At 41.9% G+C, this 121,896-nt stretch overlaps 1 protein-coding gene and 1 non-coding gene across 2 annotated transcripts; both read right to left on the bottom strand.

Moving 5' to 3' along the window:
- Positions 1 to 1,163: 1,163 nt before the first annotated feature.
- Positions 1,164 to 95,683, bottom strand: ZYG11B (zyg-11 family member B, cell cycle regulator). The gene is made up of 14 exons (XM_075556184.1): positions 95,479 to 95,683; positions 59,858 to 60,023; positions 54,073 to 54,827; positions 48,966 to 49,106; positions 43,954 to 44,130; positions 31,097 to 31,161; positions 22,589 to 22,688; positions 22,327 to 22,377; positions 18,344 to 18,505; positions 18,190 to 18,237; positions 11,486 to 11,683; positions 11,294 to 11,346; positions 10,082 to 10,179; positions 1,164 to 6,401 (listed from the first exon to the last, which is right to left on the bottom strand). The coding sequence occupies exons 1-14, from the start codon at positions 95,479 to 95,481 to the stop codon at positions 6,211 to 6,213; spliced, it is 2,208 nt and encodes a 735-aa protein (XP_075412299.1). The 5' UTR covers positions 95,482 to 95,683; the 3' UTR covers positions 1,164 to 6,210.
- LOC142438375 (U1 spliceosomal RNA) lies at positions 93,586 to 93,749 on the bottom strand. Its single transcript, XR_012782757.1, has one exon. It is a non-coding gene; the product is annotated as a U1 spliceosomal RNA (small nuclear RNA).
- Positions 95,684 to 121,896: the final 26,213 nt, after the last annotated feature.

Raw genomic sequence — 121,896 nt, 5'->3', positions numbered from 1 at the left:
CTGCACACATTAAGGCTTTGGACTACCCAGGGCTTCCTCCACACACTCACTGCCCTTGAGTAGGTTCCAGCTCATAGCTATCCTGTTGTCAGGGGCAGAACTGCACTGTGGGGTTCTGAGGCCGTCCGTCTTGATGGGAACAGGACAACTTAGTGTAGCTACCTTTTAGTCAGGTGTAATCAACAATCTAGTTCTAGTGAGGCACAGTGAAGTAGTAGTATTTGTAGTGACCATCCAAGAATGATTCTAAAGCATCTGGATGCGAATGCGCCCCTAAAGACCAGCCTTCGGGGTGGTCCATCTGCAAGCCCTGGCCCACTTCTTGGAGCATTTTTTTCCCCCTGTACCACTCATTTGATGCTTGATTACACATTTTTAAGATTTAAGAAACTTCATGCTATAATGCAGCAATACAGGAGGGAGATGGAGTGAGGGGACACACTAAATGGAAAATTTGGAAGGATTTCAGCGTGGTTTGTCACTGACTTGCTGGGTACCTGAGACAGGTTCTTTTTATCTAAGAATTAGCTTCTTCAACTACAAAATGCAAGCTCTGAAACGAAAATCACTAGAGTCTTCCTGGCTGTGGGGTTCTTGTTATTGACTATTTTTTGTAATCCCTTTTATGAAATGCACTTAATCAGTAAACTTTATGTGAGTTAATTATTTCAACATGTGTGTGAATGGCTGTCAACCCAGACACTATTCTCCAGGCAGCTGTCTCCGGAATCTTCTGGGTCTCAGCAAGATTAAGTGTAGTCTCGCTGCTCTGCTTCCAGTAACAAGAACTGAGGTCTGGTCTGTAATAATACGTAGTACCGTATTTGTTTTTTACTACTTATTTAACATTTATTTATTCTAATTCACTAAACTGTAAATTCCCTAAAGAACTTAAGAATGCCAACATTTCATTAGCACCAAGGCATTATTGTGCTGTTATATATAAAATTGCCAGGGCTCCACTCAATGAGAACTAACAAGAAACAGCAGCACAGATATTTATTGAAGTGAATGATTTGTGTTCTGGTTCTACAAACTTTTGCGGTAAAACTATAGCCTATTTTTAGAAAGCAATTGGTAAATCTAATGAATTGGAACCTTGCGTTAAGTGTTCAATTTTAAAGCAAATGTTTATAATTGAAATAAACAAGAAATTCTTTGAATAAAATTTATAACATTTATTTAGGCAAAACCAAAAAAAAACCTCCAAACAAAAATCTGTACACACATTGATACCAAGGATATCTTGATTTAAAATGGAGCATGATTCTTATACAGAATACACCCATTCTTCTGGCCACAGCGGGAACAGTGCCTTCAGTCCAGAGAATTCAGAACCTTTGAAATATACACACATGACACTTTCCAATAAATCTTTCTTATCCTTTTAAAGGAGTTAAACTCTTCTATCACAATGCAAGCAAAAGATTTCTGTAACCAATATCAGTGAGAATTTGACAATGGGAATTTATTTTATTCCTGAAGGTTACACAGAGTATAAATCTTAACATCCTCTTACTTTAAAGAGAAAAAATTCTTTCAAGAATTTGTTTTATTAATGCTTCTCTCTGTTTAACTAGGTAGCTTGTTGTTTTTCAGCTGATTCAAATAAGCCTCAAATAACAGAGTTGGAACTATTTTTATTCAAGTCCAAAGTCAAAGACATATGCTTAACGAACTGGTTTTATAGCTTATCCCTAAGTAATTTTTATACATTTTGATTATCTAAATATTATTAGTAGCCACTCTGCCTAGCTGTAGAGCTAGGTGTCCAGATGGGTTTCCCCTCACCCAAAGTAATGAGAAACACCACTGACCTTCACATAATCTGCTGACAAAATTCAGAAGTGGAGAGAGCAGCACGGAAAAGCTCCTTCTCTTAAGAAAGCTATGTCAGCGACCTGTTGGTTAACATAGTGCCCTGGGTTTAAGATTTAATTATCAAAGAACGCATAATTAAGAGTGTGCTGTGTCATGGTAAATATGTGAAATACTATACAACTATTCATTAGACGCACAGTCAACGCATTTTCCTCCCATGTTGCTATCCTCACCACTGGACCAAGGCTGGTTTTGCATTAGTATTCCCAAAATCAACAGTTTGTGTGAGTTAACACTAAAATATTAAAAATGCATTAACACACCGCAAATGGTAAAGGCTAAACACCCAGTATCCACACAATCATTTGAAAGTACTACAAAGGATTTGAGAGGGAAACCAAAAATTCCAACCTCTCTGGAAGCTGCCTCAGCCCCTCACCATGAAGTCCCAGCAACTCAAGAATCCCCAAAGACGGAGCATACGGATAAAGCTGGAAGAGCCCATGTCGGCTGACAGGATTATACTGTCTGTCACTTATGTCTTCAGCTTAGTAATACTGTTTATTCCAGCATAACAATTGCATAATACTAAATAATGTAAACAAATCATCAGAGGACAAAGTGAGGTATGTTTCACCATATACAAAACAAAAAGTTTGTTTTCTTTGTTACTTTGTGACCTGTCTTCAACCTTGGGTACTGCTGCCCATAGTCCTATGGGGGTAAAGCATTGAAGTATTTTAAAATACAAGTCCCAGAAGAGGGGAGAAAAGAAGTCTTGGTAGCACAGAAGTTAAAGCGCTCAGCGGCTAACCAGAAAATTGGTGGTCCAAGACCACGGGCTACAGTGCGCTGGAGGAGGACCAGGCCGTCGCTGTTGTCAAGGGTGACGGCTTTGGAAACCTGTGGGGCAGCTCCATCTGTCCTGGGAGCTCACTAGTAGTGGGGATCGACTCTATGGCAGTGGGTTTGGATTGACGGCAGAAATGTGTCTTGGAATTCTACTACTGGGTGCATTTTATACACACTTTGGCTAAGGGCTTACTTGCTCTGATGAGAACTTCAACAAAGAGCTGGTGTTGAAATCAGTAGAGACCAAGATGACTTCAAAGCAAGGGTTCCCCCGGTAAAGATACACTAAGAAGCAACATCCCTTTGTTTTAAAATGGAAAAGTACTGGCATATACCCACAACCTTATCTTGGCACACGAAATAAGAGTCTTATCATAATGTGCTCCACGAGGCTACGCAACTGCCCCTGAGCTATCTTGCGGTATTCTCAGAATTAAAATCGCAGCCAAATAAAAGTAACTGGGGAGAAAACAAAAGTTCCACGAGTAAAAAAAAAAACGTCCTAAAGCTAAGTACATAGGATTTGTATTTTTAGATATGAACCCTGGATTCTTTGGACATTTGAAAATAGAAAGACTTGTATAAACAAACTTCTTTAGCAGCTTTAAGGTGGTTCACCTCAACTTTGGGTAATCCACTTAAGTTGACTAGTAAGTACCCACTTCATGGCATTTCTTCTAGGGGTGAGGAACAGAAATTCCACAAATGTAGGTCTGATGTGCTTTTTAAAATCTTCAGCTAGCATCAGTCGCCTTTGGCCAGAGCGGAAAATCATTTTTTATTATACTTGATTTGTTTTGTTTTTCAAATGCAAAAACAACAAAATATTTTTATATAGTATAAAGATAATAGCCAAACTTGTTAGAAAGAATAAGATGCCTTTAATTTTGCCCTAATTTCAGACGAATCTTGTTTTACTCAGTGATGCCACCGTGCATTATTATACTCAAAAATCAAATTCCATTTCGTTAGTAGATCTAAGCCTCGCTCATGCTTGGGACCTATCTTTTCTTCTGCTGCTCACCAGTCAGTTGCCCTCACGTTGATGTCCAACGCCTGGCAGGCTGCGCTGTCGGAGCAGAGCTGTGCTCCGTAGGTTTGCAATGGCTGAAATGACCCGAGCTAATCCTAGCAACTGAGGCCCTGGGGTGGGCTCAAACTCCCCACCCTACAGTGTGTAGCCCAGAATGTTAATTGTTTGTGCCACGAAGCACTCCTAGCGATGGTTTAAAATGTCTGAGTGCACCGATGAATTGAGAAATAAGTGGTTCATCCCTAGTCTAATTGTGCTTGAAATAGCACCTGGAAGCCACCTAAGAGATCAGTAACCCATGAAGCCACCAAGTAGTGCGACCTTCTAGTATACCATTGGGAACGGGAGGACTTACACATTTAACTGGAGAGACTGGCCGCATAGGCCTCATCATTCATACGTCTGTCTGTGTATGTATGTGTACAATACACACACACATATACACATATTTTCAGCAGATCTGAGACCATAACAATTCTATTCCTTAATCATTTACAGTGAAGAGCCATCCCAACCACAAAGGCACTAACATGTTCAGAATTGCAGAGGTGACCAGTTTTGCTTTGAAGACTCAAAAGTACCTGATCACTGCTGATGCTGACAGTAATAAACTTATTTGCTACTAAATGTTTTTTAATCTTTACCTATCAATACGTTATCTCTGAAAAAAAGAGGGAAGTAACTGCTTCTAGCCCATTCTGAAATCAACTTGTAAAGACAAAAACCTGGCACTAATCTAGAACGAACACCCATTTTTTTGTCTTGAAGAACACAAACTAGAAATGTGAAGACAAACATCGTAAATGGGTTTTTCCTTAAGTACACTACGTGAGAGACCTGGGAGTGATCACAAGAGCTGGTAACTTCAAAGATCAGAGTTGGGAACGTTCAAGATACTCTATAAAGGCCTTTTCTATTTTGTATTCTGCCTTAGCCATTAGAATCCAGCAAAAAAATGGAAAATTTTTTTTTAATTTCCTCTGAAATTAGACTTAACGTATGAAAATTTATCTTAAACCAACTAAGTCAGAATTAAAATTCCATGTTTTCCAATGGTTCTAATGTAAGAGGAAGTTTTAAGTAATTCAAGTCTAAAAGTAGTATGAAACTTGTCAAAATGTTATCAGCCTCTTAATAAACCAGCTCTTCTTTAAGATGCCTCCAAATAATTACTATAACTTACATATTTCATTTAAAATCTCAATGGTTAATGTTTTGGTCATTTTTTGAAAAAAAGAATCTGGTGTTGAGATTGCAAATGATCTATCACAATATGTAAATTAAAATGAAAATTAAGTTTCTTGGTGACTTTCTATCTCCCAAGTGTTATTATTAATACAATAATTGATTCTTTACAATATTATAACAGGTACCCTTGATAAAAGGCAATTTCTAAAAACAAATCCATCAAAAACATTCCTCTTCTGCACTGAAATTGGAATCATTACATTTAACGAAGATCTTAGAATTCTCTCTCATTTCTGACAGTGGACGTTTCCCCCAATTTGAACACCAGAAGATGTACAGAGATCGAAACAAAATACAACTTAACTTCTCGTGGCACAACTTGCTGTTGTCAATGGTCTTTTAACTGACCAAGTGACTTCATCTTCATCTGTATTCTCCATTCCACTGAACAAAAATGACTTTGAAATCGAGGGAAGAGAAGGACCAGTTTTAACCAGAGGGAAGTTTTATAAAAATTCACATTTTCACATCAAAATGACATCGAGACTTTTGGACAGTTAGTTTCTAACACAATGCTGTACTACAGTACACTGTGAGGCTTGGGGAGATAGTTGTAGGACAATCAGCAGTCTGTGCCAGGAGCAGTCCAAGCTTCGGACGTAAGTGTGGAGAACGAGCGACTGCTCCCTGCCTCGGGAGGGGGCTCCGAAGGACAGCGCCTGCCATCCTGAAAGTGACCTTTCCCAGCCTCTGAACACCTTTTTCTCTCAGTAGATTTTCTCTTGAATGTATTTCTCTGCCAGCCATTCAGGGTCCAGCTGGTGAGTAGCTTCCACAAGGATTCCAATTTCCCTTCTCTCACACAAGAGGACACCTTGTAAGATACATACACATAGAATTTTATACAGAAGCAGTATAAAATTTACAACTAAAGCAGGGCCAGGAATCAGGATAACAGCTTCTCTGCAGCTGCAAATGGACTGGAAGGGATAATGAAATCAGAAGTGTGACCTAAGGGTTCGTGCAAACTTTGTCGTGAAACTAGCTTCTCAAGCACAGGTACATTCAAACACTGAAAGATGTGGGAAATTTCCTAAAAGGCAATGGTGAAGGAAGAGACCCTTCTTGCCTCATAAGTTAAAAATCACAAGACGGATTAAGACTGTTCACATGGTCAGCACTGTATATCGTCAATCCCAAATAGATCCTGCGACTCTTGTCATAGAAACTCACATAACAACAGACAGGAAGCTATTCCAAATAAACCAATGACAAAAATTACTCCTGTGACTGGACTGCCCAGTTACCTATAGCCATCAATTTAGTCGGGCCTGGGGCTGCTTTTCACAGGGAGGTGGCCTCCCATGGCGCACAATGTGTTTTTCTAAGCTGTCCAGAATGGCCACCGCAATCTGTTGGACATGGGGATCGGTCTGTTCGTGGCCTTTGATGCTGTACAAATGCTGCAAGCCTCCTTCTGCAATCAGCATACTGCAGTACCTCGAGGCTGAAAGAAAACAGAGGAGCTTGAGACACGAAAATACCTCACCAAAAATCAGTTCTTAGGAGTTTCCATTTGAGTTTTAGCTTTGTTTGTTTAAAATTAATTTTATTATTGACCATTGATATGGGCTATAGTTTGTAAATTCCTCTGGTGATGTGCATAGTACAAAACGCCAAGTCTGCTAAACTATGAAAGAATCTAAAATAAAGATGCCCAAGACACACAAAAATAATATACATACTTACTATTAATGTGTTGGGATATATACCATGTATACATTACACAAGACTTCTTTAAATTGTTGACGAGCAAGGATGTCGCTTTGAAAACCAACGTGTGCCTGCCCGAGGCGTCATGGGATTTTCAATTTCTTCATATGCGTGTGGAAGTTGGACAATGAATGACCAAAGAAGACGGATGTATTTGAATTATGATGTTGGCTAAAAATATTGAAAATACTGTGGACTGCCCGAAGAACGCACAAATCTGTCTTGGATGAGGCACCACCAGAACACTCCTAGAAATGAAGACGGTGCGCTTCGTTCCAGGGACTCTTGACACGGTACCGGGAGAGAGCAGTCCTGGAAAAGGACCGGGATGATGACACAGGCTGGGATGTGCTTCACTCTGTTGTACATGTGCTCGCTGATTTGGACGCCGCAGCTCAAGACACTGAGCGCGCGCGCGTGCCTGTGTTGTGTGATGCATAACACTTTCGCTCCAATCAATTCTGACTCCTAACGATCCTCGACGGTAGGGAAGAACTACCTGTAGGTTTCTTAGACAGGAATCTTTATGGGAGGAGCTCTGGCGGTGCAGTGGGTTACGAGTTAATTTCAAAGTCAGCAGTTCAAACTCACCAGTCACTCCTTGGGCAAAGAAGCGGCTTTCTAACCACGCGGAAAGCCAGAGGGGCAGTTGCACTCTGCTCTATGGAGTCACGATGAGTCAGAATTTACCGGAAGGCAGGGAGTTTGGGTTAATCTTTATGGAAACACGTTGCTGTTTCTTTTCTCCCATGGAGCTGCTGGTAGGTTTGAACCTTTGAATTTTTACAAGGCAAGCAAATGGTTGACCATTGTACCACCAGGTCATGTGTACATACTTTCTCTCTCTCTCTCTCTTTCTATATATATATATATATACACACACACACACACACACACACATATACATATATATGAATGATAATTCATTGCCTTTTTAGTTGCACATAATATAATACATTAATGTTTCCTCACAGGCATAATATTCAGGAGTGTGTCTAAAAACTTCCTTTCTAGAAAAACGGTATTCAGACATATGTAATTTGGGCATTGCTATAATGCTCTTAGATGCCATCAAGGTGATCCCTACACATCGTGACCATCTGTCTGTCCAACAGAAAGAAGCACTGCCTGTCCTGATCCGTCCTTCGTCAGCAGGGGCTCGGTTGTGTTTGAGCCCTTGTGCAGCCAGTGTCTACCCATCTTGTTGGGGAGCTTCTATTTCAACAAGCATGATGTCCTTCTCCAGGGACTAGTCCCTCCTGAGAACACAGCTATAAAGTCTGTGAGGCAAAGTCTCACAGCCTTATTTCTAAGGAATATATATATCTATCTATATCTTGTACTGGGGACTTGCACAACCCTTATCACAATCCATATATACATCCATGTGTCAGGCACTTTTGTACATTTGTTGCCCTCATCATTCTCAAAACATTTGCTTCCTTATTGAGCCCTTGGTATCAGCTCCTCATTGTTTTCCCTCCTTCCCTATATTCATATTTTTAACCTCATGATGCTGACATTCTAGAAAAGGAAAAAAGAAATCAGAATAATAAAAAAGCACCTCACATACCAACCAAAACCACAGGTAAGTTACTATTCCACTTTCATCCATTTCCAAAAATCCCACGGCACTCATGCTGCACATGCCATTTATTTTTAACCATCTTCTTTGCTTTTTGTTTTTAAAATGATTTCTTCTCTTTGTGTACACAATTTTTAAAGCTTTTAGCTTTTTTAATTAAGTCCTTCTTATTGAAGTATAACTTACCTATAATAAAAGGAGTTTTGACAAATATACACACCTGTCTAACCACCACTACAACCACAGTGCAGAGTATTTTCAATGGAAACATTTCCCTGTTCCCTTTGCAGTCCGTCCCAGGCAACCACAGTTCTAATTTCCATCATAGACGAAGAACTTCGGAAAAATGAAATCATACAGTTCCTACTCATTTTGTTTATCATGATGTTTTAGAGGCGTCGCCATGTTGATATATACGCCTATCAGCTGCTATGGTTTTCTTATATAAGCCAGGAAACACTTTTCAAACTCATCTGTTTGGATGGCTGACAGCACTTCCTTTGTTTTTGTTTTTTTCTTCACCTCTTCTACATCGTGAAATCAGTGTCCTTTCATGTTCCTCTGCATTCCCAGAAACAAAAAGAAGTCCTATGCAGCAAGGTCAGGTGAGTCGGGTGCATGGGGCAAAAGAGGCATTTTGATTTTTTCCCAAAACTGAGAATGGTACATTGTCGTGGTGGTACATCGTTGTGGTGGTGAAACCAGTCCCCCGTCTGCCACAAATGAGGGCTTATTTTTGGTCACACGCTGTTACACAATCTTTTCAGAACCTCTAAAGAAAAAGCTTGATGAACAGTCTGACCTGGTGGAACAAACTCCGAGCTATTTGGGAAGCTGATGGACTTCCAGAATGAGGTTTGTCATCCATTGACATGTCACCTTTTTTGAAACAAGAAAGCCACTCGTACACTTGAGTTTTTCCCCACAGTGCTGTCCTTGTGTGTTCAACATCACAACAGTTTCTGTGGCATCTTCCCCGAGCAGGAAACAAAATTCCATAGCCACGTTGTTCTTTAAATAATCCATCACAAAAAACAAGGTTAAAAAAAAAAAAGGTTTGAGTGAAATTGCTTTTACAACAAAAAAATTCACTGTGACCAGAGAACCTTTCTGAGGCGATGCCACTGGGTGCAATCACTCAGACAAGCTGCATGCCTCCTGGGAAACATGCGTACATGAAAGCTCCGCCAAGCAGAGTTTGCTGGGTTTTTTGTACCCCTCATATATCTAGCAATACAGGTCTGCATTCAACTATTTCCCCCCTCTCCCTTTATTCTTTATTTTTCCTTGGCCAAGATGTAATGTTTTTAATTTGTAACTTACTACTTCATTTCTTCCATTTTTTCAACATGTGCCAGGTCATTTGTGGAATGAGTTTCTAGAAACCAGTGCATCACAGCTTTCAAAAAGGAATTACCTGAAACTTAATAGAAATTTACTTGCTTTTCTAAAGACCGTAAGCGTTGAAAGCAAAGCCTTGAACTAACAACAAAACTTTGGATGAATGAGGATAAGGCGCTAGCATGTATCCTTAGCACTGACTCCGCCTAGGACCTTTTGCCCAACTAAATGGATTCACTATAGGCTCTTATGCTTTAAATTCCATGAAGTTAGGACACTGTAAGTCTCATTTACAGCTGTCATTCAGTTTCATTCTAAAAGAATAAATTTTGTTTTATAACCTATGATCCTCTTTTATTTTTAAAACTGTGTTACCTTCAAAATCATTCCATATACAATTCAGAAATGACTTTTGCAAAGATTAGTGGGTAACTTAAGGCAAATTTCATTTAAAAACAAACAACATAGCTCTCTCTTCTGGTACATACGATTCTTGCTACAGACATGTTGCATGGCCCAAACTGCCCACAGTTGAACTCCAGGTGTGGTGAAACAGCCAAGTAATGGGAAAAATGGATTGAAGGACCTAGAGTTAAAAAAAGAAATCTAAATTACATCCTATAGTTAAGTGTTATTTTTTCTGAAATAATGAGCCCTGAAGTCTATTCTATAGACATTTCATCCCCTGCCATACTGAGGGTTGCTGAGGTGGAACTTATTAGATAGTAAACAATACTCAGTCCTAGGTTAATATAACAGTGCGCTACAGAACATCTTTTTCGGCAGCAGCCACTTCAGAGAGAAGTACATCAAGAAGAGGAAAGGTGATCAGATAAAAATATTCAGAGAGAAAAACATTTTTCCCCCAAATCATTTTTCTGACCATTAGGATAATATATCTGAAGATAACATATCTTGGTAATTGGTAGAAGACCATCAAGTAAGACTAGAATTGGCCTATTTCTACTGGTCTTATTCACAAAAATGGGTGAAATATAATGCATCAGCATTTATGGAGCATACCACAAAAATAGTTGTAATAAAATTATTTATGTAACAACCTAGCTAATTTCAGATAATTAATAGCAGCTACCAAGCTACCAAATTGTCATGGTAAGACACATAGTAACTAATCTGATCCTACTTATAGTTCCCGTAAAGTGTCCTTTTGTTTTATACCACCTTACATTGCTATGTTTCTTTTTCAAACATACTTCTACCCCTACTTAAGTAGTCTTTCAAAATTCAGCTCACAAGTCATCTCCTCTAGAAGCTTTCAATAATTCCCCAGTGTAGATTTCTCACCTTTAATTTCACAGCATATATCTAGAATTAACAGGGATGTATAACTGATTCACACTTGATCTACCTCACTTGACTGTGTGATTCTTTGTATTTATTTATTTAAGTGTGTGATTCTTGTGTGCAGGCACTGTGCCATATGCACTTTGAATTTCAAGAGCAACTTCAAGCCCCTGGCACTTGTCTTCCATAGATGAGTGGTGAAGAAAGGACTGTAGAGTGACAGGTGGGGGAACAGAATCAAAATAGGTTGTCACTTTTTTTTTTTTGGTTCTCACTTTTAAAGGCAGTTTTAAACTAGATGGTTGAAGGGCAAATTACTCATCCAGTGAAAAAAAAGATCTCTAGGCAAGCAAATAACTACATTGCTAGGTTAATATTAACAATCAGATAATTACCTGTATGCTACCATCTCACACTCTGGAGTTGGCCATTTCAAAATAGCTGAATGCTGTAAGACAGAAGACATACAGACAAAAGATAATAAAATTTATTTATCACTGATTGCACGATTACACTAAGGCTTTGACATTGTGATCTATGAATGATTTTTGATGATCTATTTCCAGAAAAATATCAAATGATCCTACCAGATCATCCAGAAGAGAATTCCTTTGGCTGCGGCTCAGTGTCCAGGCCTGTTCACCTCTGGATATTAAGTGGGCAATAATTCCAGCTGCAAAGTAACTGACTTCCACTTCAACACTGTGTAGAAGGCTGCTGATGTGGTCTATAAAATCCTTCCACATTAATTCAGAATGCAATTCCTGTACTTCAGCTATATTGTTCTGGAGACAAAAGAAGATATACAAATTAAATAGCTAGATGACTCTGTAGTCTACGAAAGGGCAGAAATTACAGAGATTCTCTCCTTCCTGGAATTTCCATTCTCCGCAATGTTATCCATAATTTGTTATGATGTACAAAGTCAAATGCCTTTGCACAATCAATAAAGCACCAGTAAACATCTTTTTGGCTTTCTCTGCTTTCAGTCCACTTGACATTGGCAGTGATATATCTCATGCCATGACCTTTTCAGAACCAAGCTTGAATTTCTGGCAGTTCCTTGTTGTCCTGCTGCATCCATTTTTATATGATCTTCAGCAAAATCTTACTTGCATGTGACATTAATAATGTTGTTCTGTAATTTCTGCATTCTGTTGGATCACCTTTTTTTGGAATAGGCACAAATATGGATCTCTTCCAGTAGGTTGGCCAGGTAGCTGTCTTCTAAATTTCTTGGCATAGGTGAGAACTTCCAGTGTTTCATTAGCTTGTTGAAACATTTCAATTGGTGTAATTCATCAATTCCTAGACCTTTGCTTTTGACTAATGCTTTCAATGCAGCTTGAACTTTGTCCTTCAGCATCACTGCTTTGGCCCATAATGCTAACTTTTTAAATGGCTGAAGGTCAACTAATTCTTTTTGGTACACAACTCTGTATACTCCTCTCAGCTTCTTTTGACGCCTCTTGGATAGTTCATTATTTTGCCCACAGGATCCTTCAATATTCCAAGACTACACTTGCATTTCTTCTTAATTCTTTCAGCTTTAAATATGTTGCCATTGTCTTCCTTTTAGGTTTTCCATTTCTAGATCTTTGCACATTTCATTATAATATTCTACGTTGTCTTCTCAAGCTGCCCTTTGAAGCGTTCTGTATAACTCTTCATCGTTTCTTTCACTTGCTTGGTTACTCTATGCTCAAGAAAAAGTTTCAGAGTCTCTTCTGACAACCATTTTGGTCTTTTCTTTTTGTTCTGTTTTTGGTTTTGTACCCCTGTTTTTTGTTTTCTTTTTCTGTTTGTTTGCTTTTTAATGACATTTTGTGTGTAAATTTGGGAAGAACCTACTACAAACATTGGCTAGTGCAACCATGAACGCAGCGGAGGATTGCCTGGCACCGTGTATGGGTCCCTGAGGCTGGAGAGCACACAAACTGTAACTGGGGGGAGCTGCCCTCCAAGGGGGTCCACCCAATGATGGCTGAGGGCGGCGCTCCCAGGATCGCCATCTGCTGGTGTGGAATGACTCCCAAGGTGAAGCAAAGCAAGTATCGGAATGTGGAATGTACAAATTGTGGAATCTAGGTAAACTGAAAGTTGCTAACGATGAAATGGAACACACGAAGCTCTACATCCTAGTAATTAGTGAGTTCAAATGGCCTGGTATCAGCCATTTTGGATCAGACACATCATGGACTACTGTGGCGGAAATGACAAATTGAAAAGTCATGGTGTCATATTCATTGCCAAACAGAATACTTCCAGATCTGTCCTAAAGTACAATTGTGGCAGTAACATTTACAAGGAAGACCCGTTACAATTACTATTCAAATTTATGCACCAATCACTGACAGCAAAGATGAATTGAAGATTTTTACTAACTTCTTGAGTTTGAAATTGATCAAACACATTCAAGACACAATAGGTAGTTACTGGTGATTGGAATGTGAAAACTGGGAAAGGCCTATGGTTAGTTGGGTAGCCATGGTGATACATATGAAGCAGCCTGCCACATGGGAGAACATTCCAAGACAAATGCCTGTTGTCAAACACACTGCACACACAGACCTCACTGGTGGAGCACACAAGAATGGAATCTACGGAATCTGTGCACCATACGAAGAGGGCAGTGCCATCCATGGGGCAAGCTCAGGGCTGACTGCAGAATAGGTATCAATTGCTCATTTGCAAGTTTGAATTGAAGCTGAAGAAAAAAAATTTTAAGTCCACAGAACCAAAATATAACTATGAATATATCTCACCTGGATTTAGAGACCCCTCAAGAATAGATCTGATGCACATTGAACATTAAAGACCTCAAAACCTGAGGGTTAATCTTAGCACGTATCTAAATATGATATGAAATATCTAATTTAAGCAATCCTTTGCTGTGTGAGGTGCTGCAGAGTCTGTTCCACCTCACAGCAACCCTGAGGACAGCGGGACGAAAGCCTCTGTTAACAACTGTTAGGTTGCAGCCACTGTGTCAATCCAGCTCATCACTGCCCTACTTTACCAAGCAGGGTGCCCTTTTCCAGAGGGTGGCCTCTCCTCCTAACAAGTCCAAAGTACACAGGACCAAGTACTTTGGGAGTCCTCTCTATGTAGGCAGTAATTGTTAATTATCAAACAGCAATTAAGAACAATGATAGGTTAATGACATTTAGATGAGATCATTTTTCTGATTATAAAAGTAAAACACTACTTTTATAAACATTGTAAAAAACAAAGTATATATATTTTCTTTTTAATAATTAAATCATTTTATTGGGGCTTGTACAACTCTTATCACAATCCACACATACATCCAGTGTGTCAAGCACTTTTGTACATTTGTTGCCCTCATCATTCTCAAAACATTTGCTTTCTAATTGAGCCCTTGGTATCAGCTCATTTTTCCCCTCCCTCCCCCCTCATGAACCCTTGATAATTTATAAATGATTATTATTTTGTCATATATTACACTGTCGAAAGTCTCCCTTCACCCACTTCTCCGCTGTCTGTCCTCCAGGGAGAAGGTTATATGTAGATCCTTGTCATCTGTTCCCCTTTTCTCCCTCACCTTCCCTCCACCCTCCCAGTATCACTACTCTCAGTACTGGTCCTGAAGGGTTTCCAGTTCCTATCTGTATACAGTATATGCTCTGTTCCAGCCGGGTTTGTAAGGTAGAATTGGGATCATGATAGTGGTGGGGAGGAAGCATTCAAGAACGAGAGGAAAATTGTAATGTTTCATCATTGCTACGCTGCACCCTGACTGGCTCGTCTCCTGTCTGTAACCCTTCTGCAAGGGGATGTCCAATTTCCCACAGATGGGCCTTGGGTCCCCACTCTGCACTCTCCCTCATTCACAATGCTATGATTTTTTTGGTCTTTGATGCCTGATACCTGATCCCTTCAACGCCTTGGGATCTCCCAGGCTGGTGTGCTTCTTCCATGTGGGCTTTGTTGTTTCTGAGTTTTTAAATTTTTTAAACAATTTATTAGGGGCTCATACAACTCTTATCACTGTCCATACATATACATACATCAATTGTATAAAGCACATCTATACATTCTTTGCCCTAATCATTCTCAAAGCATTTGCTCTCCACTTAAGCCCTTTGCATCAGGTCCTCTTTTTTTTTTCCCCTCCCTCCCCGCTCCCCCCTCTCTCATGTGCCCTTGGTAATTTATACATCGTTATTTTGTCATATCTTGCCCTATCCGGAGTCTCCCTCCACCCCCTTCTCTGCTGTCCCTCTCCCAGTGAGGAGGTCACATGTCGATCCTTGTAATCAGTTCCCCCTTTCCAACCCACTCGCCCTCCACTCTCCCAGCATCGCCCCTCACACCCTTGGTCCTGAATTTATCATCCACCCTGGATTCCCTGTGCCAGTTTCTGAGCTTTGTTCACCACATTTGTTTATGCACCCGCTTTGTCTTCAGCAATCGTGTTGGGACAGGCTGGTGTGCTTCTTCTATGTGGGCTTTGTTGTTTCTTAGCTAGATGGCCACCTGTTTATCTTCAAGCCTTTAAGACCCAGACACTATATCTTTTAATAGCCGGACACCTTAGCTTTCTTCACATTTGCTTGTGCATCCGTTGTCTTCAGTGATCATGCCAGGAAGGTGGGCATCTCAGACTGTTGAAGTGTTAGAACAAAGTGTTCTTGTGTTGAGGGAGTACTTAAGTAGGGGCCCAATGTCCATCTGCTTCCTTAATACTAAACCTATAAATATATGTACATAGATCTATTTCCCCCTCATCATATGTAAATATATTTACATGTGTACATGCCTATATTTAGAGCTCTATAAATGCCCTTTGCCTCCTAGTTCTTTCCTTTGTTTCTTTGTACTTTCCTTTTGTCCCACTATCATGTTCAGTCTTCATTTGGGTTTCAGGAATTCCTCTCGGTTACATTCTCCTTGATCCAGCCCTGGCAGACCTCCTACACCCTCCTTGCCACTGATTTAGGATCACTTGTTGTTCCCTTGTCCCTGGGTTTGCTATCACCCACTTCCTTTCCCCTGCCTCTCCCTTTCCCATGTCCCCCCAGAACTGTCATCCTCTTGTTCTCTCTTCTGACTTGTTTATCCCGCCTATCCCTTCTAGATAGACATGCAGCGACAATATGCACCATCACAAGACCGAGTACAACAAAGCAACAATTGGGGGCTCAGACAACTCTTACCACAATCCATACATCCATCCATTGTGTCAAGCACATTTGTACATTTATTGCCATCATCATTCTCAAAATATTTTCTTTCTACTTGAGCCCTTGGTATCAGCTCATTTCCCCCCCTCCTTCCCTTCCGAACCCTTGATAATTTACAAATTATTATTATTTTTCATGTCTTACCCTGACCGATGCTTCCATTCACCCACTTTTTGTTGTCTGTCTACCGGAGAGGGGGGTTATATGTAGATCATTATGATCAGTTTTCCCTTTCTTCCCCCACCTTTCCTTTACCCTCCTGGTATTGCTACTCTCATTATTGGTCTTGGGGGAGTTTATGTGTCTTGGATTCCCTGTGTTTTCAGTTCTTATCTGTACCAGTGTACATCTTCTAGTCTGACTGGGATTTGTAAAGTAGAATTGGGATCATGATAGTGTGGGGGAGGACAGTTCTATGTTTCATCAGTGCTGTACTGCACCCTGACTAGCTCATCTTCCCCGCGACCCTTCTGTAAAGGGATGCCCAGTTGCCTACAGATGGGATTAGGGTCTCTACTCTGCACTCCCCCTCATTCACAATATGATTTTTTTTTGTTCTTTGATGACTGATACCTGATCCTATCGACACCTCGTGATCACATAGGCTGGTGTGCTTCTTCCCTGTGGGCTTTGTTACATCTGAAATAGATGACTCTTTGTTTATCCTCAAGCCTTTGAGACCTCAGACACTATATCTTTTGATAGCCAGCACCATCTGCTTTCTTCACCACATTTGCTTATGTACCCACTTTGTCTTCAGCCATCGGATCGGGAAGGTAAGCACCATAGAATGCCAGGTTAATATAACAAAGTTTTCTTGTGCTGAGCGAGTACTTGAGTAGAGGCTCAATGTCCATCTGCTACCTTAATACTAAACCTATAAATATAAGTACATAGATCTATTTCCCTGTCCTCACATATATATCTGCATACGTACATGCCTGTATTTAGTCCCTTGCCTCTATTTCCATTTAGTTTCCTCTTGTCCTGCTTCCAGCCCTCGTCTTGGCTTCAGGAACTCCTTTCAGTTACACTGTTCTTGATCAGGCCCTACCAGGCCTTCTACACCCTCCTCACCACCAATTTTAGATCACTTGTTCTCTTGTCCCTAGGTTTGTTAACACCCACTTCCTTTTCTCCTTCCCCTTCTCCCATGTCCCCCTAGAACCTTCGGCCCATTGTTTTCTCCTCCAGATTGTTTAACCTGCCTATCTTATGTAGACAGACATGCCAAGATAATAATATGCACAAAAACAAGACAGAGCAAAACAAAGCAACAAAAGAAAACAAAGCAATAAAAATAACCAATGACCAAAAAAATAGAAAAGCCTGTAAATAGTTCAAGGTCTGTTTATTGACCTTTAGGAGTGTTTTCTGGTTGAATCTGATGGGGGTGCTATGCCCTGGGCCCAAAGTGTATTTTGGTATTCCTCAGGACTTCCTTGCTCTGCTCCCCTTGCTGTTCTGTTGCGCACCCTTAATGTTTTGCCTCAGTGTGGTGGGGTTTGATCGGGCGCAATTCCCAAACTGTGTCTCCAGTGTTGTCCCCTGTAGGGTTATGGGTCAGTGAGGGATGTCTTGTCTCATAGTGGGGCCGGCCATGTGGTCCTCTCTGTGCACTGGCTGCTTTGAGCAAGGTTATCGTTGTCCTCAGGGCTTGGTGGGTCAGGATGTGTTCAACTCTCTCTTCTTCCCCCTTCATTTGCTCCTGGGTGCTCTGATCAGACATGTCCCTCTCCCTGAGCTGTAGCTTCAGTGCTGTCTTCTGAAGTCAATTCTTCTGTGGGGATGGGGTGGTGGTGGTGGTGGTGTGTGTGTGTGTGTGGGGGGGGGGGGAACACTGTCCATGCAGTTGGGATTGTGACTGGCCCCTCTTAATTTTTTCTTACAATGTGGCTGAAATCTTAATATGTATGCAAAGCTTCTAAGCTTTATAGCCTGCTTTCCTAATATTTAATTACTTTGTGTATAAACTTTTAAAGTCCTAAAATATTTGTAACTATCACAGTAGCAACTGTCAATATAGTGCCTCAAATAAATAATAGTTACAGCTTGAAATTCAGAAGGAAATGCTAATATCTTACCAAAAGTCCTAGGACTTTCTGTTGAATGGATGATTCGCTTGGGAAAGACTGTAAAAAGAAGGAGAACTCTGTAAGTAAGTAAAAAAAAAACACCTGGTAAACGAATGCTTAAAGAAGTAAATGCCCAGCCTGTCGCGAAAATCCCCCTCCTGACCTCTAGGACCCTCATGAAGAGCTCTAAGCCCTGGTTCTCAATGAAGTGTCGGCACGTGGTCGGGGACTCGTCTGTGAGGTTCCAAAGGGCACTCAGTGTAAACTTCAAAGTAGTGTCCACTGAATTTTGATTGGTTTTCTGCTTCACTATTTGAAGAAGTTGCTGAAAGAAGAAAATAGAATTAAGTTCTCATTACTGAATTATAATGCCTGGCTTAAAGCATTTATTTTAAAGGCTCTTAAAGTACACCCAATAGACCACTCAAAAACCAAAACCAAACAGTGCCATCGAGTCAATAATGACTCAGAGTGAGCCCCGGTGTGTTTCCGAGAGGGGAGTAGAAAATCAAGTCTTTCTCCTGCCAAGCTGCTAGTGGTTTTGAACTGCTGGCCATGTGATCACAACACAACTTCTAACAACCACACCAGGAGGAAAGCATAAAGTTTGTGGTAATTATATAATCTGTTGTCACTTTCAGAGGATTAAGAATGAAGAAGGTGGAGTTTAGCCTGTCAGTCAGGTCATCGCTTGGTGACCTCACTTGGAGGTGTTCAGGAGATAAACAGTCCCCTGGAGGCAGGACACCGGCTCCCTCCCTGGGAGACGTGGCAGCTGACAGGACTCACAGGCCTATGCTGGTGCCCTGAGCCACAGAAGTCACGTGGAGTCCCCTGCCAGCACTGAGATGCTGACACCGCCTCTGATTCCACAAGACTTCCCACCCACTGGCCCGTGATCTTCCTGCGTTCGGCATCACTGCATGGGCTTTGCAAGTCTGAAGAGGACTTTATAGATTGGTATCAGATACATGGGCTAATATCGGACTTATGTACCTGATCTGGACTGGGCTGGGATGTTTTCTCAATATTCAATTAGTCTTGTATATAAAGTTCTTTCCTATACACATGAGGGTCTATGGATTTGTTTCTCTAGTCTACCCAGACTAGCACAATGTCTTCATGAATATTTTCTTCTTATTCTTATGAACCTACAATTTAATCACCTCTAAATAACTCTTGACAGTAAAATGTTCAAACATTAGGGTTACTATCTTACACAATTGGTTACAATATATACACATTTTAGATCTTGGGATAAAAAAGGTAGAGGAAGAAGGGCTTAAATATTGGCAAAACTCCAGACCACTGCCACTAAGTTGAGCCTAACTCATAGCAACCCTGCATAGGGTTTCCGAGGCTGTAACTCTTTACACAACAGGGAGCCTCATCTTTCTCCTGAATGTTTGTAATCTGTATTCTACATTGTAGTATAGTTAGCTCCACTTAGCAGGAGAGGTAATTGAATCCCAGAAATAGAATTAAAGTCTATCTCGAACATAAAAAGGGCAAAAGCTCTGAAATTCTATTTGCAAATAATTTGAAGCACAAATTTTATTTAGTAAATTTACATTTACAAGGAAATCCCATGCCTCCACTTTCAGATTATACTTTTGGGGCTAAAAGAGAGCTTTCTGTAAGAAAACTATTAATGAAGAACTGATTACAAGGATCCACATGTGACCTCCTCCCTGGGAGACGGACGGCAGAGAAGGGGGGAAGGGAGACCCCGGATAGGGCAAGATATGACAAAATAACAATCTATAAATTATCAAGGGATTGTGAGGGAGGGCGAGCGGGGAGGGAGGGGAGAAAAAAGAGGACCTGATGCAAAGTGGAGAGCAAATGCTTTGAAAATGATGAGGGCAAAGAATGTACGGATGTGCTTTATACAATTGATGTATGTATATGTATGGATCGTAATAAGAGTTGTATAAGCCCCTAATAAAATGTTAAAAAAGGAGAAAACAGAAAAGGAAACCCTTTAAAAAAAACTCTTAATGAATACTATTATTAAAGGTAAAGCAGAAATAATAGAGAAATAAAAATTTTTAAGTACCAACATCCAAGTACAATCTTTGTTGCCAGGTGCCCTCGAGTCAGTTCCAACTCGTAGCGAGCCTCTGCACGCAGACGACAGCACTCCTCGGCCGTGCCACCCTCTCTATCACCATGTCCAAGCCCGTCTTTGCAGCAGCTGAGTGGACCCATCTTGCCCAAGGTCTGCCCCTTTTTGTTGCCCTTCACTTTACCAACTCTGAGTCCCTTTCCAGGGACTGGACTCCCCTGATAACATGTCCAAAGCAGGCAAGACCAAGTCTCACCACCCTCCATCCTAGCGTCTAAGAAGCACACTGACTGTATTTCCCCCAAGACGGATTTGTTGTTACTTTCAGTATACTTCACCAGCACCAAATCCAAATGCACCGATTCCTCTTTGGCCTTTCTTATTCACTGTTCGGTACATACAATTGGATAACACAATAGAATAGTAGTCAGCAGTGCAGCACTAGAATCAGCCTGGCTATATTTAAATATAATCTCTGCCTCTGAAGCAGCTGTGTAACATGTTTACCTCTTTGTATTTTTTTTCATTTGTATTATCTTCTTTTCTTCAAAGCTCCCAACTGCACCCGAGGCTACCAGCAACCACTCCCACCACCCACCCCACCACCGAAAGTAGGACACAGCTTTAAAAGCAGCTTGGAGACAAAGATATCCACATTGTCTACTCGCAGGCTCTGAGCTGTGGCTGTAATCGTATTATTAATCATTATTTTACTGGGGGCTCGTACAACTCTTATCACAATACATAGATACATCTATTGTGTCAAGCACAATCATACATTTCTTGCCATCATCATTCTCAAAACATTTTCTTTCTACTTTAGCCCTAGGTATCAGCTCATTTTCCCCCTCCCTCTCCCACCCTCCCGAACCCTTGATAATTTATAAATTATTATTATTTGTTCATGTCTTACACTGTCTGACGTCTCCCTTCACCCACTTTTCTGTTGTCCGTCCCCCAGAGAGGGGGGTATATGTAGATCCTTGTGATCGGTTACCCCTTTCTCCCCCCATCTTTCCCTTATCCTCCCGATATCACTACTCTCAGTCGAGGGGTTGTAACCTTAATCTTATTAAGCAAACCACCAGACCTTCTTTTCCAGTACTGCCCAATGGATTTGAACTACCAACCTTTAGGTGCCAATAGTTTGTGCCACCGAGGGATCATTCATTATTACTACTACACTAGTAATTCCTGTTTAAAAGAAATGTGATTTTTCCCAAAGCATATGAGTAGACTACTTCCTTTAAAATCTTGAATGTTTATATATCTAGGAGCCCTGATGAGAGAAAGATGAGGCTTTCTACTCCCATACAAGTCTAAAGTCTCCCAAATCCAAAGGGACAGTTCCACTCTACCATACAGGATCACTATATGTCAGCACCAATCTGTTGGCAGTGAGTTTTTTTTTTTGGTTGTTGTTTTTGGAGGAGCCTTGGTGGTGTAGTGGGTCTGTTAGTCACACGGTAGGCAGCCACTCTTTTGGAAACCTACAAGGGTAGTCAGAATCTACTCAATGGTAGGAGTTTGGTTGGGTTTCATTTGAGTCAGAACTACTATGAGACACATAGACAGCCATTCTGAAAACAAGAATCTCATCCCTGAAGACAGTAACAATTGCGTAAAATCAGCATCTTTTCTAAAATATGTTATATTTTGTGCTTTAAAAAAATCCCAAAAAACCAAATGTGCTGCTGTCCAAATAAAATTTCAGTGCTTGGTACCTAGATCCCAGTGATTCAGGCAATTTTATCTAGATCCTAAGCCCCATCCATCTCCTAATTCAGGACTCTTTCTGTTTTTGTGAAGGAACCAAAACTATCTCTGTGGGGAAAACAAGGAGCCTGGTAGCACTGCCCCTAAGTGTCGGATTGATAATCACAAACTCACAGGAAAAAGTAGAGGGTCACTCTGAGTTGGAATTGACTTGATGGCAGGAGGTTTTGGGGTGGCTTATGGGGATGGGGGTGGGTATTTAGAAGTAAGAGGTTTTGGGGTTTTCTTTTTAAGTAAAGTGTCAAATGGTACACAATACTGACAAAACCCACCCTCTTGTGGCCTGCACAGAGATGACTTACCCTGACAATGAAGAGCTCAGCACCGAGCTGGGCAGTTTGCTCTGTAGAAAGCTGCAAAGAAGCAAAAGACCAGGTCAATGTCCTAGAACTTATTCACTGTAGCAGACTGCAACCGCGAGGTCAGACTGGAACCTCCGAGCACCCTGAACTGCTACCATATTATAGGTACTTACATATCTCTCTGGCACAAAGATTTTGGAGACACAGTAATTGCAACGAGAACCAGCTGCCTACAAAGAAGTATCCAGCAAGAGTTCAGTACCTTGGCGGCCAGGATGGAAATGATCGCCACCGCCATCCTCTGCATGTTTTGATCCTCGTGGTTGCAGAGCCATTGCATGACCAGCTTGGCGGCTTCAAACCTGCACACACACACACACACAGGGTTTCATGAATCAGTCTGAGCTGAACAGATGGAGAATGAGAGCCACGTGGGCTTGGAAAATATGGTCAAACCATTTGTCTGGCATTTCATACTCTAGAAATAGTTAACAAAATAGACTAAATTCTTGCCCCTCATAGAGCTTACACACTAGTGGGGAAGACATACTAAACAGACAAAGGAGTACAATGTTTGGTCTGGTTAATTACAGACATGTGCTATGGAGAGGAAAAATAAAGTAGGGGAAAGGGTTTATGAGATGCGGAAACTTCAAAAAGTGGGTAGGGAAGACTCCAATAAAGCTTTGTAGGAAATAAGACCATGTGACTATCCAGGGAATGCAGTCCAGGCCGGCCGAGGGAATAGGCGTACAACAATTCTGAAATGAGAGTGTCCGGGGGCTTTGAGAAAAATCATGGGAATCAGTCAGGCAAGAGGAAGAATGTTGAGAGGTGAGGTCTGAGTTAACAAGAGAGTCAGACCACACAGCGCCTTGGTGAAGACTTGGCTTTTATCTGAGTAGAGAAGTGACCAGAACTGACATGTTTTAGCAGAATTGCTCTATGTTTTACATAAACTCGGGAGTGTGTGTGTGGGGGGGGTGGTGCATGCGAGAAAAGGCCGGGAAAACTGTTAAGAAGCTATGCAGTAATTCCAGTGAGAAACCACATGGACTCAATGGCAGAAGCGGGACTCCAGCTCCAGTCAAATTCCGGCCCTGGTTTGAACGTAGAGCTACAGTTGCCAAAGAACTGAGTGTGGGCTATGAGGAAAGGAGAGAAATACACCAGTCTCATCCTTCGAAACTCAGGTCAAATATCCCTTCCTCTGACAAGCTTTCCTTGATTAGCTCACTGCTAGTCAACCAAACCAAAGCAAACCAAACTCACTGCCATGGTGTCGATTCTGACTCCTAGCAACACCATTGAACAAGGTTGAACTGCATTGTGGGAGACTAACAACGACAGTAGAAGGCCTCGTCTTTCTCCTGAGGAGCAGCTAGTGGTTTTGAACCGCGGACCTTGCAGTCAGCAGCCTAACAAGTAACCACTTCTCTAACTTGGTAAGAGATCTGTGATTAATTTAAGACTCATTTGAGTCCCCCATTTGCCTGTGAGCTCCTTGGAGAGATGGAAACATAACCCATAAACACCTCTACATCAATACCTTCTATGGTGCTTCACGCCTAAATACTGCTTAATGCTTACATGTGCCAACTGAATGATTATATTAACAGTGCTAAATCCTCTGTAACTTCCTTCATATTTGCTGTTCCTTCCTTCCTATTCCCAAGGCCACCGCGAATTAGGCCCATTACTGGCGTTCTGTTCTCCTACAAGTCACAAAAGCAAAGCCGCTGCCATGGAGTTGATGCAGACTCATGGAGACCCTGAGGGCGAGATAGGACGGCCCCTTTGGGTTTCTCAGACTGTAGCTGGTTATGGGAGTAGAAAGCCATGTCTTTCTCCGGGGGAGTGGCTGGTGGATGGCAGTCCCAGGAGTAGCCACTATGTTACCAAGGCTCTATAATAAATCCTTAATTGACCTCTATTCCCAGTGCTTTCAATTTGTGCCTGTGTACTGAAAATAAATAAACCTGCCAAAGGACTTCGGTATAATGTCACTCCTGTACTTACAGCATTCTAAGAAGTACTTTTGTTGGGTAGCTAACTTAGGGACAGGGGGTTGTCCCTCCCATGCCTGCAAAGCCCCCCACAGAAGAGGTTAGATATTAGGCAACCATTAGACACTTATGAAGACCCCAAACAGCATGCTCAAACTCAAGCCCTCAGAACCAAGGGGGAGGCACAGCTGGGCAGGCAAACTAGGCCCAGGCTCAGGGTATCGCCCAGGTGAGTCTAACTCAGCCAATGAGGTCAATCATTACCATTAACCATGCCTTACTCCAGCCAATGGGTGGGCTAGAATAAAGACAGGGAGCATGCTCTGGGACATCTTACCATGCTCCTTCCTGGTCAGAGGCAGGTAGAGGGGGAGGGTCTCCCTCTTCCATGTGGGCAGACATGGGCCCACAGCTACTTGGCCCACATACTCTGTCTCTAGGGTTCTTGGGCTTCTAGTCTCCCGGGATCCCCCCAAAATCCGCATGCGTGGGTGCTCTTTTCCACGTGGTTGTTTGGGCTCTGTAGTGAACCCCTTGGAGGCTGTAAAACCTGAAACTTGTCCTGTCCTTCATAAAAGCCCACTTGGATTACAAAACGGGCTTCAGCGTGAATTCTTTCATCGTGCGAAGCCAAGAACCAGGGATTACTCACTGGAGAAACCTAACCCTCAAATTACTATGCCTGCCTACCTTAAACTTTCTGCAAAGCATTTGTTCTCAAATGTACCGGCCAATTATGCAGCAGGATAGTCTAGTAGTTAAGAGCACAGATTCTGAAGTCAGTGCTGGATTTGAATTCTAGTCCTATCATATATTAATGATAATCATAAGATCTATTATTAACTGCATTTTGAAACCCTTAGGCTGGGGGTTAGCAAACTTTTGAGATGGAAGAGTAAATGCTGTCCCTCACAACAATGTAAAAGTTATTTGAGAGACTTAAATATATTTTTACAAATGAAAGTACCATTATCTGAATAATACACTTTTAAATGAAACTGTGTTAGTTTTATTTGGTTTTCAACTTTATTTCTGAGAGAGCCACATGTGGCTCTGGAGCTGCAGTTTTCAGACCCCCGCCTTAGACCAATATCCCCTTTTCTTTTCTTTCTTTTTTAAAAATCATTTTATTGGGGGCTCATACAACTCTTATCACAATCCATGTACACATCAATTATGTAAAGCACATTTTTACATTCATTACCCTCTTCATTCTCAAAACCTTTGCTCTCCACCTAAGCCCCTGGCATCAGCTCCTCATTTTCCCTCTCCCTTCGCCCTCCCTCATGAACCCTTGATAATTTATAAATTATTATTTTGTCATATCTTACACTGTCTGATGTCTCCCTTCACCCACTCTTATGTTGTCCGTCCCCCAGGGAGGAGGTCACATGTAGATCCTTGTAATCAGTTCCCTCTTTCCAACCCACCCTCCCGGTATTGCCACTCACACCACTGGTCCTGAATTCCCTGTTTCCAGTTCCTATCTGTACCAGTGTACATCTTCTGGTCCAGCCGGATTTGTAAGGTAGAATTAGGATCATGATAGTGGAGGAGGAAGCATTTAGGAACTAAAGTTGTATGTTTCATCGTTGTTACATCATACTCTGATTGGCTTGTTTCCTCCCCAAGACCCTTCTGTAAAGGGATGTCCAGTGGCCTACAAATGGGCTTTGGGTCTCCACTCTGCACTCCCACTCATTCACAATGGTAGGATTTTTTGTTCTAATGATGCCTGATACTTAATCCCTTTGACACCTCGTGATCGCACAGGCTGATGTGCTTCTTCCATGTGGGCTTTGTTGCTTCTGTGCTAGATTGCTGCTTGTTTACCTTCAAGCCTTTAAGACCCCAGACACTATATCTTCTTCTTTTTTTTTTTAAGACTAGTCAAGTGCAGCAGTGAGTGGGGTAGACAAATAGGTCGACCAGTAATTGACTGTAAGCAATCGTTGTGAGATCTCACTACCTTCGGACCAGCCGACACTATATCTTTTGATAGCCGGGCACCATCATCTTTCTTCACATTTGCCTATGCATCCCATTTGTCTTCAGTGATCGTATCAGGGAGGTGAGCACACAATGATATGATTTTTTTTGTTCTTTCATGCCTGGCAACCGATCCCTTTGGCAGCTTGTGATCACACAGACTGATGTGCTTCTTCCATGTGGGCTTTGTTGCTTCTGAGCTAGATGGCCACTTGTTTACCTTCAAGCCTTTAAGACCCCAGACACTTTCTCTTTTGATAGCTGTGCTCCATCAGCCCTCTTCACCACATCCACCTATGCACTTGCTTTGTCTTCAGAGATCATGTCGGGAAGGTGAGAGTCATAGAATGCCAGTTTAATAGAACAAAGTATTCTTGCATTGAGGGAGTACTTGAGTGGAGGCCCAATGTCCATCTGCTACCTTAATACAAGACCTATAAATATATGCACATAGATCTATTTCCCCATCATCATATATAAATATATTTATATATGTACATGCCTTTATTTAGACCTCTGTAAATGGCCATTGCTTCCAACTTCTTTCCTCTATTTCTTTTGACTTTCCTCCTGTCCCAGTCTCATGCTCACTCTTCATTTGGGTTTCAGTAATTCCTCTTGGTTACATTACACTTGATCGCACCCTATCAGGCCTCCTACACCCTCCTCACCACTGATTTGGATCATTTGTTGTTCCCTTGTCCCTGGGTTTGTTAACACCACTACCTTTACCCGCACTTCCGCCTCTCCCATGTCCCCTTGGAACTGTGGGTCCCATTGTTTTCTCCTCCAGCTTGTTCATCCAGCCTATCTTAATATCCCCTTTTCTGATCCTTTCTCCCCTCCCCCATTTAGTACTCTGTGATCCACCCTTCTATTATCTAACTCTTCCAACTTGGGAATCCTGGTCATCAGCATTCCATCCCAAGACAATTCTGCAAAGAATGGCCCCAGGGTCCTCTCAGTTTGAAGTGGGTCTGAGAGCTTGTGCAATTCAAACATCAAGGCCCTTTAGCTTACCCTGGTCCAAGAGTCACCAGAACTCACTGCCATCGAATCAATGCTACCTTGTAAGGGCCCTATAGGACAGGTAGAACTGCCCCGCTGGGTGTGCATGACTGCGACTCTTAACAGGAACAGAAAGTCATAGCTTTGAACTGCTGGTGTTGAAGATCACAGCCCAATGTATAACCACTATGCCAAGAGTCACCAGAAGAGAACTCGACCCATTGTTCCCCCTGAGCCCATTTCTCAAGTGAGAAGCTTCTCTAGTGAACATTGGGGAGAACAGGAATAACCAACTGGAGAAGTTTAGAGGGCAGGGAGGGGCACGAAGGAGTCAGGATTCAGGGAGTCTCAGGAGATAAAGAGACCCAGCTGCTCCTAGTTCGGGAAGCATGTGGTATTTTGGTCATACTGTTCTTTGTCAGCACAGGCGCCAAAATCTTTTTCTGTTTTGTTTGTACCCAGTATCTGCTGTATTTTGATTGGCTAAGAAAATAAGGAAAGTTGATAAGAGTTGTATGAGCCCCAATAAAAAGATTTATTTATTAAAAAAAAAGAAAGGAAGAAAAGAACCTTTACATTGGACAACAACACATTTATTCATGTAATTTCTATAGCGTGAAACAATCAATCAAACGAACTACTTGAAGGCATACAGGTGGGATATAAAATGTGTAGACGCTGGACTTCAATAGACAGTTTACCAGAGAGGGCATCTGGGCAACCAATAAACCTAAGTGCTCTCCCATCGCTAGCCACCTGAGACACTTGAACCCAAAGATGATGGCAAAATTCAAAAAAGCAGAAACAATAAACGACGGCGAGGGGACAGAGCACTGGGACCTTTACATACTGCAGGTAGGGCTGTAACTCAACAGGACGACGATGGACTTCCTCAAACAACTGGAAATCGCAACACCACATGGCCCCGCAATCGTAATACTCGGTAAATCCCCTACACATACATATAAAGACTACAGCACAGACCCATGCACACCCATGTTCATCAGAGCTTTAGGCACAAGATCAAGAAGGCAGGAAAACCTAAACACCCACTGGGAGAAGAAGAGACAAACCAACATTGGGGCATACACAATAGAATACTACACAGTGGGAAACAATTATGATGCAACTATGAAATGCCTAGTGACATGTATGGACTTAGAGAACATCACATCGAGCGCACTTAGTAAAAACAAAAGTGCAAGTATTGTATGAGAGCAATTATTTAAAATAAATACGAAACTTTCTTGCCAAAAGCAATAAACTTTGACGTTTACCAGAGGTGAGATGGTAGGGTGGAAAGGGGAAGCAATAGACTAAAGGGTAGACGGGTCTTAACTTTGGTGAAGGAGCAGAAAAATATGAGGGGTACCCGCCCCCCAAAAATCTCATCCCCCCAAAGCTATGTCTTTAAACTTTTTTTTTTCAAAACAACCTTATCACCTTTAAAGCACTCGCCATTACACGTAAAAAAGGTGTCAAATATGCAATTCTATTCTTGGAAACATTTTTCAAACTCATCTGTTTGGATGGCTTTTAGCATCTCCTTTATGTTTTTCTTTACCTCGTCTACATTGGCAAATCACTGTCCTTTCACGTTCCTCTTAATTCGTAGAAACAAAAAGAAGTGGCATGGATGAATCAGGTAAGGTCAGATGAATTAAGTGTGTGGGGCAAGAGAGGCAAGCTGGTTTTTGCCAGAAACTGGCGCACTTTGAGATGGCTGCGTGAGCAGGTACGTTGAGGTGGGCGATCCTAGTCCCCTGTCTGCCACAAATCAGGCCTTTTTTGTCGCACACTGTTATGTTATCTTTTCAGAACCTCTAAATAGAAAACTTGATTAGCAGTCTGACCTGGTGGAACAAGCTGTTTGGGAAGATGACAGACTTCCAGAACGAGATTTGTCATCAATCAACATTTCACCTTGCTTTGAAACAAAAAAACCACTTGTACACTTGAGTTTTTCCCACAGCGCTGTCCTTCTAAGCTGTGTTCAACATCACAAAAGTTTCGGTGGCAATGTTCCCAAGCAGGAAACAAAATTTCAAAGCCACACATTGTTCTCTTAAATCGGCCATCACAAAAAACAAGCTTTGAGCAAAACTATTTTTATGAAAAAATTCACTGTGACCAGAGAGAACCTTCCTAGGCGATTTCGCTGGGTGCACTACCTCAGAGTAAGCTGCTTGATGCTCGCCTAGTAGGAAAAATGTGTACTACAAAGGTGGAGCTTTTCTGGTTTTAGAGGGAAGAACAGGCCACTGGAAGTTTGATAAATTGTTTAAAATGGTCAATGCAAAATTATGGTCTGATACGTTTAACCCTCATCTAATTCACAATTTTAAAACAACAACAAAAGATCAGTATTTTAAAACATGAAACAAAAACTATCATCTTTTTAGCTTTGAAAGCACATCTTAGAAAAGTTATCATTTTAGATTTACTGGAATCCAGTTTTATAGCTTCCCTTAACCTCTGCTTTAAAAATTTCCCCCATAATTCAATACCAATAAACAATACAACTACTCTTCACTTACTGACATGGTTAGGATCCAAAGACCAGGTAGTTACATTAAGTTAGGCAAGTGCTCCTCAGGCTACAAGAACTGTTGATGAGGCTGCTCCCTTCCCTGCCTGCAGCTGCCATCTGCAACTCACTCCTCTCCACTGCGACTCTGTACTTCAGGTAGACTAGCCGGCTGTGTCCTATCAAACCACAGAGCTGTATAGGTCAGAATCTGCCATCAGGAGAGGTCCCATCCTGCCATGACTCACATGGAATTCTTGTTCTCCAGGGAATGCCCACCCTCCTGGGACTGCTACCTGCTGTGCAAACCATGGCTTTCTGGGTCTGCAACTAAGTCATCTCTGCACATACTGTCTGCCCCCTTCCCTCAGACCTGAGGCGTGTGGCCACAGCAAGGCCCTGGAGCAGGGGTCCTCAAACTTTTAAAACAGGGGGCAGTTCACTGTCCCTCAGACCTGTTTGGAGGGCTGGACTACAGTTTAAAAAAAACATGAACAAATTCCTATGCACACTGCACATATCTTATTTTGCAGTAAAAAAACAAACGGGGCAAAAACACCTGGTGCGCTGGATAAATGTCCTGGGTGGGCCACATGTGGCCTGAAGGCCGTAGTTTGAGGACACCTGCCCTGGAGCATTCATACAGGTTAATGGCCCAAAATGCCTGGCCTTTCCCTGCTCCCACCCTCTCTTTTAATTTTATTTGCATCCAAGACTAGGAAAAGGGGTAGGATGGGACGGAGGCTTTAGAGAGTTGTGAGTAGAGTTTTTACTGTTGTCATTAATGTGAACGCCAGATAACAACAATCTAAAAGTGAGGAGTGGGTCCAATACCAGAGGGATGTTACAAAGAACAGAACACTGAACCTAGAACTAAGAGACCTGAGTCTTTCTAGACTTGTTAGTTAAACGTACACCCATGGGCAAGACACTGAGGACACAGCTCAGCAGCTTCCTCACCTTCAAATGGAGGTCATATAGTACACACTGTTATATAAATGCTCTGAAAACTATGACCAAGATAAATTCTTAAGCAAGGTGCTATGAAAACAGAGGCCAATCTATTATGAGATGTCAGAGAACTAAATTAAGACATGTACATTTAGCATTCTGTAAAGTCATGCACAATTTTATCCATTCAATCTTATACCAGGAATGTCCTTCCTGGTAAGAAATGACCCAAGAAAGATTTTTGAAATTCAGTTTTGCCCCATTTAAAACTTTTAGAGCTCTCACTTGCCTGTTAAATGGAACATCTTGAAGAATCCGGTCACTGCAAAGTGAGAGCAGGCAATTCTTCTGTAACTACAAATTCAGAAGCAGAAAAACAAGAACAAATGAAATACTGCTTTATAGCAATTGTTTAAACAAAAGTAGTTTCTTTAAAGAAAGAAAGAATTAAAAGGTTGAAGACTGATAAAGCACCAGTTAACTTCTTATAACTTACTCAGCTCACCTACTGCTGAAACACTGACTTAAATTAGATCCATAGACATTTACCTGAACATATTTTCCCCTGTCTTTTCCATTAGGCAAGAAATTTCATAAACCAGTAAAAACCTGCGAATTTCCCTTCCTTCTAGTGGCCAATGAGGAGGTAACTTTGCCTTCTGTGTGTCTTAAGAGAGCATGGCAAACACAATGGCTGACAATTATGCTTGGTGACATACAGTAGTAGGCGAAAGTTTTGAGCCAGCCTGATTCGACGATACCTTGACTCTAACCTAAGGCACCTGGGACTAGTGTTGTGCACGTTGGCTTGTAAATAGTTACTGACAAGACTTGGATCTGTCTTTTAAATAAATTTCATATTAGTACCATTAAACAAGAGCAAATAAAAATGAGTCATTCATAAAGAGAACAAAAATATGCCACGCAATAGTATTTTAATGGTATTAGTCCAAGGAAGCAAAATAAGAACTTTCGAAGTATGTGTGGAAAAAATATACTCTTTTTTTTTAGTTTGAAAAGTGGTCTTATTTTTATAAATATATTATAAAACTTCGTGTGTTCAGTCAGAAGATTTCCTGCCTAAAAAAGAAAACTCACTCTATGATAGTTGAATGATGGACACAAAGCAAACCTGAGTCATTGCGTACATAAAGTTTAGAAAGGAATTAAACCAAAGCTCAGCCTCAGGACCCCGGAGCTGAGAACTACTCACAGGGACTCTAGAGGACTGAGTAACACTGCTCCACAGGCTCTCGGAGGCCATAAATCTTTATGGCAGCAGGACGCTTTCTCCTTTGGAGCCCTGAGATCAGTAACCCCAAGAGGAAGCCACTGTGTCACCAGGACCACTGATGAGTTCCCAGTAGTACTTGGCACACGACACTGTATTATGTATCCCCGTGTCAGCACGTGTGGCACTCCACACCGGAACAGAAGGGAGAACTTCAGGGATGATAGTGGCAAGTATTCACAACTTCCCTTTCTAGCCTTCTCCACATCAGCCCTCAAGTTGGAATTTGCAGGCCTCCTCCTCAACCCTGCCCTCCCTTCCAGCCACAGCTTTTGTCCTTTCCGGAATGCTAGTACTTTCCAAGGAGGGCAGCTGTTTTCCTACTTTTCTCCCTGCTCTCCTTGAAAATGATGCCACCCACCTTTTCAAGATCAGAATCAAATGCCAGTCCCCATTAAGACTTGCCTGGGACCTTAGCTGGCAGAATGAATCACTCTCCTGATTTCTGTGGTATTTAGTTCAAACACCAGAAGATAATTTACATAATGTTCAATAGAACATGCAATTTTCTCACTAATCCATTGAATTCTCAGCTTTAAAAAAATCATTTAAAAATGCTTTAATTAATAAATATAGAAAAATATATTTTAAATGTGTATGAGTTACAGGTTGTATTTCTTGAACTTGTTTTTGTTGCTAGGTGTTGCTAAAGTAAGTTTTAACCCATAGCAACCCTATGTGCAACGGAATGAGCCACTGCCATCCAGGGCCATCCCCACCATTGTTGTTTGAGCCCATTGTTGCAGCCACCGTGTCAGCCGTCTCCTTGAGTCTCTCTTTTGCACTGTCCTCCTGCCTTACCAAGCATGATGGCCTTTTCTAGGAACTGGTCTGTCCTGGTAACATGTCTGAAGCATTTGAAATGGAGTGCCATCATACTTGCTTCTAAAGAGCATTCTGGTTGAAATTTACTTCTTTCAATGTGGGAAACAGAAGGATTTCTCCCAAGTTGTCTCCCCCAAATATATGCCAAACTTAGCTGCAAATGACTATACACTTGGAGGTCATCAGGAGTAGGTCAGGTGCCATTCTCCCTAAGGGCTATCAGTCAAGTGGGTCCAAGGTGAGCATGCTACCATGAATTGTGTCTGACTCCATTATTTGCCATTCTCCTCAACCTCTCATGCTATGACTTTACTGTAATCTTTACTTATTATCGCTGTACAATTGCACCTACCGGACCTGTGATGATCTGTGGGAGACTCTCTTCTCCCCACATTTCAAGATATATTTGGTTCTTTTGACAGTCCATGGGATTTTCAATATTCTTCACTAGCACTGTAATTCAATACATCGATTCTTCTTCAGCATCCTTATTCAATGTCCAGCTTTCACATGCATTGAGGTGATTGATGAGTCAGGTGTACCTTAATTCTCCAAGTAACATTCTTGCTCCTCAACACTTTAAAGAAGTCAGTCGTGTGCAGTGTAATTTACCCAATGCAATGCGTTGTTTCATCTTCTGACTGCTGTTTCCATGTAAGCAAGATGAAATCGTCGACAACATCAATCTTTCTCTGCTTACCATGACGGTCTACATTGGTTCAGTTGTGAGAATTTTTACTTTCTTTACACTGAGTTATAATCCGTACTGAAGGCTGCAATCCTTGACCTTCATCAGCAAGTGCTTCAAGTCCTCCTCGCTTTCAGGAAGCAAAGTGTGTCATCTGCTTGCTGCAGGTTATTAATCTCTTCCATCCTGATGCTGCTCTCTTCTTCCTATGGTCATTTGTTCTGCACACAGACTGAGTAAGTATGGTGAAAGGATACCACATCTTTCGTCATTTAAACCACATGGTATTCCTTACTGTGCTAGGACCACTGCTTCTTGATTCACAGACAGGTTCTTCATGAACACAAGCGTTGTGGAATTCTCATTCTTCTCAAGGCTCTCCATCATTTGTGATGAATGGCACATCAAAAGACTTTGCATACTTCATAAACACAAGAAAATCTTTCTAATATTCTCTACTTTCAGCCAACATCCATCTGACATCACCAATGATGACCCTGTATCATATCTTCCTCTGAAACTGGACTGAATTTCTGACAATTCCTTGTCAATGTACTACTACTATAACAGCTGGTGAATCATCCTTAGCAAAATTTTAATTGCAAGTTACATGAATGATAGTGTTCTATAATTTGTGCTTCACATTGGGTTACCTTTCTTTGGAATGGGTACAAATATGAATCTCTTCCAGTTGGTTGGTCAGGTAGATGTCTTCCAAGTTTCTTGCAATAGGTGAGTGAATGCTTCCAGTGTCGTCAGCTTGTTGAGATGTTCCAATTGCTATTCCATCAAATCCTAGACTCTTGTTTTTGTCTAATGGCACCAGCGTAGTTTGGGCTTCTTCCATTGGCTCTTGCTCATATGCTACCTCTTGAAATGGTTGAATGTTGACTAGTTGTTTTTGGTACAGTAACTGTATATTCCTTCTTTCTTCTTTTTTTTAAAACATTTAATTAGGGGCTCATACAACTCTTATCACAGTCCATACATATACATACATCAATTGTATAAAGCACATCCATACATTCCCTGCCCCAATCATTCTCAAAGCATTTGCTCTCCACTTAAGCCCTTTGCAGCAGGTCCTCTTTTTTTTCCCCCTCCCTCCCTGCTCCTTCTCCCTCATGTGACCTTGGTAATTTATACATTGTTATTTTGTCATATCTTGCCCTATCCGGAGTCTCCCTTTCCCCCCTTCTCTGCCGTCCATCTCCCAGGGAGGAGGTCACATGTGGATCCTTGTAATCAGTTCCCCCTTTCCAACCCACTCACCCTCCACTCTCCCAGCATCGCCCCTCACACCCTTGGTCCTGAAGTTATCATCCACCCTGGATTCCCTGTGCCTCCAGCCCTCATATGTACCAGTGTACAGCCTCTGCCCTATCCAGCCCTGCAAGGTAGAATTCGGATCATGGTAGTTGGGGGAAGGAACCTTCCCTCTTCTTAATGCTTCCTACATCATTCAGTATTTTGCCCACAGAATCTTTCAATATTGCCACTAAAGGCTTGAATATTTTCTTCAGCTCTTTTAGCTTAAAATATGCTGAATGTGGTAGTCATCGGAGTCGGGGGCTCCTGGGCGGCCTCTCTGCAGATGGTCTGCTTCTGCTGAACACAGGGCCCCCTAGCAGCACCAGGAGAGCCCGGCATCAGGATGTCCAAGTATAAGAATCGCCCAGGAGGTACGAAGTGGCAAAACCATCCTGATATCAGTGCACGGACCCAGCAGCTCAGTGCTCCTGAAGCATCTGGAAGGTATGCCCGATGAAGACATCAACATCACCCTCCCTACCGCTGTCCCCATCCTCTTGGACGTGGATGAAAACCTGCATGCCATTGGACCTCACCAGTTCCTGGACAGCCAAGAGGCTATCCTAGCAGACATTACTGAAGTTGAGGATCCGGGGAAAGTGAAACAAGCTGCAAAATAAAGTCTTTCCCGAGTGTGGCCTCTGACTGGACGCAGCAGCCGCAGCCTGGGGTGTGTCGGGTGTGCTGAGCTTTCTGCCTGCACCCCTCCACCTCCAGAGCTAGGCTGTGGGGCTGAGTTTAAATAGGTAACTTATCTCTGTCTAAATAATGACTTTAGGATGCCCAAGAACTTATATTCTAAGATTTTATGAGTTAGTTCTCCTGGATTAGCTACCAACTTAGGAATGAGTAGGGCTTGATCACGGTCATAAGCTAAGGGGCAGTGAAATTCAAGGCGTTCATCGGTCAATAAGTCATTGCCATCTAGTTGCCGTGGCCAGGTACTCCTGCAAGCCTGAGTATGTTATGGCAATGGACAAGAGATTCAAATCCCTCAAGTTTGCGTTGCTTTTCCCTGGGTTGTATCTTCAGTAGCTCACCTCTCCTTTCTATTTACTGAGCTTCTCTGGGATGACGGTAAGGGGGGTTAGATAATTCACTCCACTGAAGTATGAATTATTAGTCTTTCCTCTAGAAAAAGAGATGCTTGGATAGTTAAAACCCGAAGGCCACTGAATGGGAGTTCCTCTAAAAGCCAACAGCAAGGGCCCTTAAATTGATCTCTGTGGCAGGACCATCATTTGTCAGGCAGCCAGAAGAATTCCTCTCGGCCACTCGAGTCAGCAGCACAGAGACAACCAGAGCTGTTTGTGCTCTTGTTTTGCTTTGTGTTTAATCTCTGGAACCTTCAACTTGGCTTAGAAATAAAATTCTGTGGCTACATGCAAAAAAAAAAATTAAAAAAAGATATGCTGAGTGTGTTCTTCCATTTCGGTTTTCTAACTCTAGGTCTTCGCACATTTTATTTTAATACTCTGCTTTGTTTCTCACGTTGCCCTTTGAAAATTTCTGTTCAGCTCTTTGACTTCATCATTTCTTCTATTTGCCTTAGCTACTCAAAGATTAAGAGTAAATTTTAGAGTCTCTTGTGACATCTACATAAAACCTTTCTTGACAACTTCAATCTTTTCTTTGTCTACTGGTCCAGTTGTGAGGATTTTTGTTTTCTTTGTATTAAGTTGCAATTCATATGAAAGGCTGTAACAGTCTTTATCTTCATCAATAATTGCTTCAAGCCCTCTTTACTTACAGCAAGCAAGGTTGTAACATCTGAATATCACAGGTTGTTAATGAGACTTCCTCCAATCTTAACTCTGCGTTCTGCTTCATGAGTCCAGCTTCTGGGATTACTTGCACAGTATACAGGTTAAGTATGGAGAAAAGATATAAACCTGACACACACCTTTCTTGATGGTATACCATACACTATCCACTTTTTCTGTTCAAACAACCAAGTACAGGTTCCGTATGAGCACAATGAAGTGTTTGAAATTCCCATTCTTTGCAATCTTCATCATAGTTTGTCATGATCAACACATAAAATGCCTTTACGTAGTCAATGAAACAAAAGCCAGCATCTTTCTGGTATTTTCTGTTTTCAGATCTAACGTCAGCCATAATCAAGCCCATGTTTTGACTCTCAATGACTTGCTTTAATTTTTTTCAGCTTCACCCCAAACTTGCACATGAGCAATTGATAATCTGGCTCCACAGTCAGCTCCTGGCCTTGTTCCAGCTGATGACACTGAGCTTCTCCATAATTTCTTCCCCCGTTGTGTGTAAATTTTATTTCTGTGTACTCTGCCTGGCAAGGTCCACATGTATAGTTACAGTTTTGTTGCTGAAATAAACGTATTTGCTGTGAAGAAGTCGGTCTTTCAAAACCCCATCATGTGACCTCCAGTTTCATGTCTAACATCAAGGCTATTACTACTGAGCTTTCCCCTTTGTTCCCAACTTTCTCATTCCAAACACCAGTTCTTATCCATGTATACCAGCGGTTCTCAATCTGGGAGTCATGACCCCCGTGGGTGTCGAATTACCCTTTCACAGGGATCACCTAAGACCATAGGAAAACACATAAATATTTCACAATATATAATTACATATTGTTTTGTAATTAATCACTATGCTTTAATTATGTTTAATTATGTTCAATTTGTAACAATGAAAATACATCCTGCATATCAGATATTTACATTATGATTCATAACAGTATCAAAATTATAGTTATAAAGGAGCAACGAAAATACTTTTATAGCTGGGGGTCACCACAACAAGAGGAACTGTATTAAAGGGTCACGACATCAAGAAGGTTGAGAACCACTGATGTATACCAATTGCATGCTTGATTAATTTCAGACCGAAAAAAAAAATTTCAGACAGAAGTTAGACTTATTCAATTTCTTCAATATTTGTTTTAGTGATTAATGTACAAATTTGAGTCACTGGTCTTCCTTAAAGGGGCATAGATATTATCCTATTAGAGGCCATAAATCGTACTTCAAGATACCTGTGTTTTGTTTGTTTACTGAAGTTGGAATTTAATACATATAGTAGTCCATATTTCAATCATGTCAAGTAGAATCATACAATTACTACCACAATCAGTTTCCAAACATTCTTTTTCTACATGGACTCTAGACAGTGTCTCCCTTTCACCCTGCTGCCACCACCACTGTACCTTTTCCCCAAACCCCTTACTCTACTTGCTGTTCATCAAGCCTGGGTTTCATATCCCCAAACCGGAAAAGTCTATAACACAGCTTAAAGAGGGTGACCTCCACTGACATAACACCTAGGAGATACACTCTTACATGAACAAACAAAACAACATAAACCAAAAATACAGAACACTTTGGAAACCAGATCAGGTCCAGCCCACATTCTAGAGGGGATCTGCTGACAAAGTTTAACTGTTCAAGTCAGATTTATGCCTTTGATCAAGAAAGATCTTGAAGTATTTTTTAACAGTTTTGTTGGCATTTAACTACCTACCATACAATTCAATAATTCAATCAGAAATTTTTTTGACAAGGAATGCAATGCCATTCTTTTTTTTTTTAATGCCATTCTTTTTGAATTTTTCATTCCAAGCATAAGAAATCATGACTGTCCCATTAAGAATGGCCTCCACTAATGCCTGGGATATCAAACTTTGTGTGTTCCATTTCTTTCTGAAGATTTCTAATTTTTCTAGATTTATTCTTTGAACAACGTTCCAATTATTAATAGATATTTATAAAAATCTCTTCTCATTTTGAGCTGTTCTCTGTCAGCGAACAAAGATCCTAAAAGCTTTACTCAATCCACAGGATTAAGATAGACTCTACTTTGATGAGATAACTCTTCCACAGTCGTCGTTTGAATGCCTTCCCAACTAGAGTGGCTCATCTTCTGGCACTCTATCTGGCAGTGTTCCACTGTTATTGTGTTGGTCTGGTAGACTAGAGAAACAAATTCATAGACACTCATATGTGTATAAGAAAGCTTTATATACAAGAGTAATTGTATATTGAGAATATATCCCAACCCAGTCCAGATCAAGTTCATAAACTAATATTAATCCATATGTCTGGTACCAATCTATAAAGTCCTCTTCAGACTCACACAACATGTGCAATGATACCGAATCAAGAAGATCACAGGCCAATGGGTAGAAAGTCTTGTGGACCCAGTGGCAGTATAAGCATCTCACCACTGGTATGGGTCTCCATATGGCTCCTCCAGCTCCAGGGCTCTAGCGTAGCTCTATGTGTCTTGTCATCAGGAATACAAAGCAGAGAGTCTCTTGCCTCCAGCAAGGAATACAAGAGGTCCCACAATCCTCAGGAGAAGGCCATGCCCACACAGAGGCCTCATTGGCTATGGCCTGATTGACAGGCTAGACTCCACCCCTTCACAAGTTGACAGGCTATTGTTACTGCCACAGTTATTCCTAAGGTTTTCAGTGGTTAATACCTCTGAAGTAGGCAGTCCATTCCTTCTTCCGAGTTAGTCTTAGACTGGAAGCTCCACTGAAACCCGTCCCCCATGGGTGACCTGACTGATGTGAAAGCTGATTGGTCCAGCTTACAGCATCACAGCAACAGGAAAGGCACCACAGTATAACTGACAGGTAACTAGTGGATCAGGAACTTCTGTGTGCATATAATTCACCTGAGATCTATGAAAGGGATCTAATAAGACATGGATAAATCTGCTTTTCTCCATTTCTAATAAGCTCCCAGGAAATGCCACTACAGCTAATCAGCAGAGCATGTTCTGAACAGCAAGGGTGTACGGAATAATGACACCACAAACACCTTTTACCACCTAGTTGAAGAAAAGCAGTATCTTATTAGCATGCTGTATTTGCCCCTCTTTATTTGCTACTGTTTTCTCTCAGAGTGGTTCCTAAAGTTGGTGATATTGTCCCCTGGAAGGACTGGAATGACCCCCAAAAGACTGCAACACTTTGTTCTCAATTATGAGTTATAGTACAAAAGTTTTTGTCAAGGGAGCACTTTTTAAAAAAAATAAATCATTTTACTGGGGGCTTTTATGGCTCTTAATCCATACAATACTATCAAGCACATTTGTACATAGGTTGGCATAATCATTTTCAAGACATTTTCTTTCTACCTGAGTCCTTGGTATCAGCTCCTCTTTTTTTCCCTCCCTCCTCCACCCTACTACCCTCATGACCCCTTGATAATCTATAAATTATTTTCATATCTTACACGGTATGCTATCTCCCTTCACCCATATCTCTGTTGTTTGTCCCCCTGGAGGAGCGGTTAGGCATTAATAATTCTCCCCCCACCTTCTCACTACCCTCATGGTATCACTACTCCCATTATTGTTCCTGAGGGGTTTATCTGTCCTGGATTCTGCTTATTCAGAGCTCTTATTTGTACCGTGTACATGCTCCAGTCTAGCCAGATTTGTAAGGTAGAACCGGGTCATGATAGTGGTGGTGGTGGGGAACGTTAAAGAACTAAAGGAATGTTGTGTGTTTAGTCTGTGCTATAACACACCCTGGCTGGCTCGTCCCTTCCTTGTGACCCTTCTGTGAGAGGATGTCCAATTGTCTACAGATGGGCTTTAGGTCTCTACTCCGACCCTGCTCGTTTGCATCGATATGATTGTTTGTTTTGGATCTTCTGATGCCTGATACTTGAACCTGTTGACACCTTGTGATCACCCAGGCTGGTGTGTTTCTTCCCTGTGGGCTTTGTTGCAGCCCTGCAAGATGGTCGCTTGTTTAACTTCAAGCTATTAAGACCCCAGATGCTATCTCTTTTAATAGCTGGGCACCATTAGCCTTCTTCACAATATTTGCTTATGCACCCATTTAGACTTCAATGATTGTCAGGAAGGTGAGCATGACAGAGTGCCAGGTTATTAAAACAAAAGTATTTTTGCATTGAGGGAGAACTTGAGTAGAGACCCCTGCCAGCTGAGATGCTTACAACACCACTGGATCCACAGACTTCCAACCCACTGGCCTGTGTTCCCTGTGTTTCCAGTTGCTATCTGTACCAGTGAACATCCTCTGATCTAGTCAGATTCATAAGGCAGAATTGGGATGATAGTGGGTGAAGGAAGGAAGCATTTAGGAACTCGAGGAAAGTTGTAAGTTTCATTGTTGCTACACTGCACCCTGACTGGCTTGTCTCCTCCCTGCAACCATTAAAACTGTTTTAACACATATTTAATACATTTTTAGACAATGCAGGTGCCCTGGTTTCGTAGTGGTTACACATTGGGCTGCTAAACACCAGCAGTTTAAAACCACCAGCTGCTCCGTGGGAGAAAGGAGAGGCTTTCTACTCCCATAAGGCTTTGTGGTCTTAGAAACTCACAGCAATTCGAACCTGCCATGTTGGATTGCTATGAATCAGAATTAACTTGATGAGAGTGAGCTTGATTTTTTTATTTAAAAAATGTATCATGTAGTTCCTGAACTTTAAGTAAATGGAATTACACCGAATGGACTCTTAGAAGTTTTTTATATTTAACTTGTTATTGAGCATGATCCAAGTTTTAGCCTATATTTGTAACTATTTCGAATCACTAATTTCATTTAAAATTTATTACTTGAAATATTCCACTGTTAAAAAAACAAATAAATAAATTAATTAATTAAAAAAAGAAATATTCCACTGTATAACTAAACCCAAGCTGATGTACATTTGGTTGTTTCTAATTTGTGGGCATCGCAAATGTTGTGGACGTTATTTTAAAGAAAAATAGCTTTATTGAGATATAATTTACATTCCATAGAATTCACCTACTTAAGTATACAAGTCAATGCCTTTTTTACTAAGGGTATTTCAAAATTATTTATACTGAACCATAGAAAGCTTTAATTGAAAAAAAACAAATAAACTAAATGTGAGCCTAATGTTTCTCAACAAATTCTTGGTTTGTACACTTCTGCATGTGGTGCTTCCATCTCTTTGTTCCTTCCCCGAAGAATTCTACATACTTTGATTTATACCATAATCAAAATGGCAGTTTGGGCAGCCTCAAGGGATTCAAATCACCTTCCTTTTAAATGTTCTTTGAGTTTTGGAAACAAAAAGAACTCGGGGCAGCAATGCCCTTGGTTCTAGGCTTGATGGAGCATGGTGTCTCCCGACAAAATCCTCACAAGACAGCCCTGGCGCCCCATGAATGAGTATGTACATCCTGGTAATGGGAGAAAATCTTGGTGCAATTTTCCAGGTCTTTTTCTCATCAATGGAGTTTTCAATTTCCTTCATAATAGGCCTTTGTGATTGTCCTGTGACCCCTGCAGAAATTTATCAAGGCTTTCCCTGTGGGAACCCCCAAAACAGTTAGCACCTTCTAAGATGATCTCTCTCCCTTGCATTTGGCTGATTATTCTGATTACACCCTTTTTTTAGGCACTTATCCTATAGGATCACTCACTATGAGTCAGTATCAACTCCATAGCAGCTAGTTTGAAATGAGACTAAGACAAGACTATTATTGACAGAAAGTGTCTGCAGTCATTCACTGATTGTAGGGACATATTTGAGAACGTTTTGGTTTAATAAACGCATGTGTATATGAATTAGAACCTTAGTAGCAATGCTTGACTTATATTAGTATATCCAGAGAGTTGTGAAACCATTACCACAATTTTAGAAATTTTTATCAACCCAAAAGTAACCAATGTCCATTAGTCATTCCCCCTACCTCTCTACCCCATTTGCTAATTTGTTTATATGCATTCTCGCTCAATTTTCAATTGTGTCAGATTCCTCAATATTATTAAAAAGTTCAAATACTCAATTTCTGGCAAAGCTGATCTATAATTCAGTGATACATTTGTTTTCAATTTAATCTAGACTATTTTCTTATTTTTAGTATTTCCTTACTTCTTGCTTTTCTAATTTGTCAGATTCATCTATAATACCGTGTGTACCTTTCTGGGGAGAGTTCACAGCTTTCTGTAAAGAGTCTTCTATTAGGCTTTACACATTGAGTGGGGGTTGAGTTTTGTTTTCTGACATGGCTTCCTCAAGCAACTGGGGTTAAAAAACAAAATGCCTAAAGTACAACTAGCATAGGACCTGTTAGAAGTGGGGAAAGTAGGGGCCTTAAATGGTTCATTCACCACACTGAATCTCATTTTCACTTGGTTTTGTGGACTTCTGAGTATTTTCAATAATTTTTCAACTCACTACTAAATTTTTTTATTAAATACTTTTATTGGGGGCTCTTACATCTCTTATCACCATCTATACATTCATCCATTGTCAAGTACATGTGCACATATGCTGCCACAATCATTTTTAAAGCATTTTCTTTCTACTTGAGCCCTTGATATCAGCTCCTCATTCCCCCCTTTCCCTCCCCACCTGCCCTCCCTCATGAACCCTTGATAAGTCATAGATTATTATTTTCATATTTTACATAGTCCTCTGTTGCCCTTCACCCACTTTTCTGTTGTCCGTTCCCCTGGGAGGGGTTATATGTTGATCCCTATGATCGATTCCCCCTTTCCTCCCCTACCTTCCCCTAATCCTCCTTGTACCTCTAATCACATTGTTGGCCCTGAGGGGTTTATCTATCCTGGATTCCTTGTGTTTTGGGCTCTTATCTATAGTCTCACTACCAAATTTTAAATGACTTAAAAATGATTCAGTTAGCCTTTTTAGATGTCATTATGAAAAGAAGATGGATTATGTACTTCCTAGAAATGAAAAATCTCGCTCATCCCTATATCCTAGCACTTGACCAAGCCTGGTTCACAGTGAATGCTCTTTTCCTCTTTACTGAGATGCAGGTAGAGGAGAAGCTTTGAATGCTTTGCTCATTTTGCCCAACATTTGGATTTAAACAATTTTATGCAGTTACCCATTTTTCTGTTATCATACACCCAGTCATACCACATATTTATATGTTACAGCTTCCAAAGTATTTGAACTTCCATCCTTGGTTTACAAAATTGGAACTGAATATAAGTCTTGAGGCAGTACAGAGACTGGGTGAGACACTAAAAGATCTGTTTGAATGGGGATTCCCTTATGCTTACCTGCTGATGATTAGGAAAATGTTCCATGGCTTTGAGCAGCAAATGGGTCACATCAGCCAGGAGTCGTACGGGCATTCCTGTAGCAAGATCCTGCTTGGTTAAGTTAAACACACAGGCGCTTGCAGCCAGCTGCACTGGCAAATTCATAGGGTGGTTTCTCATCCCAGTAACCACAAGCTAGGAGAGTTAGGAAAAAAAAGTCTTCTTAATCCATTTTATAAATACAAGCCTTCTTCACATAGCAACATTCCTTTGTAGGTCTATGATATAAAAATTTCAAAGATATCTTAAATATCTTGTTCATCCTCAAGTGCAAAAAGCCTAGAACCTAGCAGTTACTCACACATACTTTTGTAGTTCTTGCTCATCTGGAAAAAGCAAGTATCAAGTTATTCATGTCCAGAAATTTTCTGTAAGGCTAAGGAATGAGTTCTGTACAGATAATTCACCCATGCATTTCTAAGACAAAGATAGTACTTGTTACATAGCAGGTACTCTCATCCTACCTTGAGAATACTGCTGAAGTTAGAGTGCAGTAAAACTGATCCCCTCTCCTCTGGACAATTATTTCTCACCGTCCCCTCTCCCTCAAACTCCCAACAATCCCTTCTCATTACTCACTCTCAGGTGAAACTGTGCTTACAACTGCACAGACAAAGCTTGAGCAATTAGACAAGAACGTCATCTGCCAACTTCTCATCTATCCACCTACCAGATTACTTGTCTCCCTCTTTCCACAAATGGCCTTTCAGGGGACTTCACCAAAGCTAATTCTTCTGATTACCCAGATCCCTCCCTGCTTGTCTACACAAGGACATTTCATAGATGGTTCTCCCCTCCTACTCTACATCAAGTCTCTATTCTCCATTAGATCGTTCTTACCCAGCAAACCAACACGCTACTACTTCCTCCACTGTAAAAGAAAAAGTCTCTTTTGAGTTCACTTCTTTTGAGAATTACCTTCCCCCCGCCAGGCCCCCTTAGCAGTAAAATTCTTTTTAAAAAAATCATTTTATTGGGGGCTCATACAACTCTTATCACAATCCATCCATCCATCCATGTGTAAAGCACATTCGTACATTCGTTGCCCTCATCATTCTCAAAACATCTGCTCTCCACTTAAGCCCCTGGCATCAGCTCATTTTCCCCCTCTCTTCCCACTCCCCCAGCAGTAAAATTCTTAAAAACCCTACCTATACTTTTGCATTTTTCTCCCTCCATTCACCTTTCCCATTCCCTCTTCCTTGATAAACATTCTTCATTTAGCTCTCACACTATGGCGGTTGGAATGCACCAATGGATCGAGAGAGAAAAGACCTGGTGATGTGTTCTCATAAATATCACAGCCTGGGAAACGTTATGGGGCAGCTCCACTCTGTCTTACACGGTTGTGGTGACGCAAAATTGACTCCACAGCTCCTAACAGCAGCAGCAGCACTGCTTAGTTATCTGGTATTCCTTCTACCCAAGACTCCTCCTCAGTCTCCTCTGCTCTCTCCTCCTCGTCCCCCAATGTTGAAGCAATTCAATGTTTACTTGGTGAGCCTTCCTCTCTCTTTAATATCTATACTCCCTCCTTCCATCTGTATAGGATGAATTTTTTAAAAAAAAATACTTTTATTGGGGGCTCTTACATCTCTTATCACATTCCATACATTCCTCCAGTGTGTCAAGCACATTTGCACATATGCCGCCATCATCATTTTGAAAGCATTCTCTTCCCACTTGAGCCCCTGATGTCAGCTCCCCATTTCTTCCCCCTCCCTCCCCCGTCCACTCTTCCTCAAGAACCCTTGATAAGTTAATAGATTATTTTTTCCTCCTCTTACCTCATTCTCCATTGCCCCTCACCCACTTTTCTGTTATTCATCCCTTGGGAGGGAGTTCTAGATTGATCCTTGTGATTGATTCCCCCTTTCTCCCCCACACCCTCCCCTAATCCTCCTGGTATCTCTACTTATCTTGTTGGCCCCAGGGCTTTATCTGTTCTGGATTCCCTGTGCATGCTCTGGTCTAATCTGATTTGCAGGGTAGAATTGAGGTCATGATAGCAGGAGAGAGGAAGCACCAAAGAGCTAGAGGAAAGTTGTGTGTTTCACTGGTGCTACACTGCACCCTGCCTGGCTCATCTCCTCCATGTGACCCCTCTGTGAGCGGATGTCCAATTGCCTACAGATGGGCATTGGGTCTCCCTTCTATGTCCCTCCCACCTCTTTTTACCTTGGGTATATTTTTATGCTGGGTCTTAGATGCCTGCTACCTAATCAAATTGACACCTCATGACCACACAGGCTGGTGTGCTTCTTCCATGTGGGCTTTGTTGCTTCTGAGCTAGATGGCTGCTTGTTTATCTTCAAGCCTTTACGACCCCAGATGCCATCTCTTTTAATAGCTGTGCACCATCAGCTTTCTTCACCACAATTGCTTATGCACCCATTTTGTCTTCAGTAATCGTGTTGGGAAGGTGAGCATCACAGAATGCCAGATTGTTAGAATAAAGTGTTCTTGTGTTAAGGGAGTACTTGAGTTGAGGTCCAATGTCCATCTGCAACATGAATTCTTAACATATAGATATGAGTGCATAGTTCTATTCCCCTCTCATTATATATATTTACATATGTACATGGCCGTATTTAGGCTTCTATAAATGTCCTTTGCTTCCTGGTTCTTTCCTCTATTTCCTTTTTACTTCCCTCTTGTCCCACCATCATGTTAGCCTTCATTCGGGTTTAGTAATTCCTCGCTGCTACATTGCCCTTGATTGAGTCCCACCAGGCTAGGATGATTTTTAAAGGCAAAATTTCAACCCAAACTTCTCTCTTAAAAGTTTGAATCATTTATCTATTGGTATAATTGACATTTCTTGTGGCTGTCTCAAACTTATCTCAAAGTTCAAAGCTGAATTCTACTCTTCCACAGCTTCTCCCAGTTTTCTTTTCTTTGCCTTACTTATCTCAGATAATGAAAAGTGTTCCTCTTCCTGTACTCAAGCTAAAAATCTTGAGACATTTCTTAATTACTCTTTTACCCCAACATTCTTACCCCCAATCCTTCAGAGATTACTATTAGCTCTTCCTTCAAAAAACATACAGTAAATGATCATTTCTCATCATTTCTACTACCACTTCCTTGATCAGAGGGACCATCGGCTCTTACCTGCTGTGTAAACAGGTCTCTCTTCTACTGTTACCCTCCTGTAATACATCCTCAAAGTGAAGGAGCACTACTTAACATAATCAGATCACGTCAAGTCTCTGCTAAATACCCTCCAATGGCTTAGAAGGCTCTATTTAACCTGGACTTCCATTTCCTGCTTGATTTTATCTATCACCCCTGCTCTTGTCACTGCAGGACTATCATTAATGCTTTCACTCCTTCCTTGTGCTCCTACCTACAGCTTGGCTACATCTTCACTGTCCAACGCAGCATCTATAGCCATATGTGGCTACTTTATGATCCTATCTAAACTAAAATGAAAAAATATAAAAATTTAGTTTCACAGTCACATCAGCTAGATTTCAAGTGCTCAATAACTCTGTGTGACTGGTGGCAATTGTATTGGGCAGCAGCTGTAGAAAACTTCCCCCGTAACAGAACGTTTTTTTGGAAGCTCTACTCTACTCCTTGAGTCACTCTTCCACCAGATGGCTCCCTTACCTCCCTCTAGTCTTTGTTCGTATTTCATACACTCAGAAAGATTGTCATCTCCTCCCCATCTTCACATTCCAGATTCCTCTTATTTTGATTGATATTTTACTGCTTTAATAATTCAATTTACATAGCAATAACTTCTACTTTTTATGTTGTTGTTTCACTTATTTACTTATGTCTTAACACAGATGAAAGCTTCTTGAGAGCAGGCCTCTTTGCCTGTTTATTCCCTGACCTAATACAGGTACCAGGACGATGCCTGCCAAATAGTTGGTCTCATTAAGTATGTGTTGGATGAATTAGTAAATGTTTCAGATCAGAAGTCCCAACAAAGACAAGAGGTCTAGTCTTTAATTGCTTAGCTTCATGGCAGACAAAACAAAACCCAAAAGAGGGGCAATGCATTGACCCCTCGAGTACTAACACTTGCTGGTGTGGATGGAGAGTCAGAGGTATAGGGAATAACATTCTATGGGCGGAAATTATCCTGGTTCCTATTGAAACGCCCCATTCTCAAAATTAAGATGCTTAGGACGGTAAGTCAATTGTGTCCCTGTCACTGACTTATTGTTAATTAACTTCACAGATCCTCAGTTACACAATCTATAAGACAGGAGATAAAACCAACCTCTTAGGATTGTTGTGACCACTAAATGAGGTATCAAATATAATATAGCTCCATACTTGGTGGTTTTCAAAATTGAATGTACCTAATAATTATCTTGGGGCTTATTAAAATGCAGATTCCTGCATCTCATTCAGGGACCTATTAAATCTAAAGTTTTTTTTTTAAATCTAAAATTCTTATGGTGGGGTGAACAAAAATGCTTTTTGAAAACAGGTACACAATCACTTGCTTTTGGTAGTGAAAGGACCACATGTTGACAAACATTGCTCTAAGTAATCAACTAAGAACTCTTTCTTTGTCCTTCAAAAGCTATCTTGTTTAAAATTCTTAGTTGAGTAATAACATGGATCAGGTTACATAAGCACAGGAAATTCATAAGCAGCATGGAAAAAGCTTTATGGAATTCCAATACCGTATTTATCAAGAGGTAATATGGGAAGTACTACAGGGTCAAAATAAAATGCAGTGTCTTGAATCCAGTCATATATCAGATTAGTCATTGATTTTGGGTAATTAATTATGCATTGAAAGGTACTTATATATAGATTAATGAGATTAGTATAACACTCCATCATCATTCATGTAACTACTTGCTCTTCTTCAATAAGCCTATTATAAATAAAAACATTTTTATAAATTAACTTATAAATAAACATTTTAAAGAAATCTTCATCACAAAGTCATCACATACTGAGGGAGAGCATTTAAGAAACATCCTTTTTCCAAGTCTTACCTTTAAAATTTCTGGCTTTGTTTTCTCCATCACGTGAGTCAGGCTAAAAAGGTGGAAGAGAGCTTCTCGGACAAAGAAAGCTCGCTCGCTGTATCGTTTCAGTGCTTCCGCGATCTGGGTTTCGTTGGCTTCGCCGGACACCTGTGAACAGAAACAAAAGATAAGCTCTTAGGATTCTTTTCAGTCCTTTAACTGTCTCTTTGAAATACACAGTATCCAGGACAGCTACGAAGGTTTGAAACAAATGGGAACGATTATTTTCCTGTTCAGTTATAAGCATAACCACCCTGAGGGCAGTGCTAAATAAAGAACTGTAGAATATACGGGTTCAGACTCCAGTGTAAGCCTCTGGGCAAAAATCTTTACGTTGCACCTAAAATAACTCTCGAGATGTTTAACACTTTATACTTAGACTCGGAAACCCTGTGGAAGATCCCTGTGAGTCAGAGTTCTCTGGGTCGTCGTGGGCTTGGGGCTGAGGCCTCTGACCCTGGGTTAGGTCCTTACCTACCCTCCCCCTAGCTACACTGGCCTGTTTGTCCTGATCTCTTAACAAGCCACGTTCTTTCCCAGCACTTTTGAGCATAAAACGTTTCTCTACCTAGAATCTTCTTCCTCTCTTTGCCTGACTAATTTCTATTCATCCTTCCTAATTCAAGTGAAATATTTCCTTTTTTTGCTCCCTATTTCCCCCTTCCCCACACACCCCGAGTGAAATATTTCTAGTATCTAATGAACGTTGTAATCCCTCACTAGATGTACTCATTCACCACTGTAGACCAATATCTCGCGCTGTGCTTGGCTCAGATAACCACTCAGTAACTATTCATCACACTGATATGCTACTTTACCAAACTTTCATTCAACAATGCCAAGAGGTTCTACTCTAGTTTAAGTCCTCCATCTTTCTGCTCTCCAAAAGATTGACAGCCTTGGAAACTTTGTGAGGTTGCTCCGAGTCGGAATTAACTCAATGACATGGGGTTTGGAGAACGAAAGATCACAACACCTAAGGTTCCTGCCAAGAAACTGTTTACCTGAAACTGATTACCAAATGTAACTGCCAGTTACTGGTCCACATGAAGAGAATAAATTTAGTAAAACCCAGACTGTAGGAAACGCTACTGAACTGCTCAACAGACAAATTATAAGGGGAAAAAAAAGGGATGGAAGAGGATCTATAAAGTAAAAGATACTCAAAAGATAAACTGTAATTTAAAAAAATGGGTAAGATACACTAAGCATCTAGAACTATAAAGCAAGTCAAAGATGTGATTGATATAAAGGTGATGCATGTGAGAGGAGAGGGGGTTTTATGATTGAGATGGGGCTCACTGACGAGTTTCTGGGACTGGGAGCAAAGTTGTCCTTATTAATCAACTTGAACGGCAGTTTCAAGTCAGTTCACCTGTTTTCATTCAGTCAGCGATACCCGTGAAGCGAAGGAGAGCGGGTGGCACAATGGTTAGGCATGAAATGCTAACCACAGGGCCAATGGTTCAAACCTACCAGCTACTCCTTAGGAACAAAGATGAGGATGGCTGTCCCCATAAAGACGGACAGTCTCAGAAATCCTACAAAGGGGGGCTATGAGCCAGAATGGCAGATGGCAATGGGTCTTGTTATGTGTGATCTGTTATATTTACTTTTATGACTAGAAGGGTTAAAACACACACACACACACACACACACACACACACACACAGGGGGATCTCACGAAGTTGAAAGATTAACTCTTTTGGGTACTAGTTATATAGAATAGTTTTTGTAAAAATCAAATATTTAAAAAATTGTGTCACTCCGGAAGGCACATGGAATCCGACTGTAATTTGAAGCAGCCTAGAGAACATGAAAGGGACGCAGCGCATTGCTCTTTCAACTTCTGCTACAATACTGTTGTTAGCTGCTGCTGCTGCGAGTCGGCCCCGATTTACAGCAACTCAATACATAAGAGAATGGAGCTGGTATGAGCCAGGGGTTTTCCCTGGCTGAGAGTTTAGAACTAGATTGTCAGGTTTTTCTTCCTAATCTGTCCTACTCGCTCAAGCAGGCTCACTTAAACCTGCTCAACATCACAGCAACACACAAGCCTTCTCTGAACAGAAATCTAGAAAATGTAAACACTTAAACAAGAGAAGGAAGAAGAACGGGCAGAGGAATGAACAGTTCACCAAAGAAGATGATCAAATACATGAAAAATGCCCATGATCATTAACCATCCGAGACATGCAAGTCAAAAACCACAGTGAGATACCCCGCACCCCAGCTTCGATAGCAAAGCTAAAAAGAAAAGAACCAATGCTGGAAAGAGTCCCCCACGGGACTGGACTGCAGCCCTCACGCACGGTGAAACAGGGCAGCCACTGTGGAAAGCAGTAAAGCGTGTCCTCAAATAATTAGGAATAAAAATACCATATGATGCAGTAATTGCTCTACTTGCTATATACCCTATGGAAATAAAGGATATAGCGTAAGTTGATATATGCACACTCATATTCACGGCAGCACTATTCACAATAGCTAGAAGATCAAAACAACCGAAATGCTGATCAGTGGAAGAACGGAAAAATAAACTTTGGTATATTCACGCAATGGAATACTATGCATCCTTAAAGAGAAACAATGAAACTCAAACACCTCATGACATGGATGGTTTTGGAGGGCATTATGCTCAATAAAATTACACAAACAAATGGACAAATATTGGATGAAACGAATGTTAATTTTCAAAATCAAGATAAAGATGTTCATATCGAAGAAGCACACTTAGATGGTTACGAGGTCAGAAGAGCAAGGGAAGGAAGGGGAAGTGATAGGCTAGACGATAGCTTGGGTGAAGGGGGAGACATCCTACAAGAGACGATAAGGGGGAAAAGATGGAGAAGAAGGGGAATAGGGCAAACCATCGGGAAGTTTGATAAGTTTCTTAAGTTCTTAAATGCAAAAATGATGATCTGATATGTAAACCCCTACCTAATTCACAATAGAAAGTTAAAAAAAAAGCATAAACAAATCTCTATGCATTATGAAATGATGCCCATGACACATCTCAGTGTATCTAGTATGAGCTCATTTGTGTTAAAATATACACACATACGTGTATATGTGCATACATATGTCTGTATGTGCATACATACATACCAACCTGTTCATAGTGAGCCTCTCTGGGGAATGTGGTGGGGAGAGGAAAAGTCTCTATATTCTTCTGTCTGGTTTGACCTTTTTACAACAAGCCTGCATTAAAACAAACACACAAACAAACAAAAACCCACTGCCATCGAGGAGATGCTAACTCAGAGCAGTCCTGTACTGGGTTTCTGAGGGCAGACCTGTGCCTGTGCGGCCGCCCTATCTTTCTCCGGAGCTGCTGTCGGGCAGCTTGAGCCGCCCACACTGTGGTTACAGTGCAGCCTGGCCCAGAGTGATCGATACCGCGATAGTAAACATCAAAAGAACTAAAAGAACAGCCTAAAGCCAATGAAAGAGCCAGTTCTGATATTTCTATTTTGAAATAACAGGAACCTATCAATGAACTAATAGGAAAAAAAACAATACATGTAATCCTATCTCTTTCTTCCCACCTGTGGTTGGTTAGTCGTTGCTTTTAAAAAAATCTGTTCTTTTATATATGCAGTTCATACATTATTTTTGTTTATATAAAAGGATGTTTATATTATACTACTTTCTTCTAACCTGCACTTCTCACTTGAAAATACACTCGTAGTATGAACTGCTTTCCATGTCAAAGAAAGTGTATCGATCATACAATTTTAAAGTGAAGATTTAAATTTACAAATAATCTAAGAATTGAGAATTTTATCAGATAAAATCTAACCTTTTATTAGCTTTTTTTTTTTTTTGGGACCAATGCTGGCTGATCAGGAAAGACACCTTGCCATTTTGGTCACAAAATCCACTTCTCTGGGGTCTTGCCTGGTAGACTCAGAGGATGCTTCTATGTAAGTGGACTGGGTAGCATGAGGGAAAGAGGGCTCTGGAATCAGACAGATCTAAGTACAAACGTTGGTCTAATAGTAATCATATCGTTTCTACGAGCCTGTATTTTCCACCTGTAAAATAGGGTTCGGAGCTCATTGCCTTCAAGTCCATTACGGCCTACAGTGGCTCTGTAAAACAACATAGAATTAGCCTCTCCAGTTTCCAAGTCTGTAATCTTTACAGGAGCAGACTGATCAATCTTTCTCTCACAGAATGGTTGGGGGGCTTAAACTGCCAGCCTTTCAGTTAACAGTCAAGTATTTAAACCTCTGTTACCAGCAGGGACCATAAAATCTAACATCTACTCATATAAAGCATGTACTAAATACAGTATGTGTCAGAAACAAAAGTCTGTCTCAAACTTGTCACAATACTGTGCTTCAGTCTCTCTCGTGTATCCTCTCCATAAAGCCCCAAATTCTACAGCTAGAAGTTCACCTCTTCTCTTATACCAATAACTATATTCCAATTTTTCCCCTTCCTTTCTTTTTTCACACTTTGATTCTTCACTTAAGGGTTATTTGTGACCATTTAATCATTACCACTCCCATCAGGCAGCTTTTTGGGAGGCAAGACTTTTATGTTTTTCATCTTTGAATCCCAATGCTCAAAAGATGCTTTCTATGCATGAAAAATATTTTTAAGGCAAAAATTTACCATCTCTACAGTAAAAGTTTCCTCAGGGATTTTTAAACTCAAGCAGGGTTTCCAAGTTTCTTTGAAGTTATTTGTTAGAAATAGTATGCTTAAATGGCTCAAAATATCTAAACATCATCCTCATCCTCATAAGAACGATCATTTCCCCAACACTTACTGTGAGACTTGCACTTTACATATATAATTTTATTACTCTTTAGAAAAATTCTGCCAAGTAAGAATGATAGCTATTTTACAAATAAGGAAATGGAAACTCAAAGCCAATACATTGTACCATCTTCTGGATCATGAAGCAAAGAAAGCCGGGATTTTAGTGTCTGAAAGTCTTAAGTAAAAACTTTCTACTACACAGTATCCTGTTTCATGAACACATTCCATATATTATTAACAGACTCTTATGCAACTAAGACGTTCATTAGCCTGACAAAATAAGACATTTTTAAAGCCTAACCTTCAAATGTCCTTCGCCTGTGAGGAATTCAGAGTAGCCAGCATCAGTGGCCAATAAACCAACAAACTGCATGCTGGGCCGCTGCTGAACAAAGGCTTCAACAGCTTTATCTGTGACGTGTTTTCTCCCAGAGACATCCAGGGAGACGAGGTTGGGTAGGATGTCCTTTTGTTCCAATAAGCGAAGAGCTATGTCTGATGTAAACTGTTTATCATCTGAAATGTCAAGATGATTCAAATGCTTAAGCTCCTGAACCACATCCAGTATCTGTGTTGTGGTCATTTTCAAACATTTCAAGTGGTGCATGGTGAGAGACTTGAGGCGGTCTTTGCAAGCCAGCAGAGCAGTGATGTCTGTGATGGACGTGTTGGAAATGTCCAGGCTCTCTAGTCGTGGCAAGGAAGCAACTTCAGCCAGGTCTTCATTGTAAAAGAGAACGTTGGTGATGCTCAGAGCTCGGAGGCCAGAAAGCTGGCTGAAGCACCGTTCGTAAGGATCTTCCAGAGAGAGCGTCAATGAGTTCAGCACTAGGCACTGGAGATTTTGCTGGATCCATTTGTTACTGCCAAGCCCGCTGATGATGTCTGTAATCGTGATGTCAGCATTCACCCCTGTGGCATCAAGTTCCACTAACTTGTGGTGGCAGAAGGCTTTCCGAAAAGCAACAGCAGAGATCTTTGCTTTGCGAATGCAAGCTCGCTTTAAGCGCATCTGGTTGCCCCGGAAAATACCCACAGTTCCATCATTCAGTAGACCTGGGTGAGAAACAAGCAGCATTTTAGCTTTAGCAAAATGTTGAAGAATATCTAAAACATCCATCAGAGTTTACATTTACAAAGCAACAGCCATGCAGCAGTCTCTTCTTTAACATACACAGTAACTCCATGAGGTGTGGACGTTATCTACAATATACAGATGAGTGAACAGGGGCTCGAAAGGCTTCCAAGGTCACAAAGCAGGTGGTAGAATCGGGAAGGTGGGAGATACTCCTCGTATCCACTGACATCATCTCGTTACCTTCCTAGCCCTTTGCATCAAGTCCTCTTTTTTCCCCTCCCTCATGAGCCCTTGATAATTTATAGATTATTATCTTGTCATATCTTGCCCTATCTGGTGTCTCTCTTCACCCCCTTTTCTGACACATATAGATCCTTGTAATTGGTTCCCCCTTTCCAACCCACTCACCCTCTACCCTCCCAGCATCGCCCCTCACACCCTGGTCCTGAAGGTATCATCCACCCTGGATTCCCTGTGCCTCCAGCTCCCATATTCACCAGTGTACAACCTCTGCTCTATCCAGATTTTGCTGAAATCTTATTGGCCTTCTTTTCCCACAGGAACTCCTTTCACACACATTGTAAATACCCCAAAATGGAAATAAATCCTGGGTTCCTTGTTTATGCCACAAAAATTTTATATTTATTTACAGCTGAAATTTCAGTTTCTTAGGTTAATTCTCAATGCTAATTTTAATCTTACATACAGATTTTATCACAATGCCTTATAAAATTTGCTGTCAAATTTTGGTACTGTCCACAAAGATTTGTTTAGTAAATTATGTTACTCCTGGCCTCTTAGAGTCAGTCTACATTAATTTAATTTTTCTAATAACTAAGTTTAAGTGCCTACATTTGAAGGCAATGAAATTAAAATAGCAAGTGATTTAAAAAAATATTTTTAAGCCCGTGACCTAGAGATTGGTCCCAGCTCTAACCTTATTTACTATTTAACACTGGATGAGTTAGTTGCTCTGGAGTTCTTGTTTGGGTGTATAGAAATCCCTATCGATAAAATGTGAATAATAGTATCTCCCTCATAGAAATTGCTGTGAAGATCGTGGCAAAGTCATCATTAGGAATGATTGCTATTTTACAGAAAAGGAAATCGAAACTCAAAGAAGATACACCATAGTATGTTCTAGAGATCAAGAACAAGAAAGGTGGTATTTTACTCAGTAAATAGAAACCATTACACAAACAGCATTAACTATGTTTAAAGAAACTCTAGATTATGTGACATCCCTCCTTCCCTTATAAAATACATACTGAATAATCATTTGGTTTTTTTCTATAAGGAGCAATTAATATGCTTGTTACAGTACATTCAAGCTAAATCTTCCTTTATTGTCATCCAATCAGCTTTTGTTGTGGCACCCTGTGCCTTTCAGATTCGCAGTTCTTACGGAGCTACAGAGAGAAATCAAGATAATTACGACCTGTATATAGTAAGCATTCACAGGAGCTAAGGGAGGGCTCTCGGCTTTTTTCCAGGGGTGAATTACAAAAATACACATGGGTTTTGCCCCAAAGCATTTTTTATTTCTTTGAAGTTGCAGCTACGGACATGAGGATCGGATCGCAGCGACGGGACTTTCAGGGAAACAAGCCACTAGCCTGAGAACATAAATTCTCCAAACACTTAGAAAGTGTATTTGGCTGTTCAAGGATTGAATCCATCTATTTAAAAAGTTATTACTCTTTCAGTTTAAACTGAAACTAAAGGGCTGACTGTGTCCAGTTCTATCAACTCCGATTAGATAAGCAGTCTGACACAGGAACCTTATCATCAGATAGCAGCATTCTGATTCTGATGTCTATTTCTTATGCCCACATTCCCTAGAACTCAGTCACAGACGGAATGACCAAAGAAGATGACTAGAGAATCGCATATCCTATTAAGTAAAACTCTAGCATCAGGCTTTTAAAAATACAGACTGCTCCCAATATCCTTAAACTTCTGAGTTGGGTAAGGAAATAAACATTGAAAATGGGTATGTGGGAAATGGACATCCCCTTGCAGAAGGACTGCAGGGAGGAGATGAGTCAGTCAGGGTGCAGTATAGCAACGATAAAATATACAATTTTCCTCTAGTTCTTGAATGCTTCTCCCACCCCACCCCCATTATCATGATCCCAATTCTACCTGATATATCCGGCTGGACAGGAGGATGTACACTGGCACAGATAGGAACTGGAAAAACAAGGAATCCAGGACAGATGAACCCCTCAGGACCAGTGGTGAGAGTGGCAATACCAGGAAGGTGGAGGGAAGGTGAGGGGAAAAGGGGGAACAGATTACAAGGTCTACATATAACCTCCTCCCTGGGGACGGACAGCAGAGAAGTGGGTGAGAGAAAACATCGGATGACGTAAGATATGACAAAATAATAATAATTTATAAATTATCAAGGGTTCAGGGCAGAGGGGGGAGCGGGGAGGGAGGGGGAAAATGAGCTGATACCAAGGGCTCAAGTAGAAAGCAGTGTTTTGAGAATGATGATGGCAACATATGTACAAATGTGCTTGACACAACTGATGTATGTATGGATTGTGATAGGAGTTATAAGAGCCCCTAATAAAATGATAAATATATATATATATACAACAAAAAAGAAAATGTGTATGCTAAACATTTTCTTTTTTATCATTTTATTTGGGGCTCTTACACCTCCTATCACAATCCATATATCCATCCATTGTGTCAAGCACATTTGTACATTTGTTGCCATCATCATTTTCAAAACATTTTTTTTCTACTTGACCTCTTGAATATCAGCTCCTCATTTTCCCCTTCCCCCACTCTACCTTCCTCATGAACCCTTGGTAATTTATAATTTTTTTATCATGTCTTACACCAACCACTGTCTCCCTTCATCCACTTTTCTGTTGTCCGTCCCCCACCACTTTCCCCTTACCCCCACCACTTTCCACTTTCCCCTTACCCTCCTGGTATCTCTATTCTCATTACAGGTCCTGAGAGGTTTATTTGTCTGCATTCCCTGTTAAACATTTTCTAAAATAAATGGTATCACACACAAAAATTTTTTAATGGTACTACAAACTTTAAAAGCACTCAACAGAATTTCTCAACATTAGGAAAATTTTCAAACGCAAAAATTTATAAAAAACAAGTTTAAAAAACATGACCAGACCTGGCAATATGTTCTTTTGTATATATTCTCTAACCTTGTTAATATGATTATGTGAATATTATTTTTTTCAGAGTTAAAAATACTTCATGGAATCACGTTGGCATTACACGATTGGGATAGGAAGGAGTTACTTCTCTTACAGAGTATTTATAAAGAAGTAGGAAATACATGCATTGTGATCATGCATGCAGCTTCTCCAGGACACTACTCTGAAGGACAGAAATTACTTAGTCACACTTATAAACAAAGAACATTTCCATCATGTTATGCATATTAAGCATATAACACAGTAACAAGCACTGAATAAATGTTAGCTCCTCTGTTAGATATCAGTAGTTATATTTCTAAAGGATGTATTTCAAAAGGCTAATTGAACACAGCAAAGTTAAAACTATAGTTATCATCCTTTCTTTTCATTTATAAGATTAGTTCTAGTTTTGGGTCAAAAACTGAAATACATTGCGTTTGAACACTAAGTTGAGACCAGACAGAACTGTCAGCAGCAGTAGCCTGATCGGTAGCTGTCGCATAGCCTTAGAAGGCACCTTGAACATTGATGTATGTGACAGTGAGCGAAATCTCTGCTTGCTGTAGGCAGACATCACTCTGCCACAGAAACCTGGAAGAAATCACAGACTATGCACTTGAGCAACTTAGTGAGAACCAAGGAGCACGCGGGTCCTTCTCTTCTCACCGACCCCAGTACACTTCAGACTTGACTGCAATCACAGCCTCGTTTCTCGCCACTCTTCCTTGGCATGCATCATCTGCTTCCACGATGAATGGTTATATGGTTTTCAACTTACAGCAAAAGTATGAACCATTACCTGCATCTACAAGCAGAAATACCTCACATGTAGGGGTAGGAATGCTGTGAGGTACAGTGGGAAGGATTTGGAAATACAGATTTAAAAACAAATCAATCTGAAGTTTAATCAGGATGACACCATTCACTCCCTCAGCAAATTACTTTTTTGATCTCATTTATCTGTATGTAAATAGGGACAATAGTGGCCACCTTATCGGATTGAGAACCTTCAAATGAGAACACACATAAAATGTCTAACACATATTATAAATGATGACTATAATTACTGTATATACTCGAGTGTGAGCCGACCCAAATATCCATTACGGCACCTAATTGTACCACAAAAACTGCATTTAAAGTGTGCTGAAAAACTCGGCTTATACTCTAGTATACACAGTTTTACCCATTTTAATTCTACCTTAGAGCTGTAGATAAGTAACAACCCTCAGTTAAAAGTCTATAATCTTTAACGTTATAAAGGTACTATATCCTTAAATATAAACTTAAATCGAATGACAAGAATATTCAAAGTAGATAACCAGAATTTCAGATGAGTAGAAACTCATCCAATTCCTTTTCAGAATTTGTTTTTAAATACAAAAGTACTCAATTGACTGTGACTTCTTATTTTCAATAGTCTGAAATAGGAACTCTTTTTCCACAGTAGGACTGATTCTTCCACTGTCAAATTAAAATGTATGCTATTTACAGCAGCAGACTTGTAAATGTATATTTCATAAGCCAGAAATGTTGTTTCTAATGTTAAGAATGGATTATCAGGGGTATTTTAAAAAAAAGGAGGTTTACTTGAACTAGACATACAAAAAACCTTAAAGGAAAAAAAATTATTCAAAATTACACAAAAACAGCAAGATAACTAAAAATAAATGTGTTTGTTTTTTTCCCCTCCTGGGATCAGGTAATCTGGCCTTTTATTTCTACCCCTCCCCCAAGAAAATAATTAAATGGCCAAATCAGCACTTGAAAATCTAATTAACAGCACGCAATTCTTATTTCCTGCAATTTATTTGTATATTTTTTACCATGAAAAGCCATGGTTTGAAGCAGTCGGTCGGCCACCTCCTGTGGGAACACTCCAGGTTCCTGCAGACACAGTGTTCCATCTTGCCTTGCGGAACAGAACTTTTCAAGGTGAGTAGTCAGGAAATTCAGGCAGATATCAAGTAAGGAATACGGAGATGCTTCCTCCTTGGAGCCCAGGAAAAAACAGAAAGATAACATGAGTTAAAAAATTAGTTTCCAGAAAAACACAGAACAAAATCTTCAAAATTATTCAACAAGCATTTACTGTCTACCATGGGCCAGATATTTTGTTGGACAATGGAAATAAAATGTGTGGCCCAGGTACATAAGAGCAGTAGAGAAAAGAGAAACCTTTAAATAAGTATTTAGATATGCCGTATATATTCGAATATAGGCCAAATTTTCCAGCACTTTTAAAATCATTTTATTGGGGGCTCATACAACTCTTATCACAATCCATCCATCCATCCATTGTGTCAAGCACATTTGTACATTTGTTGCCATCATCATTCTGAAAGTATTTTCTTTCTACTTGAGCCCTTGGTATCAGCTCCTCGTTTTTTCCCTTCCATCCCAGGCACACCCTCACAAACCCTTGATAATTTATAAAATATTATTTTGTCATGTCTTATACTGTCCGGCATCTCCCTTCACCCACTTTTCTGTTGTCCATCCCCCAGGGAATGGGTTATATGGAAATTCTTGTGATCAGTTCCCTCTTTCTACCCCACCTTTCTCTTCCCCTCCTGGTATCGCTACTCTCATTATTGGTCTTGAAGGGATCATCTGGCCTGGATTCCCTGTTTCCAGTTCTGATCTGTACCAGTGTACATGCTCTGGCCTAGCCAGATTTGTAAGTTAGAATTGGGATCATGATAGTGGGGAGGAAGAAGCATTAAAGAACTAGAGGAAAGTTATATGTTTCATCATTGCTATACTGCACCCTGACTGTCTTGTCTCCTCCCCGAGACCCTTCTGTAAGGGGATGTCCAGTTGCCTATAGATGGGCTTTGGGTCTCCACTCCGCACTCCCCCTCATTCACTATGACTTTTTGTTCTTTGATGCCCGATACCTGATCCCATTGACACCTCATGATCACACAGGCTGGTATGTTTCTTTCATGTGGGCTTTGTTGCTTCTGAGCTACATGGTTGCTTGTTTATCTTCAAGCATTTAAGAACTCAGATGCTATCTCTTTTTGATAGCCGGGCACCATCAGCTTTCTTCACCACATTTGTTTATACATCTGCTTTGTCTTCAGCCATCATGTCGGTAAGGTGAGCGTCATGGAATGCCGGTTTAATAGAACAAAGTGTTTTTGTGTTGAAGGAGTACTTAAATAGAGGCCCAATGTCCATCTACTACCTTAATACAAACCCATATAGATCTATTTCCCCATCATCATATATAAATTTACATATGTACATGCCTGTATTTATACCTCTATAAATGTCCTTTGCCAGCTAGTTCTCTCCTCTATTTCCTTTTACTTTCTTCTTGTCCCACTATCATGCTCAGCCTTCATTTGGGTTTCAGTACTTCTTGGTTACACTGCCCTTGATCAAGCTCTACCAGGCCTCCTACACATCACCCTCCTCATCATTGATTTTGGATCACTTGTCCCCTTGTCCCTGGGTTTGTTAACACCCATTTCCTTTCCCTCACCTCCCCCTCTCCCATGTTCCCCTAGAACTGTCAGTTCCATTGTTTTCTACTCCAGATTGTTTATTCCACCTATCTTATCTAAATTGACCTGCAGAGATAACAATATGCACAAAAAATAAGACAAATTAAACCAAAGCAACAAAAGAAAACAACAAAAAAACCAATGACAATAAAGAGAGAAAAGCCTATAAATAGTTCAAGGTCTATTTGTTGACCTTTAGGAGTGTTTTCCAGTCGAGACTGATGGGGTGCCATGCCCTGGCCCCAAGTCTATTTTTGGTCTTCCCCATGGACTTCCTTGCTCTGCTCCCTTTGCTGTTCTGATGCACACCCTTGGTGTTTTGCCTCAGTATGGTCGGGTCAGATCGGGCACTATTCCCGCACTATGTCTCCAGTGTTGGCCCCCACAGGGGTACGGGTCAGTGAGTGAGAGATGTGTCTCGTAGTGGGGCCGGCCATATGGTCCTCTGTTCCAGCACATTTTTAATGCAGTTTTTGTGGTGAAATTTGGTGCCTCGCAGATACTGGGGTCAGCTTACACTGGAGTATATACAGTACTCTGTTAAATACTAGGATGCTGCTATTTTGTGGTGTTAGGTGTCAAGTCGGTTCCAACGTCCAGGGAGACTGTGTACTTACAACAGAATGAAACCCTGCCGGGCCGCACCATCCTCACAATTGTTGTCCCGTGTGAGCGCTAAGTCAACGGGTCTCCTTGAGAGTGGTCGATACTCTGATACAGGGTATACATTGTTGTTAGGTGCAGTTGAGTTGGTTCTGACTCGCAGCTCCTCTATGTACAACAGAATGAAACCCTGGTATATATGGGTACTATGTAAGCACAAAGGGGTCCTGGGGGCCTGGTGGGTTCCAAGTTGTACTGCTAACTTCAAGGTCAGCAGTTCAAAGCTACTAGCAGCTCTGAGGAAGAAAGAAGAGGAGAATTTTGCTCCTTAAAGATTTAGTTCTACTCTGCCCCACAGGGTCAGTATGAGTCAGCATCTAATTCGATGGCAGTGGGTGACATAGCAGAAGGTATGGCAAGGCAACAGAGACAAAGAAGATTGTGGTTGTTCGGTACTGTCAAGTCTGCACAACAGAATGAAATGATGCTGGACCCTGAGCATCTACTATGGGGGTCTACTCTGGGGTCTCTATTATTCAGAATTGGCCCCATGGCAATGGGCTTGGTTTGGGTACACTCTAGGAAACCAACCCTTTTTTTTTTAATTGAAGACTTTTAAAATTTAAAAACGCAATTTGTCCTGATATTTCTATATGAACTTTACAACTGAGTAACCATTTTCCTATAGGAACCTTACTTCTGGAACAAGGGATATATCATTGCTAACATCAGATGGATCTTGGCTGAAAGCAGAGAATACTGTCAACTTGTGAAGGGGTGGAGTCTAGCTTGTCAATCAGGTCACAGCTTGATGACCTCATTTGGAGGTGTGACAGAAATAAATAGCTCGTTGGAGGCCAGACACACACTCTCTGCTTCTTCTTCCTGCTGACAAGACACATGGAGCTAAGCTAGAGCCCTGGAGGCGAAGGAGCCACGTGGAGATCCATCAGTGCTGAGATACTTCCACTGCCACTGGATCCACAAGACTTTCCACCCACTGGCCTGTGATCTTCCTGCATTCAGCGTCATTGCATATGTTGTGAGTCTGAAGAGGAGTGTATAGATTGGCATCAGACATATGGGCTAATATCAGACTTATGGCTTTGATCTGGATTTGGCTGGGTTTTTTTCTTTTTTAATATACAACTACTCTTTATATAAAGCTCTTTCTTATACATATATATGAGTTCCTCTGGATTTGTTTATCTAGTTAACCGGAATTAACGCAACCAGAAAGATGTTTACTTGTGTTTCATTGACTATGCAACGGCATTCAACTATGTGAACCACAATAAACTGGATAACCCTGAGGAGAATGGGAGGCTCACTCTAACTTGTACATGGATCAAGAGGCAGTTGTACTAACAGAACAAGGGGATACTGTAGGGTTTAAAATCAGGAAATGTGTGTGTCAGGGTTGTATCCTCTCACCATAATTTCTCAATCTGTGTGCTGAGCAAATCATCAGAGAAGTTGGATTATATGAAGGGAAATGTAGCAACAAGATTGGAGGAGGGCTTATTAACAACCTGTGCTAGGTATAAATGACAGAACTTTGCTTGCTGAAAGAGAATTTGAAGGACTTGGTGATGAAGATCAAGAATTGTAGCCTTCACCCAGAATAAAAAATCTTATCATTGTGAATGAGGGGAAATGGGGAATGGAGACCCAAAGTCCACTCTAGACAATTGGACATCCCCTTACAGAAGGGTCACAAGGAAGAGACGAGCCAGTCAGGGTGCAGTATAGCACCGTTGAAACATACAACTTTCCTCTAGTTATTGTGACCTCAATTCTACCTTACAAATCTGGCTAGACCAGAGCATGTACACAGGTACAGATAAGAGCTGGAAACACAGGGAATCCTGGATAGATAAACCCCTCAGAATATTGAGAGTAGCCATACCAGGAGGGGAAGGGGAAGATGAGGGTTGAAAGGGGGAACTGATCACAATGATCTACATATAACTCCCCTCCCAGGGGGATGGACAACAGACAAGTGGGTGAAGGAAAACATAGGTCAGTGTAAGATATGAAAAAAATATAATAATTTATAAATTATCAAGGATTTGTGAGGGAGGGAGTGTGGGGGAGAGAGTGGAAAAATGAGAAGCTGATACCAAGGGCTCAAGTAGAAAGAAAGTGTTTGGGAGATGATGATGGCAACAAATGTACAAATGTGCTTGACACAATGGATGGATGGATGGATTGTGATAAGAGTTGTATGTGCCCTCAATAAAATGATTTTTTAAAAAAGAATTGCAGCCTTAAGTATGGATTACAACTCAATGTATATAAGACCAAAATCCTCACAGATGGACCAATAGGTAACCAATAGGTAATTGAGTGGAGAAAAGGTAGGCGTTGTCAAGGATTGTGTCTTGCTTGGACCCACAATCAATGCTCATGAAGCAGCAGTCAAGGACATACTGCACTAGGTAAATCTGATTGCACAAGACCTTGTCAGAGTACTGGAACGCAAGGATGTTACTTTGAGAGCTAAGATGGTATTTCAAATGGCCTTATATGTGAAGACAGAAGAAAATTCATGTATTACATTGTGGTGCTGGAAAGAATATTGAAAGTATCATGGACCGCTAAAATGACAAGCCAATCTGTTTTGAAAGTAGTACTCCTTAGAGGCAAGGATGTCAAGACTGCGTCTTACACACTTTGGACAAATTCCCTGGAGAAGGACATCATGTCAGGTAATTTAGAGGGACAGGGAAGGAGAGGAAGGTCCTCTGAGAGATGGACTGACACGGCGGCTGCAGCACGGGCTCAGGCACAGGAACAATGGTGAGGATGGTGCAGGACTGAGCAGTGTTTCATTCCGCTGTGCACAGAGTCACCGTGGCTCGGAACTAACGCAATGAATGGTACCTAACAACAACTGAGTAACTATGTGGGAGATGAGAGTGTCTCTTTATAGAAGTCTCTGTGTAAATAAGTGAATACGGAATGACAGAGTTGATTATCATCGTTTTGAACGCCTAGTGATAGAAACATTGATCACTTGCTGCTAATGGCACACAAAAAGACAACATTTCTCTATTGTGAATGAAAAACACATTAAGTCTATAAGTAGTCTCCTCCTTCCTACCCCACCCCTCAAAACAGTCAAACCCAAATCAGATGAACCCTCTAGATGTTTATTTTCTATCAAGATCACCACTTTATAGAAAATACAAGAGATCAGAGGATAATGATAATTTATTTCACGCAAAGTAATTTAGAAAACTCAATTGAGGGGGATGCTACAGGACATATGATCTACTTCCTCAGCACGTAAACTTCAAGAGGGGAGGGAAGGAGGAAGAGAAGGGGGCAGAAAGAGAGAATTTAAGATGAAAAGAAACCTAAAAGGCATGAGGAGACTTCAAAAAGTACATGAAAAACAGAATTAAAAAATACCGGACTTTTCCATGTTTTGCTTTGTTGTTGTTTGAGCTCCTTAGCATTTTAAAATTTGAAAAAGAAAGCCAACTTAAACTGAACTTTAGTTTTTAGGGAGATACACTTAGGTGACAAAAACACAAGGTTGTAAATACCAAAAACTCTGGAAAGTGGGTCTTTTAGAAAGAAGGGAGTAGTGTTTGAGGGGGCACTTAGAAGGCCTGAGATGACTGGCAGGTTTGCATCTCCTTTCATGGTTAATGGTTGCAAAGGTATTTGTAAACCTTATAACAACTCATTGGGTTGCTATGTTCTTTTTAATATTTATAATTTTTAAATGTTTTTTAAATTAATAAGCAGATCATGTGAGAGGCCTAGATTATATAATAAACAGCAGTCTAAGTCATTGGATTTCCAGTTTAATCTTTTTTCATTTCATTACCAAATGATTATTGTTAAATGTCTGACATGTGCCAACCCCTGTGAAGGTATTTACAGACATTATCTGTAATAAGAAAACTAACCCTGTGTGTTTCAGGGTTGTATCCTCTCACCATATTTTTCAGTCTGTATGCTGAGCAAATCATCAGAGAATCTAGATTCTATGAAGAAAAATGTTGCATCAGGATTGGAGGAAGGCTTATTAACAACCTGCAATATGCAGCTGACACAACCTTGCTTGCTGAAAGTGAGGACTTGACGCACCTGCTGATGAAGATCAAAGATTGCAGCCTTCAGTATGGGTTACAGCTGCAACTCAAGAATTCCCAAATCCTCACAGCTGGACCAATAGGTCACAACAAGATAAATGGAAGAAAGGTTGAAGTTGTCAAAGATTTTTGTCTTGCTTGGATTCACGATCAATGCCCATGGAAGCAGCAGTCGAGCGATCAACAGACACACCGCCTCGGGTAAATCTGCTGCACGAGAATGCATTTTCATCTTTCTGTTTCAGTTCTAACTGTACACTCTCACCTGACCTTCAAAGCAGGTCTGTGATTCGGACAAGTATAAGAGAGTCATCCCACTTAAAGAAGAACAGACAGTAACAGACCTGAGGTTTACTTCAGAGGCCCTAATGCCACCCGTGAAGCTCAAGCCCCAGCAGTTCATGATAAAGTGGGAGCAGTCAGAGGTCCGGATTTCCAACTTGACACTTAGGCAAATGGCAGCAGTGCAAGAATAACACGCAAAGAGCATAAAGCAGAATCTGCAATTAGGTGTCCAAACCACTCATCCTTTGGAAATTCCTGCTCAGGGAGGTGTTCCCCCCCACCCCCCCAGTACCAACCAGGACTACTCCTGGCAGAGGGGAAACAAAGCCCCTATTGAAAATGCAGAAGAAAGATGAGATCAAGGCTGACGTCATTTGGATGAGTTAATCCACACAGTTCAAAGACTAAGTGATTTCTAGGAAGAATAAGAAACTTCCCTAATTAATTGTAATGGCTTCCTACTCAATCCAGCCCAACTCTTATCATACCCTTTCTAAAAAAAAATTTAAAGTTTATATATCATCTCCACCCAATGTTTCCTTTTTGAGAATATATTCAAGGGGTTCCCAGGGGGCTAAAGTTACAAAATAATTGTAATCATTTTAGAATTAAACATACACAAAGATTATTGACCGTCATGCCAGTTAATTGGCCTAATACCATGTCTAGAGCGTCTGTTTTACTTTTTAGTTTTTAGTTCACTGTGTATTGACTGGGGTCTTAGGAGTTTGCAAGCAGTCATCCAAAGTACAATTAGTCTCTTTTCACCTGGAGCACAGAAGGAGGAGGGTGAGGAATGAGAGAAAAAAATGGATGTACACATGAACAACTGCCCCCTTAGCTACGAGCCCCAGAGAACTGCAAGGTGCTTTGCTATAATTATTGTACATTTTGATCAAAGATTCTATAGAAAGCTGCTGATCAAAGGGGAAATTAAGCAAACAAACAAAAAAACGAAACCCACTGCTATCAAGTCGATGCCGATTCATACAGAGTCTACAGGACAGGGTAGAAGGAGCCACTGAGCTTCCAAAGCTGTAACGGTTTGCTTACAGATGTAGAAAGCCCCATCTTTCTCCTATGGAGCTGCTGGTGGTTTCAAACTGCTGTCCTTGCAAATTGAAGCCCAACATGTAACTACTACGCCACCAGGGCTCCTTGAAAAGGGAGAAATTGGGGGCGGAGAAGGGAGGGAAAAAAATGAGGAGCTGATCCCAAGGGCTCAAGTAGAAAGCAAATGTTTTAAGAATGATGATGGCAACATATGTACAAATGTGCTTGACACAATGGATAAATGTATGGATTGTGATAAGAGTTGTACGAGCCCCCAATAAAAATATTTTTGAAAGGACAAAAATAAAATAAAAGGGGGGAGTTAGAGCCAAATTTCAAATGCTCTTGAATTTTAGACTTGCTGGACTCGTGGAGGTTGCATGAACTCCTGAAACTATTGCCTTCAGATTATCACTAAACCTTGAACCAAAAAAATTCCATGAAGTCCTCTTAAAAACCAGATAATAGCTTAATTTAACTAGTAAAGACTATAGGAGTCCTGGCGGTGTAGTGGTTCCACACTGGGCTGCAACCCACATAGTCAGCAGTTCAAAACCATCAGCAATTCCATGGGAAAAAAACTCAGCCTTCTCCTCCCTCCAACAGTCAGTCTAGGAAAGCCATAGGGGTCCCTATGCATCAGCATCGGCTTGATGTCAGTGAGCTGGGAGTAAAGAGTAAGTATCATGCTCCTTTAAGATCTACATAGGAATGAGCTCATACCAAGGGTGCAAGTAGAAAGAAAATGTCTTGAAAATGATGGCAACATATGTACAAATGTATTTGGCATGATGGATGGGTGGATGGATGGATTGTGCTAAGAGCTGTAAGAGCTCCCAATAAAATGATTTTTAAAGAATCTACATAGGATCAAACGGCAGCAGCAACTCAAAAGATTAAGTAAGAAACTTAAAGGCCAGAGAGTTTATGTCAATGGGGGAGGAGTCACTCAGAAAGGTAGGGCAGAAATGGCTGTACAACTCAAACACTGTAATCAATGTCACTGAATTAATTACACATGTAGAAACTATTGGGTTGGTGTATGTGGTGCTATATATATTCTCAACAACAGCAAAAATAAAATAAATTATTAAAAAGACAAAAAAAAGACAATAGTGACAAGCTAAATTAAGATCTGAGGGGAAGAGTATAGGAGGCTAGGAGAAATAGGCACTAAACAGGAACTAGTTTAAATATTCTTATATCGAAACTAATATACAGCAGAAAATACACTTTCCATTCATGGTTCAGATAAAACACAGATTACAAAATAATTCCTGTGTATAACACTGATTTCAAGTAATGCATTCCCGTCCCTACTAACAGGTCCGACTGTGAGGCTGGAGGCCACCCAGCGGGACTGAGTCACAAAGATCTGACAGCCTGCTCTCAAAGGAAACGCAACCACCGAAGACCTTATGGGGCACGGTTTTTCTGACTCATGCTGGAATCAACTCTGTGGCAACTGGTTGACTAATGGTGGTGGTAGGCCCTCAGGTCAGTGTAGCTACTTCTGCGTTACTCACGGTGAACCCAGGTACTTCAGAACAGAACTCAGCTCCACGAGTTTTCTTAGCTGTATATAAACTTGCGGAAGCAGACCCCCAAGCCTTTTTTCTGTACTACCATGGGTGGATTAGAACCACCAACCTTTCAGTCGCCAGCCAAGAATAAACTGTTTGTGCCACCCAGGCACCTTCTACTGTTAACAGTACAAACTGGGAAAATGAAGATGTATAGAACAAGGTTGAGGTCTTTATGGCTTTATACAAATGACCCTTAGATAAAATGCTTTTAATAAATGGCTCCAGCATCACCTACTCAGACTCATTTTCCACTCCTCCTCCTCCGCAGGTACCTGCCAGACGAAGCTGATCACTGCTCTCCAAGCACAGCAGGCATGTCCACAAACCTGAGCTCTGTTTAGACGAGCCCTGTTGCGTAGCTCTCGTCAACATCCACATCAAATCTCACCAAGTCGGTGAGTAAAGCCTTTCCTAATTTCCAAGATTGTTGTTGTTCTTAGGTGCCATAAAGTTGGTTCTGACCCAGTGACCCTCAGACACAACAGAAGGAAACACTGCCCGGTCCTGCACGGTCTCCACAACTGTTCCTATGCCCGAGGCCATCGATGTAGCTACTGTGCCGCTCCATCCTGTCGAGGGCCTTCCTCTCTTCCATTCCCACGCCACTTACCAAACATGATGTCCTTCTCCAGGGACTGGATTCTCCTGGCAATACGAGGGGCTACCCCCGCCCCACCACCAAGCAAAAAAAAACCGGAAGCCTCCCCTGCCTTAAAGCTACATACTTATTATTTTTTTCACAGAACCACCTTATCACCTTCAAAGTACTTTCCTTTACACTTAATATATTTGTCAAATCGGCGAACCTATTCTTGGACACATTCATTTTTCAAACCCATCTGTTTGGAAGGCTCGCAGCACCTCCATCATTTTTTTTCTTCACCTCTTCTACATCTTCAAATTGCTGTCCTTTCATGTCCCTCTTCATTTGTAGAAACAAAAAGAAGTCACACTGAGCGAGGTCAGGTGAGTCAGGTGCAGGGGGCAAGAGAAGCATGCTGGCTTTTTTTGCCAAAAAACTGGAGCACTGAGATGGCTGCATTGTCCTTGTAGCAAACCCAGTTCCCGTCTGCCACAAATCAGGCCTTTTTTGTTGCACGCTGTCACACCATCTTCTCAGAACCTCTAAATAGAAAGACCGATGAGCAGTCTGACCTGGTGGAACAAACGCCAAATGCACCAGGAGCCGATATTTTCAGCTGTTTGGGAAGTTGACAGAACGAGGTTTGTCATCAATCAACATTTCACCTTTTTTGAAACGAGAAGACCACTTGTTCATACACTTGAGTTTTCCCTATCGCGCTGTCCTTGTAAGCTGTGCTCAACATCACAAGTTTCTGAGGCGGCCCCTTCCTCCCCCACCCCCAAGAAGGAAACACAATTTTACAGCAGCGTGCTGTTCTCTTAAATTGGCCATCACAAAAAAATCAGGTTTGAACAAAACTGCTTTTTCAAAAAAATTCACTGTGACCAGAGAGAACCTTCCCGGTGACACCGCTGGGCGCACTCACTCAGAGTGAGTTGTCAATGCTCGCTTAGCGGGAAAATGCATACTGTTAAAGGTCTACCCAGTGGAGTTTTCTGGGACTTAGGGGTGGGTGGGCGGTACTCCCTTGTATATATTCTAGGAATTTTTCCGTGTACTTTTTGAAGTCCCTCATATTTGTAATCCTCTTTGCATCAATAACTTTGATGTATGTAAACAGGCTTTGAAGGATTAATCTACATGCCCACGATAAAACAGCCAGCAGATGACAGAGTAAGAATAAAAATCAACAGCTATCTTATGATGAACATGTAATCTGTAGCAGGTCCCGGTGCATGCGTTCATTCATTCCTGTAGGACAAGCACCGCTACAATATCCATTTCAGAGATCAGAAAACTGAGGCTCAGTTGAAGTGTCTTTCCCATGTTGCTGACTTGGGCTCCACTTTATGACTATGGCCAGCCCCTATGTCTTTCAGGCTTCAAATACTACACTGACACCACAGCCATACCATTGGGCACTTGTGTCGTGGCAGAAACTGTGCTAGTATTTTACATAGACGTTTATTTGCTTCTCAGGAGTTAATATACTTTTAACAAACAAATGAAATTATGTTAAATATTTGTTTATAAGTTAAAATTAAATAAATCCTATAAATTAAACTGTATTAGATCTCTATTCTACAGATAAGGAAGGTGAGGCTTTGAGAAGCAAGTTGGTCAAAGTCACACAGCTAAAAAGTGGTACTGCCAGAATTAGGTCCTAGGTAAACTGACACCAGCATTAAGTCCATACTTTGTTTTTTAGTCCAAACTTTCAACCACTTTGTATCTTGCTTTCACTGCATGTCTGACTCCAGAGCCAGTTTTCTTTTGTAAGTGATTCTGTGTTATACCTTAGCTGTTTATGACAGCTTGCTTTCTCCTTTAGATCAGCAACAGTTGAAGTTCAAGGAACCCATTAACTCTTCTATCTCCCTCCATCAGCACAGTCTCTGCTATTCACCAATTAGAAAGGGGAGGAGTAAACTCAACTTAGGAAAGGGCTACAGTGACTTACCTAGCACCTACTTACAAGAAGGGCTCCAATCCAAACCCAGCTCTACTGATGAGAGGCCATACTTTTTCCATTGTATCACACTCTCTCTCAAAGAATTACTCCCAGTTAATACAAATGCCAAAAAATAACTCGAGGACCACTTAGTTGTTACAGTAAGTAGCTCAGACATGAGGTGATGATCCTACAATTTATGGTAAAAACAAAAAATGTTTCACGAAAGTGAAAGTCATTTTGAAGGGGGAATTGACAAAATGTAATGTGACTAAATAATAAATAGCCCTTTTTAAAACACTTGGGATCTGTGCACTTTACTGCACAAAATTACAGTTCAATAAACTATTTATTGAATAGATTTTTCTTTAATGTGATGGTTTACCACCCCCACCCCCATTTCACATTTATCAGGATTGACACCTTCTGCGATGCTAAATGATGTGCCATCTTAGTTGCACATCAGGGGTTCTTACCATGCAGTCTGTTGATAGTTGTTTTTTATTATTTAAATCATTTTGTTGGGGGCTCGTACAACTCATCACAATGTACAAATGTGCTTAACACAATAGATGTATATATGGATTGTGACAAGAGTTTATTTCTTCAGGGGAATCTGTTATAGTCAGTTTGTCTGCTTAGGCAATTATAAAAATAAAGCTAAATTAAAAGCAAAATGTTTATTTCTTAATAAATCATTTTATTGGGGGTTCTTACAGCTCTTATAACAGTCCATATATCAATCGTAGCAAGCACTTTTTTTGTAGCAAGCACATTTGTACATGTTGCCATCATCATTTTCAAAACATTTTCTTTCTACATGAGCCCTTGGTATCAGCTCCTCTTTTTTCCCTCCCTCCCCCACCTTCTTCCCACCCTCGTGAACACTTGATAAATTATAAATTATTATTTTCATATCTTACACTATCCACTGTCTCCCTTCACTCTTCACTCACATTTCTGTTGTTTGTCCCCCTGGTTGGAAGAGGGGGTGCCATACATTGATCTTTGCAATGAGTTCCCTCTTTCTCCCTCTTCCCCCTTACTCTCATGGTATCACTATTCCCATTACTATTCCTGGGGACTTTATCTGTCCTGGATTCCATGTGTTGTGAGCTCTTATCTGTAATAGTGTACATGCTCTGGTCTAGCCGGGTTTGTAAGCTAGAACTGGGGTCTTGGTAGTGGAGGGTTGGAAGCATTTAAGAACTAGAGGAAAGTTGTATGTTTCATCGGTGCTATACTGTACCCTGACTGGCTCGTCCCTTCCTTATGACCCCTCTGTGAGGGATGTCCAATTGTCTACAGATGGGCTTTGGGTCTCCACTCCAACCCCCCTTGTTGGCATTGATATGACTGTTTGTTTTGGGTCTTCTGATGCCTACCTAATACCTGATCCTGCTGACACCTCATGATTATACAGGCTGTTGAGCTTCTTCTACGTGGGCTTCATTGCTTCCCTGCTAGATGGCCGCTTGTTTAAACTTCAAGCCTTTAAGACCCTATATACTACATCTTTTAATAGCTGGCCACCATCAGCTATCTTCACATTTGCTTATGCACCCATTTTGACTTCAGTGATTGTGTTGAGAAGGTGAACATCACAGAGTGCCAGGTTATTAGAACAAAGTGGTCTTCCATTGAGGGAGGACTTGAGTAGAGGCCCAATGCCCGTCTGCTTCCTTAATACTAACATATAAATATATGACCTTAGGCCTATATCCCTATTATTATATATTAATATAGTTACATATGTATATGCCTAAATTTATGAATGTATTTTTGCCTCTTAGTTCTTTCCTATATTTCCTTTTATTTTCCTCCTGTCCCACCATCATGTTCGACCTTCATTTGGCTCTTAGTTATTCTTCTAGGCTACACTTCCCTGATCAAACACCACCAGGCACTCTACACCTTCATTGCCATTGGTTTTAGATCTCTTATTCCCTTGTCCCTGGGTTTGTGGCTCCCCCCCTCCCTATCTCCTCCTCCCCACCCCCATCAGTCCCATTGTTTTCTCCTCAGGATTGTTTATCTTGCCTCTATTATATAGACAGACATGAAAAAAGGGTGTGTGTGCTATAAATAGTTCCAGTTACCCTTATGTATGTTTGGGATGGAATCTGATAAGGTACCAAGCCCTGCCCTCTAAGTGTGAGGTCTATTTTCGGTGTTCCTCGGGGACTTTGTTGTAAAAAGCACAATTGACATAAAAACTACCACTAACTCAATAAGACACTGCTGATGTGTTGATTACAAAATTCCCTCCCTGGAAACGGCAGGAGTTACAAGAAGCTACATTTTTACAAATGCTTACAAACCTTGGAACACTTCGCCGAGTCAGACTTCCAAATAAAAGACTAAAGTCTAGCCTTTAGTAAACTCTGCTAGCTAATTTGCTAACCTTAATTAGTTTTATGATTATCAACTTATAGTTCCTTAATAACTTACTTAGTACTTCTCTGTTTGGAGGAGCCTCCAACACCAAACAAAGCATCGTCTTACTCCCATGGATGGATGGTGGTTTTGAACCAGATCTTTAAGTTAATAACAACACAACTTACCCCACAGCACCACTACTACTCAGTTTAAGGGGCTGTTAATAGGTATTCAAGCCTTAAAGGTACATAATTTTCAATCTTCGGGCCTTAGGAAGGAGAGCTGATGACAATCGTTAACTGAAAGGTCTGTAGTTCCAACCCAGCAGGCAGTAGTGGCAGCCAGGTAGATTCAACAATGTACAGGTTGTGTGGTTCATTGCTATGCATAACTGTAAGTTTAGTACTGTTATGAATTGGGTGACCCCTGTGAAAAGGTTGTTCAACCCCCCCAAAGGGGTCACGACCCACCAGTTGAAAACCGCTGGCCTAGATTAAAGTACTCGCTCTCCCATTCACAACCACCACTCCTCTGTCAGCCTGCTGTGTGGTGGCAGCTTGCGTGTCACTGGGAGGCTGGAAACGACACTTGCCACCAGCATTCCAAATGCCAGCCGAGTCACCCGGAGTAAACAGGTTCCAGCGGAGATTGCAGGCTACGACAGACTAGGAGAAAGAAAGACGTACTCTACTTTTGAGGGGCTCGCCACTGAAAATCTCCTGAGTCGCAATGGCACATTGTGTGACATAGTGTTGGAACCGAAGACCCTTGGAAGACACTCAAAATACAAGGGAAGAGCTGTCACCGCTAAGCAGAGATGCCATAATGAGGAGAATGGAGCAAGCTTTTTGGAACCTTCCTCTGCTGACTGGAGACGGTTGAAAATAAGAAACAGCAGCTGCAAAGATTCATTGAGGAATAAAATGTGCAATGTACAAAGTATAAATCCAGGAAAACTGAAAGTTCTCAAAATGAACTGGACCATAAAGATCAATGTCCTAGACATCGGTGAGCTGAAATAGACTGGTATTGACCATTTTGAATTAGACAACCATATGATGTATTATGCTGGTAATAACAAATTCATGAGGAACGGCAATGCATTAATTGTCAAAAAGAACCTTTCAAGATCTATCTTGAGGTATAATGCTGTCTGTGAGAGGATAACAACTATATGCCTACAAATACCAGTTAATAGAAATATTATTCAAATGTACGTTCCAATCATTAAAGCTAGTGATGAAGAAATCTCAGCTTCTTCAGTCAGAATTAATCAAATGTGCAATCAAGATGCAGTGATAATTACTGGTGATTGAACTGGAAATTTGGAAACAACGAGGAAGGAACAGTAGTTGTAAAGCATAGCCTCGGTGATTGAAACAAAGCTAGAAATTGCACGATAGAATTTTGCAAGGCCAATGATTTCTTCATTGCAAGTATCTTTTTTTTCAACACATAAACGCTGATTATACACCTGGAACTTACCAGAGATACACATGAATCAAACCAACTATATCTGTGGGAAAAGACAATAGAGAAGCTCAGTATCATCAGGCAAAATAAGGCCAAGGATCAACTGTTGAATAGACCATCAATTGCTCAAAGCAAGTTCAGAATGATGCTAAAGAAATTAAGACAAGTCAATGAGAGCCAAAATAGGATCTTGAATCACCTGAATTTAGAGACCATTTTAAGAACAGACTTCAGGAGGTGAACACTAATGACTAAAGACCAAATGAGCTATGGAATGATATCAAGAATATCATATATGAAGAAAGGAAAAGTTTATTTAAAAGACAGTGTAGATAAAACCAAAGTGGGTGCCAGAAGAGACCCTAAAACTTGCATTTAAACACAAAGTAGCTAAAGCCAAGTGCAAGAAATATGAAGTAAAAAAGTTGTGCAGAAAATTTCAAAAGGTAGCTTGAGAAGACAAAGTATTGCAATGAAATGCAAAGCATTATCATGAAATGTGCAAAGACCTGGAGTTAGAAAACCAAAAAGGAAGAACATGCTTGGCATAACTCAAGCTAAAAGAAAAAAATTCAAGAATTTGAAGGAAAAAAAATCAAGCTTTGAACTGTAATATTAAAGGATCCATGGCAAAATACTGAATGGTGTAGGAACCATCAAAAGAAGATGGAAGGAATACACAGAGTCATAGCACCACAAAGAGTTAGCTGACATTCAACCAGTTCACGAAACAGCGTATGAGCACACACTGTGCTGTACTGACGACACTGGAGAAACACAAAGCTCCAGGAACTGATGGAATACCGACTGAAATGTCTCAACACACCGACGCAGTGCTGGCGGCGCTCCCTAGTCAATCCAAGAAACTTGGGAGACAGCTACAAGAGACCATAACTGTGCGCATTCCAAAGAAAGGTCATCCAACAGAATGCAGAAATTACTGAACAATATCATTAACGGTTCATACAAGTATTCAAAAACAGATCCACACATCAACAAGGATGTGCCAGAAATTCAAACTGAATTTACAAAAGGGCGTGGAATGAGAAAGGTCATTGCTAACAGTAGAGATAGCTCGTCTGAAAGCAAAGAAAATCAGAAAGATGTTTGCGTTTTGTTGACTATGTAAAGGCATCCAACTGTGTGGCTCATAACAAACTATTGATAACATTGCAAAGAATGGAATGTGTTTATGTGGAACCTATACCTAGGCTAAGAGCCAGCGGTTCAAACAGAACAAAGAGATGCAGCTGGGTTGGTATCAGGCGAGGTGGCATCAGGGTTGTATCCTTTCACTGTACTTATTCTATCTGCATTCTGAGTGAAGGAAAAAGAATACAGCATCAGGACCAGGGGAAGGATCACTAACAATCAGCCACATGCAGATGACATAACCTTACTTGCTGAAAGCCGAGGATCTGATGCACTTACCGATGAAGAACGACTTCAGCCTTCAGTATAGATTACACCTCAGTGCTAAGAAAACCAAAACTGTCACAAATGGACCAATAGCGAACATCATAATAAACTGAGAAAAGATTGAAGTTGCCACGAATTTAATTTTGTTTACATCCCCAATCAGTGCTCTGAGAAGCAGCCATAACGAAATCAGAGGACACATTGCATTGGGCATTTCTGCTCCACAAGATCTCTTTAAAGTGTTAAACAGCAAAGATGTCTAGTTCTTTAATGCTTCCTCCCACCCCACCCCCCACTATCATGACCTCAATTCTACCTTACAAATCTGGCTAGACCAGAACATGTACTCTGGTACAGGTAAGAGCTTGCAACACAGGGAACCCAGGACAGACAAATCCCTCAGGACCAATAATGAGAGATACCATGAGGTAGGGGAAAGGTGAGGGGAGAAAAGGGGAACCGATCACAATGATCGACTTATTACACACCCCCAGGGGACAAAGTGGGTGAAGGGAGACAGCAAAAAAAAATAAAAAATGAGGAGCTGATGTCAAGGGCTCGAGTAGAAAAAAAAATGTTTTGAAAATGATGATGGCAACATACGTACAAATGTGCTTGACACATGGATGGATGGATGGACTGTTATCAGAGCTATAAGAGCCCCCAATAAAATGATTAGGTAAAATTTTTTGAAAGGTTCAAGGAGGTAAAAACTTACGTTTACACAAAATGTGAACATCTAACAGCAGCTTTTCCAGCTCTCCCAGCGCTACACCTGTAGTAGAGGTCTACTCTGCAGAGAACTTACTTTTCTTTTCTTTTTTAGCGAGTGAGTGAGTGAGTGAGAGAGTGAGTGAATGGGAGTGAGAAAGTGAATAGTGAGAGTGAGTGAGAGAGTGATTAGCGAGTGAGTGAGTGAGTGAGTGAGTGAGAGAGTGAGTGGGAGAGTGAGAAAGTGAGTGAGTGGGAGAGTGAGAAAGTGAATAGTGAGAGTGAGAGAGTGATTAGTGAGTGAGTGAGTGAGAGAGTGAGTGAGTGAGTGAGTGAGTGAGTGAGTGAGAGAGTGAGTGAGAGATTGATTGAGTGAGTGAGTGAGTGAGGCGAGAACTTACTTTTCACTTGCGGGCAGAGTTACACCTTAACGGCTCCAGTTACAGACCTCATAAAGCTACATGTAGAAGCATGTGCGGGGAGGCAGCGCAGTGTGAACAAGGGAAGTAAGGAGACAATAAAGGGCCACTACAGGAAATACTGAAGGACAGACCTGTAACAAGCAATCACAATCAATCATCTGTGAGTGGATATACAAGTATATATGTATGCTAAGTAGGTATAGGAGGTCATTTGGGACTACATCTGCCTGCATATACTCATATATGCAAGGGTGTGGCCATTTCCACACATATTTATATGTGCTGCATGTATATTTACATATAATAACCAGGCGCCTCATGAGAATGAGTTATTGGGCTTCTAGGCTGAGACCCATACTCCCAGGGGACATTTAGTTCAGCTGACATAGTGCATTCTTACAAGAATGTTCTGCATTCTGTTTGGGTGAGTCGCAGACGGTCATCTGAGATACCATTGGTCTACTCCTGCCCACAGCAAAGAAGGAAGAAAACCAAAGACTCCCTGAAGCCATGATTCCAAAGGGCCACAGCTGCCTCTAACATGGGGCCATAAAAACTCAATGGTTTTTGTTACTACTGTTACTGTTACTACTGCCTAGTTACTACTACTGGCCCATTTCCCTGCCCCGGCCTGCCTTCTCATCTTTGCTGGGGGGCAAACTATCCTTTTGGTCCCCAATATTTAATTGTTTCACGAGGCACATCTCGAATGTGTTATTGTTTATTTTATAGGCTACGCTGTTACTTAAAGATAGCCTCTGGGAGTGGCTTTAGTTCCACACTAGAAGGTGGTTCTTCCAGATCCTAGGTGATCAAAAAGCCTGGCTGGTTTGGTTGGGTTTTTATATGACTTTAAATTTTGCTCTATACTTTCCCCCCATTCTAATGGGGATGAAGGAAACTGGGAACCCAGGGTGGAAATGGGTCAGGTGCTGATGCACTGCAGGGACTGCAACCAATGTCGTGGAACAGGTAGGTATGAATTACCACAAAGAAAGCTAATTTGCTGTGTAAATTTTTCACCTAAACCACAATGAAATATTTTTAAAATAAAGGAGTTTGCAAATGGTTTCCAGATTTTCTAGAACCATGGAGATTGGACGAATCCCTGATATTACTGTCCTGAGATAATATTTAAACCTTAAACCAAAACTATTTGCTGAAGTCTTCTTAAAACCAAAACAATAGTTGAACATAATTAGAAAGAATTATCTGCCTTGAGCAATGAACTTTTTTAAGACCTACCTATATGGGTCAAGGAAGCCCTGGTGGCATAGTGGTCACGTACTGGCCTGTCAACCACCAGGTCAAAACCACTGGCTGCTTATTAGGAACCAGAGGAGTTACTGCCTCAGACACCCACAGGGGCCGTTCCACCCTGTCCAATGGCGTGACAATGCATCTGGATTGACTCGATGGGAGTGAGTTTGGCTTTTTGGTCCATGGGATCAAATGGTTAACAGCAAACACAAGAACACAGGGGCCAGTGAGTTTATGGCAACGGGAGGAACAACTCAGAAAAGAAGGGTGGGAAAGGTGCCAACTCAGAACAAATGCAGTAAGTGTCACTGAATTGTACAGGTAGAAATTACTTCATTGATGTATGCTCTGTTGTGTCCATTCTCCATAACAAAAGTAAATTTAAAGCAGTCACAATAAAAGCGCCAACTATTTTTCAGAGACAAGCAGACACCAAACAAAAATGCATATAAAGCAAGCTTCTTGCATGGGAGACTTAAATGAATGTGTGCCATAGGCAAGTAGCTAGAACTACATCTGAAAAGATGAAATAAACCCCCTTTTGTTCCATCTAATCCCATATCATGAAGCTACTCTCAGAAACAAAACAGGGATTCAAGTAAGTGATTGCTCAGCCAACAGAGCAATGCGTGATGATGGGAAGTGTTAGCTGAGAGATGCAGTACCACTGTTTCCCTCACGTACTAGGCTGAGCTTGGGAATATAATGAGGCCAACAGAGGAGGATTAATAATGGAAAAAATTCAAGGGCTTGCAATCAGTCCTGGCTTAGCTACCTACTAGCTGTGTGACCTGCAGGAAATCCACTAACTTCTCAGTTTCCTTCTCTATAAAGCAGAAGCTAAGCCTCTGTCCTGACTGATTCTGCTCCGACTCAGGGAGATGCCCTGGACAGCAGAGTCAGACATGGCCTCTGCTGTGTCATATTCACAATCGCTGATGTGCCTGAGTCTGTTGTAGTGGCCACTGTGTATTCTGAGTGCCTTTTTACCAGGGAAACTCGTCCTCCAAGCCTGGAACTGACAGTCCTGTTGTGAGCCATAGGATTTCAATGGGCTTGTTTTCAGAAGGCAGACTGCCAGGCCCTTCTTCTTAGCCTGTAAGCTCCTAAAGAAGCCTGTCCACCATGGGCGACCCCTGCTGGCATTTATAATATCAGTGGTATTGCTTTCAGCATCATGACAAACTGCATTCTCTACAGTACAACAAACCAGGAGTGTGTGCAAAAATGCCCTTAAATACAAAATTACTATGTAAGTCTTAGAATGGAACACATCCTGGCCCACCAAGTCCTGAAGACGATATTCCTGCTCGGAGCAGCCAATGCACAGAGGGGGCCATAAGGCCGCCCCCACTAGGAGACACGACTTCCCTCACTGACCCACAGCACTACCGGGAACAACACTGGAGACACAGGGCGGGAACTGTGTCTGATCTGACCCCACCACACCGGGAGAAACACAAAGAGTGTGCAACAGAGCAGCAAGGGGAGCAGAGCAATGACGTTCTGATGAATCCCCACAATAGACTTCCGGGGCAGAGCATGGCCCCTCATGAGAATCTGCGGAAAAACACTCAGAAAGGTCAGCACACAGACCTGAAACTACTTATATGCTGTTCTCCTTTGTTGTTGGCTTTTGGTTTTGATTTGTTGGTTTTGTTTTTGCATGTCTATCTAGATAAGATAGGCAGGATAAACAATTCAGAGGAGAAAACAATGCGACCAATGGTTGGGAGTGCTGTACGGGAGAGGGAGAGGTGGGGAAGGAAGTGGGGAGCCAACAAACCCAGTGACAAGGGAACAAGGATATAAAATCGATGGCCAGGAGGATGCAGGATGCCTGGTGGGGCTTGATCAAGTGCAATGTAGCTCAGAGGAATTAATGAGAACCGAATGAAGGTCAAACATGATAGACAAGAGGAAAGAGCTAGGAGGCAAATGACATTTATAAAGGTACAAATACCTCTATATATTTATATATAACGATAGGGACATAGATCTACGGGCATATATTTATATGTTAAAGATTAAGGCAGAAGACAGACATTGGGTCTCTACTCAAGCCCTCCCTCAATGCAAGAACACTTTGTCCTAATAACCTGGCATTCTGTGATGCTCACCTTCCCGACACGATTGCTAAAGACAAAATAGGTACATCGGCAAATGTGGTGAAGAAAGCTAATGGTGCCCAGGTTTCAAAAGATATAGCATCTGGGGTCTTAAAGGTCTGAAGGTAAACAAGCAGCCATCTAGCTGAGAAGCAACAATGCCCACATGGAAAAAGCACACCAGCCTGTGTGATCATGAGGTGGGATCAGGTATCAGACATCAAAAGATACAGAACAACAACAAAAAAAAAAAAGATACAGAGCAATCATATCGATGCGAATGAGGGGGAAGGCGGCGTGGAGACCCAAAACCCATCTATAGATAATTGGACTTCCCCTCACAGAAGGGTCACAAGGAAGGGACGAGCAAGCCAGGGTGCCGTATAGCACTGACGAAAAATACAACTTTCCTCTAGTTATTTAATGCTTCCTCCCACCCCACCCCCCACTATCATGACCTCAATTCTACCTTACAAATCTGGCTAGACCAGAACATGTACTCTGGTACAGGTAAGAGCTTGCAACACAGGGAACCCAGGACAGACAAATCCCTCAGGACCAATAATGAGAGATACCATGAGGTAGGGGAAAGGTGAGGGGAGAAAAGGGGAACCGATCACAATGATCGACTTATTACACACCCCCAGGGGACAAAGTGGGTGAAGGGAGACAGCAAAAAAAAAAAAATGAGGAGCTGATGTCAAGGGCTCGAGTAGAAAAAAAAATGTTTTGAAAATGATGATGGCAACATACGTACAAATGTGCTTGACACATGGATGGATGGATGGACTGTTATCAGAGCTATAAGAGCCCCCAATAAAATGATTAGGTAAAATTTTTTGAAAGGTTCAAGGAGGTAAAAACTCACGTTTACACAAAATGTGAACATCTAACAGCAGCTTTTCCAGCTCTCCCAGCGCTACACCTGTAGTAGAGGTCTACTCTGCAGAGAACTTACTTTTCTTTTTTTAGCGAGTGAGTGAGTGAGAGAGTGAGAGAGTGAGTGAATGGGAGTGAGAAAGTGAATAGTGAGAGTGAGTGAGAGAGTGATTAGCGAGTGAGTGAGTGAGTGAGAGAGTGAGTGAATGGGAGTGAGAAAGTGAATAGTGAGAGTGAGTGAGAGAGTGATTAGCGAGTGAGTGAGTGAGTGAGAGAGTGAGTGAGTGAGAGAGTGAGTGAGTGAGTGAGTGAGAAAGTGAATAGTGAGAGTGAGAGAGTGATTAGCGAGTGAGTGAGTGAGTGAGTGAGTGAGTGAGTGAGTGAGTGAGTGAGGCGAGAACTTACTTTTCACTTGCGGGCAGAGTTACTCACACCTTAACGGCTCCAGTTACAGACCTCATAAAGCTACATGTAGAAGCATGAGTTTTTTAAGGGGTGGATGGGATCCCACAGAGGACTTAACACAACCTACTCATTTCAGATGAAAAAATGGAGGTGCAGAGAGGAGAGATGATTTAACAAAAGCTACAGGTCAATGAAAAGAAAATAATATTACTTAGTTAAGATAATTGAAACACTGCTTTCATACCTTTAGAAAACGAAAATATGACACTGAATAGATAGGCACTAGAGAGCTAAGGGGAAAATGTATATGCAAAAAAGATAGAAAAGAAACAAAACAAAATATCCTGATAAAGAACTAGTGTAAATTTTAAAACAATCATTACCCATCCACTTTTGTAGATTTACATTAACTGATTTTCTTTTTGCTATCTGAGTTTAAACATTCAATTATCTGAAAGGATACCACTACAAATTATAGACATATGACTCGCTCATGCAAATATATTGATTGCTTTACAATGCGTACCCAAGTCACTTGGCTTTCTCTCTAACTCTTCTTGCTAAACTTTCTGGACATTTATTCTAGGTCATTTATGCTTAGGGGATTAAGGAAAACTATCTGCTTATACAGTTCGTACCCATCAATCCCTTTCCCAAGCACAGTGTGTCATTTTTTTTCTTCCTCTTTTGCAACTCACAGCTCAGTTAACCTCACCTTATGCAACTCTCTACAAAGTATGCCTACTCATTCACTAAATGAATATTCACCTGTCTCAGACACTGTGCCAACTCGACAAGACAGAATAACGCCTCAGTCTTCAGAGAGTTCAGAGTCTGGAGGAGACAGTTAGCCAACATAACGAACAACACCGCCACCACCAAATAACTGCAATAGCCCCACCACGTACAAAGTGCAGGCGCAGGGAGTGGAAAGGAATAGCCCAGAGCTCGCTGGAAGGAAACTCACTGCAGTGTCGTTCTGTTGTGCATAGGGTCGCTAGAGGTCAGAGCCGGTGGATGGCACCTGACAACAAGCCACAACATGGGACGTACATGAAGGCCTCACAGAGAACATGTGGCTTACGAGGACGTGGAGGGGAAGTGCAAGAAACTCCTGTCAAAGAGGGCTTATGAGACAACAAATGTGTCCTCAGTACTACTGATCATAAAATGCAAAGGATTTCCTCATAAAACAACAAACTAGCGCTAAAACACCTGAATTCAAGAATGATTTGCTATGCCCCGACTATGTACTAGATCTGGCCAAGTCTGTGCTAGACACAGAACTTTGTAGACCCACTGTTTTCCATGAACAGTTGTCCTCAGAGCTGCACAGTGCACGCTTATAAGATCACTGCAGCTTCACATGCATACCAAGTATATTCTATACATAACAAATATATCTTAGAAGAACTCAGTATTTCTAATTAACAATAAATAAGCCACCACTTGAAGACATGGCATATTATCAAGAAGAATTTTTGAAACTGAGAGAAGGGGTCCAAGCGGCATTGAAACCATAAGTGAAAAACAAATCCAAAACCCAAACCAAACTCACTGCTAGCGAGTCGATGTCAACGCACATAGCCTATAGGACAGGGTAGACTGGCTCCTGTGAGTCTCTGAGACTGTGACTGTTTATGCGAGCAGGGCCCTCTTTCTCTCAAGCAGTTGGCGGTTTCTAACTGCCGCCTTTTCAGATCATGAACAACAAGGCTCCAGGAACTCATGAAATACAAATTGAGGTACAAATGGATGCAACACTAAAAGTCACTCATCTATTTCAGAAATGTGGCCAACAGCTAACTGAACAGCCAATTGGAAGAAATACAAGTACATACCTATTCTACAGAGAGCTGATCCAACAAAATGCAGAAATTATTGAACTTCATTAAAATCATATGCAAGTAAAATTATACGAAAGATAATCCAAAACCAGTCATAGCAGCAAATTGACAGGAGATGTGCCAGAAACTCCAGCAGGATTCAGAAGAGGGCATGGAACAAGGAATATCAAATGCTGATGTCAAATGGATTTTAGGTCAAAGCAGAAAATAACAGAAAGATGTTTTCTGTTTCATTGACCCTGCAAAGACATTCGGTGGTGTGGCTCATAGCCTTCCTGGCATCTGGAACACTGCAAGAATAGGAATTCCAACACATGTTGTGCCTCTGTGGAACCTGTGCCTAAACCACGGGGCAGTCATTCAGATAGAACAGCGTGGACTGAAATCAACGGTTAATATTTATTTAATCTGTATGCTGAGCAAGGAATTTAAGAGGCATCAAGACTGAAGGAAAATTCACTAACAAACGTGATTACTGAAAGTAAAGAAGACAAAATATTGACTCATGAAATCTCACTGCAGCCTTCAGCATGGTAACACTTCAACGTAAGGAAACAAAAATTCTCACAACTGGATCAATAAACAGAAAAGTGGTCAAAATTAAGTGTTTCATTTTATTTGGATCTAAAATCTACACCCATGGAGTAGCAGTCAAGGATATATTGCATTGGGCAAATCTGCTGCATAAGACCTCTTTACACAGCTAACAAGCAAAGATATCACCTTGCAGACTACGGTGAGGCACACACCTGCCAGGGTATTTTCAATTGCCTCATATATACGTATAATGTAGGCAACAAATAAGGAAAACCCAAGAGATCAGAACTGGCAATTAGTTAGTTACTAGTTCAAGAGATCAAAGGACACATGGCATTGGGTAATCTGCACAAGACCTCTTTAACCTGTTAAAAAACAAAGATGTTACTTTGAGGACGAAGGTGCACCTGACCCAGGCAATAGTATTTTCAAATGCCTCATGCGCATGTGAACGTTGGACACGGACTAAGGAAGAATGGACAAGAGCTGAAGGGTTTGAATTAGGTGCTGGTGAAGAATACTGAAAGTGTCACTGGACTGCCAAAAGTAGTACAGGCAGAATGGTCCTCAGAAGAATGGCGAGACTTCATCCCACATACTTTGGACACGTTATCAGGAGAGACCAGTCCCTGGAAAAAGACATCCTGTCTGGTAAAGTGGGGAGGCAGTAAAAAAGAGGAAGGACCTTGACAAGATGGGTTGACGCAGTGGCTGTAATGGGGTCACACATAACAACTGTGAGAATGAGATGGCACAGGCCCAGCCAGTGTTCTGAACGTTCTGCTGTACAGAGGGTTGTTATGGGTCAGAACTGACTTGATGGCACCTAACTAGAAAGAATGGATACATCTGAATTATGGTGCTGGAGATTATTGAATATGCCATGGATTTCCAGAAAATCAAATGAATGTGTCTTGGAAGAAGTACAGCCTGAATGTTCTTTATCCGGAGGGACAAGTCCCGGAAAAGGACATCATGGTAGCTCAGTGAAAAGGAGGACGGCCCTCAATGAGATGGGATGACACAGTGGGTGTAAGTATGGGTTCACAGAGAGCACTGACTGTAAAACTGGTGTAGCATGGCCAGTGTCTCCTTCTGTTATATTCAGGGTCACGGGGGAAAAGGAACCAATTCAACAGCACCTAACGACATTCTCATGGAGGTGAGGTGGTGTGGGGACTGTGATTTTGATTTGCAAATATGTTAATTTTAGATAGGGAAAATAATTATTTCCCTACAAAATTAAAGCATCATTTGTTAAATGGGAAAGGCGAAATTCATTTTAATATGTTTATTGTGAAACTTATATTTGAAATTAACTATAATATGCACAATTTAAAATATTTCTACTTAAAATTATTTCTTATGCTAAAAAATCTTTTCAAGTTGGGAAATACTCTCTATAACCTTTGGATTGGACATGTAAAAAATTTTTATTTTGTTTAAATATTATTTTAAAAAATCCCTTGTTCACTGTGACAGATAGGAACTCGCAACACAGGGAATCCAGGGTGGATGATCCCTTCAGGGCCAGTGGTGAAAGTGGCGATACCGGGAGGGTGGTAGGAAGGTGGGGTAGAAAGTGGGAATCGATTACAAGGATCTACATATAACCTCCTCCCTGGGGAGTAGACAACAGAAAAGTGGGTGAAGGGAGACGTCGGACAGTGTAAGACATGACAGAATAATAATAATTTATAAATTATCAAGGGTTCATGGGGGGGGTGGCAGGGAAGAAGGGGAAAAATGAGGAGCTGATACCAAGGGCTCAAGTAGAAAGCAAATGTTTTGAGAATGATGATGGCAACAAATGTACAAATGTGCTTGACACAATGGATGGATGTTATGGATTGTGATTAGAGTTGTACGAACCCCCAATAAAATATTTTTTAAAATCCCTAAAACACAAGCATAATTGAAAACTGAGAGGCAGTGAGCAAAAGCACAACAGTTTACTATGCTTTTTCTGCCACTCCATAGGAATGCCTCCATGAAAAATACACTTGGGAAAAGAATTCTACCAGCTCTTCATCACAGTCTCCTTCCTCCAACTTAACTTACCATCACTGTATAACAAGAATGGGTAAAAGGCACGTTAATTTTTCACCTAGACTCAACAACTAGTTCTCCTCATTCCAAACTATACTTCACATTGTAGGTATTTTGAATAACTATCTTCAAAATCTTCTCGTGGGAGGGAGTAGGTTGTAGGGGAAATGGGGGCTGATTCCAAATACAAGAGGGAAGAAAGTCTGGAATTGACTGTAGGATGACTGCACAACTTTTTAATATGACTGAATTACAGAAGTGTCTATGTGAATCATATATCAATAAAACTGTACTTCTAAAAATCTCTTAATTATGATACAATTGTTAAGGTACACAGGACCTATAAAAATAAGGCCAAGATTCTTTGGATCATAATTTAAGGCTCTCCACGCTCCAACCCCAAACTCATCTAGCATTAGCTCCTATTTCACACTCTATGCTGCATCACACATTTGTCAGAAAATGAATACATCGTCCTTTTTTTTCTTTTCTTAGCTTCTATGGTCAATTTACTAGCGATCATCCAGGAACGGTTACGGGAGCACACTGACAGGGAGCTGCCAGAACATCAGGCTGGATTCAGAAGAGTACCTAGACTAAGGGACATCACTGATTTCAGATGGATCTTGCTCAAAGCAGTGATTAACAGAAACATTTTTAGGTGTGTTTTATTGACTAAGCAAAGGCAAGCGACTAGGTGGACCATAGTAACCTGTGAATAACCTTGAGAATAATGGGAATTCTGCAACACTTCACTTTGCTCATTCAGAGCTGTACACGGAGCAAGCGGCAGTTGTGTGAACAAAGAAATACTGCATGTTTTAAAATCAAGAAAGGTACTGACAATGACCAAGGACTGCTTCATCGGGTGCTACACTGCACTTTGACTGGCTTGTCTCTGCCTTGTGATCCTTCGGTGAGGGGATGTCCAATTGTCTACAAATGGGCTTTGGATCTCCACTCTGCCCTCCCTCTCATTCACATTGACATGATTGTTTGTTCTGGGTCTTTGATGCCTGATACCTGATCCCATCAACACCTCATGATCACACAGGCTGGTGGGCTTTGTTGCTTCCCAGTCAAGTGGCCGCTCATTTATCTGCAAGCTTTTAAAACTCCAGATGCTATATATTTTAATAGCCAAGCACCACTAGTTTTCTTCACCACATTTGCTTATGCACCCATTTTGTCTTTAGCAATCGTGTCAGGAAGGTGAACATCACAGAATGCCAGGTTATTAGAACAAAGTGTTCTTGCACTGAGAGAGCACTTGAGTAGAGGTCCAATGTCCATCTGCCTTAATACATAACATATAAATATATGTACATAGAGTTATTTCTCTATCATTATATATAAATATATTTTCTTATGTGTATGGCTGTATTTAGATCTCTAAAAATGTCCCATACCTCCTAGTTCTTTCCACTATTTCCTTTTACTTTCCTTTTGTCCCACTATCATGTTTGGCCTTCATTCGGTTTAGGTAATTCCTCTCGGCTATACTGCCCTTGATCAAGCCCCACCAGATATCCTACATCCTACTCGTCATTGATTTTAGATCACTTGTTGTTTCCTTGTCCCTGGGTTTGTTAGCACGCCCCTTTCTTTCCCATGCCTCCCCCCCTCCCGCCCTATCCCACTCCCCAAACCATTTGTCCCATTGTTTTCTCCTCCAGTTTATCCTGCCCATCTTATCTAAATCAGTGGTTCTCAACCTTCCTAATGCGGTGACCCTTTAATACAGTTCTTCATGTTGTGGTGACCCCTCCAACCATAAAATTATTTTCATTGCTACTTCTTAACTGTACTTTTGCTACTGTTATGAATCGGGCCACCCCCAGAAGAGTTGCAACCCACAGGTTCAGAACCGCTGATCTAAGTAGACATGCAGAGATAATAAGCACAAAAATAAGGCAGCAAAACAAACAACAAAAGAAAAGCCTATCAATAGTTCCAGGTCTGTTTGTTGACCTTTATGAGTGTTTTCCAGTCAAGTCTGATGGGGTGTCATGTCCTGGCCCCAAAGTCAATTTTTGGCATTCCTCGGTAACTTCATTGCTTTTCTCTAGTGCAGTGGTTCTCAACCTGTGGGTCGCGACCCCTTGGGGGGTTGAACAACCCTTTCACAGGGATTGCCTGAGACCATTGGAAAACACGTATTTCCAATGGTCTTAGGAACCCAGACTCTGCTCCTCTATCCGTCTCCAGGCAGGTCTTCCCACATGCAGACAGGCACACCTACAAGTGCCCAGTGTGAAGACTGTTACCCATGCCACACCATGCTTCAAGGCAAAATTTCATTTATTTGTCATTAGAAATAAATATTTTACAATATATTATTATATATTGTTTTTGTGATTAATCAACTGTTTTAATTATGTTCAATTTGTAACAATGAAACTATATCCTGCATATGAGATATTTACATTATGATTCATAACAGTAGCAAAATTAGTTATGAAGTCGCAAAAAAAAAATTTTATGGTTGTGGGGGTCACCACAACATGAGGACTGATATTAAAGGGTCGAGGTATTAAGAAAGTTGAGAACCACTGCTAGTTCTTTAATATTTCCGCCCCCCAACTATCATGACCCCAATTCTACCTTACAAATCCCGCTAGACCAGAGCATGCACACTGGTACAAAAAGAGCTCGCAACACAGTGACTTCTGGACATATAAACCCCTCAGGGCCAATAATGAGAGTAGCGATACCAGAAGGGGAAGGGGAAGGTGGGGGGAGAAGGGAGAAACTAATCACAATGATCAATACTTAACAACCTCTCAGGGGGATGGACAACAGAAAAGTGGGTGAAGTGAGACAGCTGTCAGTTTAAGACATGAAAAAAATAATAGTTTGTAAATTACCAAGGGTTCATGAGGGAGAGAGGGTGGAGGAGGGGGGAAATGAGCTGATACCAAGGGCTCAAGTAGAAAGGACATATTTTGAGAATTATGATAATATATGTACAAATGTGTTTGACACAATGGGTATATGTAAGGACTGCGATAAGGTCTATAAGAGCCCTCAATAAAATGATTTTTTTAAATCAAGAATTGCAGCCATCGGTATGGATTCTATAACTCAATGTAAGGAAGACCAAAATCCTCACAACTGGGCCAACAGGTAACCATCACAACGAATGGAGAAAAGGTTGAAGTTGTCAAGGATGTTGCTTTACTTCGATCCACAATACATGCTTATGGAAGCAGCAATAGATATATCTGCTACACAAGACCTCTTTGGAGTATTGAAGAGCAAGGATGTTTCTTTGAGGGCTGAAGTGCGCCTGACCCAAGCCATCGTATTCTCCCTTGCGTCATATGCATGTGAAAGTTGGACATTGAATAAGGAAGACACAGAAGAATAGAAACATTGAACTGTGGTGCGGGATAAGAATATTGAAAGTACCTTGTACTGCTAGAAGGGCATACCAACTGTCTTGCAGAAACTATGGCCAGAGTGCTCCTTAAAGGCAAGAATGGCAAGACTTTGTGTTACATACTTTCCACATATTGTCAGGAGAGACCAATCCCTGGGGAAGGACACAATGTTTGGTAAAGTAGAGCTGCGGCTAAAAAAGAGGAGGGCTCTCAATGAGATGGCCTGACATAGTGGCTGCATCTGTGGGAACAATTGCTCAGAACCATGCAATGTTTCGTTCTGTTGTTCATAAGGTTGCTGTGGGTAGCAGCCCACTCAATGGCACCTTAACAACAACAGCATGGTCAAGCTGGTCTCTTTACCAGGAATGACTTTCCTTCCCAAACTTAATCAAACTACACTTGGTATGAATGCTTATATGTCCCAGTTCAAATGTATCCTCATATCTGGTCATTTCCTTAAATTATTTACTCATTCACCAAATACTTATTGAGCACCTATTATGCACCAGGAACTATGCAAGGTTTGGGGAGTTGCCATGAGTCAAATAAACATAATTTCTACCACAGACCGGTCTCTCCTGATAACACGCCCAAAGTACAGGAGACAAAGCCTAACCATCCTTGATTCTAGGGAGTATTCTGGCTGTAATTCCTCCAAGACAAACTTGGTCTTTTGACAGTCCGTGGTACTAACAATATTCTTTGCCAGCTTGATAATTCAAATGTACCAGTTCTTCTAAGGTCCAACTTTCACGTAGTTATGTGAAATTCTCATACATAGGTGAAAGTTGTTCCCCTTATATTGTTTAGCTGAAAACCGAGCTGCAGAACAAGTGGTTTTCCACACCTAAGGGCTGAGAACGGCCTACCAGCCTCCATCTGACAAGTAAACCTGGTCTTTTTTAGATCCCCCCCTCCACAATTTTGAGTTTTACTCCACATTTTCCTCCAAGTCTATCAAGGACCTTCAAATACTATCCCTCCCTTTCAGAGCACAAAGCAGTGGTAGCCAGGAACCATCTAGTTCCTATGGCCTCAGAAATGTGGAGACTGATGCTCGCATGGTCCGCTAGCCCAGTGAACTAGTTGTTTTGATATGTCTTCGATTCTCATTGCTCTTCTTTCCTCTGGAAAAGGAGACAAAGAGTTGTACTTCAGATGGCCGTCTAATCATGTGATTTTCAAGACCCCAGTCTCTACACCCTAAGCAGGATGCAGAATGTGGCCTCTGTGGCCATCTTGTGCCAAATGACCTTGGTGACCCTGAGACAGAGGGCCATGTTTGTTTGTCACTCTAGTATCTAGAACATCATTTGACCCTTACAGTTGGTTAAAAAAAAAAAAATCCATATGGCAAAGATTTGCACAACCTGGAGGTGGAGACAAACATTACTCAATTAATTACAGCAAGAAATGTGAAACTGCCGCTGACATGGATGCTATGAAGAAAAGTTACATCATAGAAAAGGGATGTGATCGTGGTTTGTTTTTTCATGAGGGGAACAGGTAGGGCGGATAAGAGTTTCCCCGGAGTTCTCTGAGGTGGGAATGTCAAGATGTGTCCAAATTAAGCAAGCATGACAAAGTAGGACAATAGGTCATTTGAACACATGGTTTCTTCTATCAGGACTACTCTTTTCAGAACACAATTCCTGTCATTTAATATTCATTTCTCTTCTTGAAAGTAATATCCTTTGGTATGCCATTCCTACTATCCCATTCTGTGATCCTACAACACTTCCTTTTGTAGATGTTAACAATGGAAAATTACCCTTTTTGTATTGTTTTTATTGTCTGTACACATAACATACAAAAGGGCCAGGGGCACATCTGTTAAATGAAGGAAAAGGGTTATCTCTTACAGATCTGTCTTGGGAGAAATAATAGCCAGACTGTACTTAGAGCATGCTTTCGGGAGAAATCACTTCTGGAGAAATGCACAGCAGGCTTGGTAAAACAAACAGTGAAAAAAAGAGGGAAGATTCTCATTGAGATGGACTGATACAGTGGGGCAACGCTGAGCGCAAACACAGCACCCTTTGTGAGGAAGGCAGAGGACTGGGCTGTGTGTCGCTCTATTGTACCCACAGTCACTACGAGCCAGGCACAACTCCATACCACCTACCAACAGCAGCAGCACACCTCAGACCGGTGGTTTCAAAAGGGCGGTGTGCAAAGGCAGAAACATCACCTGGTCCTTACGAGAAATGCTAACTCACAGGTTCGACAGCCCAAAGGAAAAAACTCAAATCCTACAGATGAGAGACAGCAAACTCCTCAATGTGACTTTAACTTATGGTAATGTTTGAGAACCCCCTATGCAAAACACAGTGACAGTTTTAAAAATTGAAAAATGCAAATGCAATAATCAATTAAACATTTATTGAGTGGCTTCTGAACATACTGCACCAAAGGAGGAAAAAATCAGTCTCCATAGCTCAAAATAATCTAACACAGGGGGCTTCAAAAGTTTGTTTAAAATGGAATTTTTCCACAAACTTTTTGAAAACCCCTTATATTTACTTTCTCTTCCCTTCTCCGAAACTATACTCTTGTGTGTGTGTGTTTTAACAAGGAAAAGTCAAGTTGGTTGGAGACAAAATCAAAACTAGAATCATGCCGAATCATCTTTCCTGCCTTGTTTCCTACAATAGATCCATATTCCCACATCTCTTCCTAGTTGAGCGTAGCTCTACTTTCTGCACTACATCTTAATTCCTTCCTATCTACACTCAAAGGAAGCAAATGATCTACTCTACATCAATTCTACTTCACCTTCTGTGTCCACTTCAAATGACACTTTTTGATGCTAAATACCCCTTTAGTACTCATACATTCATTTTCAGTGGGAGGGCCTGCACTTCCATATATCTAGCACTTTTTTTTTCACTGTCCAACGTCTCCCTTCACCCACTTTTCTGTCTTCATTCTCAAAAGAAAGTCATTAACATCTTGCTAAATTTTCCTTTCTACCTTTTTTTTTTTTTTAAACAGGGGAGAGCGTGAACGCAGTCCCCCACTACCACAAATCATGCAGTCGAGTTTCCCACATTTGGGGAAATCGCAGGGGTCAGCACATCCGGAGTGCAATGGATAAGCCTCGCCCTGGGAAAACCACCTTCGTGATCATGGTATCTCCCCTGCCAGGTAAGTATCTCTACCTTTTCTATGTAGTCCATTCATTGCGTCAACTTTCTAAGATCATACTTGTCCGATGGTAAGATAAGATCATAAAGAGAATCACGGAAGCACTTACTTGGCCTTAGTACTGGGAACGAGAAATAATCGCAGCCTCAAAGAACTGCTTTCCACCATAGGGAACAGGTTCACACACACAGTCAGTCAATGAGTTGGGAGGTCGGGAGGATGACTGTGGGCAAACACCTGAATTTTAAATGCAGGGGCCAGTGACTTAGGGACAGTTGATTTCAGAAGAGATGATTTCAGAAGAAATCACATTCCTAAAAGATGAGGGGGAATAGAAACTGACTAACCTCTCAGGAGAACATGATTACCAGGACTTAAGTTTGGGCCAGAACGTCTCTTCCTTCCCAATCCAACCCAAACCCACTGCCATTGAGTCGACTCTAAATCATAGCGACCCAGTACAGGATTTCGGAGGCTGTAAACCTTTCTGGGAGCAGACAGCCTCATCTCTCTCCCTGAGAGTGGCTGGTAGGTTGAACTTCCAACATGGCTGTTAGCAGTCCAATGCCTAGTCCACAACGGGCCAGAATTTAGCCTGTTGCAGAGGAGAGGCCTTCAACAGTTTGTGGATATCATCTTTTCATTCCATTTTTCCACGAACTGTTGGAGGCCCCCTCGTATATGACGGAGCAACGCTGTCGGTAAATGTCCTACTCCAGTGCAAGTCAACTCAAGGCAAAACCAACTGAAGTCTCAATGGACTTAGAAACAGCGGGGGCAAAGCACTGCAGATGTAAGGTGCTCTCGCGCAAAAGCATTGGGGACAAAACACAAGCTTTGTTCTAAGAAATCCTCACGCCCGTAAGCAGTTACTGTCCACACTGCATTCTCCCCCCAAAGACGCTCAAAACTAAAACCTCTGTTCCCCTGTGGTGGGGTACCGGGCCGGTTCCTTCTGCCAGCAGCGTCTGCATGCCCCCCACACACACACACACACACTCCATCACGTTCACACCGCCCTCGGGATCACACTGACCGTGGATGGGTGGGTAATCAGGCTCGCAAGTTCTTGCCAACACCACCTCCAGCCTCCCCCTTTCGTTCCCCAAAATAAAAGAGCAGCAGCAGCCGCCCAATCGGCCCGCCTTACACCTCCCGAGCAGTTCTCCCTTCGTTCCCGCTGGGACCCCTGAAGCCCTTAAGGAAATGGGGACAGCTGTGAGCGCGGGGGCGACAGGACATCCGAGGCCGGGAGAGGAAACGTGAAAGGGTGAGGACCGACCGAGGGGCGAGGAGGTGGGAAGAGGAGCGGGGACGCAGGGGAGGGCGGTGGAGATCAATGAAGGCCGGTGAGGAGGGAGAGCAACCGGGCGCGAGAAAACCGGGAGCCCGAGAGCAGGAGAAAAGGGCAACATGGACGCGCAAAGGGAGCGGGGTAAAGGACGAGGAGGGGCGGCGAAGGGGAAGGCGAACGAGGCTGTCACTGGGGGAGCTACGGAAAGGTGTCACCAGGGGCGCGGGGCGTTTGCGAAGATGTCACCTGGAGGGGTTCGCCTCGGCAGGTGGAGCGGGGGCCCGGGGGGGGGGGGGAGCTGGGCACCCAGGGGGCGGTACGGAGGGCTAAGGTGTCGGCGCGGAGAGCACCGAGCTAGGGAGGGGCCGGTCCGCGGGGGCCGGGCGGCGGGCGGGCGGGCGGGCGGGCGGGCGGCCGCGGCTCGCCAGGCCTCGCTCCCTCACCATGGCTGCGCTGGCCTGCTCCTCGGGCGTGCAGCCGCGCTCCTGGCTCCGGCGGCGGGCCGGGCCCGAGCCCGCCCCGAGGCTGAGGCGGCGCGGCGGCTCCAGGAGGCTCGGACGAGCGGCGGCTCCGGGCTCGGCCCAGGCCACGGGGTCCTTCCCTCGAAGCTGGGAGAGCAGCCGCAGCTGCCGCAGCACTAGCCGGCGCCCTGACTCCGCCCCCGCGAGGCCCCGCCCCCGCCCGCGAGCCTGCGCTTGGCCCCGCCTCCGCCCTCAGTGCGCAGACTCAGCGAAGGTCCTGCGCGCCGGTCCGACCTCCGGCTGGGCAGGGCACCCGGGCCCAGAAAGGAGCCACGCCCCCTCAAGTCCTCCGCCCCTTAAATAGTCAGAGCTTTGCATATCACGTGACGGCAGAACCCCGCTCCCTCGCTGGTTTCAGGCCCCACTCCAGACCCCTGGGGCATGCTCGCTGGGTCTTTCAAATTTTAGGTCGCTGTCACTAATATGGTCATAATCTTTTTTTCTTTTAAAACAGTTTTATTGGTACGTAATCCATATATCTTACAACCCAGTGGTGCAATCGTGTCAAAGAGAGTGATACAATCGTTACCACAATTAATTTTAGAACGTTTTCTTCTTTCATGTGCTCATTGTCATTGTTCTCACACACGTTTTCCCCTTGGCCCTTTTCTTTAGTGGTCACCCTGCTTGGCCTCTCTCTCATGCTCACACCTTAGGTCTGACCATTACCAGTAATTGTCACCTCTCCAAGCATTTTAATGAGGAGAAAACCCAGAACAATCATTTTAATCACCCGACTCTCCCATCATCCCTGCTTAAACCCTATAAGACCGCGAAGGTCCAAACCCATGCGCTCTACAGCCTTTTCACGATCTACTCCTCACTACGCATAGCCTTACTTACTTTTCTCCCCAAACAGATTGGATTGGATTGTCTATCATGCAAACCGTTCCCATACGTTCATTTCTCTGCTCCTCTCGTGAAACTGCAAGGCGTTCTGAACCCGGAGCAAAGCAGAGCGTAGGGATTGGTGAGGAGTGGAGAAAGTCCCTGGAGAAGGACCTCATGTTTGGTAAAAGACAAAATGTTCGGACAGCAAGCGAAAAAGAGGAAGGTCCTTGACAAACTGGACAGACACAGTGGCTGCAACAATGGGCTCAGACATAAGATCAATTGTGAGGATGGCTCGGGCCTGGCCGGTGTTTCCTTCTGTGCTACACAGGGTCGCTATGAGTCAGAATCGATTTGATGGCACCTAACAACAACAACAAAGAAAGAATCAAAATCGTATCCACTAGGTCTCACTTTAAATTCAGCATCATTATTCTCGAAAGTCACCCCAAACCCATCGCCACCGAGGCCATTCTGAGTCACAGTGCCCCTATATGAGTGAGCAGAAGTTCCAAGATGATAATCCTTACGGTTGACTCCATGAGGAAGTTTGAACACAAATCTTTGCATCGTTAGTAGTTCAACAATGCTATTAGTCTGGTGGACGAGAGAAACAAATGCAGAGACACTCATACGTGTATAAGAAAGAGCCTTTGTGTAATATATGACAAAATCCTAATAATTTATGAGTTATGAAGGGTTCATAAGATAGGGGGCAGTGGGGAGGGAGGAGGAAATGAGCAGCAGATATTAAGGGCTCAAGTAGAAGGCAAATGTTTTGAGAATGATGATGGCAACAAATGTACATATGTTCTTGACATGATGGATGTATGAATGGATTGTGATAAGAATTGTATGAGCCCCCAATAAAATGATTAAATTTTAAAAAAAAGAGCTTTATATACAAGAGCAATTGAATATTGAGAAAACATCCCAGCCTACTCCAATTCAAGTTCGATATGTCCAACACCAATCTATAAAATCCTCTTCAGACTCATGCAATACATGCAATGATGCTGAATGCAGGAAGATCACAGGCCAGTGGGTGGAAAGTCTTGTAGAGCCAGTGGCGGTTGAAGCATCTTAGTGCTGGCAGGGGTCTCCACTTGGCTCCTCCAACTCCCAGGGCTCTGGCTTTTCAGCAAGTGTAGCTCCTTCAGGCTCGTTGTCAGGAATGTCTCACAGGGAGTGAGTGTGTGTCCTGCCTCCAGCGAGCTATTTATCTCCTTAGCGCCGCCAAATGAGGTCATCAAGCTGCGACCCGATTGACAGGCTACACTCCATCCCTTCACTCTTAAGTCTCAAATTGACAACAGATTATGTAACTACCACAATGTTTAAGCTACTGCACAACCAGGGCATCTTGCTGAAGAACAAAACAACCAAACCCACATCCAATGAGTTGATTCCAACTGGGGTTTCTGCAGCCTCAGAAGCAGAAAGCTTTCACCACTCCCCAAGCAGCAGCTGGTGGATTTGAACCTGGTGACGCGAATACGTCTAGGATAGTACCCCACCCCCAGTCATTAATTCCTGACTATACCACTACGCTTCTTCAGGTCCCTATGTTCTTCCACCCTTTTAAGACAACTCAAAAAAGCAAACTCACTGCCACTGAGTGGACTCACAGTGCAATAGCACAAGTTAGAACTGCCCCTGAGAGTTTCCAAGGCTGTAACTGTCTACAGGAGTAGAAAGCCCCATCTTTCCCACTCTGAGCAGTTGGTGGTTTCGAACTGCGGATCACAGCCCGAAGTGAATCTACGAAGTCACCAGGGGGTCTTTTAGATAATTAGACATGTCTTATCTCTTCAAAGCTCCAACATTTCATCCCTCATTCTTACTTCATTGATTATTTTGCTCTCAGTTTCTCTGAGAAAATTGAAACAAGTAACATCTACGAATTCCCGCCATTCACCACAGCTCTCAATCTACCTGAAACTCTGCTCAGGTACGTGTATTCTGTTTTCTTAATGACAAAGAATTGTGAAAGACCCAGTTTTTCCCCCGTTTTATTTTTTAATACAATTAAAAGTAATTATTGGAACACATGATAAAATGATCACTAGTCACAAAGGAAGTACAAAGTAGAACAACTATGAGGTACCAACTAACACCCTCAAAAATGCCCAATTCAAAAAATCAGGAAGCAACAAGTGTTGGAGGGGCTGTGATGAGGTAGGAACTTTCATCCACTGCTGGTGGACCTGTAGGTATATGTGGTCATTATGGAAATCAATTTATCTATGCCTAAAATATATAGAAATTGAGTTATCATATGACCCAGCAATACCCCTACTGGGCATATACCCAGAAGAGGCAAGAAACAGAACACAGCCAGACATCTGTGCTCCAATGTTCATCTTTGCGCTGTTCACAATTGCAAAGAATTGGAAACAACCTAAACTTCCATCAGCGAACAAATGGATTAAAAAACTTTGGTACATACATACAATGGAGTACTACATCTCCCTAAAAAGGGGGAACAGGGCACTAACCCACTAGTGGGGAGGTTATTGTTTATGTCTCCACAGGAAAGGGAGAGAGGAACCAGACCTTAACCTGATACGCCAAAGGGCAACATACCGACCAGCATGAAGAACAAACTAATAGAGAGGTCTGTGGGGCTGACCCCAACCCCAGCTATGTCAATCCCCTCCCCAGAAGATGGTACTACAGAGGACAGCACTGAAGATACAGGCCGGGGAGAGCGGCAGGTCTGCCCAGACCACACATGAGAGAGAGCGAGAACAAACTGCCTCCTGGCTCACCAAGCCCTGAGGACGACACTCCTGCTTGGAGCAGCCAAGGAGCAGTGAGGACCATAGGGCCAGGCCCACCGTGAAACATGACGTCCCCTCACTGACCCCTCACAGCACTGCAGGGGACAGCACTGGAGATACAGTGCTGGAATTGTGCTTGGTCTGACCCCACTGCACTGGGGTGAAACACAAAAGGTCACAACAGAGCAGCAAGGGGAACAAAGCAACAAAGTCCACGAGGAATTCCAAAAATGGACTTCAGACCCAGAGGGCAGGGCTTCGCACTTCATCATACTTGATCAGAAGACATAAGGGTCAGCAGAGGGACCTGGAACTATTTATATACCCCCTCCTTTATTTTCTTCCTCTTTTTTATGTCCATCTGTATAAGATAAGCAAGATAAACAATCCTTGAGGAGAAAACAACAGGACTGATAGTTGTGGGGGACAGAGGAGAGGGGGAATTGGGGAAAAGTGAGAGGGGAACCAACAAACTCAGGGACAAGAGAACAATAAGAAATCTAAAATCAATGGTGAGGAGGGTATAGAATGTGTGATGGGTTTGATCAAGGGCAATGTAGCCTAAAGGAATTACTGAGAACCATATGAAGGTCAAAAATGATAGTGGGACAAGAGGAAAGTAAAAGGAAATAGAGGAAACAACTAGGAAGCAAAAGACATGTATAGAGGTATTGATACAGTTATTGTACATATGTAAATATATTAATATATAAGGATAGGGGGATAATCCTTTGTACATATAATTATATGTTAAGTATTAAAGAAGCAGACAGACAATGGGGCCTCTACTCAAGTACTGCCTCAATGCAAGAACATTTTGTTCTAAGAACCTGACATTCTATGGCAATCTCTGCGGACAAAATAGGTGCATAAGCAAATGTGATGAAGAAAGCTGATGGTGCCTGGCTATTAAAAGATAGAGTGTCTGGGCTCTTAAAGGCTTGAAGTTAAACAAGTGGCCATCTAGCAGGGGAGCAACAAAGTGACATGGAAGAAGCACACCAGCCTGTGTGATCATGAAGTGTCAACAGGATCAGGTATCAGGCATCAGGGGCTCCAAAACAATCAAATGGATGGAAAGGAGGTGGGTCGGAGTGGAGACCCAAAACCCATCTGTAGACAATTGAACATCCCCTCACAGAAGGGTCACAAGGAAGGGATGAGACAGCCAGACTGCAGTATAGCATCGATGAAACACACAACATTCTTATAGTTCTTTAATGCTTCCTCCACACGCACCCTACTATCATGACCCCGGTTCTACCTTATAAACCTGGCTAGACCAGAACATGTACACTGGAACAGATAAGAGCTCTTGACACACAGAAAGCCAGGACAGCAAAACCTCTCAGGATCAGTAATGAGAACAGCAATACCATGAGGGTAGGGGGAAGGTGGGGGAATAAGGAGGAGAAAGGGGGAACTGATCACAAGGATTGAACCTATAACACCCACCCCTACACACACACCTGGATGAACAACAGAAATGTGGGTGAAGGGAGACAGTGGACGGTGTAAGATATGAACATAATAATTTATAACTTATCATGCATTCATGGAGGAGGAGAGGGAGGGGAAAAAGGAGCTGATATCAAGGGCTCAAGTAGAAAAAATATGATTTGAAAATGATGATGGCAACATATGTAAAAATGTGCTTGACACAATTGATGTATGGATTGCTATAAGAGCTGCAACAGTTCCTGATAAAATGATTTATAGATAATAATAATAATAATTGGAAAAACAAAAATTCAAGCCCAGGCTTAAAAAATTAGTTTTATTGGCACATAACTCATATACCATACAATACAATAGTTTTAATATATTTAAAAGATTTGGCAATCATAACTACAAACAATTTTAGAACATTTTCTCAACTCCTACATCCATGACTAGCTCTCCATTACTTCCCAAGGCTTCCCTGCCATAGCTCTTCCCCACACGCTGCTACAGCACGCATATCTTCAGGGAGCTCCTCAGGAGAAGTCCAGGCTTGTTATTGTTAGCGCCAATAATTTTCCCCACTACAAATCGCTATAAACAATTTCAAGACCTTCCTTCGATTTTTGCCTCAGACCAGTGACAGTTTATGGCAGGGAAAGTAGTTCCCATTTAGCCAAAAGAACACTGTCTGGGGTAATGCACTTCCCGACTACCATCCAGTTGATGTGGACTCACAGTGACCCTGGAAGGGCAGGATAGAACTGCCCCTGTGGGGTCCCAAGACCGTAACTCTTTTTTTTTTTCACTGTTTATTTTTTTTTAATTTTATTAGGGGCTCATACAACTCTTATCACAATCCATACATATACATACATCAATTGTATAAAGCACATCTGTGCATTCTTTGCCCTAATCATTTTCTTTTTTCCCCTTTTCTTTTTTTACATTTTATTAGGGGCTCATACAACTCTTATCACAATCCATACATATACATACATCAATTGTATAAAGCACATCTGCACATTCCCTGCCCCAATCATTCTCAAAGCATTTGCTCTCCACTTAAGCCCTTTGCATCAGGTCCTCTTTTTTTTTCCCCTCTCTCCCCGCTCCCCCCTCCCTCATGTGCCCTTGGTAATTTATACATTGTTATTTTGTCATATCTTGCCCTATCCAGAGTATCCCTTCCCCCCCTTCTCTGCCGTCCATCTCCCAGGACCGTAACTCTTTACAAGAATAGAAAAACTGGTATTTCTCCTGCAGAACTAGCTAGTGGTTTAAAACTGTTTCCCTTTATTGCTTGTCTTAAGCAGCCATCTAAATGAGGTGTTATCTAAGTCCACGTGGGAGGAGCACACCAACACAGATATTCCATGGATTATAAAACAATACAATTTTCAGAGGAGAAAATTGTATTAGAATCTAAATTCTGAGTACCCAGTATGCAAAAGACTGTGGATGACGGTGAAAGCCCCAATTCCATTTGCAGAGTCCCCAAGCAGAGTAAGCCTCCATTGAAACCCCCGCGACCATTGACCAGAAATGTGAGTCGTCTAGCTCCCAGACGAACTGCATTGGAGAGTGGATTCCTGCAGATACGGTTAGGTTAAAATTTAACATCCTATCTAGTATTTTCCCTTCGGATCCACTTTTAGTTTTTCATTTTTACTCTGCTTTCTCTTGACTGAGATTTTCCGTGTTTTATTTTGTCGTCTTTGTTGTGGTTTTGATGTGATTTTCTTTATATGAAGTGCAGAATAGGTGATCCATAGAGCAGTCGCTAGATTCATACCAGAGAGTTCATTTGGAAATCAATCGTCAGCTCGCCTCACATGGAATCCTAATGGCCACCCCTAAGAAGGGTTATGATCACATCTGACAGATGGGAAAACACAGACTCAGAGAAAGGAAACTTCCCAAGTTCACCATAGAAGAGTTAAGTCTGACTCAGCGCTCATACTGAAATATCACAGAACCTTGGCAAGGACTGGGCTTTATCTCACGGAAAGAAAGGACCAGATGGACAGGAAGTCTTTCTGAGAACACAGAATTATGATAACCCAACCGCAAAGTTGGAGAGTCTTATCAGAATCACTTGGAGAGCTTGTCAAACCAGTTTGCTAGGCTTCACCCCAAGTGTTTCTGATCCACAGGGTTGGGGGTGGGGCACCAAAGTTTGCATTATTAGAAAACTTTCAGGAGATTCTGATGGGGATGCTGATGTTGCTGGTAGAGGCGGACACTCAGAGAGCCAATATGCTACGATATTCTTTCCTCTATCAAATGCCAGAGAGCAAGATGGGATGATATGAGCGGAAACACAGAAAGGTTTGCCATCCCTGTATACCTAAGCCTTGGTATTTTCACTTTCTGCGTATGCAGGGAAAGCTGGACAGTGAAAAAGGTAGTCAGAAGGAGGTGTTGGCCAAGAACATTGATTATCCAACGGCCACCAGAAGAACAAACAAATCTATGTTAGAAGAACAGCTAGAATGCTGCTAAGAACCAGGTGCCGAGACTTTGTCTCAAGGACTCTGGATGTCCCCAGGAAGGATACTAGATAAAGTAGAGGCTCAGTGAAAAAGAAGAAGGCTCTCAGTGAGGTGGGCCAACCCCGTGGCTACAACGGCAGACTTGAACACGGCGGGATGAAGAAGACGGGGCAAGACTAGGCAATGTTCCGTCGTGTTAGAACTGACTCAGCAGAACCTAAAAACAAGGCTGCTTCGAAGGCACAAGTGTACTCTCTCAGAATGAGACCATGGGTCATTGGCATATCAGGAGTCAAGAAGGGTTGGAGTCTAGTCCCTGACTTCCACATGGGGGAGGTAGGATTTGACGACATTTAAAAGATCCTTGGGAACCCTAGAAGCTCAGATATTGGGTAGTCTTTCTTCTCTGTGAGCCTTTTGAAAAAGCATCTGTACAATGTCTAGAGAGTTGAAGGTTGGTTAAAAGGGGTACAATCCAAGGTCCCTGCTGGTTTTGATACTCTGACTTTGTACTTGCCTAGCCAGAGTGGTAGTTTCTCCACGTACCTGTGTCTCCAGGCTGAACAGAACATAACTATTATCTAACATGAGCTACGGGCACGCTGCAAATGAGTGTGTGTCTGGGAAGACCTCTTCACATGACAGCTCCCAATGGCCTCGTGGGAGAGGAGTGAGAACTCTTTAACTGTGGAAGCGGAAACTGTGCCTCCAGAGAAGAGACTTAAGTTAATTAAGTCTGTTCTCTTGTCTTGATTAAAAAGGAAGAATGGACAAGGAGTTTTGTATAGAGAGGAACCAAATTCTTTGACACAAAGAAAACCTTTTTAGCTCACTAAGCAGGCTGCAGCAAAAGTCTCCCTAAGATATCATTTTACTAAGCGCTGGCTAAAGGAACCCTTGCAGTGTGTGTGGTACGCTGCAGGTTGGGTGGTGAAATAAGGCCAGTGTTTCAATGGCGGTGCAATGGTTAAAGTGCTCGGCTCCCAATCAGAATGTTGGTGGTGGCATCTTAGAGGGTAATTTCTGTGTTGGAATCAACTGTATGGCAGTGGGTTTGTTTGGGTCTTCTATTAAAAACTATAAATGCTTCTCTTTCTAATGAAAAGCGATAATATCAACTCCTAAAACTGAAAAAAATGTAGTTCAGAAAACGGTATCAAGGCATAAAATATGTTTATGGTGAGAAAGAGCATTCATGTGGGAAATACGCCTGCAACTATTCATTTAATTGAAATGACCTTTTTATTGTTTTCTTTTCCTTTTCTTCGTTTTTCCAACACACAGTGAAATCTCTGGAGATAAAAAAGCCAATTAGCAGCTCATTCTTCTCCCTCACTTTCCCACCTTCAAAGTGGCTTGTTTTAGAATATAGGCACCTCTATTTCCAATTCAACTATTAATATAAGATTGTTTCCACTGAACAAGGAATCAACACCTTGAGACACAGAACTGGGAACTTGGGACAAAGACTGGTGCTGCAAGCTGCTCAAAGGTGTGGAGGAGGGGAGAGAGAACTGTGTGCAGGGGGGGGGGGGGACGGGTACGGGGGCAGTAGATGAACCACTGGTCTGAAGGGGTTTTCTCAGGGCCTTTGTTTAAATCAGGTTCTCCCCCTCAGTAATCATATTCAGTGAAGATTTGGCACCTGAAATCTTTATTCTATTACAAGAATTGTCAAGATCTGGTCCCCAGATCAATAGCATAAGCATCCCTGGAAACTTTTTAGAAATGCAACCTTTTTGGACACCAAGCCCTGCAGAATCAGTAGCCCTGAGGGCGGGCCAGTCCAGCAACCAGTGATTTAACAAAGCTTTCAGGTGACTCTAATACAGACTCAAACTTGAGAGCCACTGGGCTATTCCAATCCTACAAGTATTTGGGTTACTTCAAGATTCACCTCAATGACCCATCCAGTCTCCTTCATGTCCTCTGTTCTAACGACCTTCCTTTCTACTTTCTTTTTTCTTTCTAAAAATTTTTAAATCGTTTTATTAGGGGCTCATACAACTCTTATCACAATCCATACCTACATCAATTGTATAAAGCACGTTTGTACATTTGTTGCCCTCATCATTCTCAAAACATTTGCTCTCCACTTAAGCCCCTGGCATCAGCTCCTCATATTTCCCCTCCCTCTCCGTTCCCCGCTCCTTCATGAACGCCTAATAATTTATAAGTTATTGTTTTGTCACATCTTTCCCTGTCCGACGGCTCTCTTCATCCACTTTTCTGTTGTCCATCCACCAGGGAGGAGGTCACATGTAGATCCTTGTAATCGCTTCCCTCTTTCCAACCCACCCTCATTCTACCCTCCCAGTATCGCCCCTCACACCCCTGGTCCTGAAGGGATCATCTGCTCTGGATTCCCTATATTTCCAGTGTACATCCTCTGGTCTAGCCAGACTTGAAAGGTAGAATTGGAATCATGATAGTGTGGGAGCGGGGAGGAAGCATTTAGGAACTAGAGGAAAGTTGTATGTTTCATTATTGCTACATCGCACCCTGACTGGCTCGTCTCCTTCCCGAGACCCTTCTGTAAGGGGATATCCAGTGGCCTACAGATGGGCTTTGGGTCTCCACTCCGCACTCTCCCCCTCATTCACTCTGGTAAGATTTTTTTATTCTGATGATGCCTGATCCCTGATCCCTTCGACACCTCGTGATCACACAGGCTGGTGTGCTTCTTCCATGTGGACTTTGTTGCTTCTGAGCTAGATGGCCGCTTGTTTACCTTCAAGCCTTTATGACCCCAGATGCTATATCTTTTGATAGCCGGGCACCATCAGCTTCCTTTGCCACCTTTCCACTTTCACAAGCTGCTCCCACACCGCATACTGGGCCCTTGTCAGAATTCAAAATTACTTCATGTCTGAAGTCTGAAAACACCTTACACATGGATTGAGTTCTTTTATCTTTATCTTCATACGCTTTATAGTTTTCTGAATGGTGATAAACTCTCTCATGTTTTCGGTGTACCCAAGATTTTCTCTTTCCCCTGAATTTCAGACCTGCGTTCCCAAGGCAAAAACAGACACTGCTTAGAAACCCTAGTGGTGTCTCATATCACAGATCTAAAGATGAACCCCCATGTTTCTAAAAACTTCTTTATCCTGTATTCCCCATCGCAGGACTAAATACCCATGGATACATTATGTTCTTTTTATTTAAAACTTTGTTCTTTTTATTTAAACTTTGCTCTTTTTATTTAAAACTTTAAAAATTGTGAATTGGGTGAAGGTTAACAGAACAGGGCATCAGTTTTACATTCAACAATTCTACGTATTTTGTTTCAACTCATCCATTAAGATCTCTTCAATGTATGCCACATCCTCCCTGCATTTCCTGTTTCCCTGCATTTCCTGTTTCCATTCCTCAGTCTTTCTTTGCCCTCTGAACTTGGGTCCATGCTGTCCTTTTAATCTTAAATGGCTGGTTCTTCTAACATGGGGGTGAGTTCAGCTCCAGAGACGAAGAGCGCATAAGGCCATAATCTTCAAGGTGCCCGTCGTCTCTGTCTGGCCAGCAAACCCAGTCTCTCTTATGATTCTTAATTCTCTTGCACATTTTTATCACTCTCGATCCGGAGTTTTCTAAAGCGATCTAGTTCTTCCTGTCTCGGGGCTGTGGAAACTGATGCTTCTGTGGCCTATTAGTTCACTGGACTAATCATTTCCTGCTGTCTTTGCTTTTCATCCCATTTCTTTCCTCGGGATGAGGAGAGACCACTAGTTGCACCTTAGATGCCCACTCATGAGCTTTCAAGACCCCAGTTGCTATTTACCAAATTAGCATGTAAGGTATTGTTTGATTAATTGACCGTGGTGTCCCCCAAGACTATGCCCCAGATGCCCTAGGCTCAGTGACACATTCTCTCAAGGTTTGGGGTAAGTCTTAGAACTTTCCATAACTTTACTCCCTATATGTTCCACCATAGTTATGAATATATGTGCAGCCAATGTAAATACATATAAATATTAGGGATTTTGTCTTGACACCCTCCTCTCCTTCACTCCTTACAACCAAGCAATCACTCCAATTCTGCCAATTTTACCTCAAGCACATCATATGGAAATTACTAATTTAGGTTACCAAACAGCGTGCATTGGAGAGACGACTAAAGGAGATCAAAATGATAAACCTGACTTGAACAGTTAAAACTTTGTCAGTCGATCTCCCCTCTGATGCATGTTGGGCCTGATCTGGTTTTCAGCATTTTCTGTGCTTTTTGTTTTGGCTTATTTGTTTTGTTTTTCATATTGGGATTTATTCAGGTGTCTTTTGTCATTGGGGCAATTCTCTTGAATTTTTGTTAAATGTTGTTCTGTTTTCAGTATATGAAATTCAGGATTAACGCACCTATAGAGACAAAAACTAGAATAAGGGTTCCTAAGGGGTAGTGGGGATGGAGGGTTAAAGGGGAGCTGATATTAAGGAGTTCAAGAAGGAAGAGAATGTTTTGCAACTGTGGAAACAATTGTACAATACTGCTTGATGGGATTGAACTATGGAACAATATGATATCTGTATTAGCTCCCAATAAAATGGTTTTGGAAAAATATATATATATATTGTTTTTAAAACACAATGTGGGAGGAGGAAGCAATATGGAAATAGCTTGAAAAAGGAGATTACCGATTTATTCAACAGATGTTGAGGTACTGCAAAGCCCTTCCCAAAGAAGAATTTCTTTGGGTCATTTCTCAAATCTATTCCTCCTCCTTACTATGCTATCCCTCTCAAGAGTAACACGTTAAACTTAATATTTCCCCCCAAGCCAGTGCTTCTCAACCCTAACTTCACATTTGAAATATCAATTAGCTTTTAGAACTACAAAGCCCAAGTCCATAACCCAAATAATTTAATTTAATTGCACAGGTTAGGGTTCCAGCACTAGGATTTTTATTTTCAAATCCCCTAGGTGACTGAGGACAGCCTTGAGAAGAAGGAGAATTCCAGCCCACTTCATTGTGCTCACGTGGAACCTGACATGGATCACGAGGCAGGTATGCAAACAAAACAAGGGAATATTACGTGGTTCAAAACTAAGAAAGATGGGAGTTAGGGTTGTATCCTCGCACTATGCTTATTCAATCTGCATGTTGAGCAAATAATCAGAGAAAGACTATATGAAAAGGGATGCAGCATCAGGATTAGAGGAACTCTTACCAGCAATCTGCGTTATGCAAATGACACAACCTTGCTACTTACTGAAGGGGAGGAAGTCTTGAAGCAGTTGCTGATGACGATCAGGATTGCAGGCAAAATCCTCACAACTGGACTAATAGGTAATATTGTGACCAACAGAGAACAGATTGAAGTTGTCAAGGACTTTATCTTGCTTGGATCCACAATCAATGCTCAGGGGAGCAGCAGTTAAGAGATCAAACAACACATTGCATTGGGTAAATCTGCTGCACAAGCCTTGTGTAAAGTGTTGAAAAGCGAGGTGCTGAGGTACACCTGACCTGACCCAAGCCATGGTATTTTCAATGGTCTCAGCTGCATATAGAAATTGGAGAGTGAATAAGGAAGACCGAAGAGGAATCAGTACATTTGAATTGGAGTGTTGTACTGGGGAAGAATATTGAAAGTACAATGGACTGCCAAGGGAACCAACAAATCTGTCTGGGAAGAAGTAGAGCTAGAATGATCGTTAGAGACAAAATAGCAGGACTTTGTCTCACATACTTCTGCTATGTTGTCAGGAGGGGGCAGTCCCTGGAGAAGGACATCATGCTTGGCAAAGGAGCAGGGCAGTGAAAAAGAGGCAGACGCTCAGCATGAATTGACAGTGGCTGCAACAATGAGCCAAGCAGAACAGCAACGGCGAGGAGGGTGCAGAAACAGGCGATGCTTCCTCTGTTGTACAGAGGGACGCTGGACCAGAACCAACTGAGCGGCCTAAGGTAGCCGTGCTAGACCAGCGGTTCTCAACCTGTGGGTCCCAACCCCTTTACAGGGCAAATAACCCTTTCATAGGGGTCGCCGAAGACCATCAGAAAACACATATTTCTGATGGTCTTAGGAACCAAGACACCACTCCTCTACCCATCTCCAGGAAGGTCTTCCCACATGCAGATATGCCCACATATGAGTACCGGTGTGATGACATCATCACGCCAACCCCATCACATACACCCCGTACAAATACAGGTGTATGTGACAGGGTTGGTGTCAGAATGTACTTATGCGGACCAGTCACACGTATAGAGAGCAGCTACTGTATAGAAAGCAGCTGCTGTGTTAAAAGCAGCAGTATTGGAGGTAAAATGACACTTGATTACTGGGTAAATGTAAAATCATGTACTGTAAAATCATCAACTACTGCAATAAATATATATATGTACCATGGGAACTTAATCTGGATGTTGATCAGTCTTTTTATATTCAGCTGTGGTTGATGTGAATACTGCCCCCTTGTGAGAGTAACAGGTATGTAAAAAAACAACACAGAGAATGGTAAATCATAGGAAACTTTAATGAACTGTATTGACTGAACTATGCCATGTATCATCTTTTGTATTATTAAAGCTATTATTATATATTATTTTCATTAGCAAACTATCCATGACAATGGATCGTGTAGAGAAGAATGTTAAGAAAAGAAAATATAGTGAGGGTTTTTTACAGTATGGTTTTACCTCAATAATTACAGCAGGAAATTGAGAAACTGCAATGTATTACTTGTGAAGTTCTATCAGCTGGATCTATGATGCCGAACAAACTAAAACGCCATTTTGATAGCAAGCATCCGAGCTTTGCCGGCAAAGACACCAACTATTTTAGAAGCAAAGCTGATGGACCCAAGAAAGTCAGACTTGACACTGGTGGCAAGTACCACAAACAAAACGTAGTAGCCGTTGAAGCTTCATATTTGGTGGCACTCAGAATTTCCAGAGCTCTGAAACCTCACAGCATTGCTGAGGGTTTACTGTTGCCAGCGGCCAAAGACATTGTTCGAATTGTGATCAGAGATAAATTTGTTATGAAATTGAGAGCAATTTCCTTATCTAACGACACTGTCTGCAGAAGAATAAGTGACATATCTGCTGATATTCTTGACAGGTAATCAAGGAAATTAAATCTGCTCCACTTCCAATATTTAACATTCACAGTGACTGGTTGACATCAGGTATATTAATGATGGTGACTTTAAAGACGAGTTTCTTTTTTGCAAACCTCTTGAAATGACAACTTCTGCACATGATGTATTTGACACAGTTGGTTCATTTCTGAAAGAACATAAGATCTCTTTGGAAAAGGTTTGTGGTGTTTGCACAGATGGTGCTCCAGCTATGCTAGGATGTAGCTCTGGATTTCAACGTTTGGTACCAAATGAGTTACCAGAAGTCATCGGAACTCACTGTATGATTCATTGGCAAATATTAGCAACAAGGACGCTGCCACAAGAGTTACAAGAAGTAATGAAAAGCGTCATAGGTTCTGTCAATTTTGTAAAGGTGAGCACTTTAAACAGTCGACTGTTTTCACAACTGTGTAATGAGTTGCATGCGCCAAATAATGCTCTGCTATTTCAACTGAAGTGAGATGGTTGTCGAGAGGAAAAGTTTTAAAACGTGTTTTTAACCTTTGTGATGAATTCAAAACGTTTTTTAATCAGAAAGCAAGACCACAGTTCGAAGTACTTTTCAGTGATAAAAGTGAACTGCAGAAAATTGCTTAGTTGGTTGCCATCTTAAATGAGTTAAATTTATCACTGCAAGGACCAAATGCAATATGCCTTGATTTGTCTGAAAAGATCCCATCATTCCAAATGAAACTTCAGCTTTGGCAAAAAAAAAAAAAGGATGAAAATAAAATTTGCCCGTTGCCTACCTTATCTGCTTTCTTTGAGGAACATGACATTGAGCCAGACAAAAGGATTACGATGACAATTTCTGTGAAAGAACACTTGCACACGCTTGCAGGCGAAATTTCATCATACTTTCCAAATCTCTCTGACGCCCCATTTGCACTTGCCAGAAGCCCATTCACAGTCAAAGTTGAAGATGTTCCTGAGACAGCACAAGAGGAGTCCATTGAACGTATTAACAGAGATGCAGGGACAACTGATTTCTCTACAATGCCAGTTACAAAATTCTGGATCAAGTATTTGCAGTTATATCCCGTTCTCTCTGCAACTGTGTTGTGCCTTCTTCTTCCATTTCCAACACAATATATTTGTGAAACAGGATTTTCCAGCTTGTTGGTTATCAAGTCTAAATACAGAAGTAGACTTGTTGTGGAAGATGATCTTTTTTATTCTCTTGCAAAGATTGTCCTGAGAATTTCTGATCTGATGAGAAAGAAGCTATCTCAACCTTTACACTGATGTTGGCATTTTTTAAAAATCATTTTATCGGGCGCTCATACAACTCTTATCACAATCCATACATACATCCACTGTGTAAAGCACATTTGTACATTTGTTGCCCTCATCATTCTCAAAACATTTGCTCTCCACTTAAGCCTTTGGCATCAGCTCCTCATTTTTCCTCCTCCCTCCTCGTTCCCCCCTCCCTCATAAACCCTTGATAATTTATAAATTATTATTTTGTCATGTCTTACACTGTTGGACGTCTCCCTTCACCCACTTTTCTGTTGTCCGTCCTCCAGGGAGGAGGTTATATGCAGATCCCTGTAATCGGTTCCCCTTTCCACCCAACCTTCCCTCCACTGATGTTGGTTTTTACAAATACTGTCCCAAAATGTAGCAATATAGTTTACTGTTGTTACATTAAGACTGTTACCCATGCTACACCATGCTTCAAGACATCATTTAATTTTTTTATAATTATAAATAGATATTTCAGAATGTATAATTAAATATTGTTTTGTGATTAATCAACTATGCTTTAATTATGTTCAATTTGTAACAATTAAAATACATCCTGCATATCAGATATTTACATGATGATTCCTAACAGTAGCAAAATTACAGTTATGAAGTAGCAACAGAAATAATTTTATGAGGAATTGTATGTATTAAAGGGTTTCCGCATTAGGAAGGTTGAGAACCACTGTTCTAGACTTTATCCTCTGGTACCTTTAAAATAATTTTGAAAACGTATGGTCCTCTTCACACATGTTGTCTTGACATCCACATTTTATGAGCAATTTGATAATACTAAAAATCTCTTGCTTTGCTGTCCTGGGATTCTCCCTCAGAAGTCCTGCATACTCAAATCATATCTTTCAGTGGTTCACCGAATATTTTAATCCTAAGGGCAATATACTCATAGTAATATTCAGGATAAGTGATAAGTGAGTCTTTCTTTGTGAAAGAGGAGAGGTGAAAGTCACTTTCTATAAAGATTAATTTTATCAGAAATCCTATGTATGAAAGTTGGGTATCTGGAAAAGGACTTCTTTAAAATAATCAATGCTTATGTATCCCTTACAAAGTCTTCACAAATCTCCAGAGAAAGCCATGCCCCTGTTTGAAGTCTGCTGCCTAGGACTTTGCTATAGACTTCCCCTGATCACTCTGCTTCCAATCCATTTTGAAACAAAAATTGAGATATAATTCATATGCCATAGAATTCACTCTTTTTAAGTGTACAATTCAGTGATTTGTGGTATATGCAATCATCACCACAAATTCTAGAAGCCTTTCACCCCATTCCTCATTTCTCCTTCCCAGCATCCCCTAGAAACCATCCATCTTGTATGATTTGCCCATTTTGAATATTCTATCTAAATGAAATAATGTGACTTCTTGTGTCTATTTTCCCTCCAAAAATGTTTTTACGGTTAATCTATGTTGTAATATGGACTTCATTTCTCTTCTCCTAATATTCCATTTGCTGATGGACATTTGAGTATCGACTTTCGGACTATCAAGAATAATGCTGCCCTGGCCATGTAGGCTCAAGTGCATGGGCCGTGAATTCATTAACGTAGCCCTTCGAGCCAAAGTCTAACTCCCACCAAATGATCTTCTCTTCATGGATCTGCTAAGAAAGTGGGAGAAGATACTGATGGGATTCACATATAATTGTGCACAGAATTTCTTGACATACCATCCTGTTGTATGTAACATGAGCCCTTTAAGAAACAGAAGGAGGGATCTCAACACCAGCAAGAGCCAGGAGTACACCCAAGATCCCTGTGCAGTGAACATCCTGGGTCCAGAAGACAGCTGCAACACCAGAAGAGTCGCAGCAGAACCGGGAGCCAGAGCACGGAACAGAGTGATGGGCTTCTCAATCCATGGAGCAAGTAAAGCTCAGGGCCTTTGTGCAGGAGGCTGGCATTGAGTGGAGTGCCTCTGGGTACTTAATTCAGGAAGTTGGGTTCATTGATCCAGGAGCTTGAGGTGAAGCAGGCTTTCCCCTTGAACTTTACAGTTGAATGGTCTGCTCTTTGGGGTGTTTATTAACAAAACCCGAAAGAACTTTACACCCTTCCCCATAATCAAGTCCACCCTGAGCATTTCTCACTAGCACTGCAACGTGTTAACTTCCTTAGTAGATCCTTTCATCATGAATTTTGTCTATGGTTCTGTGCAGTCATGACAATGGATAGTAGAATCCAGAGGAGTAAACTCGAGAACATTCATTACAACAGCACAACAGGGCTTTTTCTGTGCACATGTGTTTTCATTTCTCTTGTGGTCACCATGCGTCAAAATCAACTTGACCACAACTGGAATATTCTTAGGAATGAAACTGCTGGGTCATACGGAAACTTGAGGCTTATCTTTGGGAAACTGCCACCCTGTTTTACATAGTATTGCACTTTTTATGCTCCCATCAACCATGTATGTGGATCCTATCATGTTGAGCACAGATATTCCATGAGTACCAAGGGGTTTAAGATTGCATTTCCCTAAATGGCTCATGATTGCTGCTCAGTATCCTTTCGTGTATTGAGTGACTGCCTCTACTTTTCAATCTCGAATCCAGAGATGGGGAACCTTTTCTTTGGCCAGCAGCTATTTGGAGCTTTATGACATCATTCTCAGGCCGTGCTGATCAAACCTTTAATTAACTCACCACTGATGTGATGCCTAGAACTACTTGCTTTTGGCAAGGCATGTAATGTTAGCAGCTCATTTCCCCCTCCCTCCTTACACCCCTCCCTCACAAACCCTTAATAACTTATAAATTATTATTATTTTGTCATGTCCTACACTGTCTAACGTCTCCCTTCACCCACTTTTCTGTTGTCCATCCCCCAGGGAGGAGGTTATATGTAGATCCTTGTAATCGGTTCCCCCTTTCTACCCCACCCTCTCTCTACCCTCCTCCTGTGGCCAGTCTCACCACTGGTCCAGAGGGCTTCATCTGTCCTGGATTCCCTGTTTCCAGTTCCTATCTATACCAGTGTACACCCTCTGGTCTAGCCAGATTTGTAAGGTAGAATTGGGATCATGATAGTGGGAGGGAAGAAGCATTAAAGAACTAGAGGAAAGTTGTATGTTTCATCATTGCTACACTGCACCCTGACTGGCTTATCTCCTCCGTGTGATCCTTCTGTAAGGGGATGTCCAGTTGCCTACAGAGAAGCTTTGGGTCTCTACTCCACACACACCCCCTCATTCACGATATGATTTTTTGTTCTTCGATGCGTGATACCTGATCCCATCGACACCCTGTGATCACACAGGCTGGTGTGCTTCTTCCATGTGGGCTTTGTTGCTTCTGAGCTAGATAGCTGCTTGTTTATCTTCAAGCCTTTAAGATCCTAAAGGCTTTTGATACCCGGGAACCATTAGCTTTCTTTGCCACATTTGCTTATGCACCCGCTTTGTCTTCAGCAGTTGTGTCAGGAAGGTGGGCATCATGGAATGCCAGTTTATTAGAACAAAGTGTTCTTGCATTGACGAATTACTTGAGGGGATGCCCAATGTTCATCTGCTTCCTTAATACTAAACCTATAAATATATGCACATAGATCTATTTCCCCATCATCATATATAAATATATTTACATATGTACTTGTCTGTATTTAGACCGCTATAAATGGCCTTTGCCTCCTACTTCTTTCCTTTAATTCTGTTTGCTTACTTCTTGTCCCACTATCATGCTCAGCCTTCATTTGGGTGTCAGTAATTTCTTTCAGTTACAGTGCCCTTGTTCAAGCCCTACCAGGCCTCCTACACCCTCCTCGCCACTGATTGTGGATCACTTGCTTTTCCCTTGTCCCTGGGTTTATTTACACCACTTCCTTTCCCCCACATCCCCCTCTCCCATGTTCCCCTGGAACCATCAGTCCCATTGTTTTCTCCTCCAGATGGTTTGTCCCGCCTATCTTATCTAGGTAGACCTGCAGAGATAATAATGTGCACAAAAAACAAGACAGAGTTAAACAATGCAAAAAAAGAAAATAAACAACAAAACCAATGACAAAAAATCAAATAAATAAAAGCCTGTAAATAGTTCAAGGTCTTTTTGTTGACCTTTAGGGGTGTTTTACATTTGAGTCTGATGGGTGTCACACTCTAGCCCCAAAGTCTATTTTTTGGTATTCCCTCAAGACTTCCTTGCTCTGCTCCTCTTTTTTTTTTTAACTCTTGCTGTTCTGTTGCACACCCTTAAGTGTTTTGCCTCCGTGTGGTGGGGTCAGATGGGGTGCAACTTCCACACTGTGTCTCCAGTGTTGTCCCCCGTAGGGCTGTGGATCAGTGAGGGATGTCATGTCACCTAGTGGGGCCAGCCATATGGTCTTCTCTGTGGATTGGCTGCTCTGAGCAGGGCTTGTTGGGCCAGGATGCGCTCGACTCTCTCTTCCTTCCCCCTCATTTGTTCCTGTGTGCTCTGATCAGACATGTCCCTCTCCTGAGCTGTAGCTTCATTTTTGTCCTCTGAAGTGAATTCTTCTGGGGGAGGGGGGCTATTTGGAACTTTTCAATGGCTCTATAGTTTCTAATGGCTAAATCCTTTGACAAATGAGGCATTTCCTTAGTTGGCCTTAGTCTACCCTTTAGGTATCAATATTTCTGCTCCTCATCTCCCAGCTCTGCTCTAGCCATATGGGAGTATATGCTCCTGGAAATATGTTCTTTGAACATATGGTGCTATTTCAAGATTCTGTGCATTTGTTCATAACATTCCTGTTGCCAAGAATCCCTTTCTTGCTTTCTTCAGATAATTTATTTCCACTTCCCCTTTGATGCTAAATCCCTGCCTTCTCCCCTAGAACATGTTTTTGTTCTTTCTTCTTAAAAAATAATTTTACTGGGAGTTCTTACAGCTCTCATCACAATCCATCCATCCATCCATCGTGTCAAGCACATTTTTATATATGTTGCCATCATCATTTTCAAAACATTTTCTTTCTACTTGAACCCTTGATATCAGCTCATTTTCCCCTCCCTCCCCCACCCTCCATCCCTCCCTCACCCTTGATAATTTATCATTTTTTCCCATGTCTTACACTGAACGATGTCTCTTTCACCCACTTTTTCTGTTGTCCATCCCCCAGGGAAGGGGTTATATATAGATCATTGTAATTGGTTCTCCCTTTCTCCCCCCACCTTCCCCTTGCCTTTCTGCTAATGCTACTCTCATTATTGGTCCTGAAGAGTTTATCTGTCTTGGATTCCCTATGTTTCCAGTTATTACCTGTACCAGTATACATCCTCTGGTGTAGCCGGATTTGTAAGGTAGAATTGAGATCATGATAGTTGGGGGAAGAAGCATTTAGGAACTAAAGAAAAGCTGTATGTTTCATCGTTGCTACACTGCACCCTGACTCGATCATCTCTTCCCCGAGGCCCTTCTATAAGGGGATATCCAGTTGTTTACAGATGGGCTTCGGGTTTTGAGTCTCCATTCCGCACTCCCCCTCCTTCATGTTGATATGGTTTTTTGTAGAGCATGTTTTCTGATCAGCCCCATCATGATTAAGTTGGATCTCTGCGTTTCCCTCTGTAGCTGTACTATATTGGGGCTGGTCCTCTAGTTTGCCTCCCCCCAAGCCCAATTAAGCTGTGAACTCCCGGAGAGCATGGGCTGGGTTTGACTATCTTGTCCTCAAGGCCTGACTGAAATGAACTAATTGCCTAGGATCCTGGTGTCCATCAACACCTCGGGCTCAAGGGCTATGAGCCCGTTACCGTTCCCCAGGAGAAAGCAGAGCCAGGTTATCTTCGGGTATCTTAAAATAGCCCAGATTACGCCACAGAAAACCTCTTTCCAATTGTGGGAGCATGTAATCCTTAAAAGATAAGACATCTTTTAAAAGGGGTGGTAGTGTAAATAGTCCCCTTTATATTAATCCCTTTGATAGCACCAGCTTCAACTACAGGCACCGGGCAACATTTCTGAGTGTCACTCTTTGGTATGCTTCACTATGGGCCAGCCACTTTCATGTCCACACAGTGAACTCATGGAAGAGACAGGACACAGAGCCTAAGAGCACAGACTCTGGAGCAAGCCAGTCTGCCTCAGTTTCACTCCCAGCTCCACCATTAACCAACTGCACAGCCTTGAAAAGTTATGTGATTTTTATGAAGTTGGTGCGTGCGAATTTGTGAAGAACTAATGACTTCTGTGTCTCTGTTTCTTCTATAAAATTGGTAGGATGATCATACCCATAGTCTAATAAAAATGTAATGTACATAAAGCTCTTAGAATAGGACTTGATGTGTTAGATAAGCTTTAGCTATTACTATAAACTTCTCCTACTAATCTTGCAAGTGACAAGGTATTGTCCTCATTTTATAATAGAGGAACCGGAAGCTTAAATGGAGGAATGACTTGCTCCGGAGTACATCTACTCTTCACTATAGACATGGCTAGATTCCAAAGACCACGGTTGATAGGTGAAATCGGCGTTATGAAAAAATGGAGGATGACTACATCATTATGTAACTGCCAAATTCCATCCATGCATAACTGGCAAAGCACTGAGATTCATGGCCCAGCCAAGTTGACACAAACTTTAAGCACCACAGCCAGTGCTACTCGGACCGCACACCTTATCATTGGTTACTAGCAGACATGCATAGATCGTATATAGAATGGAGTCAGATAGTGGAATTTTTACTCATTATAAATGCAAAATGTTGCATGGATAAGGAGAGAGTTGATAAGTGAGGCACAGGTGTACCGAGGCTAAAAGCTGGAATTCGGTGTATTGGTAGGGTCATATTTTCTCTGGAACTTTCTTTTTCTCTTTGATTTTATAGTAGTCCCAGATAGTCTTTGGCTCGTGGCCCCAGAACTCCAATCTCTGCCTCTGTCTTCACATGGCTGCCTTCCCTTTGAATCTGTCTGTCTCTGTCTCTTTTCACAAAGACATCACTGAGATTGGATTTGAGCCCTCTGCATCCCACTAGGACTTCATATTAATTTAACTAGTGACATCTGCAAAGGTGCTATTTTCTTTCTTTTAAAAAAATAATTTTATTGGTGGCCCATACAACTCATCACAATCCATCCATCCATTGTGTCAAGCACATTTGTCCATTCCCTGCCCTCATTAGGTGCTATTTTCAAGTAAGGCCACATTCACAGCTATAAGAGGCTAGGACTTGGAACATATATTTTGAGGGTACACAATCTATAAAATCTGTCCCACACATTCTCTTTAATCCTTCCTCATTCTCTGTCAGGGCAGGGTTGGGGACAAGAAGTAGTAGCAGCTAGGTTGAACCAGCCACCCTAATTAAATTCTTAGGACTTTGACCATAGCATATCCTTCTACAGAGGAATATGTAGTTACCAGTGACTGTTGGAGAGGGGTGAAGAATTCAACTTCCCCAAGTATTCTCACTGATTACCCCCTACTTACTGTTCTAGCTCCTTTCCAGGGTCACATGTATATAAACCATGTATTCTCCAACATATATTAATTGAGGTTTTGCAAAACCCTTCCTAAACCGAAATTCTCTGGTTAGCAAATTCTCTGATTTCTTCTTCTTCTTTTCTCACTGGATCCTGTGCCCAATAACTCTCCTTTGTGTCGTGCTATAGCCTACACATCGAGGACACAGCAAGGAATGAGGCTCAGTCCCTTTTCTCAAAGTACTCATGTCTAGTGGAGGTCAAGATAAGTAACAGCAAAAGAATTTGACCAGTACTCTTTAGAAGGAAGGGCAGGGCTATGGGCACTCGGAGAAGGTCTAGAACCCAGAGGCAGGTCAGAGTGATTGGTCTGTCTAGTACAGGTGGAAATAGGTGATAGAAAGCTTATTGGAGGGTGTGACTTATTGCTAAGCTGTCAACTCTAAAGATGGATTGTAGAAGAAGCCCATTAAGAAAACAGGTATCAGCATTAATCTTTGACTTTTGCACATACATCCATCACATATTTACAGAACCCTACTCTGGCCAGGCCTTAAGTTAGATTCTGATGACACAGATGTGAATCAGACAGTTCTGGGGAGTTCACTGCTTAATCTAATGTAGCATCTTACTATTTATAAGCCCTTTCGCCATTATTAATAATAGCTGACATTTGCTAAGTACTTATTTGTGCCGGTGTTCTGCTAAGCTGTACACATTATTAATCTAATTATTTTAATTCTCAAAAATTTCATTTGGATGTTCAGTACAGGAGGGCAAGGATGTTGTCTGCTTTGTTCATTAATGGATCCTGAGAGCCTAGAAGATGATACTCACTTCCATGGAGTGGATTCCAATGCAAGCAACCCTGTGGGCAGAGAACTGCCCCTTTGGGTTTCTGAGGCTACAAATCCTCACAGGCGCAATAAACTGTAGTGGGTTCAAACTGGTAACCCACTGTGCCACCACCAGGACTCCAGCACATAGTCACTCGCTGCCATCATGTTGATCCATCTCATGACAAGCGACCCACGGTGAACTACCCCAGAGGCTATCGATCTTCATAAGAGCCGACAGCCTTCTCTTTCTCCTGTGGAATGGCTGGTGTGCTCCAATTATGACCTGGCAGGGTTAGCAGCCCAATGCATCACGCCATGATGCTACCAGGCCTCCTCTGGCACATAATAGACACTCAAAAAATTGTTGAATGAATGAATAGACCACCCTGACAATAAATAGATAAACTATCACTCCCAGTTCACCGATGAGCAAACAAAGGAGCTGTGAAATCACGGATTTTCTTAAGACCACCCCAATCGTAAAAGGAAGAACTGGAACACTTGGGAAGTACTCAGGACTTCTAAATCCAACATTGTTTTAGAGACAAGCGAAGCTCACACTTTACATCAGGTTCACCTAGAGGGCTTGTCAAAATACAGATTGCCAGGCCCCACGTGGAGAGTGTTTTCAATTCAGAGGGTCTGGATTAGAGTCCAAGAATAATCATTTCTATCTGATTCCAGGTGATGCGGATGCTGTTGGCTCAGGGACCACACTTTGAGACCAGTGGTCTGTATCAAACGACCTCTCCATTTCCCGTATTCCTGTTAAACGAATCCAAAACAAAGGGCCTCCCTGCGCTCAGTCAATTCCAACTCATAGTGTCTCTTTAAGACAGTGCAGAACTGCTCCTGGGGATAGTCTACACAGTTTAATGAGCAGAAAGCCGCCTCCTCCCAAGCAGAGGCTGGTAGTTTGGGACTTCTGACCTTGAGGTGAGCAGCCCAACATGCACTCCACCATTCCACCATGGCTTCGTAGAAAGTGAATAGGAATGGGGTTAGGAAGAAAAGGAGTCCAGACGGGTCACACAACTTGCCCAGCGTTCCACAGCAAGCCGTGGTCGAGGTCACTGAGATTAGAAAGTTATCGCCCAGAACAGGGCACAGGGGTGGGCAGGGAGGAGGCTGTTTGTCAGGAGCGAGCGGAGATAAAGCCAGAAAGGTGGCCCCGCGACTTGCTGCTCAGAGCGAGGGGTCGGTGGCTTTGTCACTGAGGGCCACCCCCCTCTGGGCCTGTCAAACGCGGGGCCTCCGAGCAGGCCGAGGCCTAGAGGGTGCGTCGGTCCGGTTTCGGACTGCGGTCCGCAGCCAGGCAGGCGGCGTGGGGACCCCGCGGTGCCAGCACCTTTGCGCAGACCCCGGCGGCGGCGCGCGCACGGGTCCCTCCGGGGAGACCCTTCCCGGCGGCCTCCCGCCTCGCGCACCGCCCCCGCGCGCACGCACCGAGGGGGCGTGCCCCAGCGCAGGCACGCACACCAATCCCGGGCCTTCGAGGTGACCTCACGCCAACGGGATTGGCCGCGCGCCTCCGCCCTCGCCGCGGGGGCGGTCCCCTCGCCCACGTGTACGCCCCCGGGGGCGGGGCTCGGCTAGTTGTGTGACCTTGAGGAACGCACTTTCCTTCTCTGAGCCGCATTTATAAGATGCATCTATTAATACCGGTCCTGAAGCGATCCGGAAATAGTGAACACGTCCGAGGACAGCTAGCATGCTTTTAAACAAGGAGGAGGAGCAAACACGTTCGGTTTTCCTGGTTACGGTAGTATGAGTACAAAAACATTTACACGGAATAGTAGAAACAGCTTTTGCACTATTTGCTTTCTCCTAACAGTCCAGCTTTAACAACTATTGGCAGTTCATTGTATTTTCTTTATATTTTTGACTGTATCAAATGTTATTTTAAACAAAAAACTGTCACACAACTTTTCCCCACTTAATGAATTTTGAACATGTTGCCATGACTAGACCTATTTGTCTTTTTTCCCCCAAAACCATTTTATTGGGAGCTGATACAGATATCCTATCATCCTATAGTTCAATCACATCAAACAGTATTGTACAATTGCTACCAAAATCAGCTTCATCTTTTCTAATAGTTGTATTACATTCAAATCCCTTATTGGACATTTGTTGTTTGTGTTGTAGCAACAGCACAACAAAAACTGCAACAAATACTTGTGGAAGCATTTCTGTAGGACATACTTTTGGAAGTTGA

Source organism: Tenrec ecaudatus, chromosome 1, assembly GCF_050624435.1.
Source record: "Tenrec ecaudatus isolate mTenEca1 chromosome 1, mTenEca1.hap1, whole genome shotgun sequence".
Taxonomy (NCBI): domain Eukaryota; kingdom Metazoa; phylum Chordata; class Mammalia; order Afrosoricida; family Tenrecidae; genus Tenrec; species Tenrec ecaudatus.
This window is presented reverse-complemented; position numbering and strand designations above follow the sequence as displayed.

Bases quoted from the DNA above. Each gene is read 5' to 3' on its own strand.
- ZYG11B (XM_075556184.1), bottom strand. The intron at 22,378-22,588 runs GTACTGAACTCT...GCTTCTTTGCAG, and splicing joins TTTCCATCCTGGCCGCCAAG to CTTTCTACAGAGCAAACTGC. The intron at 10,180-11,293 runs GTAATTATCTGA...TTTTAACTCTAG, and splicing joins TGTGAGATGGTAGCATACAG to GTCCTTCAATCCATTTTTCC.